The sequence below is a fragment of the Buteo buteo genome, chromosome 14, assembly GCF_964188355.1.
Source record: "Buteo buteo chromosome 14, bButBut1.hap1.1, whole genome shotgun sequence".
NCBI lineage: Eukaryota > Metazoa > Chordata > Aves > Accipitriformes > Accipitridae > Buteo > Buteo buteo.
The window spans coordinates 1,034,781-1,178,959 of NC_134184.1; the positions used below are offsets into that span (position 1 = coordinate 1,034,781).

At 41.7% G+C, this 144,179-nt stretch overlaps 2 protein-coding genes and 1 long non-coding RNA gene across 4 annotated transcripts; 2 read left to right on the top strand and 1 right to left on the bottom strand.

Annotated features, from left to right (window-relative positions):
- Positions 1 to 29,785: 29,785 nt before the first annotated feature.
- Positions 29,786 to 39,227, top strand: ARGLU1 (arginine and glutamate rich 1). 2 transcript variants are annotated; one of them, XR_012652896.1, is made up of 4 exons: positions 29,786 to 30,410; positions 34,410 to 34,635; positions 36,527 to 37,095; positions 38,358 to 38,525. XR_012652896.1 is itself a non-coding variant. In XM_075045864.1 (4 exons), the coding sequence occupies exons 1-4, from the start codon at positions 30,055 to 30,057 to the stop codon at positions 38,520 to 38,522; spliced, it is 831 nt and encodes a 276-aa protein (XP_074901965.1). In that variant the 5' UTR covers positions 29,788 to 30,054; the 3' UTR covers positions 38,523 to 39,227. The 2 variants fall into 2 exon arrangements, 1 of the variants encoding a protein (XP_074901965.1); XM_075045864.1 differs by having other exon boundaries at positions 29,788 to 30,410; positions 37,012 to 37,095; positions 38,358 to 39,227.
- A 3,375-nt stretch (positions 39,228 to 42,602) lies between these two features.
- LOC142039443 (uncharacterized) lies at positions 42,603 to 44,269 on the bottom strand. The gene is made up of 3 exons (XR_012652897.1): positions 44,213 to 44,269; positions 43,569 to 43,608; positions 42,603 to 43,286 (listed from the first exon to the last, which is right to left on the bottom strand). It is a non-coding gene; the product is annotated as an uncharacterized LOC142039443 (long non-coding RNA).
- Positions 44,270 to 46,911: 2,642 nt separating this feature from the next.
- On the top strand, positions 46,912 to 91,901 carry EFNB2 (ephrin B2). Its single transcript, XM_075045865.1, has 5 exons — positions 46,912 to 47,505; positions 68,747 to 69,030; positions 85,471 to 85,563; positions 86,322 to 86,435; positions 88,054 to 91,901. The coding sequence occupies exons 1-5, from the start codon at positions 47,378 to 47,380 to the stop codon at positions 88,434 to 88,436; spliced, it is 1,002 nt and encodes a 333-aa protein (XP_074901966.1). The 5' UTR covers positions 46,912 to 47,377; the 3' UTR covers positions 88,437 to 91,901.
- Positions 91,902 to 144,179: the final 52,278 nt, after the last annotated feature.

Here is a 144,179-nt window from a genome sequence, read left to right on the forward strand (position 1 = left end):
GAATCATTAACTTGTTATTTTTGGCTTGGAAATTGCTATATTTTGTGAGAATTAAGAAAATGTCTTTCTTCTATATCATTTAATATTCTTCCATTGGTTTTAAGTGTTAATATTCCCCTTTTGCAGAAGATTTTAAGTAAGGTTCTAGAAAAATATGTTTAATTTTATGATCAACTGTAAAGTTCCAGCTTCTCAGAGACTGTTCATTATAGATGATACATAAAAATAACATAACCCAGCCAGAAACAAAACAAAGCCACTCAACTTCTGTGAACCAGACTAATGACACGGGTCTAGGATGTTTTTGTCCCCGTTTCTAGGCGCTACATGGTGCCAATGAGAATACAGTTTATGCCAATCTTTATCTGGCCATAGCAAAGAAACAGCCAAAGATATATAGCCAGAACTGTTTACGAGATAAACAAAAAGTTTACTGCTTCCCACATACTAGGGAAACAGTTGGATTACACATCAGCATCTGGTTGCTCCAGACAATACTACCAGGAAGTTAATGAAATTGGAACAAGGAAATTACTATGACTCGGCACTCCATAAAAAAGTGTAATTTATCATCAGTAAAAAAACAATGGGAGCTTTGCTGATAAATTAACAAAAGAAAATATAAAGGCTGTATTGCTGTAAAACAATAAATCAGGTTTTTTTCTGGATCAGTTAGTTCTGTTCCAAAAGCTGATGTCACCTAAAATTAGAAAAAAGGTAACCTCACTCTGATGAGAAACGGTGATCTTTTGGGATTACAAGTAAGATGTGAGGCAAGATGTTTATCTGAAGTTTCAAGGTACTCATGTTCAAATTAAAACTCTATTAGTTTTTTTTTAAAGGGGTTTGATTCCACCAAGACTAGGAAACCAGAATACTACTTTCAGCATTGAGGAAAGTCTCCTCCTCTCATAAAAGGCTAAGTAAGTGTTTCTGTTAAAAGACTCATTTCTCAGGAATCAAACTTGAGCTGTCAGTTTGGTGACCAGCCAGGTGAAATATTCTGAAAGTCTGGAATTTGGTTGCCTGAAACTTCTCGACCGGGCAGCCTTCACTCAGTCCACATTGTCTGTGGAGTGTTACAAGATGTCTCGTATGAAAGTTTCTAAGAAACGCTTTCCTTCAAAGCCAGAAAATTTCTGTTTCGGGAATGTGCTCTTCATTCTCTTTGGCCATTTCCACGGTAGATTTATTCCTGAGAAGGGTCTCAGTTATGGCACCACAATGGAATAGACTATTTCCACTTCAGGCTCTTGGAGTGTCTTCAGACCACCACGGGCAGAGCGTACCTAGGTCGGTACACCCTGCGGGACTGCGTTTATCCACTGCTCCTCACCCAGCAAGATTTTCCTAGGCTGGTCCCATCCCCATGCCACCATCTGTGTGCCAGCAACCTGGCGTGCCCATGACCTACACAAAATTTCCCTGTCTGACTCATATCAGGAACTGCCAGCACTTCTTGACAAAAGAAGGAAACTTCAGCCATGGTCTGGGCTCCTTATTCATAAGGCATGTTTGTTCATGCGCCAACACAGGAGCGGGCAGCAAGACACCCTTATAGGCTCAGTCTTCTCCCACTTGCAAATTCAGCTCACCTGAAGACTGCTTGAAAAGGATAGTCCTACACGGTGTGTCTTCTCTAATAATTTCTCATGCACATGTCTAGAGACACAGATACCCCATACCTAGCAGGACCTTCCACTGGTTCAGTACGAATAGATCACAGCAGCACACAGAAACACAGCTCTTTACTCTGGAGGGAATAAGGCATAGGACTGTATGTATATCTGGTGGGGACAGAAAATTGAGTTAATGATGAAGAATCCTAGTTCTCTGGGAGTGTCTATTAGAAAACGAATATAAAATTAAATATGTTATTCCCTTCAAAATAATATTAATAAAAAAAAAAATCCTATTGCGTTTGGGTTTTTTTCTGGAGCAAATACATTGCTCTCCTTATTCTTGTCACCGCTGAAGAACAGGTGTTCACTGCCACCCCCCAAACTACATCCTCAATATCCTTAGTCACCTCGAAATCATTCAGTAGCAGTAGACAGGACGGTCTCCTCCTCCAAGCAACCTCTACTCTAAAATTAGGCCCACCTAGAGTCAGGCCTAAGTTGCTTTCCACTACATCAGATTCCAGGAAAGATAGGCAACATTGCAAAAAGCCTCTTCTGCAAAGACCCTCCAAAGATGCTCCCTAAACGAACGGTGTAGCACCTACAGTCCTTGGCTCCAGCAGCACAGAACTGCACTGAAGACACACACACCAGGAGTCCCTCGGGGCTGACCTTCCAACCAAGATGAATGAGACCTCTTTTTCTATTATCCAACTGCCCAAAGTAAGTGATTTCGCTCCACAGGGGAAATTCCCGTTGGAAAAATAGCACTCTCAAACGAAGGATCACACAGCCCAGTGTTTGGCCTCTACTTACATCCAGCATGTGTTCCCCAAAACTGAGCTCAGGGGCTCTGGGGGAGAAGTTGGACTGTGGGGAAGCTTGCTTCAGAGATGGTGTACGGTTTGTCTGCAGAGCTCTTTTCTCAGACAGTTGTCAATACAGAAAGTAAGCTGTCATCAGATCCCTTGGCAAGCCAATGCATTTTACTAATCTGGCAGCAAAATACAGCATAAGAAAACCTGACTAGCTTCCTGCCAGACTAGTAAGACGAATTGCCTTACTGCAAAAGCTGACACAAGGGAAGGGGTGGAACCATATGGCTAGAAATCGGTGCAGGGGTACAAAAGAATAAGGAAAAAGGATTGGAACTTCAGTTTTCTCGGCAACAATTACACTGGCCACTTACTCACCCCCTGGGTTCTCACCCGGTTCACAGCGCAAGACCGTAAGTACTTTGGAGAACGTGCCGTTGATAAATGGCAAAGGGCAGGGCTTTTCGGCAGCATTTCACTGAGCCACTAAAGATCAGGGGCTTGGTCCTGGCCCTCCTGAAGTCAGTGGCACAGCTACGGTCTTCTCCATCTGGTTAGGCTTACTATCCGCCTATCTCATCAGAATCTCACTGCAGTGTTTCAAAAACAATAGCCACTCAGAGGAGTACTCATATATTAGATTAAAAATATACAACTGCAGATAAAGGAAAAAAAAACACAGTAGGGTAGAAGTGCCTCCAGTATTTAAAGCTACAGTTCTCTGGAAATATATTGTCTCATTATCAAAAATGCTGCTTACTGGTAAACTTTTACCAACATTTTGTCGCTCCATAAAATTAGTACCCTGTGACTGTTCCCACTGAAACTGCAAGAATTTCCACTGTATAAAAGGCATGTATAAGTCATTACATGATTTAAGCCAGAGATACGAAGCTCTCCAGCCTCGAAAAGACAAACAGTAGCATTGTAACAACCCAGGAACTGTACTAAAAATTAAACAATGCCTTTGGACATTAAAGATAAGACATAGAATAGGCTAACAAACTACACAGCTGATGAAAACAGTAGTGAATTGAAGACTTGAACAAAAAGCATGAAAAGGAAGAACATCTGCAAAACTGAACTACTGAAGGAAACAGAGGACAAATATCCCTGTTTCTTTAGCTGCAGTCTATATCCCCACAACAGTTAAGTTAAAATTGAATGCATCTAGGAGGTAGTACAGCCCAGCAGGAAAGTGTACAGAAGCCAAGGATAATCATATGTAATTTTATCACCCCATAGACAAAACACTAATGCTATAGCTATATGGAAGAGAGCAGAACAGTCAGGGTCTTTTTATCCCAAGTAGACAAAAAAATCTGTGAAATATAGGAATCATAATGTTTCAGAGAGAAATATAAGGTATCCTTATTATTGAGAATGCTTTGCTGACAACTCAGTCATTACACATAAGCTCATACATGTTAAAGCTAGGAAGGACCACAGCATTTATTTAGACTGATCTCATGCATAAATTATTACAAAGTTTCTTAACAGCTATCTTTTCAGCAAATTCCTAACTTCTACTTCAACTGTAAGAGATCTTCCAGAAAGACATCCATCATACTGTAAACACTTCAAGGGATGGAGGTATAGTGCTAAATAAGGGAGAGCTAGGGAGGGAGCCCAGGCATTAGACCTGATCATCTACGTTGTTTACCTGTAATTTCAGTCCCTGGCTCTGTTTTGGGCTGCTCCAACTAATCATCTCCAGTACCATACCCCCAAACCATATGTAGTGCCACTCAGAGGATAGCTTACTCCAGTGACAACTCACAGAAGTGAAATAGAGGCAAAAAAGTTGAGAAAAGTATGTCAGAATTTAAGTAAATTCTTTTTGCCATCAAAAACAAAGAAAAATTAATACGGCAAACATTATTTCAAAATGGCAGGTTTAATACAGTAGCTTTTAGTCCTAGCCAAATTTGAAGAACCTGACTCAAAATGACATGAGGAGGTAAAACTTCTGATTTGAAGACAATTTGACAATGGGCAGTTACGTACTAAAGGTAGGTAGGAAGTTAGTCGGTACTGAAGAGTCTCAAAAGAGAGTGCTGCTGAATGTTGTGTACTACATAAAACCATCTTAAATCCCGATTAAAGCCACAGGATACATTCTCCCTATTAAAGTAAAAGAAAATGGACTAAAATTAAAACAACAACCAAGCCTCATAATGATACTATTAAGACCTTTTTGTGAGACACTTAAAAAGGACATGATATAGAGAAATGTAGGGTTGTGACCAAATAGTTCATTATTAATGGATAGGGAGAGACCAAAATAAAAGAGAGATTGAAATAAATATTAGGCCAATTACAATAAAGCAGACGTTCTCCTGTACTGCTAGGTAAGGAAGGCTCCACAGTCTATATTTACCCAGATGATGTTAAAGTAACATGAAACCTAATGAAGGACGCTGCAAGTCCAACACCTCAATCTTGCATATTGTACACTCTGAAGCCTAAGATATGGGTTGACTTCGATTCCCAAGTTAGTTCATCTGACTAACGCAGGATTAATAAAGGGCACTGTTTGCTGATCACCATAATGAAATTGCTCCACGCAGAATGCTCAGCCAAGGTAATTAATGAACTTAAGAGAATTTCTGGACCATGAATGCCAGCGAGACATTTGACTCATGAGCATTTTTTTTCTGCAAAGGTTTTAGAGGAATGCAGATTTAGATGGATCTGCATACTGTATAGAAGACCAGTGCACCCATGTGGATAATTAATCTGTAATTAGATCAATAAGGCTAAACAGACAGATAAACCAGGAATGTTGTTACGTGTCCTGCATTACTTAACCAAGCTATTGCATTTTTATCTTTACTAAATTAAGAGATTACCGCTGTAGAAGGCATACAGATATCAGAACAGGGAAAAAAGATCATCTTCCCTGCTGATGATGTGAGAGTCTTTGTTAAGGATTTATAAAAGGTCTGGCTATGTTTATGAAGGCTTAAGGAACAGTTTGGGATTGTGGTAGTACAACGTGAAGTATGCCAAATCTGAAGTAACGAAAAAGGATCTCAAGCAGCAGACTCATTTGTCCAGTATCATTTGAGTGGAATGAAATAAAAATCAAACCAAAAAACTACTTAGGGATTTGTCATTCTCATTCTATCATTCTATTAATGCTGAACCTCTGACGAACAAAATATATTGTGATTTGAGAAAGAGATACTCAGTCTCATATAATAATCCAATCTGGTATAGGTGAACACATGTATATGTGAGGGTGAAAAAAAAATTCTTACATGTATTCAGCAAATTCTACTCAGACTCTTGGTGTGCATATCTGTACATGCATAGGCTTTACAAGTGTTTCAGAAGATACATAGCTATAAAATACTTTATTTTAGGAAAAGGGTGCAAAAATTTGCATCATCACCTAATCCAATTCAAATGGAGAAAAGAGAAAAAAGCACAATGGGTTTAGAGTCCTAATCAGTATTTTACAGCTCGCTATCCTTACCGCTCTGTGTATAACCTGCAGATGTTCTTGTGAAACCTCCGGTAACACTCTCATATATCTATCTTGCAGACTAAAACTCTTTCCACAATCAACTACCATTGCTTAAACTCTGCAGTTAACTGGGAAGCATTTTCCCTCGATGGGAAAAGGCAATTAATTGAGAATTTTCCCTCCAAATTTAGGACCTCAGAGGCACAGTAGTTTCCACTGTTTCCTTGTACGGAATGGAAAATGACCTGGTAACACTGCTCCCCAAGAAAACAAGACTGTAGCTAAAATTTGGAAGAACAAAATGTCACAACCATATAATTCTTCTGTGTCATCATCGCACTAAAAGATTTTATTCCTAATGCTGCCTACAAGAACAGTGTGAGAAGTGGTATCTCTGAATTCCAGCATATATTCCATTGATGAGAACTGCATCTCCTGGGCATACATAACAACAACCTGCTTTTGTACAAAAGGCACAGAAGACTATAAGGACTCACAAATTATATATGATTGCATATCTAAATGTAAATGAATTACATAATTACTTCTACGTTTTTAGGAAGATAGACTTCATCTTCAGAACTTAATGTGTTTGTTAATGTAACAAACCTCAAAGTCCTCCGCAATAAATGCTTTTATGAACAGCAAGGAAGAAATATGAGATACTTCAAATGACAGCCTGAATGCTGCTTTAGTACCAGGGATAATTTAGTGGTATCCCTCAGCTTCAGTTGCTGTTTAGGTCAGCTAAAGTTGTGAATCCTTAAAAAGAGAACTGTGATCAAATGAAATATAATTCTCTAATAAAACCTAAGTTGTTGCAAAGCTATATTTTATATACTAATTCAATCCAGCAGTTAAAACTCAGCTCCCTGAACAATAAAACCACTTTTGCTGAGCACAGTCCTTCCAGCTTCTAAGCCGCTCCTTCCCCCACTGTCTTCTATGTATCTAGGCAAATACAAAAGAGACCAATCAAACAAGATTTTTGTTTACCTTTCACTAAGAGATAGAAAGTGGTGAGCCTGCATATGTTCCTTTGTCCACGGAGAACATACACTAGATTTTGTTTGATACACATTTTAAAAGTTCCTTTTAAGTTTTCACTTCTTAGAGAATGGTTGTGTTGCTATAGCTTTTGGCCCCTTGCTAACAGCAGCTTTTTCCCCCCCTCACCAGAATCTGAAGCTTTTGATCTCTTTTATCTTCTGCTTGCTCATGGCCTAAGAATTGCATCTGTGGCAAAGCTTGTCCTCTTAAGAGTCCATTGACTTATTGCTAGAAAACAAGGAAATAGCTTTCTTTTCACTCTGAGTCCCTGTTGAGATAATACATTCTGAAGGGACACAGCCTGTGTGGAGTAATCAGAGCTATTGTTCATCACTGTTTGAAACGCACAGTGAAAATATACTACTGGAGAAAAATAATCAAAAAGATCTTCTACCTAAGAGAAATATACAGACAGCAACCCAAAGTAGGCTTTTCTTAAATATTATGCATCAGGTAGCACCAGGCTATGCTACAACTTGGACAACAGCCCATACTGGACATAAAGAAACAAAGCATAAAGGCAAATAAATACATACATTTTATTTAATTTCTGCACCGCAAGAAAGGCAAGGCATTAGTAGCACTCATCTTTCTGATTCAGAATGGCGCAGCACAGCCCACCAGACTATCCCATGGTAAAACGAGACCTTGATTTCAGCCTGATTTTCTGAGCACTGATGACTCTCCCACAGCATCCTTACCAAAAAAAAAAAAAAAAAAAAGCAGCGCTGGCCTCCACTGTACTACTATCCCCAGAGCAGCTTCCACACCACCTTGGCCAGAGGATCGACATTTCCCAGCTCCAGCTGGAAAAGGCGTTCTTCACTTCCATCTCACACTGCTGCACACTGCCAACCCAGCAGCTAGACAGCAATTGCACTACTCTGAATGGTTGAGACCAAACACCCTCCCAGAAAAAGGCAGTTGTAAAGGGGCTCTAAATGTGACCCACTGGCTCCCGAGCAGGTCCTCACTGCACGAGAAGATCCGTGGCGGTGCAGAATGCTTTGGACACTGCCAGTCTGTTGTGCTGCAACAGTGCAGGGACTGCGGTCACGCAGCTCCCTATTCTGCAGCTTTCTCCTAAGGAACTGGCTTGTCCAGAACAATTTCATTATTTCCACTCAATAAGAGTGGAAAGGTGGGTTGAAACCATATTTATGTAGCTCCTCAGTTGCGATGCACACTCCTCACAACTGAAAACTTGTTTCTTTTTAAAATTCTTTGAGAATAATTACACTCTACAAAAGTAGGATATCTTTATTTTAAAAGCTCTTTTTTTTCTTCCTTTTCACTTGTTTACAACGCTGTAGAGACTCTGTACAAATGAAAAGAAATTACAAACACCTAACAGGAAGAAATTATTTACACTTAGTAGCCAAATTCTTAATTAACTCCATTACCATGTAAAGCAGGCCATGCACTCACGTCTTAAAGCTAACAAATAAGAGTGGAAATTGTGTGTGTTCATATTTAACATCCCCCTCTTTATTTGTTTTCTGCAAACAGACGAAGGAAAACAATGTCATTTTCATTCAAGGGAACAGCAAATTTCAACACTGGGAGTAGAGAAACCCTCTACAAAATTCTGCCAATGTAGATCTAAAGCAAATTAAATATGAAAGGGTAAAAAACATTAATTTTGTTTGTTTCTGAGTGCAATGGCAAAAAGAAGATACAAAAGCATATTAAGTCATGAATTTCACGTTCCACATACAGTGTTATAAGGGAATAAAGATTTAAAGGTTAGCAGAGCAAGAAAGACAACCACAGCAGTATTAAAGAAATGAGCAATCTTGCCTCCATCTCCAGAAATAAACAAAAATTAGTGTAGCACAATCAGTACCAAATGAGTCCTTCACACCTTCCACAAAGAACCGTAAAAAAGGGTAACAAAAGAGCCTTTGGTCTTCTATCCCCTCCCAATTACAAAATATTTCTTGACAAAAGCCACTTTTCCTTCTGAGTAAAGACAGGAAAACTACACAAAGAAAAGTAATTTGGCCCATTTTTAATATTTTTTTTTTTTTAACAGAACCATGACATTGTTTGATTTTCTTTTCCTTGCCAACTCTCTTTTCATAGTTCAAGTCATCAACCACTAGGGTTATTTGTGAAAAAAAAAAAAAAAAAAAAAAAAAAAAGGCAGAGATATACCACATTTGGACTTGGATTGCCCTTTCCCCTCATAAAAATCTACAGGACAAGATTTATTATAGGTCCCGTGTGAAAATTTTCTTACTAAGTCTTGCCTCTGGAGACACGTAATTTTCAGGAAAATCCCTCAGCGCAGCCCCACATCTGTTCTAATTTTGGTAGCTTCCTCAAGGTACAACTCGAGTGAACTCGCACAGCATGGCATTCCCGCTCTGGACAGTTGTGTCTCCAGTACACATCATCCACCACAGGAAGAAATCAATGACAAATTCAATATCACCTGAAGTTGCGCAGCTCCAGAACAAGGGCACCAGACATTTCCTCTACTGGTTCTGATCATAAATGAGAGTCAAAACTGACCCAGCCAGGTAGTTTGTGTCATAGCTTTCCACAAGAATAGAGGAAACAGTAAAAAGCTGCATTGGTGAGGACATCAAGATAAAACCCTATTCCCTGCAGATCATCTCCTATGAGTAGAAGTTAACCTAGGCTAGACCTTCAGCTCTGGTGACAACACTGGATGTGAACTTTTACTGCATTTCTTTGCGTTTGTTTTTAAAGAGTTAGCTTTTCCAAGATGTCCACTTAAAAATAATATGTCATAAAGTATAAATTAATTCTGTAATATATAGTTCAGCAACAGTGACATAATTTCTCAGCAGTAATGCTCAGAATCTCCTTACAATACTTTTAAAGTCCAAAAATACCTTCACAGATGTTTTAGTAATCTTTTCAGCTAGGCTTTCAAGCTGCATATCAGTTGGTTTAACTGTTTTGCATACAATATAGCAAAAGTATTTAATGTACTTATTTATTGTCTAAGTCCCTTTAGATTCTGTTATGAACGGACAAAAGGCAACATTTTTTATACAGCAAGCCTGACAAAAAATCTTAAATATGCTTAACTTGTAACATTAGAGCTCTACTGAGCTTTGAAAGGTTGCAAAACAGATACTTCCCAGGCTTGACACAAGGCTTGACCAAGGAAAAAAAAATTCCCCAATCAACTAAGAACCAAACAAAAAACTTATCACATAAAGGGCATTTTTTTTCACAAGATATCTTTTCTTGCAGAATCAGTCACAAAAGAAAGAAGTCCAACTGCCCTTGAACATAATAAGGTCTGCAATGATGCGTTACTACCAGCAAAGAGAACACCACTAGTATCAGTAAGAATGATAGCAATGAGGACAAAAATAACATGTCACAGTTATATGGTCAATCAAAAAGCTGTCCCTGCCTACCAGTACAGACAGTCTTCACGATTTCATCATGATTCATGGGATATTTAGTATCTTTTTCTTAAAAACTTAGCCCCCTGTTTTTCTGATGATACTACACCCCTCAGGTTTAATTTTGAAAAGTTTCTATCCCATGAAACTTCTAAGAAACACTTAAAAAATAAACTCTATGCATTCAGGAAAAAAACAAAACAAAACAACCCCAAACAACAAAAACCCAGAGCCAAATATTTATTTTTTAATTCTGCATGTTTTAAAGTGGTCCCCTGTTTTCTGTACATTTGAAGAGGGATTCAAACCTCAGCTTAAGATGTTGCTCAAGGCAGTTGTGTAGACACCAACCCACCCCTCTCCCAGGGAAAAGACGGACAGGCAGCTGCCAGGGATAATGGTTCCCACTTACACTGCCATACATTTCCTAGGACAGGACCTCAGGAGGTCTCCATCTCTTCTCATCAGCTATTTAGGGGACTTAACTGACCCCTAAAGTTAGAAAAGAATTCCTCCACTCGAAGTTCTAAACTAAGAATCAAGTAACAGTTAAATTTTCTAAGCTACACATCAATTAACTAATATTAAAACCAACAACAAAACCAAACAACAACAAAAAAACAAACAAAAAATTCTTTAGAAATATTTGAATTTTAAGGGACATTTTTAGTTCGTTTACAATGCATTACTCATATAGGATACATGCATTAGGATATATCCCAATAAAACAAAACCAATTAATTAATCTTTGATCCCAAAGCAGGGCTATGAAATCACTGTAATTTTGTATTATTATAGAACCAAAATTACTTCAGGAAAAATACTTCATCATCTTTTTACCACCAGCAGTCCAATAGTAGCTACAACAGCCAAGCCACAGAAAGGGTTCATTTCTTGTGCAGGTTATCATATTGCAATAAACATCTCTAAAATGCCATCCTCAGAAACAACAAACTCCCTTAACTGAGGTGACTGCCAAGAACCAAGTGCTATGTAACGAACTTGCCTATTCTGTGATGTTTCATATGCTCCTGTTCTTACATGACTTCACAAGAAATCGGTATGACTCTAATACAGATTTTTAAAAAGTTACATGCTTTACGTTACAATTGTTATTAAAGGAAATAACTACATAAAATACTGAATCTCTCTAGTCATGTTGTATTCTTCTAACATTTACAAATGAGGGAATGACTTCACTGCAATAATTCCATTTCCACCAGGGTTTGCCAGTTCTGAGCTACTACTGTAAGGTTACTCAAGAAAATCTGAAACCCCCGTGGTTTGACACAAGTAACATGCTGCCAGAAAGCTTCTCCCATCACAAAGCTCTATTATTATACATATTTGCAGCCCAGCAGGGTAGGATAAGAGTGAGTCACCCACAGTCACTGCCCCAGGGAGATGATCCCTTCTTGATGTCAATCACAGCAAAGATTCTCTCACTCTTTCATTTGCAGTAAGGCTGCAACGGCCAAGGGAGGGTTCAGGAATGCAGGTATCGGAGCCAGAAGAGGTCCTGCTTAAATGATGTTATAATGATGCTACCGAGACAATGTACTACAAACATAAACATTTCCCTTAAAGAAGAATATTTCTCAACTTTATAAAAGATCAAGGAGAAAGTTCTAGGGTTCTAGGATGAGTGGTGAACCCCTCTGCTGCTACGCAAAATATATTCTCTGGGTCTGAGCTAGTGAAAAAGCCTCTGCCTTTCCTAAACCCAAGATAGTTGGCTTCATTTTCTACTACGGTGGCCTAACCTAACTGCATATACAAGGAAAAAGAGGGTGGTTGGAGGAGCAGAAGAAGAAACATTGATGCCCACAGCCACAGAATGGTCAGACAGACACTCTCCTGCAACATCTTCCCTGGAGCTGTACAGGATCACCCAGTCCAAGGCCTGATTTTGAACTCTTCGTAATGATGATGACGGTAATAACAATAATGCATTTGGAACAGTCAAATCCAGCATCTTAAGTTGTAATGCTGGAGTCGTCACTAAATTTACCACAAGCGTTTCCCTGACATTAGACCAGAGCAGAATCACCTTGGATTGATGGTAAACTTTGGTCTCTGCAAGAACCTGCTCAGTAGGGGCATTCAGAACCCTCTTCTCGTTGGTCTTTGTACCTACAGAGCCTACCAACATCACCTACAAAGACAGACGCCCAGCCAGTCATCATACCTGTCTTTCTGAGACCCATCCTATAGTGAAGTTCCCCAATTTCACAAGGATTCAGGTGTATCTAAAAGACATGTTCTATAAAACAGTATCAGACTGCATTTGCTCACTGAATACACTTGCTTTCAAATGTTTTTGTGAAGTAAGACATTGTATTTCTATTAAGATCCATTATCATTTTCACTGTCATTGCTGCTACCATTATCACTCATTATTAAAATGAAGCACAGAAATCAGATGGGCAAAAAAACCACTCTGATCAGGAAAAAGTCTACAGACTTTAAATATGCTGTTGTATCTACAGACCTACCTGCCATTACAAATACACTTTGTTTCTATAAATAAAAATTACTTTAACCCAATGATTAAGTTATTTCTTCATCAAGGAAGTTAATATGCTTTTCAGAGAATCGTGGATTCAAATGTGTGGACAATAAAGGGAAAAGTGCTTATTTCTGTGAATTGTTAACTCCCCGGTGGTTCCGCTCTAACATCAATGCTGCAGAGGTATTGCTTAAGAGGGGTTTTATCATACAAAGAACTGTGGCTAGCAAGTAGGATGATACTCCATTTTACTTAGCAATTTCTAGGCTTTATATGGAATATAAGCTTTTAGATCTTTTTACCTCATTAATGTTTTAAAATATTTTGTATCCAACTACCTTCAAGTATAAAGCTGGCATACTCAAGTATATAAAATTATGGTATTTTTCATTTATGAGGATCTAATCTTGAACTAGTGTTCAGTGACAGAAAGCACCCTTAAAAACATACTTTATTTCTCCTGGAATAGAGTTTTAAAGAACTTAGAGATATTAAAGCAATTTCTATTACATTCTGTTACTGTCTATTACAAGAAAGAGTTTATCTAGATTAAGAAAATTATTCAAGACTAGTTGTGAGCTGATCCACACATGAGCTAACCTCACTTTTTTCCCCTCATGAAGGTGTGGGTTAATACTCTAACTTAGCTTAACTAGGCAAGTTTAATTCTGATGGGCATCGAGAATGGATGCCAGCTAGGTAAATCAAGAGGGGGGGAGGGGGAGATATCCTGGATTTTAGCTTGGAAAAAGGTCTAAGTTAGATAACAACTGCAATGCTTATCTAAGCTTAGCTTACCTTCAAAGGCATTTCCTAGCATCGGCCTACTTGAAGACTTACTCTCACACAATTAACACTTAATATAGTCCTTTATTTACAGATCACTGACAAGAGAGTGCCAAGCAGTCCATAATAAGCGAATCTGTTTCTGTGAAATAATATTATATGCCAAATAAGACAAGGTGCACAGTAGCTACTTTCTAATTTAAAAAAAACAAAACCAAACCCAAAAATCACAGGTTAACAGTATGTATTAAAAACTTTCTTTTTAATGAAGAACTTTTTAAAATGAATTCCTGCACTGTTACAGAAATGTAATAAAGCATCTGAAGCCATAAAAAATTTATGATCTCCCACATAACTTAAAAACGGACAAACTGATTTGTCTAAAAATTTATACAAAAATAATTGGACTGAGAATTTACATGCCAAGTTTCCACTTGGAAAGAAATTTTAGGGACTGTTACTATTACAAAACACTGGAAATTAAGGTTCATAATGGAAATGCTGACTGACTACTTCACCAGTGCTAGCTAGACACATAAATGCTCACAGACACTCTAAGAATCTGAAGGTTTCTTTGATAAACTCTGCTTCCGTAACCAAAAATGAATGACTACCTTTCCCAGCTTTTCAGCTCAGCACAGATACAAGCGCAGAAATCCCTATCTTGCAAATTTCCTGACTTCCCAGAATAGCTTTGAAGCAAGAATTATTGTAAGTCATGAGTGAAGATGTATTATAAGAAGTGCTAATGAGGCATGAATTACACTCTTTACTTTTTTTGTTAAGTGACCATTCTTTAAAGAAGTCACCATGGCCAAAATATCATTGCAAAGTTAACTTTCCCTTTCCAGGGCAAATTGAAGGCATTTGTTTCAGATTATCTATCCAATACAAGCTGGAGAAAGAGCAATCAAATCATGCATGGCTTTCATTACAGTTTAGCAAAAAGTACTACCTGACACTCCCAGAAATTAATCAGATATTTGGGTACAGTAATTTCTGTACAGCAGTAGGCCAAGGCCAAACATGAAATGAAACTCATGGTTAATGTAAAATACCTTTAAACTGTTCTTAAGACTTTTTCACTAGATCCCTTCCACACAGAATCAAACAGCATATTTCTGATTCATGGTTTTTTTCCTTTTCTGGGAGTGGTTCCCAGTATAGTAATCTTCACCACTGGGACGAAATCATGGTCTTTTTAGGACCACGTTCCAGATGTAGTGCCATGATTGAAGCCACCATCTGGTTTTAAAGGGGAAAACCCTTCTCTGTGGAAATATTAACCTGACATGTCTCCAGTCTAGACTAATAATTATGTTAAGGACAGAGTGAGTCCATTATCCACATGGAACGGGCGGAGGCTTTGATAAAGCGGTAATAATAGGCGTCAGACTAGTCACTGAGGATTGTTCTTACTTACTTGCTTGCTTATAAAAGGGAAATTTAGGCTCATTCAAGAATTCTGCTTCTACTGGGACCGACAAACGGTGCGTTTATTTCCATCAAAGGCAAGGGGCTGCGTTTAGCATAGTGCCCATAAAGCAGGAAATGGAATGTTGTTCAACAAAGGTTGACCTGCTCCTGTAGATTTTTGTCGACACTGCTTTTGTTCAGAATGGGAAGCAGGGTTCCTCTAATTGTACCATTCCAATTCTTCTCATTGCAGCCTTTTATATATTCAAATGGACGCATTCATTTAAAATCGTCTATGCTTTGAAAAAAATTGCACAAGCAGAACAAGCGTTGAGAACCGGAACAAAGCCGGTGAACTTGAGCAGAAAAATAAACCTGCAATTCGCATTCACAGGGTAACAGTTTTCAAACACAAGTTGCCCAAGCCCCGGTTTAGCAGTGGGCTTAAAACAGGCTTAACTTGCATTAAGAGCACCGTGCAAAGAACTTCAGGTAGGAGCCAGTGGCACCAACCACCCCGTGGTGACGGAGCCCCCACGGCCGGACCCGTCCGTGGGGAAGGTGCTCTCGAGTGCCATCTCCTGGCACCGAAAGCATCAACCGGCCGCTCCAGCATCTCCTCCTGCGGTCGCAGATCCCAGCACACGCCTAAATACATACCCACCTAGGCTATTCCTATTTCAGTCGTACTCGCTTATGAATTCTAGAGTAGGGCAATCCAAGGGTGCCTTGTAGACTGTTTTTAGAAGGGCATGCTAATGTAATATTTATACAATCATCCTGGCATTCTTCTTTTATGCACACAGCTAGACCACCACCCAAATCCACAAGCATGAGTGCAAATCCTTTTGCCAACCTCCGTGAGTCTATCCGGAGCTCTTAAAAAGGTCTTTTCAATTAAAAGTGTTAACCAAAGTACCTAGCTACACGGAAAACTCTTTATCCCATCTTGGAACAGGAAAGAAGAAAATAGATTTTCCAGCATACTCTATGGGCAAAGGAAAATAAACTGTGTAGAGTACTGTTAGAAAATATTTGAATTATCTGCTTGCATTTTCCTTCTACATATCTCAAAGAATTGCAAAGAGACTGAGAAGCACTATTAGCACCGTTTTCCACAGAGGGAAACCAAAACAGGAAACTAAAATGTGGCTGTTTTTTTCTTACAGGCAAGGCAGTCACCGAAAAGGGAAATAAAAAAAAAAATTGGGAATTCTCACTTCTACATGCTGTTTTTCAGATCACTGTTTCAAACAGCATATTTGAACTGATCGCTTTCATGCTAATTCAGGAGGTTGACATTTTTAAATAAGCTGCATACAAATGTCTAATGAAAGATAAATTTACAACCTCTTTGGAAAATACATACTGCTGATATCTAACTTTGCAGAGCTATGTCAGAAATAAGAACAGTTACTTTCATTCATGGTATAAATTCCTATCATAAATTAACACTACAAAATGAAACAGTCACTTGCATGCACAGCCATATGAAAGGGTCCCTGCACAATGACCACTATCAGTCTTCAGCTATCAGTGTAGTTTCAGATTAGGCTTTCTTTCAATAAGGAAAATGTAATTAATATTAAAATCCTAAAAAGCTACAGGCATAATAAAACCCCAGCATTATTAGTAACACCAATTTGCATGGTCTGTGTTTTTCGCTCCTGTGATGCAACTAAGTTCTAAAAGATGATTCTGCTTGTAACCAATATTCAGTTTTATAATCTGGTTTTGTGAGAAAAAAAGCTCGAGAATTCAAAGTGGTGTTCTTCTTTCTCTTCTGTTCTCCAAGGTACTAAGAGGAAGTAACAATCCTAAAAGACTGATCTCATTTAGGGGGTAGTGATGCCCAACAGAGACGCAAAGGAGATAGAAGAAAAACTCAAAGATGCAGTAAAAAAAAGCAAAGATAACCCTGAATCTCTTGAAGACCCACCCTAACGTTAATAGCTAACATAAGAAATGGACATCGCTGAAACAAAAAAAATAATCAGGAAATACAATCTAGCCAAATGGCTTTGTCTTCCTGCAGATGAAAAGCAGTGTGCCACAGCCCTTACAGAATGGCAGCAATTGGTGTGTTGGCAACACCCAACACCTTTCCATTCTCTAGCCAAAAGAGGACTGAGCTTGTGTTACACAATCTAACCCTTCCCACCAGCGTTAGCTCGGACTCTTATCAGAGCGCTGCCTCTCAATCACTTTCAGCATATGCTCAGGCTTGAGAAAGTGATACTACCTCTAGCACACTGTTTTCCGTGTAACCCCCAGTGAACTAGGAACAAACCATCCCACAACTGGGCTATACCCTGCTAGTAAAGATAAGGTCACTGGGAATGCAGAACAGCTGTTTGCACTGTGACAAAGCTAAACTAGATGGTGCCATTCAGTGAGGTTACCTCCGAGGAGGTGCAGTTCGGGCTGCGGCTGCATCATCAGGCAGACTGGAAACACAACCAGAGAGCACCGCACAGCTTCCTTCTGCCCAGCTCACCACACACATCTCCATAAAGAAATAATAATGCCTGTTGCAATTTGGCCTTAACAGGCTTTGCCACTTTGAACTTAAAATGAAACTGTACTGGTTTTAAATACAGTCTTGCTGCTGTACGAACGGAAATATTTCATTATTGATGTGTTTTTCAAGACTATGTGGATCTCTTCTTGAAATTGCTGAAGTCATGATTTGGGGATATCTTTTTGCAATAGCGAGCTTTGCTCATTTATTTCCTGGTAGGGAAACTGCACTGCCCAAGACAAAACATTATACATGCCCTCCCAGTACTACTATTCCATTACTGTTTCTGCCACCGCAGAAAGCGAGCGAAGAAAGTTACTGGCCTGTGATTTGGAAACTCCCTTGCCTACCATAAGCTGTGCGGCTCTAAGCACAGCTCTCCTGCAGGCTCTGTTCCTCATTTGTGAAACAGAGATAATAGCAACTCCTTGTTTGATTCACAATAGTGTTGAGACGTTAAACACAATAAACCCTCAGGAACACTGTGGTCATAAGAAGAGTAAAGCAGCAAAGGCAAAAAGTCAGGGCATATTTATTTTGCTGGCAAAGCACTGCTCTCAGAGCAGTAAGGCAAACACATCCGTGATGTAATGACAGGTAGGGTTGCAACTGAGACGCATTTGGCCTGTTGCTTTTAGCTAGTATTGTTTCTGTTGCTAGCTTTTCAGGACACTGCAATCAAATAATTATTGTTTCCTTGGTTGCCAACTATTTTTCTTTTATTAGCAATACCGACCTTTGTTTATTCTTCTTCCTCCCATGGGAAATTTCAACACGCCTCCAGAAGGGATGTTGTATGACACTCATTTATAATGGGATCACTCCCTTTCTTCCCAGGGGAGGCTTTCTCTTTCCATTTCCCCCCGCCCTCTGTATTTGTAGATGGGCACACCAAGTCAAATCTCTGCTGTGTTCACATTCATGTGAACTGAACAAGACGAACAGATCAGCAGTTCTCACACACTTGCCTAGGAGACGTACAGCTGAAGAGAATTCATCTCAGACACCATTCCATTTAAACTGTTTAACATTCATTCTGGCAACATTAGCAACAGACCATACAGAAAAGTAGTATCGAAAATACATTTTTGTAGTTTTTTCTTTCCTTAATGCAGTGAGTGTTGCCTGGGGTTTTGCATCCTTCATGTCTTTGCTTTTTTGCTCTTCACTTCCTACTTGTTTTCTCACCATGTTCATTCCTTTCTCACCAATGCATGCATTTTACTATCTGTCCCCAATCTTACTCACTGACAGCTTATTTCTTGGTGTGGTTTTGTCCTCTTCACTTACCCCTCCACCCTCCCCACCTGATAGTCCTCTTTCAGGTACATAGTTTATTTTGCCTTCTTATCATGAACTACTACCCTTTGTCCTAGAAAATCCTCTTCTTTCACTAGGTCATCATGTACTTCTGTCACTCTCATTTGTAGCCCCCAGCTCCACTACTGGCAACTCCTGCTGATGACAGATGTCTCACAATCAGCTACAAGCCTGCTCTTGGCTCCAAGCCTGAGGGAAGCTCCAGACTTTCTTCACATTTGCTCTTTGCAGCAGCATTTTCACACAGATGCAGCAAAGTCACCTTTTCCTGAAGTACAGCTTCTTAGAGAATTTCAGGTCCCTCTGCACCTCCAAGACTGAATATCTGTAGAAGCAGCTTGAGAAAAATTGCAGACAATGCTATCCAGCGGGGTGAGTAAGCATGGATGGCATTTTGCCCTGGGAGTCCTGTTTTGAGCAGTCAGAGCATGTCAGTGTATTATTTCATTGCCTAATATACACAGCAGGAGCACCAGACTTGAGTGGGCAGATGAACCTTCATCATACCAACCCTAAACTACATACATCCTCCCTAAGCATCTAGTGCAATACCATCATCTCTTCCCATGCCTCCTGTGCCATTCAAACTCAGTATTACCTTCCCCTACTCGTTTCTTCTAGTTACCTTTGGCAAGCCAGAAAGACTACATAATTGTCCAGTGAGGAGCTAAATGAAGAGAGTCTAGGGTATGCTAACTCATCAACCAACTAGCAGGAAAATCTACAAATTCAGATTGGCTAGATATTCCAATGCTATATACGTTCAAATTGGCCTAGTGCCTATCTATCAGATGCTGGCAGCCAAATACCACAGTCTTCTAGCCTGCAAAAAAAATGGCTTAAGGGGCTATTGTGTATAAATCCAATATACAAAGTAATTGTGTCAACTTTTGGCCTGCGCTTTCTGCAATATCTATGTGCTCCTGAGCAAAGAAGCCAACACCAAAGGACTTGCTAACTCAGCTCTACGTGATGTTAGTGGCTAAGTCCACATTAGCAAGTAGCAGTTTACAACAGAAGGTCTGTGAACTAAGACAGTGCCTGCTGAGAACTGGATGCCCACGCTACATGCTTTTGGGAAGTGCTTTACTTTCCAATAGCTCTAGACCAGTCCTGCAGACTGAAACCTCAACAGCAGTCCTAGAATACACCATCCAATTTCATAGAAACACAGAACGGTTCATACTGGAAAGGACATCTGGAGGTCACCTTGCCCAACCTGCCCTGCTCAAGCAAGGCCACCTAGAGCTGCTAGTTGCCCAGGACCATGTCCAGAGTATCTCCAAGGATGGAGACTCCACAACCACTTCGGACAACCTGTGCCAGTGCTGGGTCACCCTCACAGTAAAAAAAAGTGTTTCTTTACATTCAAACAGAACCTACCATGTTTCAGTTTTTATTTTAGACTTAGTCTTATCCAAAAAGAATCCAGTTTACCCAGTCTGAGACCACTCCAATGCAATCAAATTGATGTTCGAGAGATTTGCTTCAACAGCAAAACCACAACCATTTATCCAAGCTGAAATGCCTTTGTACATTCATTCACTGGTTCTTCTATAACAACCGTTTTCTACCACCCTTATTCACAATCAGCAGTGTCTGACTTTAAAAAGTGGTGTTTAATACAGTATTTCTTTAAATGTTTTAACACGGTATGGGCAGTTTTCTTCTTCTTCCTTAGCTGCTTCCCCATCTCCAAAAACAGGACACAAAGTAAAATACAGAGGACTGTTTAAATACAAATATACCACCACACTATGCGTTGCAATGGTTTAAGTCATAGAAGGATGTGCTTCATCCATTCAAAGCTTGGTAATAATGCAAATAAGAGATAAAGGAGAACGATTGGTGCATTCCTTCCCACATTTACTTTGTTTCCCACACTAATGAGATTATATCCCAAGAATTCATAAAGCTGCAATTAGCATCTGCTGTAGAAACCAGAAAACAACTTTATCAAACTTGTATGTGAACACAGAACACTATCAATGACCAGTAACCACATACACATTGATGATGCCAGCTGTATCTCTAGAGAAGTAGTACATATAGGCATTAGATATTCCATGCCTTTAGAAGCCTATCCTGCTCTAACACATTGCTGCCTTAGACACAAACCCAAACGAACCAGGCCCCAAGCCCATTTTGAAACCAACGCACGGCAGGGCTGACGGCAGATTAAATACACTATGCACAGACTCGACAGGGTGCACAGCTGTGTACAGCACGACACTACACGACGTAAGCAGTGGGTTAGATGGCTGTGTGCACTGAGGGCGCCTACTGTTCAGAGCTTTGTGATCCATCAAGACAGCCCTGTTCTAATATTGCAGAAGTCATGGCTATAGCTCTGTGGCAGATCAGCTGGGACAACAAAGCCAGCCAGATCACTCACGAAAATGCAATTCAGTTTGACCAGCACAATTGCTATCACTGCGGTTTAAAGTTATCAAACCATCTGCAGACAAGTACTACTGATATAATTTAGGAATAAAAGACATGAGGAACAATAATAGAGTCAAACAACACATGCCACGATGCTTTCAATGCCTTCCAAAAAGAGTGAAGAGACATTCTAATGAAAATCCCCAGAAGGATGGACTTCAAAATGTCCATTTTTCTCTAGTATTTTGTTTCTCTTCAGATCATTAGGGAAGACCTCTACAAGTATAGTCTCTCAGCTTTTGCCATTTTAATGAGATTTTCACAATAACTTGAAAAAAAAAGTTCAAAAGCTTCTGTTAAAATTAAACTATATCATAAAATTACATCATGCCCAAATGCTTTATTCCTTCAACCTTTAACCTAGCTAGTCAGGGAAATGAATTAATGAATCTACTTGCAAAATGAAGCGCTACTTTTGTGAATACAGGAGGCAGGATCTGGCACACAGAAGACTTCCTGCTAAACTGGCTTGCCCATATAGGCAGCATATTTGTCTTATACTTTTTAACAAAACATTTTAGGAAAGTAGTAACTCTTATTTTCTGCCCGTTAATATGTGCAAATTTTAATTTTAAAGTTCACCAATTTGCATGGTGGTAAGAAAAAAAGGTTTCATTCAACCTTTTTTGATAAAATTTTAACAGAATAGCTGTTAACATTCAAAAATGCTTCAGGGTCAATTCTCATTAATTGTGGTAGCATTGATTTAATTTTTAAGTGTAGGTAGGATGCTTTTCCCATACCTGCAACCCTATTTTTATCATAAACAAGTTACTTCTTGACTGCTTTCAAAAAAAAAAAAGTAACCGCTCCCAGTCATTTTCATATTCACATGGAAAAAAGTGGTACTGCTAGACATATTAGTGTGTTTAAAGAAATTGGGGGGGAAAAACCAGGAAAAATTCTGCTTACAAATAAACTATGCAAAACATTCTGGATATAAAATTTCCACAGCCAGTACTTCATCCAAATAGTTTTTCAAAATTAAACGAGGATTAGGAACTCATAAAATACACATGCTAACTAGGAGTCACCAAGCCAAGCGGAAATGCTGCACAGGGAGGCATGGCTGTTGCCCCATTAAAGTCAAGATGTCTGAGTCAGCACTGCAACAGTGGCATCTTCATCTATGTAGGAGCCAAAAACTGGAGTCCTCTCCTGAGGGCAGTGCCTACAGTAGCCTTTGAAGAACTGAGCACAGCTCACCCCTTCGGAAACGCAGCTGCCATGGGAGAGGGCATGTTATGCAAGACCCAGGCAGTTGCAGCACCTGCCAAGTTTTGTGCTGGAGCTCTCAAGATTAGCCCTGTTTCTTTTCTCATGATTATTTAACAAAATTCAAAACCAGTATTTTGAATAGACTTCAATCCAGGACGACTTGCTCCCCCCCTTCCAGAGTACCACAGTGTGGTGGGTTGACCCTGACTGGACACCAAGTGCCCACCAAAGCTGCTCTATCACTCCCCCCCTCAGCTAGACAGGGGAAAGAAAATACAACAAAAAGCTCATGGGTCAAGATAAGGACAGGGAGAGATCACTCAACCAATTACTGTCACAGGCGAAACAGACTCCACTTGGGGAAAATTAACTTAATTTATTGCCAATCAAACCAGAGTAGGGTAATGAGAAATAAAACCAAATCTTAAAACACCTTTCCTCTACCCCTCCCTTCTTCCTGGGCATGACTTCCCCCCCGGATTCTCTACCTACACCCCTAACAGCAGCACAGGGGGACAGGGAATGGGGATTACGATCAGTTCATCACACATTGTCTCTGCTGGTTCATCCTCCTCAGGGGCAGGACTCCTCATACTCTTCCCCTGCTCCAGCGTGGGGTCCCTCCCACAAACTTCTCCAAAGTGGGTCCTTCCCACGGGCTGCAGTTCTTCACGAACTGCTCCAGCGTGGGTCCCTTCCACAGGCTACAGTCCTTCATGCACAGACTGCTCCAGCGTGGGTCCCCCACGGGGTCACAAGTCCTGCCAGAAAACCTGCTCCAGCGTGGGCTCCTCTCTCCATGGGGCCACAGGTCCTGCCAGGAGCCTGCTCCAGCGCGGGCTTCCCACGGGGTCACAGCCTCCTTCGGGCACCCACCTGCTCCGGCGTGGGGTCCTCCCCAGGCTGCAGGTGGAGATCTTTTCCCCCGTGGACCTCCCTGGGCTGCAGGGGGACAGCCTGCCTCACCAGGGTCTTCCCCACGGGCTGCAGGGGAATCTGTGCTCCAGCACCTGGAGCATCTCCTCCCCTCCTTCTGCACTGACCTGGGGGTCTGCAGGGCTGTTTCTCTTACATGTTCTCACTCCTCTCTCTGGCTGCTGTTTCTGTGTCTGCCGCAACTTTTTTTCCTTCTTAAATCTGTTCTCCCAGAGGCGCTACCACTATTGCTGATGGGCTCGGCCTTGGCCGGCGGTGGGTCTGTCTCAGAGCCGGCTGGTATTGGCTCTGTCGGACACAGGGGAACCTTCTAGCAGCTTCTCACAGAAGCCACCCCTATAATCCCCCCACTACCAAAACCTTGCCACGCAAACCCTATACACACAGTCATTACATTAGAACCACGTTGCCTCCTGCATCTGAACATGTCAATTTTGTATTTTGTGAAATCCACTTGGTTTCAACTGAGGAAGCAGAGGGGGACTTCGCCCCTAACTCCCTTCTCACCTTCCTCTAGCCTAGACACTGGCCTGGTGATTAACATACTGTCATGGGAAGGAAGAGACATTGATATGAATGAGGACACACCTGAATCCAATTTTCTCGCTTGTCCAACTAGTCTAACCACTACGCTAACCACTGGATCATGAGCAACCTGGTTTTGAATAACAGTGTATGTTGCTACTCTGGTTTGTTTTGTTGTTGTTTTTTTTTAAAGGAATTATCCAAGTATTCACATTGCATCAGTCCCTCATGAGGCTTAGATGACACTTCAACTCATTTCTGATTGGCTTAAGTCCCTAGTTACACATACCAAACACTACAATTGCTATGAAGTCTTTCAGATAAATCAGAATATGCCTAACAGTTAAAAGTAGCTCCATGATTATACAGCTGCTGAAGAAGGTTGACTGGATTTTTATTAGTCAGTCTTCAATGAACTACTCTTAGGTCCAGATATAAATACCTATATGTGATATTAAATCTGCATACTCCATATAATGATTTTTAAAACGTATTCATTATGAGAAAAAGCCATATCACCATGGATACACAGCTTGCAGATCAGTGTTGCAAGTTGTGATCAAAACTTATATTCACCACTTCTAATAGTAGTTGAGAGCTTTTGTTTAGGACCTAAATGGACTAGGCAATGTGAACAAAGCAAGCGAGTGAATGTTCTTTTTCCCTTCTTCCATGTAGAAAGTAGTCCAAACATTAAAAAACTGGTAAGTAAAATAAAAATCGTAAAATGTCCTCTGACATTGATAATTAATGTTATTTTAAAATTCCCACTAAACTAAATCCACATAGGAATGAAAACAGATATTGTTTTAAATTAATTTGATTATCATATATCCACACACTAGTCCTGATTACTCAAGCTGGGCCTTTTTTCATATCCAAATTACAAAACACTTCCAACAGCATTCTGTACAGTATTGCTCATTTCCCAATGATATGATTATCATCTGAACATATGGAAAATAGGAGTACTTTGGCTAATAACTATACTTATGTATACAATCTACCCACCTTTCTGTGTAGGTACAATGTGAAAACCCTTTCCATTTATTTAATTTCTCATTGTACAGGGTTTCCCCTCCATTCTTTCAATTAAACTTCCCCCCCCCCCTTTTCAACAGAGTCCTTTGCAGCAGCAGTTTTAATGGCTTACTGTCTCAATTTCAATTTTTAGAAAAGATACTTCCCTTTCTGCCAACCATTCCGTGCTCCTCGCATGCCTTCCTCACAGCTGTTCTGCCGGTCTCCCAGGTGCTTCATCTCCCCCTACTTCTACAGCTTAGCAGCTCAGAACTCCATAGCACTGCTAAAAGAGAAACAAAGCAGCTGACAGAAAATGCATAAGCAAAACAAGCAACCTTGGCATTAGGTGTAAAAAAAAAAAAAAAGGCGATTAAGTAATACAACTTCTACACCTGCATAGCTTCTGTGATCACTGACTCATACTTTAAAAAAAAAAAAACAAAAACCAAAAACAAACCAAAAACCAAACCCAAACCTTGTACACATAGTTTCTGACCTTGTAATAAACTCAGGCTGAAGTAGCTACTTTGAAAGAACCAACAGGCACACATTTAAACCACCTTTTTTTTTTTCCTTCCAAGAACTTAGCTCTTCAGTGCTATTCCTGCCCTCTTACTGTTGTCAGCCAGACTATGCCAGATGACAGTAAATTATATATCAAACACCTTATCCTAATATGCTCTTGCTTTCCTTCTCTGCTTACCCTCCAGAGTTCTTTCATTTTAGACCCATTACAAAAATCTTGCATCCAGCTGTGCCACACTAACACAAACCAAAGTAAACAACCTTTAATGTCCCAAGATTCCTCTTGACCCAGCTAATGACAAAAGTGATGGTGTGAGAGCAGGTATGATCTGGAGTTTATCAGAACACAGTATCTCCACAAGGCTACCCCCAAATGCCTCCAGGTTGAGAGATTTCATGTGATGATAGCAGCCAAAGTAAAGAAGGGTGAGGTGCTTTAATTATGCCACCATTTGGCTGTCAAATAAGGTGTTTTCCAACTCTAAGGCAACCAGTTTAAGAAGCAAATTATGCTGAGATATATTAAAATGGAGAAAAATAATGCAAAAACACAAGAGTGCATAGAAATGAAGTATGGCTACCAAACCATGAATAATACATGGATTTAAATGTGATTAAAAACTCAAAAAATTTAATTTATTTAATCCAGAAGAAAAATTACACGAGTTTAATCAATTATTGAAAATTTTGAAATGGAACTGACATGGGAAATGACCATCTTTTCCAATTAACTGAAAAAACAAGAAATGAAATTATATAATGAAACAAGGTTCTTAAATTTAGAATTTATTAAAACTTCCTTTTGGCACTGTAATTCCGTATAAATTGTAATTACACTGGAGGGGGGAACCTAAATATTAATATTTTATTACTATTAACCTGGGAAAAATAAGGCGATACGATAAAAAAAACCCAACCAAACTTCAAAGCAAAAAAGAAACCACAGATACAATGTTCTTCTACCAATTTGTCAGCTCTCAGGAATGTATCTTTTAAGAGGAAAAGAAGCTTTTTCCAGAAGTAGCAGAGTTTAGTTCTCATGATAACGAAGTAAATGGACTAATGACCTTAACCTAGTATAGGTAATAAAAATCTTGTGCTCTTATTAATTCAGGAGTTTTAAAAAAACTGAGATGGAGCAATACAATAATGGATTAGGGAAAGTTATTTCATTATAACATATTATATAATTTCTTAATTCCACACAACCTATCATCACAAACTGTTCTCATAAAATATTGCATATGGCATTTTATAGCTCTGATGAATCAATATTACTAAATAGGGATAGAATTCTGCAGTCCAAATTTATATTTCTTCAGACAAGCAAGGTGCTAAATATAGGTTCTGTTAATAGTGGCTTACCAAGGAGAAAACTCAGCTTATAGTGAGTATTTTAAAACTCATTTATACTTATAACTGACTGCAAAACAATTATTGATGTCCCTCTTTTTTTTTTTTCCCCCTCCATTCCAGGTCAGGTTTGGTACATCCAATATGGAATGTAGTACTAATAAAATTATGATAGACCTTATAACCAGAACCTGTTGCATCATATGAATTTAAAAGCTCCGGTACTCAATTGTAGCCAAGTTGCTGTAGAAATCATGCCAGCTGGAAACTCACCTACCCAGTCTGGAGCCAAAATGTCTGATTGTCAACTTCCTTAGTTACCTCTTACCTGTTGCATGCACTTCCAGAAGCGCTAGAGACAAACAAGTGCGCCCAGGGTCTGTAACTCTCGAACTCCTGCCATGCAAGTTTCACAATGTCCATTACTCTACTGTTACTTGCAAAGTGGTCTGTCAGAAAGATGCTTCCATTTTATTTACTTTTGGTACTAATTAGAGTAAGTTCGAATTTCAAAATAAGGAAGTCCTCCCTTCAAGAAAAATGAGACAAGTCAGTCAGACAAAAGAATTAGATGACAAGACCTTAGGATGAGATTGGATTTCGTCCAGCGACCAAAGGAATGTTTTGCAAAGTTGTATTGGCTTTGTGTGGCAAGGTTTTGGTAGTAGGGGGCTGTATTTAAGATGGAAAAAAAAAATTACTGGGACAAACAAAAATGGCAGCCAGAGAGAGGAGTGAGAACATGTGAGAGCACCAGCCCTGCAGACCCCCAGGTCAGTGCAGAAGGAGGGGAGGAGATGCTCCAGGTGCTGGAGCACAGATTCCCCTGCAGCCCGTGGGGAAGACCCTGGTGAGGCAGGCTGTACCCCTGCAGCCCAGGGAGGTCCATGGGGGAGCAGATCTCCACCTGCAGCCTGGGGAGGACCCCACGCCGGAGCAGGTGGGTGCCCAAAGGAGGCTGTGACCCCGTGGGAAGCCCGCGCTGGAGCAGGCTCCTGGCAGGACCTGTGGCCCCATGGAGAGAGGAGCCCACAGAGCAGGTTTTCTGGCAGGACTTGTGACCCCGTGGGGGACCCACGCTGGAGCAGTTCGTGAAGAACTGCAGCCCGTGGAAGGGACCCATGCTGGAGAAGTTCGTGGAGGACTGTCTGCCATGGGAGGGACCCCACGCTGGAGCAGGGGACAAGTGAGATGAGTCCTACGCCTGAAGAGGATGAAGCAGTAGAAATAATGTGTGATGAACTGACCGTAAACCCCATTCCCCTGCGCTGCTGGGGTGGGGGTGGGGTGTAGGTAGAGAATCTGGGAGTGAAGTTGTGCCCAGGGAGGGGTGGAGGAAAGGTGTTTTAAGATTTGGTTTTATTTCTCATTACCCTACTCTGGTTGACTGGTAATAAATTGAGTTAATTTTCCCCAAGCTGAGTCCGTTTTGCCCGTGACAGTAATTGGTGAGTGATCTCTCCTGTCCTTATCTCAATCCATGAGCCCTTTGTTATATTTTCTCTCCCCTGTCCAGCTGGGGGGGGGGGGGGGGGGAGTGATAGAACAGCTTTGGTGGGCACCTGGTGTTCAGCCAGAGTCAACCCACCACAGAAGTGCACTTAAAACTTACTAAAAATGTAGACCTATTCAAAAAAAATTAAATTGTGAAAGATATCAAGGAGCTGATTTCCACTGAAAGTAGAGAGCAAGCTTAACTACCTATAGCTTGCACCAATCCACCTGAAATCAAGAATAACATCAGTTGCAAATTTTGTTATGGCAGAAAAGACTAACGATAACATGGCAGAGTAAGGACAAAAAAACCTCTTACAGAGATGGCTACTGAACCACTAGTTCATACTCTCTGCTTGACCTGAGGCTGCTTGCTTTGCCTACATACCTGTTGTTAACGATAGTAATGTGTACAGGCAAACTCACCCTAAATACAGTCCAAACAGCCATTCGCTGTGCCATGTTAGAGATTAGCTACAACAAAACAGACCCCAGTGCCTGTGTGGTTCGACAGAGGACTCAGAAAAATTAATTTCCACAATTTATTGGGGGCTTTGTTTTTCATAACTTCCCTTAAAATCTGCAGCAATAGATTCCCTCTCCCTCCGACGTCAAAACAAAAAACAAACACACAACAACAACAAAAAAACCCAAGCCAATCAAAGCTTGAAAAAACTTCCGTTAAAGAAAGATACAGTAATTCCTCCTCTGCGGGGCACCGGACACCGCTCAGGCAGGCTGCAGCTCCCCGGACAGCGCACCCCGGGGAAGCCGGCCGGGGTGGAGGGGTACCCGGCGGGCAGCCCCTGCCCTGCAAACGGGCTGGGGGGGCGGGAGGGGAGAGCCGGGAAACACCCGCAGGCCCTTACACGCTTCCCGCTCTCGGCTGGATGGAGCTCCAATACCCGGCGACCCGCCCTTACCTTTCCCTCCTCAGCGCCTCACACACACCCCCCCGCCCTGACGCCTGAGGGGCCTGCCCTCACCGCGGCCCAGCCGCCGCCCGCCCGGCCCCGCGGCACTAACGGCAAGGACAGCACGGCTGCTGGGGACACCGGCGAGCGAAGCAGCCCCCCAGGGCACCGGCTGGGCACCGGCTGACCCCCGACAGCCCGGCCCCGCCGCCCTTGACCACCCCGGCCCGGCCCGGCCCGGCCCCGCGTAACCTCCCCGGAACGCTTCCTCCGCCGGCGGCGGCGGCAACGCCGAGACTCGGCTGCGCGCATGCGCGGGAGCACACGGTCCGCCTGAACTTGGGGGGTGTTCCTCATGGAGCGAGGCTCGCCATTGGTCGCCGAAGATCGCCGAGTGCGTTCGTGCTCCTCCGGCGCGACGCCGAAGGCGGGGGAGCGAACGGCTCGGGCGCGGCGCGGCGCATTGTGGGGCGGAAGAGGAGAGTCACCGCTCTGCTAGGGCCGCCATCTTGCCTGCGTCCGGACTCGCTCCCGCTTTCGGGGCCTCCTCCTCCTCGCAGCGCGGAGCCGGCGGGAAGGGAGAGGACGAGGGGCCCGCCCGGGCGGCGCCGATGCGTGCGGAGCCTCCCCGCACCTCCCTCGGGCGCCGCTAGCGGAAGGGGACGGGGGCGGCCGGGCGGTCGCCGGCGCGGCCTCTCCTCTCCTCGCCTCCTCTGCCGGGATGGGCCGGTCTCGCAGCCGGAGCTCGTCCCGCTCCAAGCACACCAAGAGCTCCAAGCACAACAAGAAGAACCGGAGCCGATCGCGGTCCCGCTCCCGGGAGAAGGAGCGGGCGCGGAAACGCTCCAAGTCCCGGGAGAGCAAGCGGAACCGGCGCCGGGAGTCGCGCTCCCGCTCCCGCTCCAACACGGCCCCCTCCTCCCGCCGCGACCGGGAGCGAGAGCGCGACCGCGCCTCCTCCCCGCCCGACCGCATCGACATCTTCGGCCGCACGGTGAGCAAGCGCAGCAGCCTGGACGAGAAGCAGAAGCGGGAGGAGGAGGAGAAAAAAGCCGAGTTCGAGCGGCAGCGGAAAATGTGAGCCCGGGGGCGGCCGCGGATGGGGGGGTGAGGGGAAGGGGGGGTGAGGGGAAGGGGGAAGGGGGGGGGTGCCCCGGCGGCCGTGCTCTCCGCGCCGTCCTCCGCCAGCCCCGGGGCCGCCTGCGGCCGAGGCGACGGCCTTCAGGCCCTCGCCGAGGCCCGACTTCTGCCCGCCGTCCCGCCTCCGCTTCCTCAAGGCCCGGTTGCGGGAGAAGCCGCCGGCGCGGGGTGCCAGCCCGCTCCCGCCGTGCGGGGAAACCGCGCTCCGCGGCAGAGGCCTCCGCGCCCCGCGGGCTTTGTGCTCCGGCCCCGGCCCCGGCCCCTCCCCTTGGCTGCGTGGAGCCCGTTCTGCGTCGAGCGGAGGCGGCCGGAGCTCCTCGGCCTGGGGTTCGGGGGAGTGCTGGGCGACGGTCGTCTTAACAGCTAGGGTTGTCTTGTTTCTTTCTTCCGTTTTGTTTCCTTGCCGAACGGGACGGTGAGATCCGGTGACTTGTTTCATCTGAAACCTTTTTCCAGTTTTCCTTGGGGGGAATGTGGCTATTTATAAAGTCTACAAAGATAGATGAATTCTATTTTAATGAGCATTGGGTGCGCGTTAAGACGTTTAGCAATACTGTCGAGTTATGAAGGAGGCCTTTAGGCAGTAGAGATAACGATGGTTTTAACAGTTGTGATAAAGTGATTCTTGTTCTTTGACTGTTACCGTTGCTCGTTGGAGCACTGAATCCACAAATAGCACTACAGCCAAGTAGTTCTGTTAATTCTCAGGTGGAGCTTTGAGTTTTATTTCAGCGATCTTATTCTAATGAAACATTGATTCCAGTTCAGAAGGCTTGGTCGCCCCGAGTTGTTGCTTTCACTTTTGTTTGTCCATAATCTCCTTTGCTAACTTCGGAATGTGACAGCGATGCCATCAAAAACTTGGCTAGTAATACAAACTCACGTGAAAATGTTCAAGGCTTTTTGAGTTGCTGATCCTAATTTTGTGGTTTATAATTTTAATCAGTACCTAAATTAATAAAAAAATACTCCATGCATATGTGCAATGAAAAATTGGAATGTGCTTAACAAGTTCAGAATACAGTGAATAGTTTATCTTAGTCTTCTGGACTCGTGTGAGTTCATATGCAAGTACGTTTTCTATATGAGTTACCTTTGAAATTTTAAAATACTCCAGAAGTCTGTATAGGAGGAATATGAAATTTGAGCTATATTGGCAACAGAATAGTAAACTTTTGAGGGCGAAACAATATTGGAAAAGATTGGGTATAGAATTTTGATGCTTCTAGAATACGCTTTAAATTTCAAAAAGCTGAAGTAACAAAACTCAATAGAGTAGAAAACTATGGTATTTAAGTCGTCTGTAAATCATGTCACAGATGTTAGTATATACTCATGTTAAGGAAGGAAGTACTTTCTTGCTGATTGAATTAACTAGTGGACAGTTCATATATTGAAAATGACCTTCTTCTCATGTCTGTTCAAATCTTAATACATAGCCTAACTTCTGCTTTTTCCTATAATGCTAGTCTCCTGTAAAGGCCTTGCAAGTACAACGTTTTTTTTCCCTCAGAAATCTGCTGAAATGTAAGCAGTTTCTTTTCTGCAGATTATACAAAATTAGTCTTTTAAGAAGTAAGTGGAGCATATGAAAAAAACTTTGACTTATCTGTTGCTCTGAAGTCATGGCTCAGTAGGTCAGGATGATAAACTTACACCTGTTTATAAAATACTGTAAGTTCATGCAATGTTAAAAAATAATTAATGGTTGTATAAACTACACAATAAATCCTTGATATTTATATCTGTGTTTATAATTTGATGTTCTTGATAAACTCAAAGCCATTATATATACTATTATGTATTTGTAATAATGTCATAGCCTATAAATGTGAAAAGATACATTTGCTTGGTTTAATGAAATTTGAATGGAATTTGTTGGGGTGAGAAGAATGAAATGTGTGTGAGCACAGTGCTTAATTTGAGTACTCAGTTGCTGAGCATATTTGAAAACTTATTTCAGACCTGAGTGTCAGGGTTTTTTTGGTAACTATGTACTATCTTTATTCAATTAGCTAACTTTTATTCTAGATTTCCCTGATGTTAAATGTAAAGCTAAAATAGTTGAATAAAATGTAAAGCTAAAATAGTTGAATAAAACACGTGAATATGAGCTTTCTGAAAAATTATTTCTGTAGAACAGCCTCTTATGTATGCTAAGCTGTATCAGTACAGGACGGTGAGAGTACTTGCAGTTGAATAAATACTCATAAGAGGGAAGAAAAGCCTTTAAAAATAAAAGGGTATTTGGCATATAAAGGATGTTTAAAAATCTGTCCAAAAAGGATTGTAGGTAGTGGCTTGGCAGCGACAAGCTAACAGAATGGGGTTGATGCATTTTTCTGGATGGTGGTGGTGTGGTCTAGTTTTTTTTGTTTTTCTGAAAAGACCACCTCAGGATCTTTTGTGTCGCTTTAGGAAAAGTGAATGCTGGCCTAATGCACCACAGGATAAGTTTGCTATCTCTTGAGGAACGTAAGAATAAAGTTTGTCTTCTGGGGCTGAATGTTTAAGTTGAGGGTTCCAGAACTTCTTACTGAAGGAGATAGACTATCTGTTTGGTTCAGTACACTTTTGAAAAGAAGGTACATGAACAGGGGAAACTGGGAGCCTTTCACCTCAGTATTTCACTTGTTTGTCTAGGTCAGTAATCCTTACTTCATTATCTCCTATTGCATGTTTGCAAATAGTACCCTGGGAAATCTAAAAGTTAGTAAATCCTGTGACTTTTTTTTTTTTAAATGAGGCTTTTTTATGTCTCTCAATATAAATAAGATAAGAAAATGCAAACATTATGAAAATGACAGGATATTAGGGTATTATAACAGTAGTTGCTATTCTAAATCATGGATTTCTGTTGCTGACAGGCCAGAAGATATGTTTATAAAATTGTTCTGTTCTTCACAGAATACTTAAAATGAAAGTTCAGTTGCAAGGTTAAAAAGAACAACCTTCTCCCCAAAGCCCATAATGATTCTAAATAAACAGTGCTATATGAACCATAGCTATACAGTATTCACTTTTATTGGTCTTTAGATGTCTAATTGCCATATTGTACTAGTAATTAAGACCTGGAAGATTTTTTTTCCTTCATTTGGTAATAAACCTGCAAATTGACCTAATCTTCTTGTATCCTTTTTAATGAAAACTTAAAACAGTGATCAGGCTAAGTGGTAATGCTGCTGCTAAACAAAAATAAAGACAAGAAGACATTTGAAAATGCTCCCAAAATTCGGAACATGGAAAACTGTAAAGTTTGCAAGGATTTAGTTGGCACTTGGTATTGGTATATTTTTTTTTTTGGATGATTACGGTAGAAACAAGAGTGCTGCAATAAAGAAGTTAAGGAGAGCTGAGGTATATGAAATTTGATAAGGTAAATGATTGGATAACTATATTACAGATACAACACCTGGAATTCTTGTTAAAATATTCAAATCACAAATTTTATTGCTTCTGTCTTTTATTTTAGTTATTAGAGATAAGTTTGATGCATCTGAGGTGGTGGCTTTAAGACAAGGTTTTGCAAAACATTATTGGTACATGTGGCTTAAAATTTAGACTATGTAAATTCCTGAAGGGTGAAGGATGGCCAAAGTTGACTGGGGTCTTCCCCCCCCCCCCCCCCCCCCAAATGATCAAGAAGTATGATAAGCAGTATTCTTAATTGTCATCTCTTGAGATATGGAGAGATGCTAAATATGGTACAGTTTGAATGGGTTCCTTGTGGCAGGAACACTGATTGCCTGAATATTCACTTTCTTTAAATGTAGGGCAAAACATTGTTTAAGTATACGATCTGTGTGTATGAGGTATAAAATCACTGTTTAAAAGTGATTCAGTAGCGTGGCTGATGCTGTGTATTTGAAAGAGTTTGTTTCAGTGCAACCATTCCTTATTGATTAAAAAGGTAATCCTTGTGTTTGCATTTCATAGTCGTCAACAAGAAATTGAAGAGAAACTCATAGAGGAAGAAACTGCTCGAAGAGTGGAAGAGCTTGTGGCTAAACGTGTAGAAGAAGAGTTGGAGAAAAGGAAGGATGAGATTGAGCGAGAGGTTCTCCGCAGGGTGGAGGAGGCTAAGCGCATCATGGAAAAACAGTTGCTCGAAGAACTCGAGCGACAGCGACAAGCTGAACTTGCAGCACAAAAAGCCAGAGAGGTAACGCTCGGTCGTTTGGAAAGTAGAGACAGTCCATGGCAAAACTTTCAGTGTCGGTTTGTGCCTCCTGTTCGGTTCAGAAAGAGATGGAATACAGCAAATCTAATTCCCTTCTCGTATAAACTTGCATTGCTGCGAAACTTAATTTCTAGCCTATTCAGAGGAGCTCACTGATACTTAAACAGTTATTCTCCTAAAACCTGAACAAGGATACTTGATTTTTAATGGAACTGACCTACATATTTCAGAATTGTTTGAAACTTTTGCCATGGCTGCAGGATTTATCAGCGGTCCTTTCATTTTTGGGGAAGGGTATTGAAAATCTGTAATTATGTATCCTTCATTTGTTTCATTTTGTTTACATAGACTGTAAGAGGCTTTTGCCTTCAGTCAGGCAAAAAGCAGGGTCCAGCAGTGAGCTGCAGTACCTGTCTTTAACAAATAGGTTTCTTACTCTTCATTTAAAATGAACATTTTCCTTGAGCATACATTGGACTAATTCTGGGACTTCGAGCATAAGCCCATCCACGTCTTCACGAAGGATCTATGTCCAAATCATTATATCCATTTTTAATAACTACTAACAACTTTTTTTTTCCCTAGAAGTTATAAAAGAGCAGGTTGCCCTTGTCTGAAGTCAAGCTGAACATGTGACTTGGGTTTTTGTGGGTTTTTTTCCGTTTTGGTTTTTTTTTTTTTTTTTAATCAGCAGCTGGAGCAGAAGCTGAAAATGTCTTTCTGTGAGACAGTAATTTGCTACTAAAGGCTTTGACGCCTGCCTGCACCAATCATTCCAGGATCCAGAAAATTCAAGACAAACTTTAAACTGTAAAGGAAGTTTGTGCTAAACAGTCATAAGTCTCAAATGTCTTTTTCACTCTGTACTTCCTGCACAATTTATTTTAAATTAATGTTTTGATTGGCTTACAAAAGGAAAGACAGTAGCAATGAAGCTTTCCCCTTCATACTAGAAGTGACTTGTCTGTCACATAGTATCTTTAAATTAATAAAAAAAAAACCCAAACAAAAAAAACACGGGAACACTGAGTTACAACAAATATTAAGAATATACATTACACTTGTCTTGCAAATTCAGACTTTACTATGAAAGAATTTAAGTTGAATTTAGACGTCTGTAGTCAGCAAATGCTTCATGTATAGAGGTTTTCATTTGTTCAGATGGATGACTTTTTTTTTTTTTTTAAACTATTTTTGCTATTGTCAGTGTGATGTGGAGAAGTCCCATCAGTTCTTTATAACGCAGAATAAACTTCATGCCTGGAGTGAACTGTGCTAGCTAGTAGCTGGTTACTAGTCATAGTAAGAAGTTTTCTCTTCATATGCTTGCTTTGTTCGTATTAACTTTTTTTTCTTACACAGACACAAACCTCTGGCTAACTTTAAATCTTCCAAATACTAAAATAATTCGGATATATATATTACGTGAACTGAAACACCTCAAAAGCTTTCACGCAGTCTTCATATTTATGACTTGCATAACAGAGTTCCATAAAATTCACCAAGAAAACAACAATTACAAGGCTTTATTTCCTGATCTTGCCTTCCCTGGACTCCTGAATTCCAAGTTCAGACTGCAAATGACAGTTTCAGCTGTCTTAAAATTGTCAAAATATTGAATGTTAAGTCCATTCTCCCCATGAAAGAAGCCCATAGCTCCATGAAGTATGGATTACCATTTGTATTTTTCACTAACAGTAAATGTATTTTTCTTATTAATTGTTTGCCTTAGGAATGATTTACATATTTTTGTTCCTTCTTATCATAAACATCTGCATTCCTCAGCTCAGCCTTCCTTGTATGTTGTTTCTTTATAAATGGTTGAGCTGCTGATGCAGGTATTGCCAAGCTAACAGTACAAATCATTTTAAAGAGGAAGCTGGCGCGTATGGCAGCCGAGGAGCACACTCTGCAGGACACTGGACAAGACAGTAAATATTCAACTTTTAATGCTGATTAAAGGAGTATAGGTAAAGAATACGTAGGTATACTTAATTGGTGAGACAAACTATTCACTTTATTTATATTTTCTATTTTACTTTTTAATTTGGTAAATACTATCCAGTTTTTGTAGTTGTCCTTGTTGATTTGTGTGATATTAAAATTCTAGTAATAAATTGTCAGGATTCTATGATTAGGGAGGGTTTAGTTGGTTGCTGTTTGGACTGGGCGGGGTGATTTAAATTGAGTACTAGAAACCAGTTTTAGTGGCTGCACAATTTACCGTTGTGAGACAAAATAGGTGGCTGTAAAGCTGCCACTTTAAGTCAGTTCACAGAAGAATTCTGAGAAAGATTAGTGCACATGCAGAAATGAGTATTCTACTTTACTAACATCTTGCCCTGTCCTCCCCTTTAGGAAGAAGAGCGTGCAAAGCGTGAGGAACTAGAGCGAATACTAGAAGAGAATAACCGAAAAATTGCAGAAGCACAAGCTAAACTGGTATGTGAAGATGTAGTTAACCGTTCTGTAGGGGAATACAGGTCCCTCTGCCTGATTTGCAACACAATTAAACAAATTGACCCTTTCTAGATTTGAACTCGGGGCTGTTGCCGGTTACCTCAGTACTGTTGCTCTCCTTCCCTTCAGCATGAGAGACCAGATCCTTAGCAATAAGACTAGTCTGAAAAAATAGTTCAGGAGCAGTTAATTTAGAGGAAGGTAGTTGCATTCAGAATTTAGAAAGTACATTCTTAACTGTATGTCACAGGGAAGGTTGAAGAAAGTTTGCAAACTCGTTCAGCTTCTAGAGCAAAGTGACTAATTCTGTTTTGTTGAGCAGGACAAGTACAAACTGGATTTGAGACTAGTACAATGGTGATGTACAAGTGCTGAAAGGGGCTTTCAGCATAAGCTTAAGGTGTCTAACTTATGAAAGTCTAGCTTGCGTTGGTACTCCAATCCTATTTAAGCAGGTGCCTGTCTCATGAGAACATTCAATATGATTTAGCCGATTCTAATCAATTAATGATAAGCCAAACAAAGCTGCTTCTAAATCCTGATTGAACTCTTATCAGCTTCAGTTACCCAAGTAATTACACCGTTTTCAGGTAAAGATGATGCTTCTTAAAACTGTTTGCTTGAACGACATCTGCTTTAGATCTCTTTCTGTTTTACCCTTTTCTCAACTTCGTATGGTAGAAATGGAACAAATAGAAAATGTAAAGTATTAACTGATGTAGTGAACAAAATAAGCAGCTTTAGAAGACCACTGGAAGAGCTGTAAGAACCATAAGTCAGTGTAAGAATTGACTTGTTATAAATCAAGTAAAGATGGTTTTGAATTAGGAGGGGGTTTTAGGTGGGTTTTGGAGTGGGGAGACCTCTGTTTGAAGGTCTGTTACTTCATTATATTGTGCCTTCATCTGACACATGACAGGTGTCAGGGGAATTTCTCTCTCTACACTGACTTCCTTAATTAAAATGTAATGTGTTGTTTGCAAGGCAATGCTGAAAAACATTGCATGTGAGCACTCAAGATCTTGATACATTAGCTGTAGGAAGTTTTCAGTGTTTCTTCTAAACTCAATTCAAATAACCATTTTCTAAATAGCTTCCCTGAAACCAGCTATGGCATCTAGCTCAGGTAGGACTGCTTACATACCTGTGCAGGATTGGACGTGTTTGGAAGTTAATATGGACTTGTAAATTGCTTTTATGACTACAAAATATGCTGGCCTAAATTCTACCATTTTCATATATAGGCTGAAGAACAATTGAAAATTGTTGAAGAACAAAGAAAGATTCATGAGGAGAGGATGAAACTAGAACAAGAGAGACAACGTCAGCAAAAGGAAGAGCAAAAAATTATCCTGGGCAAAGGAAAGTCTAGGCCAAAACTGTCCTTCTCACTAAAAAGCCAGGATTAAATTGCAACTCTGAACTCTTAAAAGAAAAAAAAAGAAACAAAAAAAAACAACAAAAAAGGAAAACAAAAAGAAACTTTGTATGGTAGCTTCATGTTGAAGTGTTTTTTGGTTTTTTTTTTTTCTCTCAAAAATTTTTTTTTTTTTTGTCTTTTTTGAAAGTCTGGAAAGTTAGCTTGTTCTAATAGGGGCTGTGCTCTGCAATTCTTAATTTTTTTTAAACTTCCATTAAGTTAAACCCTTATCAGATCATTGTTGCCTTTTAGAGGGTAATCTGTTCTCATCAATTTTGTTTCCGTATTAGTGGTCTGAAGCAGATCAGGTCACTTTATGAATCGTGGATGATCTGATAAGGTTTTACTGACCTACGCATCAGAGTTTGACTCTGATAATTGACAGAAATTTATACTGGGTATTGCTGACTTTTAATTATTTTTTTTTAAAGTCAGTAAATACATGAGTAAATTGCCATAGTATTACTGGACCTCTGTGGTTTATTGTTAAATCAGTGTCCTATGATACTGTCCCATTGTTGCGCTTGATGTTCCTGATACAGGTAAGGAAATAGTTTGTCACTTCTGCTATGAATACATAGAGAGAGTTCAGTATTGTCTCTGTTAGATTTGTTTTTATTACATTGACAGCATTCAACCAGCGTTCCCCATTGTGTAAATAAACCAATTTGCTGAATAAAGTGAAAGTCTTAAATTCATATGTTTAAGTAAATTTTTTTTAGTACACTTCTATAAACGGCTATAAGAGTGACAGTTCACATTATTAAATTCAAAACTATAGTGGTATTTTTAAAATTTTGCTTTAAACTATTGTGGCTTCTCCTACTTATAATGCAAAATTACACATAGTAAAAATTCCCTGCAGTTGTGAATGTTTTTGATGGCTGCTGCTGTTTTCATGGATGTTGGTTTTTATTCTGACAGAGACTTACTTCAGCTGTAGTATCATGTTCAAGCAGCTGTTTGGCTTACTGCACCCAGACCAATATTTCCATATCTAATCCCCTTCAGTTCACCTCATAATATAGTATATTGTATAAATTAAGGTCGTTACCACATAATGAATCTGATGGATCCTAAAGGATTTAAAAATGGAACTTTTTTCCCAAAGGACTGGACCGGCTAGCATACTCGAAGTGAAAAACAGAAAGTGAAATTCTGTCTAAATGTATTGTTTTAGCCAGAAAGCAACTGTTATTCATATACAGATCTTGAATGTTATCCATTTATATATACAGGTTTTATTTTGAAAAATGAAACTACAGATTGAAAACTATATATAAAAGTCCCCTTTTGTATATAATTCTTCTAACAAAACCTGGATTACTATAGCTTGTCCAGTTCTAAAACTTTCTTTTTCCTGTCAGTGTGCAACATCTCTAGTAACCATAAAATGAAAGTTACCGGTAGTTGCCTGAGCATTTGAATGTCACTGGACAAAGGTGGAAATAATTCCGGGTATTCCCAAAGGATCTGTTTCTGTAGATTTGGCAAATTAAATGTGGGAGCAAGTTAAGCGTGCCACTGAAAGCAGTGTTCAACATGCTTTGTATGAAACCTGGGCTTGGGGGCCGACCGATATGTATTGCTTTGTCCAGTATGTCAAGAAAAATGTGAAGACAGTAAAATACCTACACTATTACTGTACTTAAATTTGTCTATATATTGTATTACAAAAGAAGGTTGAAGGTTGCTTAACGCATAAAAGCAAAAACTGAAGCCAAGTAAATCATGTACATGACCTGTTGGCAGGAGCAGGCTGTATTTAAAGCTCAACTGATACCTGTATTTCTAAAACAGAAAACATCCCCTGTTCCCTTATGAGAAACAAGCTATTAAAAGTCAATACTCAAAACAGACCTATGCATTTTTGTTTCCTCTCCTCTTCAAAAAGCAAGAAGCTAAGTTCTCATACACGCAGCTGTGGTACCTAGCATTTTGTTCTACCTCACTAATTTGCTGCTAAATGATAACATTTGTTCTTTATGCTTAACATTGTGTAGGCTTAGACTCCAAGAGGTTATTTTCAGTCGCACCTTTAGGACTACTGTGTGGACAAAATCACAATTAGATGGCCCTCTCTGCCGTTCCACACCTCCCTACCTGTGTGTCCTTCCCTGCTGCCCTCATCAAAGGAAAAGCAGCTAATATTTATTTTTCTGTTGGGCAGATGTTCAGTTGGTGGAAACCACTGCCTCTTTACTGTCCTAAAGCATGCTGCGTTTGTTCCATAGCTTTTTGTAGAGCCGGTGCGGGTCGATGTCACATTTGCATTATTCTGGGCTTTGCTTTCTTTTTAAAATTACTGTAGGACTTCAGGGATACTATTGGTTTCTAGGAAAACAGAGGTGCGTGTGGTTTGGGAGGGGTGTAAATTGACATTTGGTGGTAAGAACTTGAGATGTTCTTGTATTCCCTTAGAACTTGATACCCGTCTAACGCAAAGCAGGTTAAAACATAGGCTGATGTTTAGGTAGTGATTAAACTGAATATGAGCTTGGGGGGGGGGGGGGGCGGGTGTCCTACATGAGGATATTGACTTACCTAAAAAATTTGCTATTAGAAAATGTATTGGCTGTTTTAATTTTTCTTTCAGTACGTAGTTTGAAGTTTCAACTTCAAATTTTGGTTAGACAATTTTTGGATTGTTTTGGGGTTTTGTGTTGTGTGTTGGGGTTTTTTTTCTTCCCCCTTCCCTCCCCAAGGAGGCAGGTAGGCATTTTTTTGTTGCCACCTACCTCGAGCAGTATTCATTTCCCTTACGTCATGACAGAAGAGATCTTCGTTTTCCCAACTCCTGTTCATAAATGCCCTGGAGACTTACTTTAATACTGAACAATGCATCTCTCCGGCAGAGGCAGGAGCGAGTGGAAGGCCTTAACGGCAGTATCCTAGCAGTGTGCTGTTACTTTGGAGATTTGTTAAACTGCCCTTTGAACTTCCCATGTTCATTACCATCATTTTTCCAAGCACAAGTGGAAAGCTGACTGCTGTGAAATGTATTGGAGAGCTGATGTCCTTGAAGCTTAGCAAAGCAGAGGCAATTAGGTTGGCAAGATGTCTAAGGTGCCAAGCAACTGCATACCTACGTATAGACAGATATGTCAGTCTTATCTTACTAAAGTATCAATACTTTATTCGCTCCTATCTTGTCTTGAAAAAGAAGGATCTATCTTCGTTGTCTCTCCTTTTCTCTTAGGCTTTGTGTCACCTCGGACACCTCAGCCTGCCTATCGCCCTTGCTGATGCAAAGATCGTAAAGCCCTCTTTCTGATGCCATTAACGTGCCCTCTTACCGTCATTTCGAGTTTCTGTGCTGTTTTCCGCACTTTCACCAAATGTGAAGGCATTGGTTGTGATTCACTCTTAACTGCATGGAGGGTCTCGTTAAACATTTTCAGAGTATTTGGGGATATGTTGTCCCTTTGGCAAGAGGGAGGAAAATGATCAGCTCTATTGCTGCAGGGTCTCAACTCAGTGCAAGTTCAGGTGAAATTCAAGTTGATAAACACTCTTCAGTTCGCATTGCAGAGGTGATCTCTTTCTGAAGAGAACGGTGGAGCTGCCTGCGTGCCCGAGGCTCATTCCAAGGCAGGAGGATATGGTCCAAGTGCCTGGGCTGGTACAGTTTCGGACCAACAGGCCCGTCCAGCTGGAGCAGAGCCGCGGCTTTCACGCTCCTCTATTCTGATTTCATGCCAGTACCACCAAATGCGTCCACGTCAGGGTTATCCCCCTCTTCCCATCCCACTGTTTTGTTAGCCAACTGAAGAGTGCTGAGCCTCTGTTGACATTTCCGTCCTGAACAACCTAATTCTTCCGATCGTCTTTCCTGGACTGACATGTTGAAGCGAGGGTTACGCTGGCTCAGCAGTTAGCTCTGCGCGGGGGGGACACAAACCCTTCTGAAGGTCGGTCGTGTAGCAGAAGTTTGATCCCCGGTCTTGTTTCCCATCCCATGTATCTCATTGTAGACCACAAAATAATGCAAGAATTTTCATTTTCACAGAGTGAAACTGAGGATCAGTATAAAAATAAGTCAAACAGTTAAAATGCATGGTTAGGCAGTACCAACTTTTTTTTCTGATTTTTATTACAAGGCTGCTTGAATTTTGTGGCTGTATTTAGGAGGAGCCAAGCTCATTTTCTAAGAAGCTACAGTTAACCAAAATTGCGGTTATAAAACAGACATGGAAGAGACCAGTTAACATCTAAATAAATGCTCACTCTACCCGTAAGTGCAGAAAACGCATTGTTACAGCGTGAATAGTATTTTAGGAGCTGTTTCAAGTATCCAGCATACTTGGCCTTTTGTACAAACAACAAACAATCCCTTTAAATCAGTAAGTGTCAATCATGCAATCATTTGTCTGTATAAAATTTAGCAATAATTTTATCTATTATCTCTTTTCAACATTGGTAAATTTTGCAGTAATGGTGAACGATGGTGAGCTTTTCCACTTCATACAAAATCTCATGTGCCATGTATTCTCGCTGCAGCTGTTCAGGCTGATGTTTAAAAGAGAATTGGGGGTTGTGGGCCCAATCCTGATCCCGTTCGGATTAGCTGCCTTTTTGTTACAGATTCTGTAGGATCAGAGCCAATATCTACGTCCTTATTGCCCGCATCGTTGTCGGAAAGAAGCTGAAAGGGGTCATTCAGCGAGAGACCCGATTTTGGCGGTGAGGCCGGCTGGAGGACCAGAAATAAAAGTTTTCTGTGGTGCCGATGGCAGAGTCCCGTTTTTTCCCCCTGAAGGTAGAGGGAAAGATGGGTCTCACCTGCTCGCTGGCCCCGGTCACCCACCCACGCCCCCCCCCCCCACGCCCGGGCTCCCACGGCAGGATTTCCTCTCCCCTGGAGCGTGTCCCCGCGAGTTTGTCTGCCAGGAAACCGCGTTCTCCGCAAAACCCGAAATATCTGCCGGGTCCCTCCTCCCAAACACCCCCCCGAGAAGCCGCCGCTTCCTCCCTTCCTACTATTTGCGAGTTTTTCTTGGTTTTAACCCCCCCCCCCCCCGGCCCCGACGCGTACCCTCAGGTTTCCTCAGTGTCCGGGGCGATTCCCGCTGCTCCTGGGAAGAGAGACGGGAAAGTTGGAGGCCGATGGAGCGGGGGGACGGGGATGAGGATGAGGATGAGGATGAGGATGGGGACGGGGAGGGACCGCGACCGCACCGCGGCTGCCCAGGGTCTCCGCGCTCCCACTCCCGGTCCCGACCCCTTCTCGGACCCGCAAATAACTCCGCGGCGCAATAAAATAAAATTAAATTAAAATAAAATAAAATAAAAAGAAAGCGGCCCCCAGCCCAGCCGCAGGGATCGGCCCCTCCGGCAGAAAAGGGGGCGCGGAGCGGGGCGGTCAGCGAGCCCGAGTTTCTTCGGCTGCCTTCACCTTTGTGGCTTGGGTTATCTCGGAGATAAGTTCTCGGGTTTTTCTAGGTTCTTACTTAAAAAGTGACTTTATTAACGCGGGTTTCTGTACACCTACAGCGTGCATCAGTAGGATGCTGGAGAGTAAACAGCTGTATTTACGTAAAATGATTAGCCGCTGGACAATAGAAGTCGAGCGATATATTTAGCTACAGGAGGATATTTTCAGACAATACCAGGGCTCTTCATTTCCTCTGGTTTACTTAAAGCAAGGATACGGGGAGTTAGAGGTCACAGTTTACTCACAGCTTTTACAAAACACCGCTCGTAACCTTTTGCTTCAAAACAAACAGCAGAAGCAGCAAGCCCCAAATTGAGGTAAACCCATTTTACACGTCTCCGTCGCCAGAAGCGTTGATCAGGCTCGGTGTTGGCACTGCCTCGCCACTGGATACCCACCGTACATTTGCTTAAAGGTTTAATAATGAAGGGATTTCCTCCCCTCACGGGCGGAGCTCTCCTTTGATGCCCCTCGATGTGCACAGACACCCCACGCCGGCTCCCACCCGAGTGCTAAAGTTTCCGTCCTGGGAATCGGATCCTTTTGCACCAAATTGCGTCTCCGGATCTGCAATTCCTTCCTCGCTGCAAATTAAATTTAATTAAGCAGTTTACTTAAAACGTATTCGATGTTTTGTGTGGAAAAGCAAACTGATTTCCTCGTTTCCTTGAGCGGTAGATTTCATTAGAGAACTCCCAAACACAATTAACACAAAATCTATGGGGCATCGAGCGCGCCTCAAATCTCCTTTTCCTTTCTGTAGCGAGGGAGAGGAGCGGGGGGGGGGGGGGGGGGGCTCAGACACCGGGTTAGTTAAAAAAAAAAAAGACGGGGGTGGTGGGGGAACAATCATTTTCTTCCAAATTGATCAGGGAAATAAATTAAATAGATTACGGTGCCAGTCCTTTTCCTTATAAGGGTTTCTTTGCCTTTGTCCGAAAGCCGAAGGAGCACCACCACCACTGACCCGGTTTTTAAGTGATTTATTCCCGCACTTCTTCGGGAATAAAACTCTGCGAAACCGGCTCTTTTCCACGCTCTGTCGCAGCGTGCTCTGTGCGTGTCTCGGCTGAGGGGCAGGGAAACGGGAGAGCGCCGTCATTTCCCCGGGATTTGGCTTTTAATCCCTTCTGCAGGTACGAGCTTGGCAAGAAATCCCCGCTGGAAGAAATTCGGTAATTCCCCCCCCCCCTCCCCGCTTCGTTTTACAGCAGCCGCCCCGACATGGCACCCACCAGCCTTTAAGCCCGGACCGTGTGTGTCCCGTCACCCCCCCGGGGCCACCCCCCCGCGACCGGCCGGCATTTCTTTCGGCGTGGGGTGGTGGGGGGGAACCGGCTGGGCAGTGCGGGAGGCGCGGGGGGGGACACACAGCCACAGGGACAGACAGAGGGACCGAGGGGGGACCGCTCCCCACGCCCACGCCCCGCGGTTTAGCTGCCGCCGGCCGCTAGTGGGAGCTGTGGCCCCGTGGAAGTGCCGCGGGAGCTGCCGTGCGGAGACCCCCCCCTTGGGGTGGGGGGAGCATCTCCAGCGCTGCCCGTGGGTTGCTCCCCCCCCCCCCGGGCAGAAACGAAGTAAAAGAGCCAGGGGTCGGGTTGATACGCGGGGGGCGGAAAAGAACGGGGTGCTAAAACTGACCCCCCCCCCCAAAAAAAAAAAGAAAAAAAGGCAAGGGAGCCCGCAGCCGTCCCCGTGGGACGCCCGCGGAAAGTTGCGCGGGGAGCTCCGCGCCCGCGGAGGGGCGGCGGGCGGCTTCTCCAGGGGGGGGGGGACGGGGGGGCCGCGTCCCGGGCGAGCGGGGAGAGTGCGGGAGAGCCCCCCCGGCTCTTCCACCAGCGGCGTGCCTGAGAACCGCTCCGGTTTAGCGAAGACGGGCGTTGGGGCGGGTTTTATTTCCTTTTACTTGACCCCCCCTCCCGATTTTTCTCCCCCAGCCGCGCTCTCCCGCACAGCCCCACGGCGGGACTAAGAGCGGGCGGGCGGGCCGGCTCTCCCCCATCACCCCGCCGGCCGGCTCCGGCTCCGGCTCCGGGGTTCGGCTCCCGGGTCCCGGTCCCGGGTGCCGGTGCCGGTGCCGGTGCCGGTGCGGGGGGGTGTTACCTGCCGGCCCTGCTCGGCCGGCCCCGGCGCGGCCCCGCCCACCCGCCCGCCGCGGTTGAAGTGACACACGCGGCGCCCAACCAGCGCGGCGGCCCGGCGGCGGCCCTATGAGCGGCGGCGGCGGGGCGGCGGGGCCGCGCTTATATGGCTACGGCGGCGCGCTGCCGCCGGCCGCGCTCCTGCGCCGGGGACTGGCCGCGGCGGCGGCAACGGCGGCAACAGCGGCGGCGACGGAGGCGTCGCGGGTGGAAGGCGCCGCGGAGGGACCGGACCGGAGCGGAGCGGGCCGGGCCGGCTTGGTGTGCCGCTCCTCCTTCCGTCCTGCTCTCCGCGCCGGGCTGCGCGGCGGCGCAGGTCCCACGCCCGGCTCTCCTCCTCCTGCCGCGGCGCGCACTGCGGATCTCGCCAGGGGAGAGAGGGAGAGAGGGACGTTTTGGCGCTGCGACCCCCCCCTCCGCGTTTTGTTGGCTTTGTGTTTGGTTTGTTGTTTTTTTTTTTTCCTCTTAAATTTTTTTTAATTCTTATTTTTCGCCCCCTCTTTCTTGCCCTGTTCCGCTCCGGGGGCTTTGCCGGCGACAAGGACAGCAGTGCCCCCCCCGGGGAAGCCGGAGCCCTGCCGATGCGCCTCCCCGGGACCGGGGGAGCTGACTCTCGGAGTGGATTTATTGACTCGCGGTTGGTTCCCAGCTCCCCGAAACAGCCCGGGCTGGTGCCTGTGCGGATTGCAAACTGCGGGGAGCAGTGAGAGACACGCAGGAGGAGCCTCCCGCCGAGGCTGTGTCCCTTTCCCTACCCCCCCCCCCCCCCGACCCCTCTCATTTCTCTCCCCGCCGCTTCTGTCCTTTTACCTTTTTTCGCTCCTTTCCACGCGAGCCGTAGACACTGTGAACGCGTCTGGCGCACTGGATCCAAATGGGAGTTGGCAGTTTGAGTGGCATCTTCCGAGGCAGCCGGGAGACCCCCGGTCAGAGGAAGGACTGAGGCGGCGGCGATTTTTTTTGTCGTTCTTGCTGTTGTTACTTCGGAGGTAGCTTTGGATCTTACCTCGCAGGAGAGTTTCCTACGTGCGAGTGGCATACGTGACTCAGTAGATCTGCTTGCGGCTCTCACCGAGTGCATCGTCGTGATTTTTTTTTAAACTGTTTTTAATTTTTTTGATTCTTTTTCTTTTTCGATCTTTCTTCCCTACCGACCGTCCCGGCTGTTGGGATACCGCCCCCACCCGCCCCGCCGTTGCCGCTCAGGTGCCGGGGCAGCGGCGTTGGCGAGGCTCCGGGGGGGGGACGGACCCGGTGCCGCCCGCCACCATGGCAGCGCGGCGGCGCGACGCCTCCGCCTGGAAGTACTGCTGGGGAGTCGCGATGGTCTTGTGCAGAACCGCGCTGGCCAGGTCCATCGTTTTAGATCCAATCTACTGGAATTCCTCCAACCCCAAGTAAGTTCCCATCCCGGGGGCCGGCGGTGCGCGGAGCTGGGGGGGGGGGTGCGCCGGGAATCACGGGGGGGAAGGCTGCGAGCGGCGGCCGCCGGGCACTTTGGGCCTGGGGCTTCCCCGGGGCCGGCTGGTCGGTGTGACGGCGGAGCTGGCCCGGGAGGGGGGGCAGCGGCAGGCTGGAACCCGCGGGAGTTCGGCCGCGGAGCCGCTGCCCCCCCCCCCCCCCGGGGTCGGAGCAGGGGCGGTGGGCTGCGGGGGAAGGGGGATGATCCTCTAGAGTCGTCCGTCTGCGGGTGCAGACTCATCCCGCTGACTCCCGCGAAGTTCCATCTGGTTATAGCAGGGCTAAATTTGGTCGTGGAGTTGATGGTATGGAGGCACATGGCAGTGAGTAATGAAGTAAGCATTACCCGTCACACAACCATTTAGTGTCATTCTTCATTAACAAACCCAGGCGAAAAAGTACATGCGTTCCCAGGACTGCGCTCGCAAAGCACACTCTTAAAACAGAAGCGTATCCTTTAAAAAAACTTCTTAAACATACAGAATTCTTGCTGTGGGGAAGAAGAACTCTTTGGGAAGTGGCCCGGGTTTCTAAAGAGAAATCCCAGTCGGTGATGAAAAAGTGTTCCCACTTCTCTTTTTGTCCCCTTTCATTTTTGACATGCAAAATAAAAGTTGGCTTGGTTCAGTTGTGAAATCCTCTGAACTTCTGTGATTAGAACCACTGTTTTGGAGAACGCAGATCACGGGGGGAAGAAGTGGTCTGTAATGAGTTTAGGGCGTTTTACACCAGAACTAGGTTAAAATAACTTCTTTTAACTCGTGCTGTGTCTTCACTTCTGTGTATTTGAAAGCAAACCGTATGCACTGTGTTAGCTGAATTTCGAATTTCCGATTAAACCCACGTCTTGTTTTCCCGGGGGACTTCTTAGAGGCAGTGTTGGGTGGCGATGAGGCAAGGCGAGCAGAGTGAGTGTTTCCTGGCTCGGGGGTTAACGCTGGGTAGGTGGCAGGGTCTCCGGGAGTGGGGTGGAGATTTCAAAGTTCGGAGCAGCATCTCCAGTTTATCAATGACGGCTGGAAAGCAAGACTGCTTACCTACCCTTGCTCCCACTGAAGGAAAAACTCACAGCAGATGTCTGCCAGTGTTTTTTTAATAATGGACATATTTTCTGTAAAGAATGTTACAGAGATGCAGCAAAGTTTTCTGATCTCTCTTAAAAAAAAAAATTCATATGGAGACCGACAGGACTGCTGCGGACTGCTCAGTCCGGTGGTTTTATTCCTAGCACTGTGTGACAGATGATCGTTTTATCTCTGCGCCAGGCGGGAAGCCAGTTAAAATAAAGTTTAGCTCCAGCCTGTGGCTCGGCAGCTTTGCTGCTGCCGCCCAGCCCAAGCCTCCCTTCGCCGTGAGGAAGGTACGATGGAGCATCCGCGAACAAAGCGACCTGGCCGCTGCATTCTCGACAGTCGGGAGGCTGCGAGCCGGGGTCGCGTCGCCCGGGTCCGTGGGCCGGCGAGGAGGGAAGGAAGGAAAGAGAGAAGAAGGGTCCCGGCGGGGAAAAGGAGAAGGGTCCCGGCCCGGCCGGTGCCTCCAGAGGTCACTGTGCCAACGCGGGAGAGCCCGGGCCGCGCCGGGCGCTCCCCCCGGCCGCTCCCCCGGCCGCTGGCCGCCGTGTCCCTCCTGATCGCCGGCGGGGACGGGAGGGCGTCCGAGCCGTCGCCTTCAGCCCTCCGTGCGGGCCTGGGGGTACGGTTCCCGTGTCAGCTGCGAGCGGCGTCTCCGTTCGGCTAATTCTGAACTCCCTGATTACAAAAAAAAAGGTTTGGATGTTGTTAATGGTAGATCTAATGATAGTGCCTAATTACTTTTTCAACTTAAACGCGCGCTTAAAAATAGGCTGTGCTGTTGATGTAATTGAGTTTTCTTGAGTGATTCATCGAGGCTTAATCACCACGGTGAAGGAGTACACTATTAAAATTAGTCTTTTCAATTGCTGGGGCTAGTGATTTATAGGGCACTCGCAGGCCCGGAGTTCGAGGAAGCTTACAAACGCATTACTGATATTGCTGCCGGTGAGACGGCTCCGCTTCTGGGAGCAGGATTTCTTACTAATTCTCGTCACAACTGTTCGCCTGAAGGATACTGAATAATTTCTCCTTAGACGAGGTTGTCCTCACTCTGGATTCAGGCTGGATGTTAGCTCCAGAAGTAAGCTGCTGAATGGGTCTTGGCGAAGTATAATAATAAAGCTCCTTCCTCGGTTTGAAATAATAACTATCTTCGGTGCCGGTTAATTTATTCAGGGAAGCTGTGCATTTAACTCTATTGAAAGCCTCAACGCATAAATCTGCCGAACAGGTAGGCAATTAAATGCTGGGAGAAGTTGTTAGTCAGGTTAATATAAAGTATGAAATAATAAATTTTAGGTGAAGGTGAACGTATAAACTGAATTGGTTTTGCACAGAAGTTTAGAGGTTATAATTTCTAGCAGGTGGCTGGGACGGAGAGCACGCGGTAGCCATTTGAACACAGAGCTCCCTCCCACTTTCCACCCGCACCCCCCCTTCCCTTCATAGAGATCTGCTTTTATTGCCTCAACCAAATCGTAAGATTTAAGTGACATACATAAAATAATTATACCTGCGACTTTATTGCTGGGGAGGTTAAACATCAGTGTTGCAGGATGCTTTTGGTAGACTTCACAGACTTGGCCTCTGAAGGACCTTAGATCTCATGATCCTGAAAACACAAGAGAAAAATTGCTCTGAGGACTTAACTCCTGTTGACACTTTTTAACGGGGGACTTTCTGCCTGTGTTGTTTCTGCCAAGACAAACGATGTATATAAGATAGCATGGCTTACCTCAGTTTCACCTCACAAGGCCTCAGCACCGCCTTTGGCACACAGGACCGCGCATAGTGGTATATGGGGTGCCTTTTAGTCAGCCGGTGGAGAAATCTCATTGAAAAAACCATTGCTTATGTCCAAGTGTTGCTACTCACTGCGTGCTATAGGCCAGTGAGCAAAGCGGTTCCCCTTGGTGACATGTGGAAGGTTATCCTCACAATTGGTGCCTTTGACACTGATTAAGTTAGATTATATAGCTGTTTTTCTCTCCCTCTGATAACCAGTTATATATGGGACATTTCACAGCCCGCCTCTGAATGAATGCTAACATGTCAGAAACTGATAAAATAAACTACAATTGATGACCCTGTTAAATGTTCTATTCAGTAGCATATAGACTAGTCTGCTTCTCATTGTATCTGAAATTCTTATTTTTGTAGGTAAACAAATGCGCATTCACTGCGGATTGAATAGCCCCTTGAACTATGCTCTGCAGTTTGCATTTGGGTTAATCTTGTCGGTTTTAATATAGAGAGGGGAAAAAAAGGAGAAAGCACCAGGGGTGGAATTGTTAGTGCTTTCACATCCACATTCCTCACATTTTGTCAGGATGATAAACTGTAGGTAATGGACAGCCGTTGTTTCACAGGACAGGCGAGCCAGCCGGAGCACAAAGAGCTTGCTGAAACGATATCTCACAACATGTTTGGGAGCCTCTCAGCTAGACAAGAATTTATTTGGGAGCCCTGTGTCGTGGGACCGCACTTTCTAACCTCGGCAATTACAGCTTCAAGCTGGAGAAACAGGAGTGGAAGGTTGAAATGATTTAAACACATGCTCCTAAATTGTACCCAAAACATAGCTGTTGACACTTGGCATGCTAATACAAGGAGTGAGTGGTGGCTTCCAGGCCATTTGATATCTCTGGCATTTGTAGCCAGGTCTCCGAAGCACAAGTGAATTAGCAAAATGAATTCAGAACAAACTGAAGGCCGAATTCTTCAGCTGGTTATTTTCCTCTGCCTTTTATACGTGGAGTATAATTGCTATATTATTTATAGTAATTATCTTAAGGCATGTTATCTGTAAGCTGCGCTATGTTATTTCACTTTGTTTAATGAACTAATTGCCTTTAGAAAGGCAGTGACTAAAAGTGAAGCTAAAATCACTCAAGTTCTCCCTCTTCCCACACGCAAGAATGCCTCCCTCTCCCCCCCGCCCCTTCCCTTTTCCCCCCCTTTTCCTGTTTCATTTTGAGGAAGTCCCATCGCTTTAGGTATGAGGGATGGTCTTGAATTCAGCCCAGGCTCCTGTAATGGGAAGTCAGGGAAGGACCCGAGGTGGCTGCCCTGACATGCTGGCACAGAGACCTGCGCAGCAGCCAGGGCCAGGGTTGCTTTTGGGGCTTTTTTTTTTTTTTTTTTTTTTGAGAATCTGATCTTCGTGTGTTGTGCAACCTGCAGTACTTGAAATTGCTTGTTGCAAATGAGAAGAAAGTGTTCTTCTGAAAAAAAAATAGTGATTAAAATGTTATTCATGTGTGCCTAATGTCTGCCTGCCTTGGCTGCTGACATAAAGAAACCTGTTTTTCTGGTCATTTATCATACATCTACATGGATTTGCTTATGAGCTCATTCTTTGCGAGGCGTTGTGGAAACTTAAATAGGAATGTTAAACTGCTCGAAATATTTTGATTAAAATACGCAGTGCCACAGAATACAGACTTTTAAGCGGAACACTGTTGTCTTGAGCGAGGGGAGGGTTTTTTGAGGGGGTGGGGAGGGAGTGGCAAGGGAGAAGAGTTTTGGGGGGGAGTTGCATGAAAAGCAGAGGAAGGGAGGGATGGCAAATGGACAGTGTCAGAAGAGCTTGGAAAAACTCCTGTGGCTTCATTGTCTCTTTAAAGCCAGAGAACACAAAGACAAACGCAGTTCAGCCTTTCTCCCATGATGGAAAATGTAAACCGTTGACACAGCTCCCATGTTTAACTTGTTTAATTCTCATTTTAAATTCAGTACTATACCAGCCGTGTGAACTCTGAAGATTTCTTTAGTAATCCATTTTGTAGTTCCGAATCAAAAACAAAGTGAAAAGGTCTGACACAATTTGCTTTTATTTTTAGGCAAATCAACCCTGGTCATAGTTAATAAGGGGATTACAACCCAGACTAGGTCTTTACAGATGTAATGTAAATCAAGGGCAGAGTATAAAGAAACTGATCCCTTTTGATTGAAGTATGGTAAAAAGGCATAGAGAAACTAGCAGCAGTAATCTGATTGTATGGCAATAAAACCACCATTTTCTGTCTTTCAGATAAAAATAATGTGGTAAATCCATGCAGTTCATAAGATGTAAAGGCAGATAAAGGGTGATGCCATGGCAACATATAGATTAGCTTGATGTTAGAAATGACACGTCTCTGAAAGGGGTGTTGGAGACGAAGGGCCTTGCTCCGGGCTGTAAGGTATTATGTGAGAACCACACAAAACTTGGGGGCCGGGATTAGAAAGTATGAAAGGCCTACTTGTGGCTTGGGATGGTTAAAGCAGTAAAGAAAAGCTGCTCAGTTCTTGCTCATTGGTGGTGTATAATATGGTAAAGATAGATTTCATTTACTGCTTTCTGCCGAGATGGGGACCGATTAAAACTTGAGATGGCTGCAATTGTTAGGTGTGGAAGATTTTCCTTTTTAACTCCTGCCCTAGCAGCAGCCTTTCTGAAGAATTAGCTGCACTTGGGGTTTGTTGCCTTAATCTGTTTGGGCTTTGGGCAGGGGCATGCTGGCAAGGAACAGAGAGCAGAGGGGATAGGTAGGACCGGGGTTATCTGGAAAGAAAACAGACCTTTTGATTTCAGCTGTGTTTCAGGCTGGGGTCTCCATCTCACACTCCATGGGAGCAGCAAAGATAAACATGCTGCATTGTCTGTGCCTTGGCCAGGTGATACTTCAGCATCTCTTGTGTTTCCCATCCTGCAAAAATACAAAAGAAAAAAACCCAACCAAAACCCAAACCACAAGCAAACCAGCATCCATTCCTATTTACCAATAAAGCTGCAGATAAGCAAATTGATCTGGCTTAGTCTCTAGGTGGTATTTATTTCCGAAAGGCAGGCTGAAATCTAGAAATGAATGAGATAAGCATCTGCCTACCCCTTCTCCCCAACTTAAAATCATTGGGATGAGTTTGCCGTCAGCCCCTGGAGTTCAGCCGGCAGACAATTTAGCCATTGTTTTGTCATTTACTTCAAGCGATTTGCGGCTGTAAAGGTAGTAAAATACCTCTCCTAGTGCAGCTGCTTGGATTTTTTTTCCCTTGCCTTTTCTCTTCAAGAGCCTTCTAAATAGTTAAGACTTGCTTTTCCACCCACCTGACAACCGTGAACAGCCACAACTTAAAGTCAGCATTACATTGCAAATCAGGGGCGCGATTCAAACGAGAAATATTTACTTTATTGCCTGCTCATTTCTCTGCTAAGAGGGGAAAGAAAACACTCTGCATTTGTTAGGCAGAGTCTAGACATAAGGGGAGAAAACACCGAAGCCTACAATAACAGTTGTGTCTTTCTTTAGTGGGAATGAGCCTGGGATGAGCTCGGCAAAATGGAATTCATGCTGTTTCTTTGGCAGTGGCTCGGACACTTTTTAAGTTTGGGGTTTTTTTTCCTTCATTTTCTGGATTTTTTTTATAAAGATGTTGATTACATGCTTGAATTTGTCATTCTTAGCCTACCCTGTAGTAAGCTGGAAAGCTTCACAATTCTGACTGAAAAGGGAACCAGAACCAAAACTGTCGAGCTGCTGGTGCTGAACAAATGCAAAATAAACAAGTGCTTATAGGGAGCCGAACGGATTGGCGGAATATACGGGGCCTGAAGAGCTGAGATACGTCTCCTCTCTTGCAGCTTAACCTTCACAAACGTATATCAAAAGACCCGATTCATTTGCTGAAATTCTCCAAAGCGCAGGGGCACTCTCATCTAATTTACAGGCCGGTCACATCCAAGCACCTTGCATTCTGCATTTGACAATGATTGCTAATGGGCCATTCAACTAAAGTATTTGCTTGTTAACAGGGAACAGAGCATGATAAATGTCCAGCAAGCTTGCGGCCTCCTTCAGCTTTTCAAATGCAGACTGGTGCATATTTATGGCAGGCAAATGACAAAGGGAGAAGCTGAATTACTCTGGCCTTATGCTTTCTGTTCGAACAAGGGTTAAAGTAATTAAAGAAATAATGCAAAAACCGATGTCCTTTGTTCGCCCACCATTATCCAACATTTAGCTTTCGAACCTGCCTGTCACGTCACATTTCGGAGATGTACCGGATCGGGCTCGGCGGGTTTGGGAGAGCCACAGCGGGGGGCGGAGGGTAATTCTTCTTCACGGGGCCCATCCCGGGCAGAGCAGGCCCGGGCGCCCTGGGCCCCTGCCGAAGCCTCCGCAGGCTCCCCTCGCCTGACGCGCACGTTTTTCACTGACATACATCGACTCCAAGATGTACTTCAAACACAGAGGTTTTGCCATTTGCACTCCAGTTCCCTAACTGGGGGGAAAAGACCCCAGCGCCAGCCCCGGGACAGCGGAGGGGCTTTGGGGAGACAGGCCCGCGGCCCTGAGGGCCAGGCCTGACGCCAAAATGGCGGCACAGAGCCGGGGGCTGGGGCTTCAAAACCGAGGCTGGAGAGCGGGCGCACAGAAATTCCCTGAACCTGAAGTGTCCTCAGGGTCACTTTGAAGTATTTGTTACTTTTTGTCATTTTTTTTGGTGCTTGTCAATGCACGCCTTTAATCTTAGCCTGATTTTCGACAGTCTTCGAGCAGACTGAGATGCAGCATTAGGAGAGATAATTTTAAATTCCGTATTCAGACGTGTCATTTAGTACTTTGTGTTTCTAGTTGCAAGTAGATAAATATGTTCAAGGCTTCTGTCTAGCTCCTGTCCAACTCCATCAAAATACCTCCAGTGATTTCAGTGAGTATTACATGAGCCTACAAGGGCTTTACATTATAATTGTTTTTTCGTTATAGGCCAAATTTTAATTTTCTTGTAATGAACAAAATCTATCATTTTACTCAAGGAAAGAGAACATCCAGATTTTATTCCCCCCCCCCCCCCCGTTAACTGTGCTGCAGAGAACTTTCCTTTGATGTGATTATATACTTTGTCAAAGACAGCAAATAAGGGCAGGACCTCTATCTTTTTTGGCAATCCTGGCCAGCCAACACCCAGTGTTTATTGCGGTATCAGCATGATAATTATAATGCAGCTGATTTAAACTTTGATGTAATAGTCTATGCTTTCTTCTGGTCTTAAACGTAGGTTCCGAGCCAAAAAAGATAAAGGCTGGTAGAGGATTATGTTGCTAGGTGAATCATTCCTGATGTATGGCATATACATAGCTATAAGATGGGGTTTCTACCTATAGTGTTCTTTTGAAGTGTCTCGTGGTTAATGGCTAAAATAGGATTTACAAGACTTTATTTAGTAGGCTTCAGAGCTGTGTACACTTTAAAGCATAATCAAGTTTTACACATCGTCAACAGAAAATGAGAAATTATATGGCTTGTCTTACGCGGGAGGATAGGTTAGGTGGTGGAATGATACGTTAGGCTGAAAAATCCGTGATGCTGCAAATTACTTCTCACCGTTTTGTTAGCTTTTGTTTGAATAGTGCATTTACTCCGGTACCCAAATCAAAGAACAGTGGTGGGGAAGGTGAACAATGCACTGTAAAGGGAAGTGCATGTTAAAGCTAATAAGAGGGATTTAAAATTTATTATTATTATTAGTTAAAGCCCATTCGCAATTGAATGCTATTTTATTTTGGATTGGGAGTTCTGCCAGACTCCAGCCTGTCAGAGCTCAGAAGACTCAAATCAAGTCCAGGCCTATTTCTGCAGCAAACGGGAATCCTGGCTCCTTGCCTGTGGATTCATTCAGGAAGACCCATCTGGCTTTTGATGTTCTGCAAGTTTGAAGCAGTTTGTTTAAGGAACCTATGCAGCGAGCACTGATGAAAGCACACATAACTGCGCTTCTGACTCTTCGAGTGGTGCATCGTTTCACATTTTCATTTTTGCTGGTGCTTGCCATCTGCTTACCTACTGCCTGAGCAGCAGTTGGTTTCTATACCTGACTGGATAAAAGTGTAAATTTGGAGTTGGGAACATCTTGACTCCTTTTGAGGATTTGCAATCCCATAGCATTCACTGTCCACACTTCGGTTGGTTTCTTGATGTTTAATTAATTTCAATTTAGTTCATAAGCAGGCTAGCTTAATCGCTGCACAACACCTGACCTTTAGGTTTTTGGAGGTTTTCTTTTTCCAAGGTTTTTCCAAGCTATATAGATGAGCTGAACAGGGAGGGTCATGTTGGCAGGCGAGACTACTAGTCTGCGTGATAAATATTTTGAAAGGGACGATTTTTAGTGGTAATCGTTCCTTCTATCAGACAGTTTTCAGGCACTTTTTGAAGAAAAACAAAAGCCGAATCTTCATAAATTTGTTGCTTATTACAGTCTTTTCCATTCTGTGATTGGTCTGTGACAGCAAGGCGAGCAAGATGGCACTGACGCCTGACTCGGGAAACCGTCCTTATTGAGAAAATCTCATGTTAAGCATGCGCTGAATGCTGAATATTTTTGCTGAAGCGGGACGAATTTAAGCATGAGCTGTCTTGAACCAAGGCCAGAGTGAAAAGTTTTTTTGGGGTTGGACAAATACAGATCTCTCTGAAGCTTCATTACAGTTGTTTTTTTTTTATATCAGAAAATGATGTCAGAAGCTACAGCCCTGTCTGCATTTGGACAGTCTTAATTTTCATGTGGCTTGCCAGTAGTCAGCATAGCTGTACCAATGGTGATACCTTGTGCCAGCTGGGAAGCTTGAGTGGGTCCACCAGCTTTGCTCCTGGAGGTCTGGCTGCAGCAGTAGCTCTGCTGGAACCCAGTTTTCTGTGCTTTTGCTTGCATTTCGGTGTAATGCCAGCAGCACATTTCCACTGATGACTGATTGCTGAGAGCGACCTAGCTGTTCCCAGGAGCCTGGGTGACTCCCTGGGAGAGAACCCAGTTTGCACGGAGTGCACAGGCTGAGCATTTTGTTAAAATGCCAGTGTCTGGCAATTTCAAATTTCAATCAGTGGTTTCAAATGGAGTGGCTGGAGCTCCCGCTGTTCCCAGCCGTCTGCTGAACCCCTCTGATGGACTCTTCCACCCGGGGTGGTGATGACCGATCTAGTCTTGAATACACTTCTGGACCTTTGCAGGAGTTTTTAAACTATTCCAGCATCAGTTTAGCTTAGTTTGAGAGGCTCGGACCTGCAGTGGGCCAAAAACTGGTTCTTGGGAGGTCATATATTACTACTGTCTTGGAGGTGGCAGCGGCCACCCAGTTTTATGCTGCTTCTGCAAGTCAGTCAAACTTTGGAAAAGCTAGTATTTAATGTAAGAACGTGGGATCTCCACACTTGCAAGTGGCTGAATCTTGGGTTTAATGTGAGATGCAAGTGCAGGCTGATTGTATCTCCCATTTGGATTTTTGCTCAAGGTCATTTTCTCTCACCTGAAAACTGTCTTTTTAATATAAAGAGGAAAAGGTTGCGGTATAGGACTGATAGAGAGTTGTAACTGGATTCTGAAAATCTTTGCATAACAATGATTTGCCAAAATAGCTTTGGTTTGTCATACAATGCTGTTATTGATTTGGCATAACTTTTCCTGAAAGTTGTGAGCTAACGACTTCTGCTGCTTCCAGTGTTTACTTATGCAGGCAAATGGTATGCAATAATATATTTTCTAACAACTGCAAAGCAGCTGAAATTTTTTCTTTGAATTTAAGATCTAATCACCGATTATTAATGTCTCATCAAGTAACAAGACAGTCCCCGCCCTCTTCTATAGACTTTGCTCGGAGCATGTCTTGGAACAAGACTGTACAGGTGTGAACAAATTGTAGTCAAGAGAAGGAAGACTGCAAACTTTGGTTGGCATCCTTGTATTGTGGCCGACACAAGACATTTGTTTTTGTAATAGGAGCGGTGGAGAAGAGCACAGAATAGCACAGCAATAGAACAATCTGGTTTTATTGTTTCTCTTTGGTGATTTACAGTGCCCTTTTTGAAAAGTAGTTCTTTGGCAAATGCCGGCTGCTCTCTGTCAGCTTTGTAAAAGCAAAGACTTTAGTGACTTGTGTAAGAAGCACACACTTTCCATTCCATGCTAACTACTGCTCTGCAGCTTTTCAGTAAAGCACCATCTTTCTTGGGTTTGGCACACCCTGCCTCTGTGAGCACAGGTCAAGTAGAGCAGTGGGTTTGTGTTAACGTTGAATTCATGGCACAGATTCCCCCCCCCCCAAAAAAAAATCCAAGCCATATAAATACCTGATTATCTTTGCTGCAAGAGGAAAGAACTACTTTAATATTCCCAGTAGCATATTTTGAACAACAATTCTTTAATTAAAACAACATTGGTTTCTTCCTGTACTTCATGGCTAGCAAATGAGAGAAAACACCAGTGTTAATATCAAAGGGAGTCAGTTTTCATTACAGTAATGGTTCAATTGTGCAATGCTGTAGGCAGTGAAATTTAATATTATTGTGACTTGTATTGTAATTGTAAGATGACAGAGGAAAATGGATTAAGTTTAAATATAAGTCTACACAGTGGCACATGGACTTTGTCAAATGGAAGCTGAGGGTTGGGGCAGGACAGGTCCCCCTCTGGCTCTGTCATAATGAATTAGTGTTTTGTAAATAACTGGCCACTAGACTGTAGATTTATTACCTTTTGTAGATATAGGTGGACACACGCAGACATACGTGGATTCCGTACTGACTGTAATTGCAGTGCGGAGTTGCAGAACGGGTTTATGCCTGTAGGCTTGCAGGGTATTTGAATGTCTAGGCTTCTTGTCTTCACCTTTCATGAAAGTATTCTTGCCTGCCAGTTTGTGAAGTTTTCTTCTGAAGGGTACACCCATCCTTTCAGCTAAGGGATCGCTAACACATGAACGGCCTCCGACTGGAAAGCCCTTTGTCATTCTTTTCTTCCTGATGAAGAAAACCAAATTCGAGTTGCAGATGAGCTTTGCTTTAGAAAACTCTCCTAGAGAGACAACTAGTGTTAATGAGCAATATCCCCTTCTTTCCGGGTTGCCCATATACATGCAGATGAAAATGGAAGACGGTGATTTAGACCATCCATTCCTGATCTCTTCCATGGAAGATGAGGGACTGTGAAGGCTCGATATTTTATTTATTCACAGCGCAGGCGAGCAGAAGGTGTCCCTGAGCAGGGCCCACCGGTGCGGTGGTGGGTAGGGGGGTTCCCGGTGGCTGTACCCCGAGCCCGTGCCCCGAGACCCGCTGTGCTGCTCGGAGTGTTGTGCTGAAACCTGTCCTAATGGGGAAGTGCCAAAGGGGGCAGTCACGGGCTGTCCAAAAAATAGTTATTTTTTAAGGGTCCTTTTTGTGGCAAAAGTTGTATTTCTCAATAGGCTTCTGTTTAAAATAATGATCATATGAATATCTTTGGTTCGAAAGGCTTAGAGATGTGGCCAGAGCATATCGTTAAGCATTGGTGGAACGGTGTTCGCTGTGTGTATTTCCACGTTCTGTCCCTTAACCCGGTCCTGAAACATGCTATGTATTTGGAAGGAATCGAAGGAAGGAAGCTTTCGTCGGATATATTTAGGACATAGTTATACTAAGCACTTCTGAAAGAATTCCAACTTTGCTACTCATGTCTGGTTCTCAAGCTGTGCATTACCAGCACCGCATTTCTGGAAAAACAAAAGAATGCTGAGGCTAGGGGTTTCAGCTTGAAGTACTAAAGTGTGTAGTGGTGGCATGGGTCAAGAGTTGGGCTCTCATCCAGATCCGCATGCATCATTTGTCAAGAGGTAACTAGAAAGAGCGACTAATTACAATGCACCTACTGAGTGTTTTCTCTTTCAGAAATTCCTCAGAATAAGCCATTTATACAGATTGGCTGCTGCTCTCCACTGCAGCCACTTGCAGTTTTTAAACTCTATGTAGAAAGCATGTTTCTGCTGAAATGCAATAAAAAGGAGAATGTGCCTGTGTGTGTTTCCATGCTTGTGTAGGAGAGAGAGCGAGCAGTGATTTGAGGAGTGATTCCCTGTTTGCTGAAGCTGAGAAAGTCCAGCACTGTTGCGAGGGTTCATATTTCTGTAAATGCTGATGAAATGTTAATATAATACACTTTAAAATAGAACATTGGTCATATCCATCCTTCCTCCCCCCCCCCCCCCCTTAGTTAGAAGACTGTCCTGAAGCACATTAGCGGTTCTTTTGTGGTAACCGGAATTGATTTAGTAAATGGATCAGAATTCTCTAGTGCTTTAAGTACTTTTAGCAGAGCAGTAATTGCTTTCTGCACAATAATACAAAAAGTTAATTGCTATTAATAGTGCTTTATGTGGAGGTCATGTATGAAAACTGAATATAAAATCTAGATCTTTTTGAAAAAACACCTGTGTCAACTTTGGTAAAAAAACAAAACGTACATCTTCTCAGCATTTCAAGCTTTACCCGTGTGGTAAATGTTCTAAGCCAGGCTACATGTCCGTGTGCAAAAAGCCCGGATCTCGGTTCTCATTGTAGAGGAAAAACCAAACAGATAGATCTTTGCTCTAAGAGGGTTTTTTTTAAGGCAGAGGAAAATGTGCTTCCCTTTTACAGGAGGAAAAACTGTGCATCCATCTTTGCACCCTGGATTTACATTGGGGACAGAGGGGTAAAAAGCACAAGTTGGTCTAAAGGTTTTAGTTATGCGAGTGGTTTTTTTTGCTTTGTTCTGCGAGTGAGAGCCAAGCGGTGAGGGAAAGGGCAGCTTTCCAGCAAAACTAAACCATCTCTTGCAGGCGGCGGCGGTGTCCAGTTGAACCAGACAAGGCCATCTTACAGCAAAACCCTCCCGGCAGCTGCGCGCCGGTGGGCTGAAGCCAGGGAGGGCACTGCCTCTGCTTGGCTGGGTGGGCTGGGGAGAGGGGGCTCCTGGCACCCCCGAGTCCGTGGCCACCCTGAGATGCCCTGCTCCCCTGGGCAGGAACGGCAGAGTCAGCTGCCTCTGCCGGAGCCCAGGGTCGGGGTAGCCCTGAAGGAGAGTCTGTGGCACCTCCTTTGGCTCGTTTCCTTTTTCCACGGGATGAGATCGCATCTGTAACTTCGTACATCACAGCTTTTAAGGAACCAGGTTTTCTCTTAGAGTGTCTCCAAGAGGATGTCTTCGGTGCCGGCTTGCAGGTGACCTTCCGTATCTGCGAAGGGTGACAGGGGCATGGTTCTTGCCAAGTGTCACGTCTTGGCTGCAGGTTTTGGGCTCTCTCAAGTGCAAGGTGCCTTTAGACTTGTGACCGTCCTAAGCTGGATGGAGCAAAGAAGTGAGTGTCTGTATCTCTGCAACAGCAATAGTCACACCAGTTATTTGGTGAAGGAAGCTCATGACACATCTTTCTAGGAGACCGGTCAGGGCATTTTCTGACATGGTTGAAGAGGGATGGCATCTGTGGGTGCCTCTCTGTACACTGGAAGCTCTGTGCCTTTAAGACTATGATGAGATGGTACAATTTGACTGTCAAATCCTGCGGGTCCATGCAAAAAAATGTTTTCTTTGGGGAGAAGTGTATGCACTTTCAGCCCGTCCTTGTTTTATGCCTATTAGAAATCCTTTGTTGTATTTTAAATGTGTTCCTCTAGTATTCTTCAAAAGGTAGTGCAATGACTTGTTAAATGAAACAGCTAAAATTTCATACATGCTACTCATTCCCCGTCCACTTAAAATTTTGAGAAAACGTAATAATGCTGCAGAATCATTCTGTATAGGTTATTAAGATTTCAGTTGTAAACATATTTCATTGTTTTGCCCTACTGGAGTCAATAGAAGTTTTGCAACTGATTTCAGTAAGAATGGGTCCAGGAAAAGGCACCAAGAACAGCATCTGTTGGCATGGCTACTTGAGACGCACGAGATGGTGGCACCATTATCCTTTTGTGTCCAGGGTGGTGATTAAAAGAAAATAAACCCTTGACCGTTCCCTTTCTCAGTGCCCTGCAAGCATTTCCCCCAGGTAGTCCCAAAGCAGATGGGCTTCATCAGAGGTGAGGAAGGAGGAGGACAAGGAGGTACCACAAACCCCGGGATGGAGATGAGCTACAGTTTCAGGGGACTCTTTCAAAGCATTTATGGGCTTGCTGCAGGATTTTATTGCAGGAGAGCCCAAGCCCTGAGAAGAGGTTCTTCCCTTCCAATGGAAGTGAGGAATACAAGTGCTGCAGCTTTAGAAACTTGTGTTATGGTATTTTATAATCTGGTTTTGTATAATGTGGTACTCACCATTAAAGATCTTAAGGGATGAGCGTGAATGTATTTGTTTATTTATTTGTTTGAATTCCATTTAGTTTCTAGCCTGCAAGTCCTATTAATGCAAGTAACCATTGCTTACATTAATAGTTTCATTAACTGTGTGAAAAAATGTTACATATAAATAAAGGTCAGCAGATTAAACTTCTTAAATTTATTTAAATTCAAAACTGTCCCTATTTAGCATGTTCTGTAAAACTTTGTTATAGTATTAAAATAATCTAATAATACTGCACTGGCAAAGAAAAGTAGCTTCCAAAACTCACTTAAAAAATTTAATAATATGAAATGCTGTACTTACTTTGTTTTCAAAGTTTCATTTGTTAGTCTGTGTATAAAACCAGTCTGTCGTCTTGCTGTGTCACACTATGGGAATTTTTCTTGCAGAGACTTCACCTAAGAGTGGTGCCTTTCTTTTTAACAAAATTCCATACCCATTTTGAGGCAGTGACTCCACATTAATCTTTTTTGATGAAGCTTTTTTTCCTGTCTGTTCCACAGCAGTTACTGATCCTCTTCTCATTGAATTCACGTTTACTTAATCCAGTTAAACTGGAGTGAGATCAGTCCTATAAAATCACCGCTTCTGCAAAAAAGCATTTTGGGTTTACAGCTGGGTGTATACCTTATATCCACACGGCATATCTTTGTATATGATGTTGAATATGACAGAAACTAATGTGAAGGCTCTGTATGGATCAAAGGACTCTGACAGAGAGCTCTGGTCTATGTTTTTGGATTTTAGGCAGTTCAGAGTCTTTGGGAATTGGTAAACTGGTTTTCATCTGGTTCAGCAGGCTGTGATTAGCACACTGCTACTTCACTGAAATCACTAGGACCTTTTCTTGGAACTTTTATTTGCTTTGCATCAAGCTGGTAGGACTTCTGCCTTGCTCAAATATTTCTCCTGTGGACAAAATGATATTTCAAATATGAAAGTTGTTATTTTCTCAAAAGCCAGATGATGAATACATACACAGTTTAATAACCATTCTTTTTAAACAGTAAGGACTTGTATGTGGAATGCTATTCTGTATTCTGTTTCGGTTTGCACTTGTATAAGTAACGGGCTAACATACTGTGTTATTAGCATTCATGACATTTCCTTAATAAAACTTTTCAATGAATAACTTTATAGTCAGGCTGGTAGTTAAACTTCATAAAGCTAAGTGGGTAGGATTCCCCAGCAGAAGGTTTCAGGCTGCATTTTAAGAAGTGTCTTGATTGTTCGCATTTTTAGGGTTATTTTTTTTTACATTAATTTAAAGCTAACTACCTACACCAATTAGTTCAGGTAAGGTATTAAAGCACAGAAATTTGGCATTGTTTCCCCAGTTAAATAGACAAGACTAGCAACGAGTACTAACATGCTTTCTAAAATTGCATTTATTTTATAATTACTAGGATATAGTTAAAGCTAAGAGTGCACATATATATTTATAGTATGTGTATATATATATAGTTTTACAAGTTGGGAAAAGGATGACAACACATTTGTTACATCAGTCAATACTGATTAACAAAATCTCTTTAAGAATTTATTTCTCTAAGAATTTTAACTGTCAATAATCTTACAGTTTCAGAAATGTCTGTGTACTAAGGAATAGTAGATATTTTCAGTGAAAAAGTGCTGACAGGTAAAGTTCTAATTTTTTTTGAGAATTTACTACAATGAAATTAGGCAGGTTTGAGTGGTTATCATTAAGGAAAACCCCTTTATAATTTAATATGGTTGAATGTGCTAACTTTCTCTAAACAAGAAGTAGATTCTTAAGAAATTAGTTGGAAACTGTGCATAATATAAATTTTATTTTTGGTAAAATTTCAAAATAAAATTTAACTTCTCCAGGACTTTGAACGGTAAGGGTACATTAGTGCCAGGAACTGCTGGGCTTTAAAATAAGCGTGGTACAGAAAATTACTGTAACGTTGGTGGCAGTGGGGAACAGACTGCTCTGTTCCTATTTTCTGTTCGTGTCTCGTGACTTTTTGGTCTAATATAGTACTTATTTTTAAAAAGGTTTGGGAACTCTGCATGTTGCTGTTATTTGATAAGCGGCCTGACTAGTTGGACGTGGGGGAGGGATTCACATCCATGGGCTTTGTACAGATGTCAAATGTTGCCCACAATACACCAGTTTTGGGCTGACAGTAAAAAATGCCCTCTGTATCCAAAAGTGTGAGACAGAAAGCGCACTAATTTCATCGTACAGCTTTTACTGTACTTAATATACTTTTCTGTGCTTTCTCATGGTAAGCACTAGGTTATTAATTGTAAGCAAGATTCTTCAAATGCTTTAGTATGACTATATCTGACTGCCGACAGAAATGAGTCGGGAAACTCGCTGAGCTTTTCTCCTAAGTTTCTGAAGTTGGGGTACAGGGGCCTGTATTGGGATGTAGGTTTCTCAGTAAAGAACATTGAGAGCTGAAAAGCAGAAAGTTAGAACGTTAGCTTTTTATAGAAAGCAATGGTTCCAGTGCTGTCTCTGTCCCAACTGCTCAAAGAGCGGGTCACTGTCCCAAGCAACTGCTGGAGTAAAGCAGCTTCCTCGGGATCAGTCACAGGATTCTGAAAACCTCTTGCTCCGTCTTTATTATATTTCTGTTGGGGAGGGGAGGGGGAAATAATTAATTAATTGAAGGCACATTCTGATCAGACTTTAAAAGCCAGTTCATTAACTTTATTTTTACAGATGCCATCCTGCAAACATTTCGTAAGTGTTGTTGCTACCTCAGAATGCTTAAGGCTACCTTAGCACTTGCAGAAATAAAGATTCAGAAGTAATCCTGAAGTTTTTGTTAACCTCTACCAAGGCTGAATGTACATTTTTTTCCCCCAGGTATAAGGTTTTCAAAAATAGGATCATAAAACAGTAGTCGTAATCCTCCTGACATTTAATAAATAGCTTCAGAAAATGCTTAGTACCCAGCAAATGACTTATTTAAAGTCTTGATGAAAATACAATAGCAAAAGTACTATACTAATGCAGGGATAATCATCATGCCTACTACTAATAGGCCACTGTAAGTTTTGTGGTCGAACTGAAATGCATGAGGTGAAACTTTTATTCTCTCCATCCATATTTGTGCTTTATTGTTGTAAGAAAATCAGGAAAGTAAATTGGAAAAATATCTTTCTTGCAAAGGTCACGATCAAAACTGCAAACTGTGGAAAAAATTTCAATACAATCAAGTTCTCAGATTAATCCTTTCATTTTCAGCCTTTTTTCTTTCCTAATCCCACCAGCCTTAGATCCTACAAGTTCAGACCCTCAAGTGGAAGGAGATTTACCGAGTTCAGTTCTCAAACCGTGCAGACTTCAGAGCCATAGCGAGAATATTCCCCTGCCATAAAGTCTAACAACGAGTGCGTCAGTTTAAAGCTCCTGTAAAATGTGTTTTAGCTGTCTATTGGGGGTGGTTCTGTCCTCTACCTTTTATGGGGCAATACCTGGCTGCTTCCCCAGGGCACACAGGGGTGCTGTCTGTCCGGTAGCCGTTTCTGAGGGTGGCCTGGCACGCCGTCTCTGCACCCGTCCTGTTGGCACTCGGAGTTTGCATGGAGAGCGTGTACCGCTGCTGCTTCGTTACGCACACCTATATGTACACAAAATCTAAAATTAGAATCGGTGGGGGTTTGTTTTTCAGGGCAGCATTTAGGTCATATTATTGATAATGACAGACAGACAGGTCCACGTTTCTGACCATATGAATTTCATATTTATTATGCATGGGAATCTAAATTGAATAATCTAGAAGCGAAGATCCGGTCCTCTGGAATGTCACGTGTTTCATATTACACATTCCCATTACGTGAAGAAGAATTACTAGCAAGAAGAAATATTTGCAGCGGTGGGATCACAGGGTGACCGGCCTTTGTCCTGGCATGCGGATGGGGGAATCCGAGTAATTTTCTTCCTTCTGGTACAACACCGCCACACAGCAGCGAAGCAAAATGGGGCTGTGGTCAGATAAGGTGGTAGAGTCAGCCACAGGTGATGGAGATCAGCTCAGAAACTCTGTCCTTTTGCCTTTGCCCGCTCGGCGTCGATCCCTGAGGAGAGCCCAAGTCTGGATCCGTGCTGCTCCCTTGGGAATGTTTGCAGAGCTGGGCTCCCCACCATCGTCCCTCACCAGGGCGCTGGCTCCGTGGAGGATGCGTTTCCACCTTTCCGTTTGTTTCACCCTTTTGGCTTTCGGGAGGTGGTGGTCACTGCATTCCTTCGGCGTCTCCCAAAACTGGAGGAGGAGGCACGGCTTGGCCCCGTCTCCAGCGCGTCTCGGTCTGAACAGCCATGGCCAGGGCTCGTTTCTGTAGTCTGGAAATTACACCACACAACACAAAAGAGTGCAGTGATTTATACATCAACAGTCGCTTTTCTTGCCATAACATTTCATTGTTCTTTTTCCCTAAATGTGTAATTACGTGTATTTGTCCTGCTACATGTTGCTTCACAACAAATGTAATTCTTACACAGGTTTTGTGAGTGAAAATAATCCCGCTCAATTAGCACAGATGATGAACTTGCCTTGTGTGGGAGCAAGCAGTTGTAAATGATGGATTTGAAATTTGGGGCGTCACATCATCCTTTTCTCTAATTTAGTAAGTTCTCCCCCAGCACTACTACATGCTGGTGGGCTCCTTTAGCCAAGCCAGAGGCTGGAGGTCACCGATGCCTACAGCTTTGTTCTTCTTGGGCCTTAATACTCTAATTTAGAGTTTCCAGGAAGACTGCCTGTGAATAAGCTAGATTTACTATGTGTGCTGTTTAAATGCTAGCACTTGGAAGGGTGTTCATTAGGCGGCAATTGTTTCAGTTCGTTTTTCAGGCCGATTCTCCATTAAGGAAGATCTTTGGAAAAGGCTGGCAGGCAGGAGAAAGAGGAAAGAAAGTCAGTCTTTTAGGTCTGTGCATTCGAGGATGTTGTGTCATTGGCTGTAGTTCTAAAACACGCACTTCTTGGCCTTAATTGGAACAAATACATCTTACGGAGAAAGAAACAAACAAACCTGCTGTGGCTTTCGTCCTTGTGAGAACAAGGCTCCTCATTTTGTGGATGAATCAATACTATAAGTAATTATTTATATTTTTCTTTCCTGGAGAAGTGGTGAAGTTTGCCTATTAATTAACACGAGTAGGAAAGATACAATATTGAGTCTAACCCCAAACATTAAAGCTCACTGCCAGTTTGTGCAAGAAGTCTTCATCTATACTAAAGGGGCAGAAGCACACCCATGTTTCACTTGTAGCACAAGAAATTTAAAAAGCTAAAATAATTATGGTAATGGTGGAGTTTATGAAGGGAAGAAATCATTGTAGTGTAGCAGTCACACTGTCTCAGAGGCATGTTTTATCAGAAACATGTGTGGTCCTTGGGTCAGGTAGATCTCTGTCCGCCCCAGGTCTGTAAGCACGATCCTGGTGAGTGACTGATGTTCCTTTGTGTTGTACTAGTAATATCAATCAGCATCTTAATATGTTGTGAACTCTTAAAGTCTAGGTTGTTTCCTTTCCCACATGGCTGCTCAGGGGGTTTGAAAGATTATTCTTGTCATTCTCCCATGTCCAAAATTAGCAAAATACGTGCAAGAATAGTAGAAATGTTACCAAAGCAGAAAAACAGGATTGTAGCCCACCAGAGGTTGTACTAGCTGCTGTAAATGGCCAAATGTGGAAGAAGCGGCAGTGCCTGCCAGAGATGTAAAACCTACCTGAGTTCCCCAAACCAGGATAAGGACCATAAGACTCAATCCATCTGTAATTTCGAAGATCTAAATAAACATCTTGTTGATACTAAATTGAGTCAGGCCCAAACTATTAAGATCTGGTTTGCTCAGTGTGTCATTTTGGTTTTGGAAACTGTGTGTTTGTTCCTTTCTGTCCACTGCAATTGCTACTTTTCTGGATGGGATTTTATCAAGTGTCTCACATTTTCCTTTTTTTTTTTTCTCCTCTCCCTCTCTCTTTTTTCTCCTGTTTTCCTGGTTTAGATTCCTTCCTGGACAAGGATTGGTACTATATCCACAGATAGGAGACAAACTGGATATTATATGCCCAAAAGTGGACTCTAAAACTGTTGGCCAGTATGAATATTATAAGGTCTACATGGTTGATAAAGACCAAGCAGATAGCTGTGCGATTAAAAAGGACAATACACCTCTACTCAACTGTGCCAAGCCAGATCAAGATGTTAAGTTTACCATCAAGTTTCAAGAGTTCAGTCCTAACCTCTGGGGCCTGGAATTTCAGAAGAACAAAGATTATTACGTCATATGTAAGTTCAAAATTTCAATTGTTCATTCTTTTAAATGTAATTGTTCGTTCATATGTTGCCTTGTATATTATAAGCAAACAAAGAATATGAATGGGTTTGTATTTTTTTTCTCTGAAAATATTTTCTTGCCAGCGTATTTTTGACATTGTTGCTGACTTCCGTGGGGCCTCTGTCTCCTTGGTCCTTGGTTTGTGTCAACCAAATTAGATCGTATTTCTATGCCTGTAAAGGGCTTCTCCTTTTGCGCACAATATCGTCTCCTGTATTCACACCGAAAGTTGGATGCAGCTAAGCCACGATGTCTCCTGCTCGCAGCCCTGGCAGTGTGCCGTGCGGCTGGCCTTGCCCTCGGATGGTCTTACACCAGGAGGAGCGGTGGGGTGGCCCGCCGTTCTGGGCTGAGGCGTTCTGCCGGAGGTGGCGGGCCGTTGCTCCAAGTCGTCCAGGGATTCTCGCAGGAAACACCTTTTCGGTGCCAACTATGACAGTACAATTTCCCCACGAGGATTACTGGTGGGCTCTAGTTGAGCATGCCTAGCCGCAATACATACCTACTGTGTCCAGACAGTAGCTAGGAGCGTTCTTGGGCAAAACCTAGACTGGGATGATCTTGAATTTCCTCCTTTTTCATGGTCCTGGACTTGTAAAAAGAATGTGGGTGATACAGGCCCATGTCCAACAATATAAACGTTGTGCGGGTTTTAGTCTGATCGGGGGTTTGTGGCTGAAAGTGAGTCTGGAGGTAGCCGCTGTGTTTAGTGATTCAAATTAGTTATGATGTGTAAAGTTAATGATGTGAATCAGGAGTTAGCATAAGCTGAGACCTCAGCAGTGCAACAGCAATTTACATTCGTTTAGGTTTTGTCATTGTAATACTATGGTCTGTGGATCTCGTTTGGCCCCATGGGGACTTTTGAAGTCTTGAGCAAGGATCACCAGTTAGTAGGAGACAGACAAATTCCGTGCATTGGCTTTTCTGCAGTTATGAGGAAGTTAGGTACTGGTGTGTCTTATTTCTTAGAATAATAGAATGGTTTGGGTTGGAAGGGACCTTTAAAGATCATTTAGTCCAACCCACCCTGCCATGGGCAGGGACGTCTCCAACTCGATCAGGTTGCTCAGAGCCCCGTCCAACCTGACCTGGAATGCTCTGGGGATGGGGCATCGACCACCTCTCTGGGCAACCTGTGCCAGTGTTTCACCACCCTGATCTTAAAAAATGTCTTCCTAATGCCTAGTCTAAATCTACCCTCTTTTAGTTTAAACCCATTACCTCTTGCCGTATTGCAACAGGCCCTGCTAAAAAGTTTGTCCCCAAACACATTTCTGCCACCTGCTTGAAAACCGGAGGGCTGATAACTATTTCATGTAAAGTCTGCCACTATAAATATTTCTTAATTTCTTAATTAAAATTATTGGTAATTTTACAAGTGCTCTGAGAAAGTACTTTTAAAATGGAAATGGCATTTAATACAAATTAATGCTCCATTCCCAGTCACATCCATAATGGTACACACTGTATAAAACAGGTTGTATGTCACAGAAACTAAGAATTCACTGTATTAAATATTAAATGTAGAAATTACTAAATAACAGTTGTGGGAGATATAAAATACCGTTCTTTGGATTTGCAGGTTTGACAAAAAGATCAGTTAATATAGGCTCTTTCTCTGTTCAGTTGGGGGTATATAAAAACCTGATCCCACTTACACAGGATTTAACTTTGACAAACTTCCCACTGAATTCCAGTGAGATTTACTTGGGTAAAAGCTGCAAGTTTAGATGCTGAGAGACAGTTGTCTATAACTCCAGTGAAAATGTGTAGCGTAAAATGACCACACTCAAATAGTTGGCTTTAATGATGAAATATGTTCAGTCTTTAATGCTGCTTTTAAAAACATCCACAGCAGACCAGCTGTAGTGGAACAAATGGCACTGTTACAATTATTACCTGAAAATTATGGGCACAAATGGAGCTTTCTGATACCCAGGCAGTTCTGTCATATCTATGTCATGGATTTACCCAGAGAATTATTAAATATGTCTCATTTTCATTAGTTTTGTATAATTGTTTCATTATAGCAATAAGACATAATAGATGTTGCATTTCCTGGAAGATTACAGTATAGTTTGGTTGAAAGAACTTGCTCAGCCTTCAGCCTAATGCCTCAAAAATCGCACTGGCCTTGCAGTAATAGTGGAGTGCCTTAGGATATTACTTTCCCTGCTCATTCTGGCATAAACAAATGGCTAATTTATCACTATATTGCTAGCATACTAACTGAGCTGCAGCAGGGGTACCCGTACATTTTAATAGGTTGGACAAAAAAAACCCCAACCCTGAAAACCCAGCCATCCTGAAGCTAAAATTCTCGCTTTTCTATCATTCAGGGAGAAAACAATGAACTCAGTGATGTCGGTCTCAGAAACACTAAGAGGGGTAGAAAACTAGGCCAGGGCTCAGCTAGGACACCATTTTACAGCAATACCGAAGCTAGATAGGATTTTAACAGTTTGTGTTCAAAAGCTCATGACCCGACACAGCCTTGTCAGATGCAAGTTCTGGTAGTCAGGGCATTTACTGTCATTTTTGTAAGTAATATAATACATCTTAATCATGTACGCAAATCAGGCCGCGAATCGTTTGCATACATCCCTATTCCCAGACCTGTAATTTAACAGGTGTGCTCAGGCCTCAAAGGGGAATGCACTGGGTCTCCCACCGACTCCAATACTGCTCTTTCTTTCTTTCTTTTTCTTTCTTTCTTCCTTTCTTTCTTTCTTTCTTTTCTGTTTGTTCAGGAGTTTTGAGTTTTGTCTTAATTTGTTAAGGGCCTTTTTTGCGGGGTGGGAGCGCTGTGAAGTGAAAGCAATGACGCATTTTGTGTGCCAGCTTTTGATTTTGAAGTATTTTAGGATCTTGTATTCCCTTGACTCAGGGGCATCAAACAAACCTGACACAAGAGTTTACTGAGCCCAGCATCTTTGCAGCGCTTGCTATGTCTGCGTCTGCAGCCTAATCTCACGCTGTTTATGCTGGCAAGCTGTTGTCAGCCCTTTTAAGTGTTTAGTGCATTGTCATGTACCTTTATCAACTTGCCATTATTTGAAAACACAGTTTGTTTTCCTGAGGTAATAGTGTGTGGTTTGTGGAGCTGTATTAAACAGTAAAATCTCTATTCAGATTAGGGGGTTAGTCATTTGGGGATGAGGAGTTCTAACAAAGGGTGAAGCAGCTTCCTGAACCCTGTGTACTTCTAGGGAAACGTGATTGTACAGGAATTCTTCAAGCCATAATTTTTATATCATCCAGATGTATTCGTGATAGGTGTAGCAGAAAGAGATCTTTTCTGCTCAATACTCCCTTGGTCTAAGCATATAAAAGATGCACCTTTTCTCATTCCACAATTCACATTTTTTTAAAAAAGTAAAAATGTAGATGGGTTTCTGATGCATTTAATGGTTCTTTAATCCAAAAATAATCTAATCCACTTCTTGGCAAGATATTCCTCAATATGAGTGTCAGGGTCCAAAGAGTTAATTCTGTGAACAGCAGTACTTGGTAAGATGATACTGATGGTATTGTGAAAGTGAATAAATGATGTAACAGAGTGTCCTTACTTTTCTCTTCTTTGCCATCATCAATTTTTTGTTACTGGGAAATTAATAGATTCATTTTCCTACAGTTACCTGATTTCTTTTCAGCAGAACTGGAGAAGGTCAAATGTACTCGAGATCTCAGAAGTATTAATGTTAGATTATCCTAAAATATGCGACCATTTAGCTAACATATCGTGAGTCTCTAAGGAAATCCTTAATCAGATGCATGAAGAAAGATACATCATGCCCAACAACATAAATATCTTCGCGAAGGGCAAAGTTAAGCAGAGGAAGGGTGTGCAGATTTGCAACTCTGATGTTTGCATTAAAAAGTCTTTGTGTGTCTTTGCATGGTGAGGTAATGAAGTATAATTTTCTGCTGTTGTGGGTGGCTCAGAAGGAGCAATGAGTGTCTTCTCGGTACTAGGGGACTGATCTGCACGTACTTGGGTGGTGGTGTAAGTGTGTGCTTCAGCACCTGTCTCGGACGCAGCGTTTCTCGTACGGCAGGGAGACGTGTGAGCATAACGCAAGCATATACGGTACGCCAGAGATGTTTACTTTGGGCGAACAGGAGTTGCCCTGAGCCCTTCCCGACAGATTTGGCCCTCGGTCAGAGGGCACGGAGAGAGCGCGGCGGTCCCCTGGGCGCACGAAGCCTGCGGGGAGCTGCGCCGGAGGGAAGGCAGCAGTGCCGCTCGCTCCCAGCCGCCCTCGCGCTCCGGAGATCGCGTGGCCCAGCGAGCACATCCCCTGCTCTCTTCGGCTCTTCTTCTGCGTAAGTAAAGCGAAGATTACGGGCTGGCATCATCAGCGTTAAAAGATAAGTCGCCTGCAATGAAGTCTTCGCCAGTTCAAAATCTGTGAAGGAATGGCTTGAGACTCGAGGAGAGGCTACAGGGTGGTCCGAGGAAAGGTTCCTCGCAAATGCTTGCTCTGCCTGCGACCTCGTTAGCCAAGCTTGCCAAGCTAACGATGCTCGTTGGCTTTGACATTGGCAAAATGGAGTACGCAGCTTCCCTTACATGTTTTTTGTCAACTTTTTTCAAGTGACCCACTTACATAATTGGCCTCTGGCTTAAATTAAAAAACATATATATATATACACACACACACATATATATATATTTGATCCCTGACTGATTTAAAGGTTTATAATGGCTAGTAGCGCTACGTTTTGGATAACTGCTTTAATGGTACTGTGGCTTTTAAAATTGAAACAGTCATTCTGAAACTTTAGCATTAGCTGGGTTTGAAAAAAATCACAAGGCTTTTTATGTTTTCACTTTGTCATTCTGTTACAATTAAAGGGCAATAACTGTCTGAGGAAGAACACATTAAAGGACAGTATAGATTGTGCCCTGAAATACGGCCCAGCTGGGAAGAATAAATCTCTTTGCGTGGCCAAATAGATTTACATTAAAATGTTATTTTAGTATTCTGACCAAACAGTTTAAGCGCTGGTTGATCTGCCTGGCTGGGCATTCTGATACCTCTCTGAGGCAGGTTTCAGTCCGCAGCGCCCTGCAACCTCCCGAACACCTAGTAAGAGCTACCTGAAGGCAAACAGTAGGTTTTCCTTTGTTTGGAGGTTAATTCCAAACTAGCCAAAAAGGGGACAAAAACTGTATCAGAATTTCAATTCCATTTCTTTTGCAACAAAGACATTTTTCATGCTTTTTGTTAAAGACTCTGTGGTCCAGGAATCTATTGTTCTTTATTTTTTGGTGGTGGTGGCGGTGTTGATGAAAGCCTATGTGATAATAGCCGCCCCAGTTCCAGTTGTAGAAAGATCACATTTTTTTTCTTTCCTTTCTCCTCCTCCTGCCTCAGAAAATTAGATGAATGATTTCTTCTTAGTGCAAAATGATATCCAGAGGTCAGTCTTTGACTTTGCTGAGAGTCTTTTAAGCGATATATCAGCAATACCACTTAGCTCTTGTTGAATTAAATATAAATACAGCTCATACAAATAATATTATTGGAGAAAAAAATCAGTCTGTGCAGCTTCAGATTTCTAACAGAGTCTAAGACCTACAGCATTAATGGAGTCATGGTCCTTTGGGGTTTTGTCCCAGACCACACAGGTCTTGTAAGGGAATAGGGCTATTTTAGATTGATGGACTTTGTTCATATTTGGTGCCATTACCTAGGCAATACCGACCGTTTATCTCCTTTAAAGTAGACAGAGATAGTTCAGCAGGAAATCTTTTATTATTTCTCTATTCCTAAGGGAAGGAAATGACAGATAGGAAGGCTCAGTTTGTTAATTGATGGCATCTTGTGAAAAAATACATTTATCCTCCCCCACACCCCCCCAGGTATTCCAGATAGATATGGAATCAGATGAAAATGAAGAATAATTATTCAGACTGGAAGAAAGAATTATTCAGGAAATACTTAGGAATTAAACAGGTTTTAAAAATTCATAGGAAGCTGTTTAATATTTTTAGTCACTATTTATTTTTCTCTTTTTTTTTTAGTTCCTCATAAACAATTTATAAATACTGAAAATACGGTACATTCACAAAGAAAGATACAGTCACTTAGAAGTCTTTATATATATAGTATACATATCAACAATAAGGGTCACTTGAAGTGCTTTGCAAAAACCAGCTTAAACCCTGATCTTCTACACGTTGTATATGTTCTTAGATTTACATATACATCCTTAATAGGACTACATCCAGAAGAAGGTTGTGTTGAGTGTGTATTTTATGCTTTATATGCAGGGCATGAGTAATTGTTTAAATCAAGAGGGTGTGTATTGGGGAGACATGCCATGCTGTGAGGAAAGTACCTGTCTAAACTGAAGCTTAGAAGTGCACTAGCATAGTGAAACACATTTAACTTTTGTTTTGTACCCAAGTTTGGTGACAAGCATTTATGTCCTCAAGTGGGATGATCAGTCTTTATTTTATACAGGTGCTTTTATTGTATCTGTTACATATCATGTCCTAAAATAAAAGACCAGGAACTGCCTAAGTGTTTATAAAGGCTTTAATGAAATTTAAATACTTTGTTTGCCTCATTAAAGTCTTCACATAGCTGGATTGGAGGGAAATACGTACTTTTGCCGGAGACCTGCATTAGCTAAAACACAGGGTTGAAATGGTTGAAAAACAGGGTTAAATGTCAGTTCAGACTCTCTCTCCTGACTTTAGTCAATCCTGGAAACTTAGGAGGACGATTATTTCAGGATTTATTTCTGATAAGTCACACTGTAAAACTAAGCCCTGGTAGGCAGTCTTCCAGTTGCTTTTTTTCAGTCTCAAGGAAATGATGCAAATATTTCTGTGAGTAAAAGCAGGATTAGGCTTAAGGTAGTCTTAGCAGTTCTTGGAGAAGAGTCCGTATTAAGCTGATAAGGCCGGTTTTAAAAAGCACGTTCGGATCTTTGTTAGCACGATTCATCTGTTTTCCGTTCACTAGATAAAGACAGCAAAAATGACTAAACCGCAGCGGCAGACTCATCTTTTGTGTGCTCGCCGAGCTGCTGTGAGAGAAGCAGAGGTCTGCCTCCAAATCCTGCCGGGGAAGCCGAGGGGGATCTGTTTCTTCAAGGATTCCACGTTAGCACGTAAACGCGCTCGACCGCAGCGGCGCGGTTGAGGGCGGAATCTCGGAATGGCTGCCTTGGGACGGCGTCCCTGGGGATCGTCCCGTCCCGGCTCAAGCCCTTGCTGGAGCAGGCTGGGCTGCGGCCAGGCGCCCGGGACCGTGTCCGGCCGCCTAAGTCCCGTAAGTCCGGCTCCGTCGTGTACTGGGGAGCCCATGGATCCCTTCCCTCCCTTGGCCGTGCTCTGCCGAACGTGGACCGGGGGCCGGTGGCCGCCTTCGCCGCGAGGGCCCGTCGCTGGCTTGTGGTCAGTGTCCACCGGGACCCCCGCCGCCGTTTCTGCCCAGCTGCTTTGGGGGGGGTTTGGCCCCAAGGCCGTGCTGGAACTCGAGTCCAGCTGCCGTCCAGGGGCCGCCGCAGCAGATCTGGTAGCAGAATCAAGGTGTTAATTAAATAATCTGTGTTGCAAAAGGAAAAAAAAAAAAGGCTTACTAATGTTACACTATTGAGACTCTAGTGAAATATTAAATTCTGTATGAACCTAACTATTAAAAGTATCGGTTCTCCTCTCTGGCTATGACTTTTCAAAATTTCGAACACTGGAGGATTAACATATCCCTCCCATCAGAGTTTCTTAAAAAGTACCGAGATGTGCCTGTGTAATAATTTCTGAAGAAGCTAAACCCCTTAATTTCTTATGGCGAGTGTTTGAACTGGAGGTCCTGTAGCACTTTGGAAATTCAGATTGCTTTATTTCAGCAATGTTCCCTCATTAAGTTTTACTCGGGGGGTATTCTAAAGTTCTAAAGACAAACATAAGCATACTGCAATCAAAACAGTGCTTAGCTTCTGATCTTTGCCAAATGCACAGTCATCCAATGGTATCATAATTGATCTTGGTACTGAGGTGCCAAACTCTGTGTTACTGAAGGATAGTGAGATGATGTAAATAGCTTTTTGTGTTTTGCAATAAAGCACACTTTTATTGTGCTTGATGTAAAAGCAGGAGATGAAGGTATTCTTTTATTGAAGCAAACATGTGGAAAATTGCTCTAGATTGTTATAGTACAGAGCATCTCCCCTGAAAGGAATGAGGTTCATCTATAGGGCAAACTCTGACTGTGGCACTTTATTGGGGTTACTCCTGGACTCTCTGTGGTCAAAGCAAATAACATCATGTCCATCTAAACTGTTATAACCATGAGACTGGCACATTTTCTCATCTATAGTGTTATATTCTAAACTGTCACTAGGCATTAACTCAGCCACTGGTGAAGTCCTACCACCTAGAGATGAACTCTGTCTCAAAATGATGTTTTCCACTTCAGTGCTACTCGTATAGCAATTACTGGGTCATTAATATCATTGCATGCAATTAGTGACAGTAGAATGAGCAAGAGGTTTGTTATTTATTTAATATGAACTTTCACTATAACCCTTTCTTATCCAAGTGCTACAGACAGAAACCAGAGAGATTTTCACGGCAGATGAACATCCTTGAAGAGCAGTGTTGCGTTCATATGATACAGAAAAGAGGTCCTCATTTAATGTTAAAGCTTCTGCTTTTGTTTCCAGCAAGCCTGCTTGTCATTAGCAACAATCAGTGTAACCTGAATGCTAACTAATTCTATTAGTTATGTTCAGCTGAACTGTTAAGCAGAGCCTGCTGTGGCAGTGGGGAGATGTTTCTCCCCATCTGCGAGAGGCTTTTGCTGGTAGTGTGCAGGGAGAAAGGACAGATTTACGTAAAATACCTGTTTGTGGTTGGTAAAGTTAACTAGGTAGTGATCTGTTTTAGATGCATACTTTCTGATATATGCTGAATACATCATAATTAGTGGGCTTACATCTGCCACAGTTACTTCAGTGCTCACCAATGTATAATTTGTTTATGTAAACTGGAAGCAACCATGTGTGCAGTAGATCATTATCTGACAACATTTCTCAGAGTATGTGAAATATAGAACTGAAATACTTTCAGAAATGCTTAACTGTCATGAAAGACTTAAATTGTCATTCATGGTGGTACAGTATTGAGATGCTTTTATTTCTTCTTTTTTTATATATAATCTCTAAACCATCCCAAGAGAATTTTGCAAAGGGACACTTGATAGCAGTGAAGCAAGCAGGATTTTGTTGTGGGTGGGTAGATGCTGTGACCTTCTGTAATGGATAATAATTCAGCAAATAGTTTACTGTTTAGTACACTTCAGCTGTGGTGTTCCTTAACCCAGAGATAAAGTGGTGCTGTTTTTAAAATGATAGGCAGCAGAAACCAGTTGGAGCTCACAGCTTTTTTGATACTTTCCAACTCCGTCTTGCTCGCTGTCTCTTTTTCCCTTTATGGAAAGACTTTGTTGACATAAAGGGCCTTTTTTTTTTACCACCTGTATTCTTGTTGTATGATGCCGTGTCTCCCTGGAATTAATAGAATCATTCTGAATGTAGGAAACTTCACAAGAACTCTCTTCCTATTTTGTGCTTAATGCTTGGGTGGTCCTTCTCAGTTGGATGACATGAGATGCGGGAAAGGGAGTCTATGGATTTCCAGAGGTATGCCTGGAATTAACCAGTTGGTATATACCAAGGTATATTACACTACAGAACGGATTGGCTCTGTCTTGTTTGTGTCCTCCATGTTGCATCCCCCCCAAAAAAATTGAAACAGTAATAAAATCTGTCCCTCTCTTAATATACGAATACAAGCGGGGATTTTTGTGGGGAATTATATAAAGACCCCTATATCATGAGTCCCATCGAACTACCACAAGTCACGCCATTCGCATTTGGACAAGATACATTTTAGAGCAGTGGTTAGAAAAGTGAATCACTCGAGTTTCACTGCAGAGCCTTTGTCTTCTTCCAGGCAAGAAGAGGCCTGTTTTTTATTTTACTTCATTTTGTTCTGGTTTTAGCTTGACTGGGGAGAGCATTGCTGCTTACTTGCTGTGCAGAATATAACTTGTGGATCCTGTTTAGATATAAATCCTGAGACACACGACATAGGACTTAATTTAAAAAACAACAAGGATGAGAAGCGGAAAAGAAGAAGGGAGAATTCTTGTCCTTTCCTTCGCATAGAAGCTTTGCCTTGTGGGTGCATAGAGGGGAAAAAAGACTGGCCTCAAGAGTATTTATAAACACTCTGTAAGCTTTAGTTTAAGAAAAAAAAATCTTAATTTGAAGAAATGTGTGTAATAAGATTGAGAGAATGAGTTGCTGAATGGCCTTTGGGTTGAGAAACTCCTCAAAATTCTGCTTCCACCTTGGCTTTGCAAGTAGGACAAATAAAAAAGCAGATGTTAGGAAAATGCAAAATTATTGGTAAACCATTTTTATACATTTTTCATTACAGTCTCGCTGTCCTAAATCGTATTAATTGAGCAAATTCAGCGGTTTTTATCTTTTTTTTTATTAAGGATCCTTTTTTGTCTCTGTAAGATCAGTAGAAAAGTTAGGATATGGGTTTTTTTGTCTGTAGATAGAAACACAGACAACATGTTGACACTAGTCAGTGCAACTATTCTTAATGCATTTCAGTTTTAGCACTTGTGGTCCAGGTTTGGGACTGCTGTTAGTTAAATTTTGGAAGACAATTTCATTTTTTTATAAAGTGAAGATTTCAGTGTCAGTCTCATTTTTTGTCACTACAAGCAAGGGTAAACCGTTAGTTGCTAGTAGTTGAAATTAGTATATTTATCTTCTCTTCAAACTTTCTGCAGCTCACCCAATGTAGTGTTTGCCAAGCTACCTGTTCTTTGGTGAGTGGCCTGAACAATTTCTTCTGGTTGTTTCAGATCTCCATGCAGATCTGGCATTGCTACTAAGTGGGAGGAAAAAAAAAAAAAAAAGAATTTAATTTCATTTAATTAAAACACTCTTTCTATTACCTCAGCTGCCTTGTTCTTCATCCCTGGCTGGTCTAGAAACAACCTCCGTGTTGTGATCTGTGATTTGTGGTTTCGCAGTGTGTGATTTCTGGTGTTCTTAAACCTGTCCCATAAATTTAGATAATTTATGGGAAAGAAGAATTATTTATTCGGTGCTTTACTAAGAGAGTCATTAAAAGGACCAAAAGCAGATGAAAGCAGCCAGAGCACAAACACACGATGCCTGGCCAAAATAGTGTTCTATTACTTAATAAAATAAAAAACCCTCAAAAGCTTTACATGCGCTTAGTAATCCCATGAGTGCATATGAGATCAAGTGCAGCTTTGCTTTAAGAATAACTTCTTACTACTGTTGGATCTAAAGCTTTCGTGGATTTTTGCTGCTGTTCAGGCTTTTCCATTCCATTTCTAAGCACAGCTGGGGAAAAGTGGAGATGGGTAGGGTTATTTGATTTTATTTAGCTCTTGATTTTGAGAAGCCTGTTTTCTGATGCTGAGTTCAAGCAGTATTTAAGAAAAAAATGGTGAAAATCACTACTATTGGACAGTAGCGATCTACCCCAAAGAAACCTGTAATTCTCATTTTTCTATTAACAGATCCACACCAGCAGCAATTAATTCTTGATGACCTTGTCTTTGATACACTGCCAAATGGCTTGTATCATCCAGCACATGGAGGGGGGACAAAACCAATTTTGCCCTCACCCATCAGTTGACATCACTACTCATTCATTCTTATAGTCTGTGGCTTAAGGTCCATTTAGTTTTCACAGGAAAATTAAGTACGACAATCAGAATTTCTCTCTGCAGCTATATAGTCCATTTCATATTCAAGCTCTAGAAAGAAATGTGTTACAAAGTTGTGTTGGTTCAAAGGATGTGACATTTAATTTGCAAGTAGGTAGTGTTTTTCATAATCCTAAAACATAAAAGTACGGGTAGTAATTGTGGCAGAATTAAGAGGCTGAGATTTTTGTCTGCTGGTGTTTTCTTTAAAGTAATAGTCATGGCATTTTTTCATTTTGTAATGTGTGTTTTCAGGAGCGAAGGAAGCTGAATTTTTGTGACTGTGCCTTCATTTCTAATCTCTTTGTGAATGAAAAGCTATATACAGGCACAAATCCAGCAGCTTAATTCTCCATCTGATTAGAGCAATGTTACCAACCTGATAGATTGAAAACAGCCAAGATCCATGCAGTGGCTTAGCCTGCTGGGAGGTAGAGTAATAACAATCAAATGAAGATATATTAAAATGTAATATTACTTCCTCTCCACGGGGACTGTATAAGAATCATAGCCAGGAACTATTCTTGTCAGCTGACTCTGTTTCGCTTACTGATTCCCTGCCTCTGCATTTATGACTAATGCATTTTGTACAATAAATACTTGTGAAGTTTTAAAAACAAATAAATGTAGAACATCATACATTGATTTATGTGAGTTCCAGGGGTTTTGTTTGTTTGTTTGTTTGTTTTTTAATAATTTATATATTTCAAAGAAGGGAGGGGAGAGCTGGAATGAAATTCTTTGGTCTGAATAATTTCATTTCCTCTTGTGTAAGGGAGAGGATATGTTAAGGCAGTGGTTTACGAAACTGAAAATGTATACTGGCTTCTCCAAAGTGAGTATGTATCAGCAGACTCTTAACTATAATTTTGTAAGAAGTCAGTTTTTTCTGAAAGTTGAGAACCCAAACTGATACTCCTTATAAAATGGCAGCTGCTGTTACATTCAAGGAATGCAGACACACAGTGTTTATATGGAGCTCGAACATCATTTTTGACTGACTCCTGTAAACATTGCCTATAAATTATTATGATTTTGTCAGAAAGTCTTAAAATTAATAGAGATTTTAGGGCAATTATATGTGTTTATTTATAGATGTGGATAAACTGCTGACTGAATAATTTAGTGCGCTTTTGACTGTAATTATTAGTTTTGCAATTGACACCAGCGGAACAGGACAGGTCTTAGAAAATCAGAGGTACCTATCCATCAAAAAGATGTAAAAAGGTTTTGCTGCCTGTTTAGCAACATTGTACTTACTTTTAGTTTCCTATGTCTTGCTGTATTAAGTGAAGTGTGGCATCCTGAGAACATTTAATACTCATGAGAAACTTCATATTAATCATTAATTATGTTTATTAATGTTAATATTTAAGTAGAATCTAGTCTTCTTAGCACAGGGCTGTGTATGGTAGTTTGTGTGTGAGTAATGGCCTCTAAAATATTCCCATATTTAGACCTAAATATAAAAAAACCCAAACCTGTTCTTTTTTATATATATGTATATAAAAATAAACTGGATGGAAGGCCTAGAATTTGATCATATAAACACACCAGAGGGTAGTAGCATTTCCATTTTATGTGCAAGGAATTTGTGTTACGTTTCTGTGTTTATACCCACAACTCTGTCACAGACAGGTTTTTTTTTTGGCAATACCCTTTCAGTGCGAGCAGAGCTCCAGATACGGGGTCCCATTCCTGCTGAAGCATCAGTACGGTGGGGGAGCTTACATGATAGCGGGTATAATTTTCATTTGGAGATCAGTATAGAAAGGCAGCGGCAAGTGTTTGAGGAATATTTTGTACCCGATCCCTTGTTTGACTTCTGCACACTAAACTGTCAAGGGATGTTAGCAGTATGAAACTGTTTTCTCCAATGTCCCAGGTTACTTCTTCTTCTCCGTGCAGCAATTCAAAGCTTGAAACTATGTGTTTAAAACTACCCACTTTCTTCCTGGTACGCTAGGGATATATGAGGTTATATTTCGATAGCCTTAATGAATTTTGAAAAATAATTTCCTCCAGTGGCCTTGGGTAATTGTCAGTTTAATTACAGGGAGAAGCTGAGATGGAAACTTTGCTTTGTCACTGAAATGCTCCTCTTTGAAAATTCCCCGGTTCTCGGGACGTAGCAGTCTCTACTCTGAGCTATAACATAGGCTTTTCGAAAACCCCTTGAAGAACTGTGGAAAAATTGAATACTTCTGCAAATTCATTCATCTGACATCAAAGCTATAAAGCATTCTTTCAGCAAGCAGGCGAGGCAGATTGCGCTCACATAGGCACACAACCAGACTCATTGTACATCTGGGCCTTCCCGTTTGGAGACTGTATTTGAAGTAATTTTGCATTCTTTTTGCCGTCTTACTTTCTTATTCTGTACTGTGGTCAGACTGCATCCTCTGCATCTTATTGAGGTCTCCTGCTCTGTGGGTTAAATGGATAGGCCTTTAAAGAATAAAAAGGCATTGATGTTCAGAAGCAGCAGCACTCTATTCAATTAAAATCAAGTAGAAGGTGTTTAAGGAGATGTGAGCCCCCATAGCCTCGATTGAAAAACAAATGAAGAATACAAAAAAATGCAAGACGAAGTCAGTATTTATTAGTTGTACTTTCAGTTGATGCTCAGCTTTGGTATTTCTATTTACTGCTTTTTTTCCCTTGTCCTTGTGCTGGTACATTGGCAAATAGGTCATAAAAACCACTTTCAGCAAAGACACATTTGATTTATGTCCAGAACTGGTTCTTAGTATTGATTTTTTTTCCCTCTGGAAAAAAACAAAAGAAAACAAAACTATATGTCTCCATTATTTTCCGAGCCTGGCAATGCAGTGGCACATTTCAGATCAGCTTTTATCTTAAATTACTCATTGTGCTCTTTTATATTTTAAAAAGTCTTTTTTGGAAAAAAAAGAAGTAGTTGCATGTACGGCCTTTGTCACGTTTTTACAGGGGGAGGGAACAAGAGGAGGAACTGGGAGGGACCAAGTATGAGGAGAAGGGAATTTTGGGAAAAGAAAGCACAATTTAGGAAGTTTTTATGGTGGCTGTAATTTGAGTTAGTCACAAAAGAGGCAGAAGTGGAACAAAACCAAGAAGTAGATCAAAGGCAAGGAAGCAGGGTTCAGCGGTATGGGGTTTATATCTTTACGGCTAGAGAGAAGATTAGAGCAAGAAAAATACTGCCATGGGGCTAGGAGGACATTGTGAAGGAAAAAGGAAATACACATAGGCTGCATTTGAAAGAAAATCCCCAAGGAAGGCGAAAGAGAAGGAGTGAGAATTAAAAACAAAGATCTGAACAGTGTGAAGCCCTGGCTGAATTAGATCCCGAGCTGAAAGGAGAGGGGCAGAGGCAGGAAAGTGCTGCTTAAGCAGTTCACCGCAGCCGCGACAAGCAGCGAGCTCCGTTATATCCCGTTATATATAACGAGCTCCGCTATATCCCATTTTCTGTTTGTTTTCTCCGCCTGGCGGTCTGGCGCTGGTGCATGTGTGCGCGCACCTGCCCGCCTGCGCGTCCTGCGCCTTGGATGAACCAGCTCCAAGAAACGACGGTGAAATTCCCACCCCCAGGACAACCGGGGTGGGAAAAGCCCCGCTGCCTTCCCCACGTAGTGAAGCCGGAGCCCGCCGTCGGTGGCCACGTCTGCTTCGCCACCCGTGGCCGGGGCACCAGCCTGCACGCCGACACGGCCGGTGCTCGGCACGGTGCGGGACGGCTGCGATGCCCGGGGCTGAGGAGCTCTGGAATAGTTTTCCAGCAGCTTTTGGGGGTTTGCAAGCACCAGCCGGCTGGGGCGGCAGCGGAGGTGAACCCCTAGACCGTGACTCCACGTTTTGGGTCCTCCGAGGCGGTTGCGCTTGGTGCATAAATCGCGTGGCAGCGTCGGCTCGCGGTGGGGATGCGCGGTTCCAGCCGGTGCCCAGATAAGCGAGAACAATATAAACGCGGGGGAAAGCACCCGTTTGTTTTTAACGAGCTAAAAGGTTTCCGTGAGAGTAGAGCGTACTCCCCTCCGCCCCCGCGGAGGCTCCTCAATGCTGAGAAAAGTGAGATTGTACTTTAAAATATTAAATGCTTTTCCAATCGGCGCAGAATCTCAGCTTTCACCTGGGTCTTTTGTATGCGTTCACTTCTTCCAGCAGGAGATTTGTAATAGAGGAAGCAGGTGTAATGTGGTGATTATAAAGATATTGTTGGGAAAAAAAAAAAAAAGGGTGAATTTTCAGTGCTTTGCTCCTCTGAGGCTGCCAGGGCTTCCTTTTCAGCTGAGTCCCTCACCTTTTAGCAAGGTGCAGTGTTTTCGGCCAAGTCAGTCAGTCAGTCAGTCAATTGTGCATAGAGAAAAAGGTTGCTGGGTAAATTTGAAACCTTGACAACACATTCCTCCATTTGTATATATTGTACGACTTACCAGTGTATTCATTCCTTTGGCTTTCAACATTTCACAACTTTCCATAGGTCAGCCCGAGCAACAAGAACAGGTCCTGGTAGATTGAAAGACTTCCGCTTTCAGACACTCATGTTCACATCACTTTGCCTGTTGATTTTCCGATTTTTATTTATTTTTATTTTTTTATTTTTCTTTTATTTTTAATCAGCAACATCAAATGGGTCTTTGGAGGGCCTGGATAACCAGGAGGGAGGGGTGTGCCAGACAAAAACCATGAAGATCCTCATGAAAGTTGGACAAGGTAAAGACCATCTGCTGTTTCATGAACTCACTTTGATCAGTCTCAATGTCCTTTTAGTTTTCAGGCTTCTTTTAGTGGTGTAGAGCAGAGAGCCAGCCGACTCCAGTGTGGTCATTCCTCCTCGATAGTCTGAAAGCAAAGCCTATTTTCTCTTCCTCGGCTACTGACAGATTTCTACAGAAGGAGGGTTAGCGTAATAAGATCTCTTCATTGGAGAGATCCCTAGAAGGAAAGGTCACCTGGGAGTAGTGTGTTTTAGTCAGTTTTATTTTTATTTTAAAAACAAAAGCCACAACTCTGCTGCTCAGAATTATTTAAAATACATGAAAGGAGGGAAGCTAATATTTCTATAGTTTGCTTGTTATGAATTCTGATTACAGAGAGGTTTTTGTTCATTGTCTCTTTTCACATATAGATAACCTATTGTGCAGGAAGAAAGAATTATTCTTCTAAGTAGAAGTTGGTTTAATAGTCAATCAGCATCCTCAGTTAAACCGAAATGTCATCTGCAAAGCTTTTCTTGCCAATTACAGGAGTCCCTATAGTTTCTGCAGATGGCCTCACAATTTAAACCTCTGAAATAACTAATATAACCATTTCGCTTTAGAAGGGAAATTACATTCTTATATCTCCCAGTCCTTTGCATAGAGATTCCTCTGTTCAAAACCATTCGTGTCTCACGAGGTACCTAGAGCCGGCTTATAAGGCTCCGTACCATCAAGCGCTGAAGCTGCATGAGTTCCCTTTCTCTCCCCCAGATCCCAACTCGGCGGGGCTGCCCCGGCACACGGATCCCACCAAGCGCCCCGAACAAGAAGCTGGCACCAACGGGAAGAGTTCCACCACCAGCCCCTTTGTGAAGGACCACTCAGGTAGGTGTGCTGGGGCTTGTGCCTGCCGTCGGGCTCTGGAGGAGTCTCCTCCTTTTTCCCCAAATGCCTTTTATTTTACCGTTAAAGTGCCAGAAAAATGAATGTTTTCGTACTGAGAGAAAGCGAAAGCCAGTTCTGATGCTCCGGTGGATAGCGTCTGGGAGCTGCAAGTTTTGGCAACAGCCGCTCTGTCCCCTCTTCCGCTCTGCAGTAGAAGTTAATTACATCTTGGGAGAATATCACTCATTTACAGGAAACTTTTTGGATAGGACATGCGCTAGGCAGCTTTACGATGGTAAATGCTGCCTTACATTTAGTAGTCTGGCAGACGAACGAGTCTTTCTGTCTATCTCTTCCCGTATAATACATTATCAAGTGGTTCTCGACAGCCATTTATAAAGTTTATTTCAAGGCATCTATAATTAATGTCCCGATCTTTTAACTGACCCTATAGCGTCTACACATGAATGGCTGGTCTTTCACTAAATTTAAAGATTTATTTATTTTTTATTTATTATCTAAACAAGATAAACAAGATGGTTCCAAACCAATATCTTCAGGATGCATTTGAGACATTAGGTGAACAAGAAAAAAACTCTTATGACCCAAGGTCTCCGGTCAAAAAATTTGGTGAATTGGGAATGCTACAAAGCAGAACTTGCTGACACTTGATTCTGGGGTTCCCGAAAATGGCTGCAAGTTTTCCTCGCTAGCTCTGTCATTAGTTACTGGTCTAATGAATCTTTGATATGGCGGTCACTGGGAGGCTTCAGCCATTTCCTGCGGAGGTTCCAGTGGGAAAAGTTCACAGTTACGTGGACGCAGCATCTGCAGCGTTCTTCCACCTGTGAGTGAGCATCAAGAGAGGGAAGTCAGTTCAGATTTTCAAGTGAGAAAGTGTCAAGTGAGTGTTCATTTAATTTTTGTGACAAATAATACGCCAGTGTGATGGCACCAAATATTCAACAGGCTGTTTGGCACCTGAGCTTTTCCCGACTACCAAAGGCGTGGTGTTGTTTTCTTATAAGTAAATATAAGTTAATACAAACAGATACATGCCATAGGCATTTTGCCTATCTATCTCCCGCACTGCCTCAAGCTCCTTTGTTTCATGTGCAAGCAAGAGGATTCCACTGAAAGAGGCACTAAGGACGGTTTAACTTACATCGATATGTGAAAGATAAAATAGCAGAAGAATGGTGTGATGCTGAACAGTACCAGTTGTCCTGAGAATTGTCATTTCCCTGGGTTATTTTCCCCTCGCAGTCCTATCCCACCCCTCTCCGCTGCCCGGGGCTGGCCGGCATCTGTTAAAAGATGCAGTGTGCATCAAAGGCTGCCTTGTCAGTGCCAGTCCTCGCCGCTGATGGATGATGATGTATGAAACAGGGTGGTTTGGGAGCAGCACAAAAGTGAGACCAACAGACACAAAGTCTTGTTTAATATTGATTGCTGACTTCGGCTGTTTGCATTTAGCTATCTGACAGGGTAATTGGTTTGTCAAAGTTTAGCTGTCAGTTAATTCTTCCAGTCGTGCTTACTCTACACATTTTTAAGCAGCGTAAACGGGTCACAGGATGGCAATAACTTCTGTCTGTTGTATTTCCATTCTTTCCAGGATCTAGCACAGATGGCAGTAAGGCTGGGCATTCCAGTATACTGGGTTCAGAGGTGGCCTTATTTGCAGGGATTGCATCAGGGTGCATCATTTTCATCGTCATCATCATCACTTTGGTGGTTCTTTTGTTGAAGTACCGGAGAAGACACAGGAAGCATTCCCCGCAACACACGACAACTCTCTCACTTAGTACGTTAGCCACCCCAAAACGCAGTGGCAACAACAATGGTTCTGAGCCCAGTGACATTATCATTCCTCTAAGGACTGCAGACAGTGTCTTTTGCCCCCACTATGAAAAGGTCAGCGGCGACTATGGACATCCAGTGTACATAGTTCAAGAGATGCCTCCTCAGAGTCCAGCAAACATTTATTACAAGGTCTGAGAAACACACAATCAACTCTGTGGTACAGTTGAGTCGTAGAGGAAACTCACTGGTCAAATGCTTTCTGTTGGGGTTTGTGATGACGCCTTGTGCACTAGCATTGACTCAAGCACAGGGGGGAGAAGGCGACAGCTCTTTCGCTGGGAGCCGACGCGAGCTGGACAGCTTACCTAGTCTGTAGAATTCCTATCTCAGTGAATAAGTATTCACTAAAAGCTGGAAGACTTTTATGTAGAAGATGCCCATTCTGATTGCTGTACTCTTGTTACATTCATCATCCTCAAAGCCATGTGCTGCGGGCGTTCAGGCATGTACAAAAGCCAAGGGAAGACGGAGTGATCCGTGGATGTTAATAGCTCTAGGCATCCTGGGAAGGTGCTCTAGGATATATCAAGCTTGAAATGCAATCTTCTGACTTTTGTGTGTCTCTCTCAGTGCGTACTGGATTTGTCACACAGACCTTAGTGTCTAAGTAAGACTTGTTAAAGTTCTCTTGCTTTTAGTCGGTCACTGTTCCATTTGTTTCTGTTATCCGGGGCTCTGCCATCCTTCACATAAGATTTCCTTTCACTCCACCTCCTGAATCACTAATGGAACATTAATGTTTGGAGATCCGCACTCCATCCATCTGCTACAGCAGCCTCACTTGAATGGGTAATGCATTTATAGAAATTGTGTTTGATAGTAAGGAGCCTTCCAGCCAAAAAGTTAGGCTGTCAACAAAGTCAAGAGCAGGACTGGGTGGTGGAGGGAAGGGCTGACTGCAGTTGCAGTTCAAACACTGCTGCCTCAAAAATAGAAGCTGGGAATTAAAAAAAGACAAAAAAAACCCATTTAGGTAGCACAGCACTTTGGTACGCTAAGTTTTAAGAGTCAAGTAGGAGACACAGTAACACGCGCAGTGGATTAGGGCTGCATTTGAAGGAATTCATGGTTATCAAATACCAGTGTGCAGAAGAAAATAGTACCTTCAATACAGTAGAACAAAGGGGTATTGTTAGTAAGCGAACAAGCTTGGAGAGGACAAGACAATAGCAGGCCGCTGAGGATACATTAGGGCAGGGCTGTTGTGGTACTGGCAATAAAATACACAGCTTTGAAGCTGTAGCGAAAACGTAGTCTGCTGTGGATGGCTTTTAAGCAGACTCAGCTGCTATACTATCACATTGTAGTAAACACAGGGAAAGCATTTAAGAAAATAGCAGAGAGCCAAATCTGACCAAGATGTTTATAAGCCAACAGGTCAAATGAGTTGTAATTCTGTCACTGGTAAAGTTGTGGAAGAAAATAAAATAAAATAAAAAAAAACCACAAAAAACCCTTTCTCATCTCTAAAAGACAGAATTTCTTTCTGACTGAGCCTTTTGACACTTTGGTTTATCGTAGTGCTGTCCCTGCACAGTGAGGGTAGGTACTGTGACTGACACAGCCGTTCGTTGGTGCTCTGTTGCAAAGTTAAAGCACATATGGCAAACCTCTTGCAGTCCGTAAGAATCAAATAAATTATGACACTGAGATGGAGAAGGAAGATATGTCTTATTTATAATAGGTGTATAGAACACAAGGGATATAAAGTGAGAGTTTTTCTTTCGTTTGTTCTTTCTTACTTTTTTGGTTTGGTTTGCTTTTTCTACTAATATATATTTTGAGATTGCACAGTATCTACACCAGAAGATGTGAAATTCATTTGCGGCAATTAGATAGTCTTAACTTGTCATCATTTTACATATATATGTGTGTGTTTATATATGTGTATACAAACATATGTATGTTTATATATGCATATATATATATGTATACACACATGAAAAAAAAAAAGAAACTGCTTCTGGGAAAACCATCAGCCATCCAAAAATAACAATGGGAGCATATTGAAAAAGAAATAAATCCAAAGCATCTCATAAGAGAAAACTAGGAAATATAAGGCCCAAAATACCAGGAAGTCAATGTTACTGCATCACGGATTTAACAATGACAAGGTGTGCCGGCATTTATTTTCTGTGTTGTGTTTTCCCTTGCCTTACGGGCTGATGTGTTCTGTAGATTTCGTTGAGGTTCATGGGGGTGGGGGGGTTCAGGTTAAAGTTTTGGTTTTAGCGTGGCTATTCCCCTAAAGCTCCCACCCTGGGGAGGAAATAAAAAACCTCTACTTTTATATGTGCTATGCAAATAGACATTTCTAACATAGTCATGTTACTATGGTAACACTTTGCTTTCTGATTTGGAAAGAAAATGTAGCAACAGCATTCTGGGGTTCTCAGACCTCCGGTGAGCACCTGCAAGAAAAAAAAAAGAAAAAAAAAAATCTGTCATAGAAATGATCACTCTCTCTGTTTCCTGAACCTGAAAATGATGTTGGGATGTTGGTCCAAAAGACAGAAACAAAACAAAAAAAAAAAATCCCAACCCATGGTTCTGTGGAAGGTTACCATGGTGACTAACTACAGTACATATGTAATTCTTTTCAACAACCCTTCCTTTCTGTGAATCCATCCATACAAGGTTCTCTTGTAAGTCATTAAGGTTTTATTTTGGGGGAGGGGGAGGAAGGGAAAAGATGGGTTTACTGATACTGATTTTTATTAAATCAAATTATGCTTCATCAGTTGGCTACATTCTAGTTATGTACTAAACTGTGAAAAAAAAAAAAATCAGACGAATTGCTCAAGAGCAACCTGCAACCAATTGAAAAAAAAAAATGTATTGTGCGTCTGTTTTGTGTCTGGTGCAAAATTATGACAATCTACCAACTGTTCCTTTATTTGACGTTGGTCCAGCTTTGAAAAGTTACTGTGAATGCCTTGCTTGTATGATCATCCCTAGTCACCCGACTTGGAATTTGCACCATCATGTCTAAGTGAAGATGCTGTAAATAGGTTCAGATTTACTGTATATGGATTTGGGGTGTTACAGTAGCCTTATTCACCTTTTTAAATAATAAAAAAAAACCCACATGAAAACAAGACAAAAATGGCTTTTCTTAACCAGATTGTGTATATAGAGCAATGTTGGTTTTTTATAAAGTCCGAGCAAGATGTTTTGTATAAAATTTGAATTTTGCAATGTATTTAGCTACAGCTTGTTTAAAGGCAGTGTCATTCCCCTTTGCACTGTATTGAGGAAAAAAATGGTAAAAAAGGTTGCCAAATTGCCGCATATTTGTGCTGAAATTGTGTACCATGAATATTTATTTAAGAATTTCTTTGTCCAGTTTGTAAGTAACACAGTATTATGCTTGAGTTATAAATAATTTCTTCTTTTTTTTTATTTTGTTTTGTTTTGGTTTGTTTGTTTGTTTGTTTTGTTCTGTTTTAAAACTAGCCGGTCATAAGTTTGAAATCTGCTTTAGTTCCACATTACAATTAGTTCCCAGAAAATGAAAATTATGAAAATCACATTCCACGTCTGTTTCAAACTGAATTTGTTCTTAAAAAAATAAAATATTTTTTTCCTATGGAAACCTTGCCTTCTAAGTATTTTCTTCTTTTGTTTTGGGATTTTTTTCTGTTTTAAAAGATGAAAATAAAGCAAGCCACCAAGCCTGTCTCCCTCCCTCCCTCCTTCTCGCTCTTTCTCCTCTCCCCCATCTCTCCACCCTGATTGCTAGTGGTTTATAGGAAAGAAAGCACCTTATAATACACTGGCTTCTGTTAACCTACTTCTTCCCCAGGCTTTCTCTTACATCTATCAGCAGATTTTAAAAACCACATGGAGGTCTTAAGCCCTTGGAAGTCCGTGAGCTTCAGCCAGGTGCAGTAGCCAGGTTGCCCGGATGATCTGGGAGGTGAGATTATAACCACACAAATAATTCCCAGACATTATGGAGTTGAATTATACTGTGGGCAGAGTCAGGGAAAAAAAAATATATATACCTGAAGGCGGGTGCTGTTGCTGTCCGTGCTGCTCCTGAGGAGGAGGAGCGGCAAGCCTGGGGTGGTGGGGTGAGCAAGAAGGAACAGGAGACGGATGCCCCTGGGAGAATGGCAAAGGGTTAGAAATGCTGCAAAATCACAACATCTCTGCGTGGTTCTCTCGGTGGGCCCATGCACCGTCCCGTCCCCGCTTTACTGTGCCTCGAGTTACGGGAGATGGGGCCGGTGTGTGTGCAGGTGACACAAGCCTTAATGCAAGAGCTGTGGCGGTGTTGCTCTAATTTTTCATTAGGATAACCGATTCTCTCATTTAGTAAATAACACCTTCATTTTTTGACGAAGCCCGGTCACCTGGAAAGCGAAGCACCGTTCAATTTGTTAGCAGCGCATAAATGGTGTGATCATCCAGGGAGTAACAGGTGGGGAGGTCTACAGAGGGGAAGGATGCATTTCTCACTTTGACAACAGATGCCAATTTGTCACAGAATTTTCACTGAAGAAAGGCGGCTGGTTATTCATAGCATTGGTCACGCAATTCCCGTTTGTCAAATTATTTTTTCTTTTCTGAATAACCGGGGGAAAAAACGACTCTGTGGCAGAGGCGCTGTATGTATGTGTTGCAATGGCACGAGTATTCCGAAACTGGACATACAGAAAGCCCTGGAGGCTGCGGAGCGGTTGGGCGAGCGTGGCTTCTTGCTGACGGAGCTCATTTTGCAGGTCCAGTTTACCGAATCTGGGCTGGAAGTTGACCTTAGAGGGAACGTCATGGAGTGGCACTTGGGTTCACCTCCTGGCTCTGCTACGGATGTCCGCGGGCGAGTTCCTTGCTCCAGCAGAAGACAGTAAGTGTCCGCGGGGCAGCCTGTGAGCACCCACCGGCTGCTCGGGAGCTGACGTGGGTCCGATCCTGCGCCGAGGGCTGGGAGTCGCTGCTGAGGAGGTGGTCTCGCGTACTGGGAGGCAGACGCCTACTCGACTGGGCTGGGACTTCGCTCCCCGCTCCGGGCTAGCGCTCGGGGGGGTTCGCCTGCTGGTCCCAGAGGGTCGTGGTGGGGGTCCCCACGCGGGAGCGGCTGTGGGTGCTCAGGTCTGCTCCGTGCTGAGGGCTGGTCGGGGAGAGCCGGCTGTTAGAGCTGTGACCCCAGCTTAGTTAAGGGCAAGGCTGTTGGGTTTGGGTTAGGCCTTGGTAAATGCTGGGAGACGGCGCTAAGAAAAAGAATTTGATAGCGTCGAGTTTACATGGCATTTTCATTTCTGAGCCTCTTTTTTTCCATCTATGATAAACACGTATAATGATGTACGTATTTATAACTACCGTGTATGCTGACACCCACACGCCCCTATTTTTGTCGCTGTTTTAGCAATAAGGGAAAAGCAGCGTTGCTCTAAACGGTGTCTCCACGGGGAGGTGGTTAACGGCTGGCAGTGGAACTATCGGTATAGGTACGCCTGGGGACAAGGCTGCCGGCTTAATGGGAGCGCCTGGCACACCGACCTTTACCAACATAACGGAACCTCCACCGAGCCTGCTGAACTCACTTTCGGAAATGAGACGTGCCTTAGACAGTCAGGATAAAGTCATTGACTTATAACCCATCTTTTATAACTTGCAGAGGGGGGAAAAAAATCATGCTTGCATTTTGCACTGCTGCTGACACTGTACTATTAATTATCAAACAAGCACAAAATCAGAATTTACTGCCTTTATTACGAAAACAGTTCCCCAGCAAGAACTAGTCCAAGTCAATAGGCTCCGCTAAGTGGAAAATAAAATTATAATTCACAGTTGTTATCCATCTAGAGTGGAATAAGGATCCGTTACATAAAATAGCACCTCACAAAGTAGGCATAGCAGTGTTACTGCCTAGGTTTAAAACGTTATGCCTCTTTCTTTAGCCTTTCTCTTTAGCTTTGCCGTGATGCATTGATCAAATGCTCCGTCAGCAGCATGCTCGTTTTGAATCTATATCGGCACCGCAGATTTTCTTTTTGCAGAAAAGCTTAGAATTGTGTAGTGGTGAGCAAAATAAAGGCAAATGAAAACTCGGTCTTTCGAAGAGACGCTCTCCGCCTTTGTAGCCACCATAGAAATTTTGGTGGGGAAAAAGCCCAGGGTTTAAAACCACCAAACATACTCCTTACACAGTTGGCGTGTCGTTACATGAAGCATCAGATCAGAAATCAATTAACATTTGTTTTGGAAGAAGATGAGTGTTGGAGGGTATACCACAGTGTATTCATGATTGTGCCATTCCTAATCCGAATGGTGCTGGATTCAGCTGGCTGAGCTGTCGTCTCTGAAATAAAACAGTATCTGCCTCACATGACTGACGGAAGCACTTTGACGCTTAATTAAGGCATAACGCAACCCGCAGGAGTGACCCCACAGACGAAATCACGGGGCTGGCGGTGGACCTGGAGTTCCCGTTGGAGGTGGGGTGCAGATCTGCCCAACGACGACGAGGAGGGGCCCAGCGGTGGGGTGGTTGGAGAGGCAGGGTCTTCACAGCGCTGGTAGAGGCTTCGGTGGGAAACAGGTAACAGCAAGCAGAAGAAAAATGTTGACAGATGAAAGGCGTGGTGACTTGGTCGGTGTTGGCTGTTGTTTCGAGCCGGTGAGGGGATCAGGCCAGGTTGTTCTGCCAGGCACTGAGAGGAGAACGAGCCTGCGTGGGATGGAGAGCCACCATCAGAACTCTGTGCGTTCTGCAAGCTGGGTGCCTGTGAAAAAGAGATCAAAGATCTGCAAGAACTGAATAGCTGTAGGACTATTAAAAGTCTAAAGAGCAGAGAACCTTGTGCATGGCTGTCGTAACCTCTGGAACAGGACTTGCGTTTTCCTAAGTGCACGCGTTCACAGAGCCGCATGTGTTTAGGCTGCTGAAGAAGTGCAATTCATTTAATACGGGCAATCCGTTGAGTGTGGGAGAATGGTTGCTTCTAGATCAGACCTGCAGTGGATATAAATTAGTGTAGTTCAGTTTGATATCTGATCCTGCTTATCACAGTTCAGAATTGCATATGCATAAGCAATACTCATACAGATTTTATTATACCTCTTAGCTCTGAGAAGGTGCTTTATAAGAGTGTTGTCCTGAATATTACGAAGACTGTACTCAAAAACATACCAACAATGACATGCTTTTATAAAAGACTGCTATTAAATGCCATAAAAATTGTAATTTGCATTTTATTGAACATCTTCAGCAATTTGTTGTATCTGTTCATTAAAAGAAGGTTGGATTACTAGCAAATGTATAATAAAAATTGTTCGCATTTTAATGTGTCTTTTTGTCCACTCTTCTAATATTTAAGCTCATTCCTTCCTATTCCTGCATTCAATTCATTCCATACGCATGACCAGCAGGTCAGCTGTCCGCTGTTATTACATTATCTGTTAATCCCCACATGCCGTGTTCCCAGTGTTTCCAAATCCTGAAATTGGATCAAAATACCGAATTTTGGCTCTGTTTAAACTCAGCTGTTGGAAGTATATGATCACGTGAACAATTTATTAATTGTTCAGAAGCAATAGCATTTCAGCCTTCATCACCGTGAGGATTACTGGGGGACATGAGGCCAGAAGGCAGAAGAATATGCAAAAGAATTCTTTGTGCATCATTCTGAAAATTCTCAAGATTTGGGGAAACCCAAGTGATGATGTAAGAGTTAAAAATAGTTGCATGTGCTGCTTTTGCTTCACAGTCTTTCCTTCATTCCGTGCTATGTTTTCTTTTTGTACATAACCAACAAAACACATGTGAATTTTCCAGGCCTCAAAACAGTGTTCAAGCTGTAGAGATTCGTACTGGTGGGTCTGGAGGTCTTCTTTCCAATTTCCAGTATTGAGAACGTGGTGGCTGCTTTCCTTCAGCCTGGTGATCCCGTACTCCGATGCCATGCCCTGGTCACCTGCCTGCTGGGTACCCCAGCCCTGTGAGTCCCAAAGCCCTCTCTGGGGCTTCCTATCTTCCCAGATAAGGTTTCACTTCTGGACAAAGCTTTTGTTGCTCACCCTGAAAGTTTCTTTTCAAACATTGCCCTAGGCTTTCCTCCTTTTATATGACTGGCTCTGGATTTCAGCTGGTGCCAACCTTTTCCTGGAAAAAAAAAAAAAAAGTTCTGATGGAACACAGGAACAGTCCTTGTACCAAGAGTGTGTTTTCTTCTAAGCCCCTTATTTTCCAATCAGCTTTAGTTTGAATTTTTATGTGGCTTTATCTCTTCCTTCTGTGTTTATTCAATTGCATCTGAAGGAAAGCAGCGTGCAGTAAAATTCCTAAATACAATTTAAGTATAGATCATTTCAGTCCAGTTGGTTTTATGTCTCCATTCATCAATACCTTAAGCTAAAAATATCTCAGATTATTTTGTCTTGTTTCTTGTAAATTAAAAAAAAAATAAATCTATTAAAATCTCTTTTCAGAAAAGTGTAAGCAGTTCACTTTGGAAGGCATCATTTGAGCAGAATTAAGAAACAGTGATTGGTGTGATTGAGTGAGCATATTTGAAAGACAGAATGACTTTTGGCAATAGCCAGTATTTGGTTTTGTTTTGTTTCCTTAAGCCAGCGCAATCCTGAGAAGAAGAAAGTGCTGTTGGTTTTCTTGTCTGTGCACCAGCCTGGTGGCAGCCAGCTTGGGGCTTATTTACGTAGCTTTGTCCTTTCAGTCTCTTACGACGAGCAGTGATAAAACTAAAGTCTGGATGCTTTGGCCACCGGTAGGTGTAACCTATGTGATTACACACAATACAAGGGATTTATACTGAGACATTGTTCCTGCAGGAGAAACGTAAATCCCTTCTGCCAGCTCCCCTCCGCCCCCTTCTAGTGCTGCGTTTTGAAACAGCAGACATTTTTCCTTGGGATTTTTCACCCAGTCTAAATATTTCAAAGATAGCATCAGAACTATATTTATCAAGTTATACAACGCTCTTGGTTTTTCTGTGTAGCTGGCTGCTTGCAACGTTTCCACAGCGTCCCGTCACTCAAGCCACCGTTAACAGACCGGTGCCTACGAACATGCAGATGAGACTCAGGAGACTTATTTTTGCATCGTTTTTTTGAGAGATATCTCGCCGTCGTGTTTTACTTGTGTCACGTGGGGAACGACCCAGGGCTTTTGGCGTACCTCCGCGCATCTGCCGCGCCGCTGCCGAGCGCTCCGCCAGCCGTGCTTTGCAAGAAACGAACGGCGAGGAGGATCCGGCTTAATTAAACCCTTGGAAGCCGCACGGGTGGCGAGAATCACGGAGGCAGGGAGAAACAAGTGCAACTATCACAGCAGCATCTTCTGCAGACCCGGCGGTGGGCTTCTCGGGAGAGGCTGTTTCTGGGTCGCAGAAGGAGGTCGGGGAAGGCTCCTACTCTCTATTTATTATTTGACGGCTCCACTTAACATTACTGCCGGCTCCTAGAACAGCGTTTGACCTAAACGTGCTTTCTTAAACCTGAAGTGGAGTTTTTTCATTGATGCAGTTGACTGACTTCAGCACCCTGAAGAAATTGGTCCCAGATTACTAACCAACTGACACCCGTGAATCGGGTGGCAATTAAATCACTGTAAAATATAAGACCCATTTAGTAACATTTCCAAGTCTTAGAAATAATGGCTCTTGCAAAAATCCTACCCGTTGCCAGCTATTTTAAGATAAACATAATTGTTGAGTGTACCAGGCTCTTCTTCTTTAAAAACAATGAAAATCATAACTCTGAGCACTCTTAATCAGTGTTCAAATTCTGATTTTTTTAATCTTCCTAAATTCTAGGCCTGAGTGGCTTTCTGTGGAGGTGAGTTTTATAGTTGAGTCACACATCATATAAAAGAGTGTTTTCTTTGATCAATTTTTAGCTTCCCACCTTTGAAACTCTCTCTGTTCATTTCTTCTGAGACAGAGAAATCAACTCCTAAGTTCTATCACTTCTTAGCATATATCTACCTTTAAAAAAAACTGTTCATCTCATTCTCATTCTTATGGTACCCATGCTCCTCAGTCTATTTCCATTTGGTGAATTTTCCATGCCCCAAACAATTTCCATGCCCACAAACAATACAAAACTGTATTTTGAACTCTCCCTTAGTCCTGCTTTATCCTTTAAAAAAAAAAGAGAGGGAATATATAGTTTGCTAGCTGAGACTGCGTGGCTTTTTCCTATAGTGTAATCTTAGAAGAGCTGAAGAGGCACTGCGTGTGGAAGAGTTTGGATGTCATCATGGCCAATTATTGTGTTCACAGCATTGTGGGAAACTGCTCCTGTAAAACATCTTGGATGGTGATAAGCACTTTAAGCTTGCATTAATAGTAGTAGGATTTGAAACTGCTCAGCACCTCTTAGGCATCCTATCCAGAAAGAGAGGATTATATTTTTGGCTGCAGTCACAAAGCTTAAGAGGTTTCTACCTATGTTTCTCTAGAGCAAAACCAGGATGTTTCCTTCATAATACATTAACGGGAAATGTTTCTCTGAATACTCTGTCGTCGTATCTTCCAACCTGGTGCATAAAACTCCTTTTTCAAATAGGCCTCTTAATCCATTTTTTTTCCTTACAAACCGCGTGAATCTCCCCCGTACTAACAATTTGCCTTATTTCTCAATCCACCTTTTGTAGACAGACCACACTTTGAGCAAAGGCTGGGTCCTTTCCCATGTACTGAGGGTCCCTGCTAGCAGCCAGGCTGTCACCGCCTCCATCGCCTCCCAAACCTCCATTTATCTCCCAGTTCAGGGCAATCGCCAGGGCTGTAGGAGCCCCGGGTTTATATACACGGCCAGCGTGACTCGGGACAGAGAGATGGATGTATGATCGCAGGTTAGTGCCCTGCCGGGTGTTTTGGGTGTCATTCTTTTCTGGAGGCGTTCTACCATCACTTTTGGCAGCTGAACCGCTCGGAAGAGCCTCCGTCGTACTAAAATTCACAAACCAGTGGTCCGGGGAGTCAGGCTCTACCCCTGCTCGGCCAGCCGTGCCAGCGACGTGCAGTGGCATTACCCTGCGGCCGATCAGTAAGAGAGGCGGATCAAGGATATCCCCAAACCTGACATTTAGGGAATTCCCCCTTTAACAAGGAGGGCTGGCTCATGTCGCAGAAGAGGCTGCAAGCCCATCTGCACGGCCTAAATCTTGTCTGGGGGCTCCGACCCTGACGTTGTCCCGATTCGGCACGTGTCCCAAGCGGGAGATTGGGTCTTACTGGCGGTGTGCCTGGTCGTAAGCTCTCCCCTGAGCTTTCGGCTTGGGCTGAGACCCCACACGCTTCATTAATGGTGGAGGGTGAACTCCGTCAGGAGGGGTTTTTCAGAAATCAAGGCGCCTGCTGGGTCCAATGTTGGGAATGGGGGGGATGTCAGCAGTGCCCGTCTGAAGGCTTTAGATGAGGAAAGGCACAGCAAAGAGCCCGACCGCTTCTGAAGATCCGAAAAAGATGAATCTGTCAATTTTTGCTCTAAATGGGAAGCTGAACTTTAAGTCATGGCTTAACCAAAGGGCAGCATATGGCAGCACTGCAGCTGTTGGAAATCCGCTCGCACTTCACCCTGGCACTTTGACAAACGCTATTGTGTTACCAATACTGGATGACACAGTAAATCCGGGGCCGTACTCAGCTCTGGCGTACGCGGGCATAATTCCTGCTGACTTTGTACATGTCTACACCCAAAAAATGTAGGGAAGTGCGTAGGACCGAAACAAATATATGGTGCTGGTAGGCAATCCTTCTGGCAGGCTGCGAAACAATTTCGTAGCAGGAAGCATGAATGCTGTAATGTGGAAATGGAGGAAAAATTGGGGAATCCATGAGGTCTAGGAGACACCTAGTGATTTTAAAGACCAAACTTGAATTTCTGCATTGGAGCAACAGGCAGGCTGGCTGGTCATTATATGGGGAAAGGGGCTCCCCCCGCCGGGATCCATTTACCATCCTTCATACTTTGTTTCTCATCTCTCTGCCAGTTTCTATAAGGAAAGAAAGAACTCAGAGGGTTTGTTTTCTGGAGTAAGGGCCTGCAGGAGGCCTAAAAAGAGCATTAAACAAATATAGGGGAGAAGAGATCATGTTGCAGGGGAGCGGTGGCTGCCAGTGATGAGATCTTCAGTTTTTTAGTCACTTTAGGTCAGGAACCAGGTGTTTCGTTGTTGATCCCACGGCTGTTTGCCATCCCCTGCCTCCTCCGGTGACGAACAGCCTCAGCCGTACAGCTTTCGCGGCTCCAGATGTTTAAAAATACACTTTTCGAGTACTTGAACAATAAAGTGCTCTTTTCAAAGCACTGCTTTCTATGTTCAGTGGCTGAGCCGGTGCTGATGCGTATACGCTGATTTTTTAGAAGGCATTTTAAAAGCTTCTACAAGTCTGGACACACATTTTCTTTGCTTAAAAACCTGCTTAACCCCTTCAGCACTGCGGTTTTAGATCCCCTGAGGTTCATATAACTGCAAAGGGCTTAAAATCAGAACAGTGGAAAATAAATAATAGGAAATCAATAGCTTTCTTTTTCTCAACAAGAGTAAAGGCAGAAGGGAAGACTGGTGTAAACATATCTTATGAATTCAACTTACTTGTGCATTTTCTACCACTAAGAGCCAGACCAAGCTGGCTTATACTGAATGGTCAGGCAGCAGGGACAATTTTGCAAAGTGTACAATAACTGAAGAAAATACCATCCCACTGGAACATTTGGGGGACTTTATTTTATAACAGTCACAACCCCGAATTTATTAAAAGAAATGGCATTACGAACACTTGGAAAAACAAAGCAAGAGAAAAACATTGTTTAGGGTTCAATAAATAAAACCTATCCTCATGTCAAAGACACGTACTTTATCCTAAAAGAGGCAGAGCTGGTACTGGCATCAAAGACAAGGATGTCAGCGGGAAGTGCCGAGGAAACAGCTGAGGCCTTGCGCTTCAAAAAGCTTGGCTCTGGGTGAGAGATGTTCCCACCAACAGTCGAGATTCACAGATGACATTTTCAGATGTCTGCAGTACTTTGCATCCAGGCAATCGCATGATGTATCCCATGCCGCACGTCTCTTCCACGGGCTTCAGTTGCTTAGGTGTCTACAACTGCTTTCAGTTCTCCACTACGAGGTGGAAAAGAAGTGTATGAAAGCCTCCCTGGTTTGTCTTGTTATTTTAGAATTAGTTCCACGAGATTTGGACAGATTCCTATCTCTCTTCCATTAGCAGAGATGACAATTTTTCACTGCTTAATGCGGTGTTAACCATTTTCTCCGACAAGGACATGGCCGACCCATCAGATTCCTGACAAATGACTGATTTAACCTAGAAATGTCGATATACAAGCTAATGCAAAAAAATATTAAGGATGAGTGAACTAATTAATGAGCAGTGTATTCCCCATGGCAACACGAATAAAATTACTGCTAGGTCAACAGAGAATTTAACATTGCTCCATATGCTTCTTTTAGTGGTGTTCCAATAGTACAGGTATAAACTTTGGGTCACCTTATTGTTTCATATTTAAGTGGGTCATTAAAGGAAGCTGTCCCCTATTGAACTGGGGTTTTTTTAATTCCTTCCTGCTGCCATGAAGAGGAATAATAAACTTCTTATCTTGCTAATACATCTAGCGTTCTTATCAAACTCCTGCTTTTAGAAAAACTCTGTATCCCTGGAAATGAGGCTGAATTTTCCCCTAAAATCAGAGGCACCATCTTAAACATCTGTAGTCTGAAAGAGGGAAAGGGAGACTCTGTGTCTTTAATGCCCTTCATCCATTTATTTGCTAAGGTGGGGCAGAAAACCTCAGTCTGAAGGGCTGTGGGAGGGAAAAGCAGCCTTAGGCGCAGCTGATGTAGGTCTCCGTGCCCAGATACTGGAAGAGTTGTAGGCATGGCAATGCTCAAACCTGTGCTCAAACCTAAACTTCAGGTGTCTGACTTCTGCCAGAGACCCAAATGTGGTGCGTGAATTCCGCATCTAGTGCCTGGGGGGAAGAACTAGGTGAATCATAATCTGCCCAACTAAACTCAGCTATTAGGTACAGGCTCTGAAGTCAGTGGGGTTAAATTAAAAATTAAATGGAGACCACTTGGCCTGTGGTTTACTTGAAAGAGAAGAAAAAAAGAGTAAAAGTGTGTATTTCTTTAAATTTTCTGCTGACAGACCAGAGATAATTAGCCTACAGCTGCAAACTGGGGAGAACTGCTCTTTTTTCTGCCTTGAAGCAGCAGGTGAAAGCCTAGAGAGAGAAGCTGGGTGCCATTGACTTAATTTAGTTGCTTGAATTGAAGGCAGCGTATAACACCACCGAGAAACAGGGAAGCGGCAAATCTTCAAGACCAGGATTTCTAAAGAGTGGCAGTTAATAAACAGAGATGACAATATGGCTAGGGAGAGGAAAGGATTAAAAATATGTACCTGTGACACCCCTGTAGTATCTTAGATACCTTGGAGACGGATCAGCTAGACACAAGCCTGGTCTCAGAAGTATTGCAGTCTGATGAGAAACGTGATATAGCGATGGAGAATTGTAAACAACAGGAGACAGAGGAGAGTTACCAAAACCATCATGCACTTATATACTGCTACAGACATATCTTATGTAAAAAACCCTTTCTCCAGTTTTCGGGTGTGCTCCCACACGTCTCTCTGCACCCTACCAAGGGCTGCTGTTCTGCAGGCAGTCCTCGTGACAGCCAGCTACTCGCTCCCGTTGTGAGCCAAAACACGCAGCCGTGCCTTGTTTGCAACGCTTCTTGTATTGTGAGAACCTCTATTTTAGAAATCTGTTAACGTGCAGATTATTTGACACGTGTTAAGGGGGAAATTATTTGTCTGTCTTAATAGGCAATAGTTTAGGAGTGGGAAAAGGCAGTAATAATTGTAATAAATTAACGTAATTATCTGCCCACATAATTTCGTATGATACCTGTTCTATTGGGCATTTGTTTGAAGAAGTTTTTTATCTGTATGAGATGATAACATTTATAGACACAAAATTGCTCCATCTTTTTTCAGGAAGGATCTTCAAAGCAGCCTGATCGCTGTACGCTGACGTTTTAATAACATCAATGGGAGGACTTGTGGAGTAAGTTTAAGTAAGTGTGGCAAAGTAAGGCACAAGGTTAAAATGTATTAAAATGAATGGCTAGAAGTTGTCTTTGCAGCGCTTTCATTTGAAGATGAGAGAGAGCAGTGTCAAAAGACTACTGTGCTGCTTTGTGAATCAGGAGATAAGGTTTCTGTTACCAGCACTGGCCATCACCGGTCTCTCCTTCTTCCCATGGGCCGCGCACGCACGAGGTCGGGTCTGGAGAGGTGAGAGGAGGAAACCTCGGTCTGAGACCTCGGTAGGTACATTTGGACGCGAGTACAGCCGCGATGTAAAGCCAGGTATGGCTCCACCAAAGCAACGCAGATCTGGCCACGCTTATTAGATCATCCTGCGGCATGAATTCTTGGAGCCATTGTCCAGAAACAATAAAGCTGCATTTGACCAGCCTTTACCCAAGATGCATATTCTAGCATTCTAATATCTCTAGGTAGAAGAGGGCTCACTAAGTAGGGCACAGATCCAGGTGAAAAAGAAGCCGCAGCACCTCGTGGACCGAGCTGGCTCTTGTTATGTCAGGATATGGAGAATTTATTTCTGAGATGCAATAATGAAGCACGCACATCCTCTAGTGCAGTATATGCTCGAGGTATTACAGAATGTTGTGGGTTTTCTTTAAAGCCTGCTCTAGCAGCTGTTGTGTTTGATACACCGTCACATCAGCAAACCTATATGCCCTTGATTAAACTTCTTGTTTTAGAATGACACCTCATATTAACACATACGAGCAGAGCCAAGTAGAAGAGCAAACGGAAGGAGGAGGAACGCTGGGGGGAAAAACCTGCGGGTCTTGGATAGCTGCTTAGAGATTTTGTGCTAAAACCTGTGAAGATTTCTTCTGCCACTGAGCAAAAAAAGATTGTTTTAGAGGTTTATAAGAAGGGTTAACAACTGCATATTAGACATTATTTTCCCCTTGTTAAGCATGATAAATCATTAATGTACCAAGGCTTTTCAAAGACTGTACTAAGTGGCAAGTGCCAGCTTTTTGTTTATTTATTTACTTTTATAAATTAGTGGTATATTGGATGCAAAATCATTTGAAGGATTGCATATTTATCCAGTGAGCATCAATTGTAAGGCCTGCGTTAGATTTCTGGTAGCGCAGCGAGACTCAGCCATGCCCACACACCTGCATGAAGTGGGTGGTTTTGCTCCTTGGATCATGTGGATTATCTCCATTGTAAACTATGCATTAATAAAAAGCAGACCAGGCACTTACCATATTCCCTTTTGGAATTAAGAAATAAAAGGGAACTTGCATACTTGGCTGCCTTTGAGGAAACTTTTAGAAAAAAAAGTTCAGAAGGAAAACGCCAGGAGTATAATGACTAATAAAATAAGGAAAAACACCATGCCATTTTAAGTGTAAATTTATCTTGGAGATACCAATGCAAAATGCTACTGAGTAGCTAAGGAAGATGTCCGTGTTCTAAGTGCCCTTTTGCTGGCCATTTAAAAAAAAAAACAAAAAAACAAACAACGAAATCACCAAGCCTAAAAATCCTCTTCTGCAGTGAAATCATATATAAACTACAACTGCTGTTGAGTCTTACACCTGAAAATTTGTATTTATAGACAATAAGAAATGTCATGACAATCCCTTTGATTTTTCCACCGATGCTGGCCCCAGGAAAGGAAACAGAAGCCAGAAAAACAGTCACGCCAGACAACTATTTCATCATCAGTTATCATAGTGCAGTGCTGGGGCAAGGAACAGTTCCATCGGGAGATCAGGAGTGTGCAGAGCTGGGAGTGCAGCGGGGAGGTATTCCCGGAGAAGGATGGGCAGGGAGACTGGGATGCAGGACGGGCTGGATTCGGTAAGCGAGGGCAACACTGTACAGATCCAGCGGAACAAATGCTGGTAGGCAGGGAGCAATGCTTTCTAGAAACCTGCTTCCTGTCCTCTTAGTTCCTTATTCGCTGTACTGGCAGCTTGAGGTCAGCGTGGCATTCACAGGGTGTGGCACATAGATATTAAAATCTGGTCTTGGCTAATCGGAAATATCGTGAAGCTTTTGACCACTAAGATCCGGGGCGCTGGGAAAGTGGAAAGTAGTCCTATTCTATTGGCTGTGTTTGATTCCTTGCTCATTTTGTAGTAGCATATACACCTGGTATAGAACAGATCCATTTTTTCTTTTTTGTTGTTGTTATTCTATTACATTTTCTGTTATTTTATTTTCTAAAAATTTTTTTTTTTTTTGGTACCAAAAATGTCACAGTAGTGTATATTAGTGCCACCTTGTTTCAAGGAAATGCGTATACATTACCACAAGACTAATCGTGTGATTCACACGCCCTTCAGTGCTTCGTGGCTGTAGGCTTACATTACCTTCCTCTTACGTGAGGATCGTGGCTACTGTTTCTTGTTGATTTGTTTTGTGCAATATCTCTTATTTTTCTTAAGGCAATATGCAACTATTGTGGATAGGCACAGAACCGCTCTCTTCCCTTTGTCTCTTCATTTGTAAGGTGTGCTCACGCTGTAAAACTGTGTAATTTCACAAGGATATAAATGAAAGAACAGATTGAAAAGTAAGTAACTTCATGCATGTCTCATACTTTAAACTTGTATCTTTCATGCACAGCCAAAAATTAGATGATGGTATATAATTTTTTCCTCTTTAGTTTTGTACTTGAACATTTATTTCAAAAAATCAAGTCCAAACTAATCGGGTCCGCACCTTTGTGCATATACCCATTCCCTGAGGCAGAACTATTAGGCAGATTGTTGTACTACTGTTTTATTAAAAAAAAAAAAAACTGCCATATTTTTCAGGGTTTTTTTGCAGATTGGTCAGGATAAATTCCATCTCTTCTCACGTGTTTGGCTATTCAGTCTCATCTGATGTAGCTCAATGAGTGTTCGCGCCCATTAACGCGTGGGCCAACTTTGCAAAGCGAAGTGCTAATTGAAAGAAGCCGCCGTTGCCCAGGGCTGTCAGTTTTGTGGCTGGGACGGCTGATTTTACTGACAACATTATCAGCTGATGTTTCCAACCCCGATGATGAAAATGGGACGATATGAACTGGGTCATCATTTTGATATGATTAAAATGAAAATGTTTGTGGAGTCGCCAGGGTTTGGTAACCTGCCAGCGGCCACTGCAGCTTTTAGAAGGGAGCGTACCTGTGTCTGACTGAGCTCGGATAATCGCAGGTCAGCTCGAACGCTACAGCTGGGATCTTGATCTCTTTTTGTAACAGAGCTCATTTAGGCACATGGGTTCCTTGGCACGGGGCTCTTGTGCAAGAGTTTAGGAAGGCAGAAAAGGTTCCTGGATTACTTCATAATTGTGAAGGCCTTGTTCAGCTTTTGAAAGGACAGTTTACAAAAGCCCCTCAAAGCGGGAGCCTGGAGGCGCCCACGCCGCACGCCGCGAAGGTGCCCGTCAGTCCCTGGCGTGGGTCACAGAGGTGGCGGCAGATAAAGGAGTTCTGCAGACCCTGCGCAGGCGCCGCGACTCGGCGCTCCGCGAGGGCAACGCGCTCCCTCCGCTCGCCAGCTTCGTGTCCTGCAGGAATGAAAGGGCAAGTCTGCTCCACGCAGCGGGCCGCTCAAAAAACAACGACGACGACAGTGGGATTTCCTTAGGAGAGCTCGGGAGAGTTTTACTTGGAAGATTTAAAATCCTTAATTTTTTGTGATGCAAAGTCATAATTAAATCCAATAAGCTCCTGTGGCATATGGCGAAATCAAGTCAGGCGCTAACATTCAGAAATACCGATTCAGCCATTTTTATCCATGGCACACGGCTGAAATAGTTAACTCCTGTTATCCCTGTGGAGCACGATGGTTTGCTGGAGAGGAAAAGACAGCTTGGTCCAGGAACTTACGTTTCATTTACTTATTGGTTTAGCTTCAAATTAAATGGAAATTAGAACCCTCAAATTAGACCTTATCACTCACTTGCAGGTGTACTGAGCCTCTCTTAAAAATAATGTGTACACATGCATGTGCCACAGTATGTGCTTTCATGTCCGTGCTCCTGTAATCTTCATATGCTTGTATTTAATTAAAACTTATTAAATTAATACTTGGGGAAAAAAGGAGGACAATATGTCACAACTGCTGCTTTTCAGAACAATAACCATTTATAAAAAGCATGCAGAATATTTAAAAACAAGTAAAAACTGGTAGCCTATTATAATTTTTTTCTTGTTATGCATTCACACTCTGCAGAAGGGCTGTACACTTAGTCTGTGATAGGTTGCAACAATTTTTTTCTAGCTAGAGCTCATTTTTACAAGCTTTGCTCAGGTACAGCAGGATGAAGGATGACTCCGTTTCTATCCAATGAACACTACTCCAATTACGCCCTCAAAATATTGCTTTAAATTTAAGCAATAAGATGGAACCTCTAAAAGTGTGAATAAAGGCATTTTATTATCACTGCTGATAGCATATGAGCTTTAGATAATTAATTAGCTCAGTTTTTTCTTGCATCACACATTGAGTTTTGCTTTGGTTAACCACAAATTTAGGGTAAGCTTGTCACTAGCACAGCAAATACATGAATAACAGCCATTTAATATTCAGCAGTAACTGGGCTTTATTATATTCAGTAATATCCAGCACACAATGACTTGGAATGAAGCCATTTCTAGAGTGCAGCTTTGAAACTAGTTTCAGAAATCATGCATAATAGGGGAATGAAATACGGTTGCCATACAGGAGTAGTGTTTGGACAGTTATCTTGTAATTGTATGCTGCATTTCCTGAAGTGAAAGCCGTATTTGAGTACCTGCAAATGTGAACCTAAGTTCCAAAATCTGCAGACTTTCTACCAAGAGTTCCCGTCTGCTTTCTATTCTACTTGGCTCTAGTGTTATGTCAGAATATCTCATGTCACTGTAAAACAAAAGGAAGGTCATTCAAAAGCATATATATTACCTTGTTAAGCTAAATTGCGTTTCCCACTGAAAGATGAAGTTTTTAAAGAAACCCCTCAACATTCCCAAGTTTCAGAAAGGATTTTACAAACCATGTTACCTCTATCCTGACTTAAGGATAAAGCATCTTTATCACCTGACTTAGCAAATGAATTGGTTGATTACTTGATTATTTCTCTCTCTCTAAAACCCTTAACATTGTGCTTTGAAATACGCATTTCTAAGTGCAGTGCTAGCCTGTGGAAGGCCTGGTAACAGCTCAAGGGCCCAGATAAATATGGTAATTCATTTAACCTTTACGTCAAAACCACTTATTTGTTACAGGCACCAGTCACGTGTAAAAGCTTGAAGATGAATGTACAACCTTGTCGTGCTTTAACCCCAGCCAGCAGCTAAGGACCACGCGGCCGCTCGCTGCTTTCCCCGGTGGGATGGGGGAGAGAATTGGGAAGGGTGAAAAAGAGAAAACTCATGGGCTGAGGTAAAGACAGTTTAACGGGTAAAGCAAAAGCTGTGCAAGCAAGCAAAGCAAAACCAGGAATTCATTCCCCACTTCCCATCAGGTGTTCCGCCATCTCCATGACAGCAGGGCTCCATCACGCCTAACGGTGACTTGGGAAGACAAACGCCATCACTCCGAATGTCCCCTTCCTCCTTCTTCTCCCCCCAGCGTTATATTACTGATCATGACGTCCTATGGTGTGGGATGTCCCTGGGGTCAGTCGGGGTCAGCTGTCCCGGCTGTGTCCCCCCCAGCTCCTTGTGCCCCCCCAGCCTGCTCGCTGCTGGGGTGGGGGGAGAAGCAGAAAAGGTCCTGGCTCTGTGTGAGCCCTGCTCAGCAACAGCTAAAACATCCCTGGGTTATCAGCACTGTTTTCAGCACAAATCCAAAACACAGCCTCATACCAGCTACTGCGAAGAAAATTAACTCTGTCCCAGCCAAAACCAGCACAAACCTGCATTTGGATGTGTAGTTTGTGTGGCCAGGTGCATAAACACATAAAGTACTCATGTCGTGTAAGCAGATAAATCCCTGCAGAAGTTGGCAGCACAGACAAGGTGTGAAATAGCAGCCTTGCAGCTTGAATACTAGATCAATGAAGCCTTTTAAAGTTTGTTTTAGATATCTGCTACTAGATTGTTAATGCCTGCATTAAATATTCACTGGTTTTATAGTTATTAATCTATTCGGTTGGCTCATACAACTCAACATTTTTAGTTTTCTTCAGCTATAGCTCTTTTTATTTTGTGCTCTATATCACAGAGATACCATGTCAAACTATGTTTTTCTAATCCTGTTAGAGCTGTATCTGTTATGATATTAATTGGTGGAAAATAATATTTAATAGTTATCCTATTATACAGTCTTTTCCTTTATCACTGCTTTGTTTTGTATCTCTAGAGCTCAGATTTTCCTCTGGCTTTGGTTCAGTACGTTTGAAAATTCAGAGCCTCAATAAAGGCATGAATGGAAGAACGATATCCTCACTCCTTCTTCTTGGCTAACACAAAGAAAGTGTAGTATGTCTCTTCTTTGTTTCTAGGTAAGGATTTAGAATGGCTTTTAAAATATCTCAGATTACTTTTCTCACATTGTTTATCCAATATGACCAATCATAGCAGGCTCTCTGCCAATCCTCTTGTTTAACTTATCAGCTTGCTTAGTTCTGTGGAATCTTTCTCATACATTTTTTTCCCTTCACACAACACTCACCACAGGTGAAATTCATTCCTGGGTCTAGAGCCAGATCAAGGCTCATGTGATAAGTTATTGTTTAAATTTATAGCAATATTATGAGGGCTTAAATTCATTTTAAGGACCTGGCATGGTCCTCTGGACAGGTGTGAGTTTTAGCTATTAAGATAAAGTTCTCTTCAGCTGGAAAACTTGCAGCTTTGGCTGTACTTTCAAACAATTTAAAATTTCAGTCTCTTTTACTATAAATGCAACTGGCAGGGAGTGAAGCCCATGGTAATGTGACGCTTAAGCTTCGTTTGTATGGAAGACAAACAATGGCTGATTTCAGCATGGTGTGGGGGACCAAATTATCCAGTAGTTTCAGTATGAGCGATTCAATGAAAACATCTAGAAATTTCAGAAAAGTCAATTGACACCTGCATGCTTGGTATTATCTACAGCTGAATTAACTTTGAGAAGCAGCTACCAAGAAAGTGATTACAATAACTATATGAAAAAGGATGAGCTAATTTCACTGCTTGCCTTCTTATTTTTGTAGATTAATAACTCCATACTATATCTAGTTTAAATTAGATCAAGAAAATACTTTTCTTTAAAATTTTTTTTTCTTTTTTTTAAAGAGGAAGGAAAAAGAGTAAGACAAAAAAACTTACATAAGTCTAACATTTTTTTTACTTTCAACCAAGAATCAACTTGTCTGTTGGAAAACCAAACATTCTCATGTCGACATTTTCTGTTCTATATCTTAGTCAAAAATTCAATAAGATTGATTCATGGATGATATGATATTTTTGATTTAATTCTATGTATACAGGGTCATGTTTTCTGATGCATTTAATTACAGCTCTTTGCATAATGATAAAGTCAGAATCTGTGCTGGAGACAAGGTCTTGTACTAGACCTTAAGCTGGAAGTAGAACTTTTCTTGTGGGGCACCCTCCTTCCCCTGCAATGCAAGGCCCATCACATCCATAAAGATCAGACTGCTTTTTATTCTCGAAAGTTCATTAAGAGGGACAATAGGAAAAAAAAGTCTTGGTGCACCTTTCCCATCTCACGTGTTGAGCAAACTGTTCAATCACGGTCTGCAGTTCGTAGCTGGTGCAGTGGTACCCACAGCAGTTGTGCTGTCGTCCTGGGGGCACTGGGGGATACTGATGGGGGGTGCAAATACAGAAGGAGTGTGTCTTCTCATCAGGCTCCCTGGGAAGTACGTCTCCTTTCATTTTTAGTGACAGAACTCTGCCATGAAGGTGTCTTTTGGTGGGAATAGTGTCTTGGTGGGAACGGTGTGTCACACAGCGGAGTGTTTACCTGGTCGGACTTGTCCTTTGCTGAGATCGTGCAGTCCTACCCCCCCACGGGAGGCTGATACCGAGGGGTAAATTTGGTACTGAGGGTGCCTGCTGACAAAGGTAGTCTTTACGAAATGCTTCCCAGCAGCGATGTGCCTGTGAAACAAAAGCAGCTATTAACTGAACAGCTTTGTAATAATAATAGTAAAAAAGCCAATACAGTAAAGAAAATAAAATTCAGTAAGAAGCAGCAACTATTGCTGACCGAGACAAAAGAATAAAGATGAACTTTAATTAAAGGAAAAAATTCACAACGTTTTTGCTTCTGTATTTTTTCTTCTTTGAGATGCCTCTCTCTTTCTCAGTGTTCCCTTCTATGCTTTCATTTTGCCTCTAGTGAAAAATATTCTAGCCTGGATTACATTGTTTTCTCACTTCTTTTCTTATTTATTTTCAAGTGTTGTATTAAAACTTCTGATTCACCATCTATGATATCCAGCACTTGATATATTAGACAGTGTTACTGCATTGACCGTTTTTGCCATGCTTCCTTCCTGTCTTAATATCTGTCTTCACAATTAATCAATCATTATCTTTTATATTATCCTGTTTCTCTTGTGCCTTATCTCTGTTTCACTCATCTTTTCCATCCCTGCAGCTGGCCTCCCTCTCCTGTCACCTCTTTGGAGTCTAAAACTAGGCATGTGTCATCAAAGAAATATCTCATATGCATTGATTTTTTTTCTAAGTGCATCTGCTTGTCCCTTTAGTTCTGCTACTTGATCTTTCAGTACCATGAATGATAACATTTGTAAATGTTCAGTTTTGCTTCACCATTTCATCCCTTCACGGGCAAAAAAAAAGTTTTATTGCATACCTGAAAACCTGTCACCACTTGAAAAATCCCCAGTATATTACACAAATGCAAATGATGATTTACTGTGCTCACATTAAAAGCTAACTTTAAGAAGAGGTTGTACACCATGTCTAGAGAAACTGGCAATTTCTTATTCTAAGACTACCTCCACCAAAGTTAGAGCAATTTGCTCTGTTGAGGAGGAGAAATTAGCTCGGACTGCTGCCACTGGAGTGGTAATGATGTCTGAGCTAACTAGGTTAAGTTAGTCCAGATAGCTCTGTGCTTCAGGGAACTCACTTCTCAGCAGCCATATCCTAGGAACAGTGAGATAATTGGGGAGCAGTCTCAGATAACCGATGGCAGAACTTCACTTTTTTAAGGTATTGCTGTATATGCTAGAAAATTGAGATTTTTTTTTGAATGAGTGGTTTCAAATGCCTCAGCTCCATCCTTTAAAAATCAAGCCTTTTAAACTCAGGATGGTTACACGAAGTCAGGGCAATCAAAGTCATACATCAATGTTAAACACAGTGGTAGTATAAGGATTCTAAAGGGCATGTTTGGAATTACATTACCTCCTGATTAACAGTGACTTTTCTGGCTTCCTTTGCTGCGAGGATGACAAAAACTTTTCTATCTTCTTGGATGTTTTGCAAATCCCTTTGGGTAGCCAAACCTCAACGGTAACTTCATTGTTGACTTCTGGTGGTGAGATCCTTTTCTGGTTATTGTGTTAGGGAGGGTGGGAAAAATTTATTTTTCCTTTCTTTGCATCTCAGAAAGCCTAATGGGGTGTCCAAGGAATCCCTAGAGACATAAATCTGGATCTTCAGCACCTCTTCATTTTGTCTCTTCCAGGCCTCTATTGAATATCTGAAATGATGATCAGTGAACGCTTAAAATAAATGGAGATTGTTGTATCAGTCTGTACCATATTAATCAATGATGTTTCTTTAAGCTCTGTTTCACAGCTATCAAACAATGACTTTCTGGTGAGTGAGACAGGATTTTCATAAACAGCATATGGAGCTGACCGCGTCCCAGATTTACTTTTTTAAAAAATAATTAACCTGACTCTGCCAATGTTAGGTGAAGTTGGTCATCTCCATGAGGTCCTTCTGGAACAAACAATAGCATACTCTTCTGGCTCATTTTTTTTTCTCCATTTTCTTCACAGCAGGATTTTTTTCTCCTTAAACATCACACTTATGGTCGTATTTTTACATTCATTAAAAATAAACAAAAAGAAAAAAAATGTGGGGAAGACCTACCCAGCCTATTTTGAAAGCACGTCATTTGAGGGGTTTCATCTTGACCATCATCCATTAAAGGAACGGCAGAGATGAAAAGATGGGGAGCGCAATCATTGACCCTCTGGAGCCTGAGGAGGCAGAGGGAAATTCGGAGCCCTCTGCAGTGTGGTGGAGAGGTTTTTTTTGGCGAAGGTAAGACTTCAGTAGGGAATATCAGAAACTCTCTTCCCTCAGTGACCGTGTCTTCTGCCGCGCACTGTTCTAAAACGCGGCAGCCTCTTGGAGAGGGACGGCGTTCTTACGGGTATAAAGGGGCAAACAACAGCAAACAATGGCGTAACAGTTTACAGCTCCCTCCACGTCTTTTAATTGTTCTTTTCCCCTCCTTTTCCTTTTAGTGGGAGGTACTATACAGTCTACCAGATTTTAATGTGAAACATTCGTGCACATATTAAATCTTATGATTGCTGCTTGCCCGGCACTATTGGGTAATGATTTGGATGATGGCTATCTGCATATTCTGTACTCTAAAATTGTAATAAAACCCCTGAATATTACGTTTTGCTGTCATTCTCCCCACTCTCTGAGTAAATATATATTGAAATGAGGTAGAGTTCAAAAACATTACATTGGACTGTGATGGAATCAAGATGTAAGGACATCTGTCAGAAACAACCTCATGGCTAATATTTTCACAGTAAAGTTTCTCTTTATTTATATATAGAGTGAGAAAATGATTCTCATATATGATTTCCCCTTGTCTCAACTACAGGCTTTTCCTGAGGAAAGGCAGTTGGCTCAGATTTTAACCCTTTGTCCCCTTTCTTTGTTTTCTTTGGCTACTTGTATAGCAAAAATTATTATTTTTTAAATTAGAGCCAATTATGTTACTGGCTGCACATGTCTGACAGACCATCAAGATTTAATTGCCACAAAAATTGCTTGTGAAAAATCAAAGTTACCTACATAGCCTGCAAGATAAAGACTCACTCTGATTCTGCAAGCCTATTTAATAACAACAGGGTACAAAATAGGGAAAATGCAAGGAAACTGGAGATGGTAATGATTTTTTATTGGTGCACCAGCACCAGCGTTCTTGTAAATCCTCCTTCACAGATTAAAACAAGAATGTCAGCTCTAAAGATCTTACAGTTTAATAGGAATCTGATTTATTTATGATTTGTTCTTCCCAGAACCAACGCTTACATACAAAACTAAGCTATACATAAACCTATGAAAATATAGAACACGTAAAAAAAGATTAAGATCTATCTGTGCGAGAGAACTATGCAGTATGAAGTATATTTATTATGCCAGTTTATTGGCAAGTGGTTTATATATTTGTCAATGCCTTTGAATGAATAGAATTAGTAGACAACTTAATGTAAATGTTTCCAGCTCCTTCTATCAACATTATCAGAATTAGAATGGTATCATTGGGACTGGCTAAAAAAAAAATAAAATTAATGATAAACATGAAGTTATTTAGTCATAAGAATATTTTCCAGCTTTTCAGCTGATAAAATAATGGAGCCTGGAAAGTAGATAAAACAATCAAATAATATAAATATTCCCTCCCAACCTCACATATGTGAAGAATTAAAAGTCCACGATTAAAAATACATTCAAAAATACCTACAGAAGTCTCTTGTTTTAACACAAAACTGGCAAGAGCCAGCTCGTCATTTTGCAGATAAATTGCTTTTGTTGTTATTTCACTCTTGCAAAACAAAGATTAGGGGTTGATTGCAGTGGAATTCTGACACCTGTGAAGCCCATTTTGTTTATTAACTAAAGTAGGTCATAGCTTCAGCCTTAAGCTTCGCTGGTGGGGCTTGTGTTCTTTTTCGCTATAACCTGCCTTGACTCAATGGGTCTTTGAAGTGTTCGGTGGACATTAATAGACAGAACGAGGTATGCCATTGAAAACAAGAGGAAACGATGTCGCTGCGGTACATGAGCCTGTTTAGGGCTGGATCAAACATCCTCGGAGCTTAACGGCAAAGTTCCTCCCGATGCCAGCGGAGCAGGAAACATAAGGGGAACAGACATAACAATTAGTTTTGCTTGCTTTTCACACAGAATACTACTCGTAACAGCGAAGGGGACCTCTGTGAAAACAGAGAAACTGGCATAGACAAAGAATCATCCATAAAATAAGCTGTATCCACTGAAAAGAGTTTAACCCTCATGGGACATTTTGTGACTAATTTTATTTTGGGTAAAGAAAATAAAGCTTATGAGTTGCCAGTTGCAGACTATATGAATCGGTAGCAAGAAGCAGGAGATCTTCAGAATCTGACCTGCATTTGGAAGGAGTGGAGTGGGATGTGTTTCTTAATTTAGGTGTTCCTGCTGCCTCTGAATCCCCAGTACGGGAGTCTGTGCTTGACCTCCCGCGTGAGTGCAAGCGTGTGTGTACCTGTGTGTGTACCCAGGGATATGAGAAAGCTAAATGGATGAGTAATTCCCAGCAGACTGGCAGGAAAATCTGAAGTACAGGGAGATAATTGAAATAAATGGCAGACAGATGAGCTTGGAAAACTGAAATCCCGATCTTATGTGCTATACAGGGAAATGAAGGCTGAAATGAAGGAAGCAAAAAAGCTAAACGCTTTCTTGAACTGGAAGTCCACCCGAGAAAGGATCTAGGCAAGTGTTTAAATCTCCCTGGTTGTACCTCTGGTTTAGTTAGAGGTGTCCTTCCCTTTGAGGAAACCCCAGGCACGTGAGCAGGGAAGGTGCCGACACCCCCCCGACAGGTCCCCCCCGGTTTGGGTGGTGAGGGGACCCTCTCCATGGGGTGGACGGTGGAGAGCGACAGCCCCGTAGTCGGGGTGGGATTCGGGATCACACACCTGCCCCGCAGGCCAGAACGGCCATTACCGACGGCTGGGCCCTTCCACCCTTCCTTCGCGGCATCCCTCGCAAACGAGACGCAGGACTCGCTCCCTGTCCTTTCTGTGGTGGAAGGGGATGCTCAAAAATGAAGCACTACTAACCACCCCCATCTAACCCTAAAAGGAACTTCCTGCTTTCCCAACAATGTCATGATTTCAGTTTAATACAATTTTCCACCTGGACCCTATAGAAATGTACAGTCAAAGTGAAGGAAAGAGGTTGTTGAGGGAGTTTCTATTTTAACTCTGAAAATGACCCCATGGAAGAGGTATTGTTGTAATTACAGGTAATGGACATAGAAAATTATTTTCTTTCTGTAAACAGATCTCCCAGAAGATATTCCTATATTACTGGCTAGTGGACATAATTGTATAATTCAGCAGGGAGACCAAGGCTGTGAATATCTTACCTTTTTTTTTTCCCAGAAAAAAGAAGATATATATATATATATATATATATATATATTCAATTCTGTGCCCCTGAGTTTGCAGCCAGATTTCACATGCAGTTTAAAACTGGTGTCAGCATTAGAATTTCAGCCTTAAAATCAAATTCTTTTGCTGACTTGTTTCAATTAGTTTACAAAGATAATTTGTGTTTCCAGTGAAACTTCTGTGGCAGATAACTATAGGAATGTTAGATCTGGTTGAGTAATAATGATTTTTTAAAATAAAGTACCGGAGGTTTTTTAGCTTTTAGTTGAAAAAGAAAATACTATATTGTTTTGTTTTCAGGAGCCATAAATATGAAGGGGAGTTGATTAAAAGCAGAAGTGCTTCTAGAAGTGCATGATCAGTTTTCATACGTTTAGTCAAAAAGTGAGTGATTAGATAAAATACATATTTTGTCACATAATAGCCTCAAAATATCCAAAAAAGAAATTGAAAAACAACATTCTTGGTTTGCAGTGATCATCTGTATGGCCATTCAAAGAGCATATACCAACTCATTCCTTTCTGTCTAAGAAACAGATCACTGTCGTTTGAATTTGTGATTAGTATGAGCGTCTCTTTGAACTTTCTGTATCAAAAAGTCATCTTTAGAGAGGCAGATGTTAGTAAGGTTAATATTTTGGACCAACATACTTTTAAAATCTCCTATGGAGGCAGAATGTCTCCAGCATAATATGTGCAGTAGAGCATAGCACCACAAGCTATTCATATACAGGCAAAACTTTCAGAGAAAGACACTCAGCATTGACTAGCTGTACTAACAAAAGAATCAAATTACAGGAGCCATCAAACCTTGTGCTTGCGTAAGTCGGTAGATCAGCATCTGTACTTTGGCAGAAATGTTGCTTTATGGTATAGCAATCTATGGTTGCATACAATGTAAGGGTTTTACAGCTCCTTCTGAAATATCCAGCTTTGACTATTGTTAAACAGAGGAAGAAAAACTGTATGAAATTGATTAGTGTAAGTCCTTCTGATCCTTCCAAAAAATTTCCCGCATTGTGCTGTGTAGCTACTGAGCCTATTACGGTACGTATAGTGCAATCCATCCATTCAGTAAGACATACTTAAGCTTACTGCAAAGTTATAATAATAAACAAATGTTGTGAGGGTTGAGCAACAAGAACTTTTTTCTAATGAATAGAACTTTTGTCCTCAGATTGTTTTGTTGTGCTCTTGATAAAACATAGCCTTTTAAAAATTGCCGGTAGTTCAGCCTCTGTGTTGGTGTATTTTACGCGTAGTTTTTTATGTTTATGGTTAAAAGCTATAACATGCCATTTATGCTTTTTTTTCCTGAAGCATATCGTGGTCAAAAATAATTTTTCTTTGTCAGATAGTATAATTTAATGTTACCAGCTTATCTGTTGTATTTGTGAACATCCATGTGAATTACATGCTTGTTGGATGGATGTACACTAACCCAAGGAAAGATGAGCTTGTAGATCTGGCAAAACGAAACTTTGTATACAATATCCTGAACAATTCCCTCTCATTCACACAGCACTGATTACAGTTGTATCTTCTTCTCCATTTAATTTAGGAATAACCTTATGGGATTAGATCGAGTGTACCTGATTGCCTACTACATCTAGATGAGAGAAGAAAGCTCGAGAGAACGAAAACATTGAGGAAAGATGCACACGATTTGAGGATAATTGCCTTAAGCACCCAACATTTGACCAGAACACTAATACGTCCAGTAAGGTTGGCTTGCCTTCCAGTTATTTAGATGGTGTCACAGCACGACGATCCCTGTTCATTTCAGACTGATCCCACGTAATTTGTATACAATATATATATCAATCATTTAATAAATCTGCGCTAGGAAGCTATTTGCAATTTTGCATCTCATGGAAGTATGACATCAGATTTCATGGTCTTATCCTATTTTACTACGTGTTCCCCAGTTGCTGTAGCAACGCTGTTGCTATGGCTTACGCAGTGGGAGTCAGTAGGGTCAGCAAAGATCAGAGCCCCGCCATTCTTCATTCAAAGGCAATTGTCCCTGAAAAATGTGACTTACTTCAATATTTAAGGCCTGGGTACTGATATTAAACCAGAATGATACTTCTGTTAAAAACCCATAATTAACCTTGTCTTCAACTCTAGGTCACACACTAATAGCAATTTCATAAAGTGGACATTCCTCTGTCTTTCATTCTCGAAAGCCTAGACAGGTTTTAAATAATATGTCTCTTGGAAAAATACATGGGTAATTGTTGCAATTTATTTTATGTCATTATCTAAGCCCTTGAGACCTCACATTCCCAGCTCCTCTCCCTGAGGTAATTGCATACATCTTGGGAATGTGTGAAATGGTGTTAATATTCAGTACACCATGCCTTTTCGGAGGATCTGCAGCCTACAATGGTGCACTGTCTAGAGGTTTCTCTGCGGAAACTATTTTTGGGCAAGTGTAATATGAAGCAGTTCTTTACAGAACCAGGGTCCCAGGATGTTTAATGATTCCCTGGATCCCAACAAAGTTTTTAAGGATTTCAGTTGTAAAGATATACCCTGCAATTTGGTGGTGCAACTAACATCAACTGATACATTCCACCAATATTTTTTTGCTTTCCTCAAACAAGAATCAGCAACACCATTTCTATCTGTAAGTCATTCTTCTGTCTAATGCCTGTTTATTAATATTTATGTCCTCTCTGAATTTTCTGAGAGAGAAATTTGCTTATAGAGAGGATGTTTCAGATTGAAAGCTTTAGGATGCAATGACTGAACTATTTACACTCTCGTATCTTGCATTGTCATTACCTTGTACAAACTGCATTCAAAAAATACCCTCACTCAAGGGCAAGGCAATGAACAATCAAGTTCCAGGTGCTTAAATGCATTAGAATTGAATTTATTTTCTGTAGAATTCAACTTGAAAAATAGTATGAGTGACCTAATTTCTTGCTTACTTCACAGTATCAGTTGTAGCTACGTAAGATACAACAACTTCTTGAAAAAGGTAAAGCAAACATTGTCTTCACAGTATTTTTCTTTGTTGCTCCCTGATTAGAGTTTCTGATAAAGAATACATTCTCATCTCTTAAAGACACAGCAGTCAATAACATTTCTCTCCAAAGTATTTAATTACTTTACAAACTTACTGTGTAAGTGAGCCTTGAACAGCCCTGCGAAGCCTTCAGGTACACCCATTCAACAGAGAAGACAGCTGATGCATGCCACGGGTACAATTTTTTTTAAAGAGTAATCTACTTTTCGAGCAATCAAACACATATTCCGCACAAGAAAGCGAGTACTTTCACACCTTTGTTTGATCAAGTTGAAGCTTTGACTGTTTTCCAAAAAATCCACCTAATAGACTCTTTAAAAACAAACCTATTCTCCTATCCTTCATAGATCCTGAGCAGGTACCTGAACATTGGTGACTTGCTGCAAACGCCCCCAAAAGAGCACAGAGCACTCGGGATTCATCTCATCACCCATCAGCTGTGTGGAAGTGAGGAGTCTAGCTCAAGTTTACTGTCTAAAATCTCTCTGTAGCAATGGAGAGAGATATGGCATTCATTCTGTCCCGATGAGGTGTTTAGGATGGATGGGTTTTGGAGGGGAACTCCCACTCCTATTGCCTACCTGTAGTCCAAAGTGCTACGTAATTTGTTGAGGAAGAAAATGTTATTGATTGTTCGTGGAATTATCCAGTCTCCATAGGGTGAAATCTTGCTGTAGGTTTCAGTGGAGATCTCCTTCTTTTGAGCAACCCTATGTATACTCCTTTCTCCTTTGCGTTTACCTTACCTGATTATTTTAGGTATCTTAAATGTTAAGCTGTGAGTGTTCTTATTACAGCAATGCTTTGTGTTATGTCTGGAAAGAGAAGGCTCCCTTTCCTCTGGAAAGGTGACGGTGGTACAGGATGGTCAGCTCTGTAAATCCTAATCAGAGGTGTGGCTTCTGTGAGCTCTGTAGTGCTATTCAGGCAGTATTTGCCCATGACAAGTTAAAGAAAGCATACTATTTGTTCCTCTAATGACATTAGCTATGCAGATGGAATACGAAAAATAGTGACTTTCTCCAGCTACAATTTTTATTCTAATTCAATTTAAAAGGGTTATCAGTGATGTGACGTGCTCAATTCAGAAATCATATGAAGCATATGAGTGACGTTGGCAAATGTGATGATTCCACGCTTGTTTGGTTATTAGAAACATTGATTTCTAAACAGCCAATTACTTTCTTGGGTAATTCATACTCAGAAACTCAAATGTAATTTTGAAAAATGTAAGTTATTTCAACATCTCACAGTGAAATGAAAGTTGATATAACTGAGGGACTTGTTAATGTCATAACATCACACAAACTAATGCACATGGGAAAACAAATTGTTACACATTTTCTTTGACTCTGAACTTGGATCCAAACTTCAGTCATATGTCAACTCATCTTTTCCAATTAACAACACTGTTTGGAATGACTTTCCGTTTTTTCATGTAATCATTTTTAATGAACCTTCTGATCAAATACACCTCATTATCTTTCATGAAGAGCTGAGACAGTCAAGCTGATTACTTAAAACAGTTAAAACTGCTTTACATTCATTGAGCTTTGATGGGGTAAAAAAAAAAAAAGAAGGAAAATAGAAATATTTACTTTGTTAAATTCTTAAAGACCTTTAAATGTAAGTTCAAGTCAGACTATCTTTTGCACCATAGGTAGCAGAATATAAATAATAATTTTTATCTTCAATTTGCAACTTACAAAAGGTCTTTTTTAAAGGTGATGCACTTAAATATAATAATTTTTTTTTCAATCTATTTTCCTGTCATATTCAAACAGGAAGCTATTTAGAAATGTATAGAGAAAATCAGGAGCCAAAGTCAAAGTGTATCGCTATTTGATACAATAGTGTTATCATGTCTAAATTCTTCTACTATATTTCCTTGTCAGCCCAGACTCTTTTTGTTTGGTTTGGTTTTCTTGGCTTTGCAGCAGCCAGCTAGGGTAATTACTGATCTTTCTATTTGGCGAATGCCACCTATAACTCCAAATTAATATATACCATTGTAATTGGATTTGAAATACATTTCTTCTAAAAGGGTGAAATGACCAGTTCTTACTAGATAAATCATCACAGTGCTGTTAACAGTCAGTTTAACCTCTCCTGCACCTTTGTGGTTTTTGAGAGGAATATTTTGCAAGCAGACCAATTCACTGAAATCAATGGGGCTACCCTAGGTGGAAGAGTAATTCAGAATAAGTAGGCATAGCAGAATTTAGCCCTGTGAAATGTGTGTTATAAATAGGATCTAATTTCTTCTCTCTCTCTTTTTTTTTTTCCCGTTCCCATTTTCCCCATCTCTTTTGTAATTATCTCTGTTTAATTAGAAATAATATAAAACTGAGTCACAGCTTTCCTCTCACCCCACAGGTCACTTAATACCGTCCTCCATCTTTCTGTGTCAAGGGAAGCTGAATGGTGTTTCCTGAATGACATTTCAATAGAAACCTACAAATACAGTTTAACAAAGAGATCAAGGGATACTGTAAGGACAAGGCAGATGCCTTTTTCTTTTCTGAAGGTGTGAATAGCCCCACTAATTACACACCTACGCACTGGCCGCCTCCGCCTCGCTCTTCCCTCCGCCTGCCCTCTGCGCTGAGGGCGTTCGACGCCCGTCGAGGCACCGAGCAGGTACGATGTTTATTCCTCCTCCAAACAAAACGAGGGTCCCCGTCCTCTGCCAGCTCACTGTTGAGTGAGATAAGCGGACCTCCTATTGCTGAATTATGATCTTTCTTTCAGGCTTATGCCCCCAGGATCTATAGCAATCCCTCTAACAGCTTGAAAAATGGAAGCGTTTTCAAAGACAAGCTTGCTGGTGCCGTGACTGACAGACTATGAAACCTTGTTGTTATTCACACTCTGAGAAAGGACCGTTCGTTTGATTTCGGCTCGTCTTTTCATCGAATTGTTTCCCAAGCAGTTATTTAAGTGATGATAACAATTTTTTAATTGCAGGTTTAATTACAGGGAAAAGTCAATTATCTCATAGGTACAGCATTTTACATAACGAAGGAGCCAATTTAAAAACAACAACAACAACGACGACAGCAACTAAATTATGGCTCTCTCAAATATTTAAGTTCTTGAAATTTCATAGTGTGATTTTTTTCAAGTGATATTTGTTTGGTACAGCTATTAGAAATGATTTATCGTATTTATATAATATCAGGAGTTTCTGATAAAAGTAGCAGCTGCTTCTCAGAAAAATATTTTGGATGCATTTAAATGATTTCTTAATAAATTTACTGATTTCTAATGCCGGATCAAAGCTTCCACTGGTGTAAATCAAGCCAGCTGTGGTGAGGGCTGTGAAGGCCCCTTTATATCACAGCAACTTTTGGCTATTTTTGTCAGGCATATGTCTCGGGTTGGGTAAAATTTGCGAACAATAGGTGAGAATCCTGAAATGTCTGTCCAAACAAAAGTCACATTGACCCTTCATATTAAAAATACAGTGCTTCACTGGAAGTTTTGCCTAAATAAAGGTCGACCCCATATTTTGTGCAATATTGGACCATAAGTATATTCAGTTACAGCTTTTGATGTCGGTCTCACAGGGAAAATCCCAGTCATTTTTCAAAATTTTTTCCAGATCACTACTACAATAGCTGTCTGTTTTTCAATACAGTAAATATTTATAAGGAAAACTGCCTGTCCGAAATAATATACCAGCTGTCTGCTCCAACATCCCCCTAGTGATTCCGTCTATTACTGTACTGCTGTTCTAGTCAATCACTCCATTTTCTTGATTCAGCAAAGTCTTCAAAGTCTCTCATTCCTGCAGCCGGCTATGGAGAAACCTGTTGAGTTCACAGCAGATCCAATCCGAAGAGAAAAGGAAGAAAGAATGATCTCAAAAGGCGTTTAATGCTAACAGAATAGAAAAATGCCTTAAAAGCAATATGAGCACAAGAGCTGTGTTAGGCAACGAGGCACCGTTGGTGGAAACACAGGGACAGATTGAGCAAACGTGTGTAATCTGCATCTACCCAAACAGGAGTAGGAGGGAGCCTTCTCCTCTCGTGTAAGCCACCATGCGCGCACAGTCTGGCTGTGGTTTTGATGGCACTAATCCCTGATATGATGTCATGTGATGGGTGTGAGGTTCAGCTGTGGCTTTCCTGTTGCAGGACCAGTCATACCGTAGGCAGTCTGCTACCACCGCCCAAGGGTGACGGAGCGGCCACGCTTCTGTTTCCTACCACCCTTTGTCATAAACCACACAAAATGCCTGCAAAATCTACGCCGATGATGCTGGCCATAAAAAAATGCCTCTGCGGTGACCTCACCACCGGCCTCAGCTACTGCCCCTTTTGTGCGTTCAAGACTGCGGAGCAGCCGAAGGCACTGCAGAGCAGACGGGAGGCTGGGCACGCGCGGGCATCGCTGGGCACGATCCTGCAGCCCCTTCCAGGCTGAGCGTAGAGCGGACCAGCAGTGGGTTGTAGAGTATTCTGCGAGACCACGCCAAGGCAGTGTTGTGCCTTTGCATCCCCTCGGGGGGAAACTCTCAGTGCCCTTTCTTCACGCTGGCCCACGAAGAAGGGGTGTACGCTGGTGCTTTCTGAGAATGGGCAAGGTGGAACGTTAGGTTTTCTTAAATCAGAGTTCAGAGGTTCACATTTAATATCAGTCTTTGAGTGTAATAATGTTCTCCTTCTCTCACAAAGAGGTATATGTGCTGAGTTTAACCTGAGGTGCTAGAGAAAGGGGCCCAGACATGGAGTATCTTCAGTGCTCCTGATTTCTGACCATAGCTGTTTAGAAGAAGGCTGGGTGCATTTCAAGGCTTATCACCTGGAATGCAGTACTTCACTGCCTACTTATGCATCTGTTTAACACCAGGATCTCTTAATACCCATTAGACTTCTTGTTATATGGGCTCCCTAAGCAGCCCTGAAAAAGGAAAGAAGGTGGAGTCTGAAAGGTCTGAGCATGCTACCTTACAAAGACTGAAAACAAATATTCTTCAGTTTTTACATGGTTGTCCTTACAGGGCAAATATGCACCTTCCAGCCATGCATTAAGCAATGTGCATAACGACTGTTACTTGCGGTTGTTCTCTCTCTCACACAAGATGGAACCTGTGTAGGCAATGCTATGGGCCAGGAATGGTACATCCCCTGTGGCAGGGTTTTTTTCAGTGAAAGCCACAAGGTTGGTCACTCTTGGCTTTTGATAAAAGAAATTAAACCACTCATTTTTTACCACTGCTTGCTTTCTGTTGCCATTGGCCATGAAGATCGTGTAGAGCTCTTCTCTTAAGCTGTGTCATGTTCAGAGGAGTAGGTATGGTGTAAGTATGTGACTGATATACTGTATGAATCTTGGGTTGATTTTGAGATCTGAATAGAGATTGCAGTAGTCACAGAGATTACAGTAGCCACAGAAATGAGATTTTTGGAAGGCCACCTCTCCCATTGTTCTTTGGTTAGCATGTTTGATGGGGTTGCCATAGTTTGAATCCTTAAGCAAGAAGGATGATCTTTTGCCCACTAGAGATTTCAGGGCATAATGGATATCCTCTTTGTTTTTTGGAGTGAGTTTAGGGCTTCGAATAGTCTCTCCAGGTTATTTCCGTGAAGAAATGAACCTCAAGAACGGCTAAAGGAGTAGTTGTCCTATTTATACTGTATATTTTTGGACAAAATGCAAAAAAAGTCTTAAAGTATAAAATTCTTTCCTTCAGAGCATGTCTGAAACTCTCTGCAGCAACTTTGGACTGCCTTGATAATTCTGCCAGAGCTGATGGTAAAACATGGGAAATATAGTCAAATGGAAAGAACATAATTTCAACTGTGACAGCTAAACGTACTAGAAGTAGTATCTGAAAACAATTAATATCTATATAATTGTATGTGTGTGTGGTGTTCCACTGTGAGTGTTTTTGGAAATTCACACCAAAAATTGTCTCAAATTAATATTCTAATAAATTCTTGACTAAGAAGTACATATTATACACAGTATTGTCTTTGCTTGGACTTAAGAAGTCAAGTGTAAAGAATTTTACAAGTCTTTCAAAAGCTTCCCCTGATCCATTGAACTTAAATAGATTAGTCTCAAGGGAAAGTCAACTTTCCAGACACTGCAATTACAGTGAATGATAGCAAGCCAGAGACATCCATTTAATGAAAACCTACAGACCAATACAGCTAACTACATAATTCTCTTTTTCTTCCTCCCTACACCAGGGATTCTGTCATGTGCTGCTGATCTGATCTACTCAATACCAACATCTCTGCCCAGTCCAAGAGTCAAAAAAATGAGTAGTAAGAGATATTTGGCATGCAGTGGGAAAATGTAAAATTACAGGTGATTGAAATTAGTCATTCACTCACTAGAGAGACAGACAACAGAACACTAGGAAGAGGTATTTTACTCTGTTTCTGGAGGTACTCATCCAGATATTAATAAAACTGCTATGCAGAACATTGAGGACTCAACATTATAACTTTCACAGGGCAACTTGCTGAAGAGAATAATTATATGCAAAGCATGTATTCCTCTATACAGCCTGTTAAGCAGTGGGATTAAAAGTGCTAAGCACAAGAAAGCTCCAAATATAAGCAATTCCAGGGGATAAACATAATGTTAAGAACTCCAAACCCCACCTATGCAATGACTACAGCTCTGCAGCCACGTTATTTTGTGCTATACTCCTTTCAGCTGTCAGAAAAAGCATGGTTTTGGGCTTATTTCTAAAGGAGCATGACTGCTACTTGGAAGAGATGTTAAAATAGGCCAGAAACTACTTATAGCGTAGGAAGCGACAGTGCTGGTTCAGTGAGCCATAGCCTGTCCTTTCAGTCAATGTTGGTATATGGGAACTCATTAGCATTACGTTTTTGTTGAGCTGCAGCATAGCACTAATGAGAGATGACAAAAGGGGGAGTGAAGGTGGTGTTATCTGGGGGAATTCCCCAAACAGAAGCGAGATTCTGAAAGGCAAACCCTGCTGTCTCACTGCAAACACCAGCTGCTGGCGAAGTTTCTTAGGCTATTGTGGGTAGATGGAATGTGGAGAGGTGCTGGGAGTGGTAAAATTATCCAGGAGTCAAAACTCGATTTTTGTTTGTTAGAGGACCACAGAATGGACACAGAGGAATCTTTGTCACCTATTTCCCATTTCTCGTGTCTGGCATAGCTTGGCCAAAGTTAGCACATCTAATTCAGATTGCCAAAGCATGTTGAGAAAGACATCACAACTGTATTTGGCTTAACACAGGGTTTTAAAATGGGCATAGAAAATGTTTCCCTGAACAGTTTCAAGCGTGGCTCATTTTGGGGCCTTCTGTGTAGTTTTATACTTGTCTTACATCATGGTATTTTTCACTTCTGTCCTAGCATTGGCTGGGATAGAGTCAATTTTCTTTCTAGTAGTTGGTACAGTGTTATGTTTTGGGTTCAATATGAGAAGAATGTTGGTAACACTGATGTTTTCAGTTGTTGCTAAGTAGTGTTTAAACTAAGTCGAGGATTTTTCAGCTTCTCATGCCCAGCCAGCAAGAAGGCTGGAGGGGCACAAGAAATTGAGAGGGGACACAGCCAGGGCAGCTGACCCAAACTGGCCAAAGAAATATTTCATACCATGTGACATCATGTCCAGTATATAAACTGGGGGGAGTTGCTCGGAAGGGTGGATAACTGGTCGGGGACCAGCTGAGCATCGGTCAGCAGGTGGTGAGCAATTGCATTGTGCATCACTTATCTTTCTTGGGTTATATTTCACTCTCTTCTTTTTATCTTCCTTTTCATTACTATTATTAGTATTATATTTAAATTTTTATTTCAATTATTAAACTGTTCTTATCTAAACCCACCAGTTGTTTTCAATTCTCCTCCCCATCCCACCAGGCAGTGGGGAGGAGTGAGTAAACAGCTGGGTTGTGCTTAGTTGCTGGCTGGGGTTAAACCGCCACATCCCTTCATCTTCTCATAGGGAGGGTGCAGAATTTAGCACCATCTGAAGAGTCTACAGTAGCAACTTGACCATCTCTTGCTGACGGATAACTCTCAAAACCCCTACTGTTTTGGTCCCCTTCATTTGTCAGAGGAGTGTATCCTGAAAAGATCTGAAGCAACTGGAAACTTGTAAAATGAATAATAGAAGAAAGATGATTCTGGGTGATTTTTTGCAGCTATATATCACAAGAAAAATTGTATAAGCAAGCAATTGTCCATTGGAAAACTCTTGAACAAGCTTATGATGTGAAGCTACGGTTTCTGGAATATAAATGCTCACCTGTAGCAGCTGCTAGTACATAAATTTTGTTATGTCAGTGGCTGCTCATAAACCCTCGTCATGGTTTAGCCTACTCCTCTCTCCCTTATGCAGTAGCCCTTTCTTGCTGAATCCTTAAAATAACTTTTTAAAAACATAAAGATAAGCAATTTGCTGAGAAGTATTAGGGAGCCTCCATATTAATACACAGTCCAGTTAACTTACATCCACAAAAAATTAGGAAATGAAAACTTATTTACTAGCATATCAGTCTCTTGTTGCCTTCTCCAGAGGCCCATGCCATTTCATGGCCATTTCATGCATACCAGAAACTACGATCATCAACCATACCCTGGCTTTCTGGACTACCTCTTCTCAAAACAGGGCACTAATCTGAACACAAGCAGCAAAGAAAGGGAATCAGAAATAATGTTCCTGTGCTTGGCTGTTGATTTTCAGGACTTGTGATATTACTAAGTTACTGAGTTTTATATGACTGAATGGCTTAGTGTATTGCCTTGCTTTTTACAATTTTGAGTGAGATATTTGTAGTCAGGAAGAAATGTAATTACAATGATTACAATGAATCCTGTGCAGTCCTGAAAATCAAGTTGGGGTGATCTGGCTGCCCAGCGTGAACACTGGGTTTGTGGTGCTAACAGGGGCATGTGTTACTGGCCCTGTGATACCTCCTTAATGATTTTAGATATTTTAGAAGCTGAGCTATTTTACCAGCATTTAAATTTAGATATTTAATTTGGAGGTAAAAGAGGCTGATGTTTGAACTGCAACTGAACGATATATTTTTTCTTTCTTATAATAACCTTTATATAGAAACTTTAAATTATCCATCATCACTTTGTGTTCCTTGAAGCATGCATTTAATGACAAACTTGTAATGCTACATAACAGTCTGTTGTATAGCTTTTATCTAATGCATTTTCTCTTTCCTCAGAGCCACTAAATATCTTTTCTAAATCTTCCCAACCTATTTTCTTCCCCAACCTATATCTTATCAATCTTTGATCCTAACAGTTTCTCACACCTCTGTCGCTTAATCAGAATCTGTCTGGATGAGGCAGTAGCATTGCTTCAAAGCTCTTTAATCATTGTATTGAATTAATGCAATTACATGCCTGATGCATTAGAAATCTCACCTCTGGTCTCCATATTTGCAGCTCCTTTTGAGTCCTTTGTAGCCTTTTTTTTTACCATCCTGGAGGCAGGATTTCCAGCCTCCACACGCTTATCTGTTAATGTTACTAAACAGAGTCGTACATAGAGAGATGTTTGCAGTAGAAAGGAAGAATAAATAGTGCACTAGAAAATAAAATAAGTGTTGCTTTACTTTCTTAACTAAACGGAGTCACTATAGGTATAATTGAAAAGGGTTATGTATTCAAGAAGGAACTTTTTCTGTTCTAATACCGTACTCTCGAGGTTTGAAATCCAAGTGCTTAGTTATACATGTAAATTGCATAAAGTTATTGTTCCTTGCAATAATGAAACACTGGGCCCCTTGCATTTCAAAGGGAAAAGGCTCCAAGGGAGTTGAAGGTAACTCAAAGAGAAATATTCACAGGAAGAAAATTTAATATAAAGTTACAAAGAAATAACATTCTTTTGTAAGCAAAGTGGATTCTGATAAGGGGCAGGTGTAGGTTTTTCAGTATTCCTTCTGCCTGCGAGATGTGGTACCACTTTTCAGCATATTCTCAGCAGGGTTGGATCAATACAACCTTAATGACATCAGTGGAACAGCAATAACAATTTATGTTATCTGAGGATCTGCCCCTTCATATTTAATGCTTAACCTATTCAGTTTTGTCCTCAATTTGTAATGGTTACTATCCCCAAAGAGTATTTCACTATTCTGCTATGATCCATGCTTGCTTTAACCTGTTTTAAACCAAAATACATGAAACACTGGCAGGTATCTCTATAGAAAAAAATATTTCAACCCTGCCACTTGTAGACCAGTACTGACAAACGGATCGGCAAGGTCTAATTAGAAATGCAACACTGATGCAAACCAGATGCAGAATGATATGGGCACTCTATCAATGGGGGTTTAGCTTGTTGTAAAGCTGATTGCCTGCTGATTTCCAAATTTCATCAGAACTACATACTTTTTTCAAAAATTCTTTATTCTAAATTTAATTCTGAATAGCTAGGTAAAACTCAGATTAAAATTATTATTGCTATGATATTTGGTTATGGTTTAGTTTTAATGAAAAATGCCTTTTCGGTTCATGACATCAGTAATAAACATAACTTTGCTTTGGCTTTGTTCTGTGGACTTTGGTAAGGAAGACCTTTCAGTATTTTCAAGGGGATTTAATTAGGGACATTTCTGAGAGATTCAATGAGTAGTTGTTAAACATATGATATTTACAATTGGAGGTTTTCAATTAGAAACTGTTCCTTTTCTGGTTCCAGCTGTTTGGCCTAAAATGTGAGAGGGAGGATTCTGGAAATCACGGAAATGTGTGAGGAGACTGAGAAGATGTTTGGCTGGGGGACAACAAAGAATAGCGGGGTCAGGATATTGAGAGGATGTAAAGTGAGCATGAGGGAACCGAGGTCAGTGGGGGATGCAGTAGGAGAAGAGGTTGCAGGCGAAGGGGAGACTTCAACAAGGTCAGAGAGAAGAAGGTGGTGGGTGCATGCAATGGTTAGGGAGATAGGGAACCGAGGTAACAGGAAGCAAAAAGAAATAGAAAAATGATAATTATTTCCCCCATGTATTCTAACCATATCCTGTATAGACTTAAGTCCCACACTCAAAAAAGTCCTTTTGCTTGGCTACCATCTGCAGCACATGAGCTCTGGTTGGGTCAGGCTTGTACCAAATATGCTGGGGTTTAACCTTTCTCCAGCAGACATTATGATTAGCCCAGTTTAAACTGGTGTTCTTTAAAACAAATCATAAGCAGAAACTGCTGCCAATAGGGAGTTAATGTTGAAAGTATGCTTCAGTGGAGTCCAGCCAACAAAATACCCTTTTCCACACAAGAATTCATCACCTTTTGAAAACCCAAATGTTAGGGAAACTGGTAATGAATGGTTCAAGAGATGCAGCCAGTTCACAACCGAAATTTAATCCTTCCCTACTCTTTGCTACTCTACTCAGCATAGGCCCACCCATCCCAGCTTAAACGGTCCCAGAGAAAAGCTTGCAACAAATGTATGCAAAGGTCAGAATAGCAAATTGGTATAAAAGGTCCACTGTGGGAATCAAGTATGACAGGTGATCAGCGTTAAGGAAACAAAGAATGTACTGTAAAGGCATTGCCCTCTCTCCCTGCCCCAAATGGCCTTGAAATGCTCTAGCTCAATAAGAAAATCTAATAATGTTCTGCCTTATTAATAAACACACCATTTTTATATTTCACTAGATTTCATTAGGACACTAGATTTGGCTTTCTCAATGTTAGTGCAGGCTGCATATCAAATTGCTCCATATTTTTTGCCCATCCTGCAATGAAAAAGCAATGTTCAGCCTATTATAATGAGGACATAAGGAAGGCAGAGGATGATGAAATTATCTTCTTTCATGTTACACATGTAGGTAAAAGGACCTTTTCCAAATCCGTTCTCTTCTTAGGGAGGCTCTTCCAGATCTCCTAAGACTGAACATGTTTTATGCTGTTCTTCTCTGGACAGAAATCAGACAAATCAGAGCAGACTATTTTTTTTTTTTTTTAAGTGAAAAGCAAATGCCTCTGGCCAGCAGTAATTGCATTTGCAGCTCTGAAGTTGCCTCTGGCTCTGTCATGCATCTAACTAAATATCCTTTTTCTCAGTGAATCACAGGGTTTCTTTGTTTTCAGCTAGTTACAAATGTCTTGTGCAATGCCTGTCCTGAAAAGCTATGAAAAATACTTCATACATTGTGAATAAGGATGGCAAATTTAACGCTCATGCAGCCAGGTGCAGGCTGCCCACTTTATGCACCTCATTTAGGAAATGCAATCCATTTTTCTATTAATTGTTGCCAGGTGACTCTCTGTTTAGTCTGTACAGTCAATGGAGAGAAGGAGACACCTCATTTACACATCTTGACTTGCTCTTAATAGTGGACTCTACCCAAAGCAGCTGGTTTTGGAGGTCATATATAGATTTTGGATTCATTTCTTGGAGTCATGAATCACAAAATTACAGAAAGCCCTTCCTATTTGGGTCCCAGTTCTAACTTTAATAGTCAAGGAGACAGGATCCTGTGGTGATTCTGGCTGAAGCCTCCTGAGAGTTTGTCCTATCCTGCTGTGGAAGAGGTTGCTCTTCCCTGGATGTAGAGGGGCCCACAAAATAGCCATTTGGCCTGAAGGAAAAAAATCAAGTGATCTCCATGTGCTTGAAAAGTTGTTGGGGCACTACCAAAATGAGTGATAGCTGCCCCAGATTTTGATTTCATGGGCCTCTAAGTCTCAAGAAGGAGAGGCAGAAATGGTTCCACACCTCAGGGGGAAGAATGTTTCCTGGAATGAATTGATCATCTGCGGTGTCCCTTCTGAACAAAGCAAAGGACAAAACAACCTCTTAGCACCAACCACAAGCAGAAAACTGCTTTAAAAAAAAAAAAAAGAAAGAAAGAAAGAATTAATTCTTTAACTGTGAATATCTGGAAAACCCTGATGGTCTGGAACTTACTTCTCAAAACTTTCAGTCTTTTAGGTAGACAAATCCATTCACTGAGCAGTATCCACGTAGTGTCACCCAGTAGCACATCATTGTCTTTTATGTGAAGAGTGATTTACAGTAATTACATACAGTTGTCAGGAGAAAGAAAATTTAAGACTGTTGATATAAATTTAACCCATTTTCTCATTTGATAAAGAAGTCACCTCTGTTGAATAGGATTCAGTCTTCAACACAAAGAGTTTTCATTTTGTATAAAAAAGATATTTAACGATCCAGCATGCCAGTTCTTAGAATTCATGATAGAGCATTTGTCAACTGCTTGATATAAATGACAGATGTTTATATGTAACAGAGCAGTGGAACAAATTTTACTAAGAAGGGTATGAACCAGATGTTCACAATATTGGCTTTTTGAGAGGAAAATGTCTTTTTACATTGTCTATGACTCATGAGCCAAAAGAAAATGTATTTATCACAGGAACTCACACTTGAGACCTTATCCTTTCAGCAGCAACATAAAAATGATAAAGTATCGGGTATAAGAAAGTATCTAAACAGCACTTACATTTTATGAATACTTGTGGGACCATGGTATGAAATCTTTCACACTTCCTTTATCTGCATTATTTCAGATTTAAATCTAAGCACAAAGGGTTTAAGAACATTACTGCCTGTAACATCTGCTCAATTATTTTTAATCAATCATAATGAAATCTGAAGGATTTTGAGGAGTAAAAAATGACACAGTACTTTGTTTTTTCTTCAACTTTATTATTGTGTGCAGTGCAACTGAAGCATTTTAAATTGCCTGTGTTCCTCCAAGTGATACCTGCTTACTATGCTGAGAAAGAGTTAAAAGACTTCATTTTCCTTAGTCCTTGTGGTACTTCTGGCAAAGTTTTCCTCCTCTGTTAATCGAAATGTGAATGGTAATCCAGAAGCTGCAGATTTTACCCCAATTAACACTCAGGGTAGCTTGAAAAACAAAAACCAAAACCACTTTAATTTCGACTTGCAGAATGTTGGATTTAATCCCCTGCTTTATAGATTGAATTGGGGCCATAGACTAGGGAGAGGGTCCCTTGTTAAAATAGATTAATTCTTTGAAAGTATGCAAGAGTTGGATGGAATGGAAGAGAGTCCCCTTTGATAAACATTCAGCATTCAGTTCCTCATTAGTCTGTTAGGGTTATGCATTTTGAGAGTCAAATGAATGTTGTTGGGCTAGGGAGACTTATTAACAGACGTCCATGACAACCTCAAGACTGAGCATATTAGTCCAAGGCCAGCAGTGTATCTAAAAATGTTCAGAAAATTGGCTGTATTTTGTGATCTTTTCACAATATTCTTTATGTCTTCTCTACCCCCATTATACACTGTGTTGCTTATGGTCACATTCCACACCAAAAATAGGATGCTAAAACCTCTGAGAACACTTATTTTGGCAAAATCATTGATATGAAAGCTGAATTTGTCTTCCAACACACTTGACATAAATGGAAAACATTTGTGTGTGCACTTAAGACAGCTTTCACAGGTGCTTAAAGGAATCTTAACCCCGAAATAGTGGCAAGACAAATTCATACTTTTTGATTCTTGTGTCCAAGGTTTAATATGAAAGATTAAAAAAGAAAAAAGAGGAATGTCTTGTTAATTGCAACAATACCTTTTTTATATAGCTAAATACATCCTTCCTAGCATATATGATTATTTTAGTAAATTGATGCTACTCTGTAATGCTTAAGAAAAACCAGTGATGTAAATGCCAAGACAGAGTGCAGGCCCTTTATAATGTCCTTTCCAATCTGCAGGAAACAAAAATGAATTATCAGTGATGGTGATAGTCCATGTGATGAAAAACAATAAAAGAACAAGTTATAGCTCAACACTGTTCATTCAAATATTTAAGGTCCTTATGAAAGTATAAGAAATGGGAAGAACATATGATTTTCTTAGATCACTTTCACTGCATGAGGCATTGGCACTGCACTTCACTGGAGTGCAAAAATGCCAGCAAAGCTATAAGTCAGGTATTTGTAGTTTATTTTATTAGTACTAGGCTGAACCACAAAATAGATAAAACAGTTTTATGGCTTACATCTGGTTGAATAATAAAACATATGGCTCTGGAGTAAAGCATGTGCAGCTGTAATTTACTGTAAATATCCAACTCAAGATAGCTATGGAGATAAAAAACTTACGGCATGCACTCAGGGTTTATCCCACTATCCATCACTACTTGAATATTTATGATACTCCGACATTTGTGGTTTATATGTTAATTAACCACTTTTTAGGAGTTTTCTTTAGGGCATTCTCTTCTATGTACAGCAGATATGAGTTCACAAGGAACGGACACTACTGGACTCATTTTTTTCTCCTAATATATCTGTTTAGCAAGTCCTTAATTACAGAGTGATTAGAATAAAGGAGCTACTATTGATATTGTAGGACATTTTCCAATATAGACTAAAACGTGACATTTTAATCATGCTTTTTAAATGCTTTCCTTAATCAGATTTTCTATGAACATGGGCAAAGAGTTTCTTCTCTTGTTTTTATTCTTTTGGGTAGTTCTGATAATGGGACCACAGAACTCCCTGCTGCACTTTTCTCAGTTCACTATCCCCTCCCAAGGGCCTCTCTCAGACCTTTGCTGTGCACTTAAGTGTCCTTTCAAATCATTGAAGGATCCCCTTGAAGGATTTCTGCTAGCGGAGAGTATCTCTTGCAGGTACGTGTCATACCTGAGAATAAAGGAATGCCATAGACACGTAGATGGACCTCTTCTGCTCTTTCCTCTAGTGGAAATTGTTTTCTTCATTTTCCATACCCTTGGGCGAGAGATGCCATGGCATTGAGTGGGGAACCGAGTTTGACAGTTTCCATCTTTCCAGACGCAGTAGTGAGTGGTGAGATCTTCTGAAGGTTTCCTCTGTGTACAAGATTTTTGGTTGGGAATACAGTTCTGTCTATGGAAACTGAATTTGCTGATCCATTAGTGAAATGCGAGCATCAGAAGGAATGTCGGTGAGTGAAGTAGTGAAACTAATTGCAAGAGAAGGCTCAAACAACTGAAAGATGAAACCCTGTATTTATCCAAAGAAGATTCCTGTAGTCACAATGAATCAAGGATGCAAATGCCACCTCTTTGTCTGAAAAAAGGTTCAAGGGTATGTGATTGCTCCTGCAGAGAAAAAAAACCAAGGAGAAATCAGAAGCATTTATGAGACCTGGAGATACTGGGTCTGCCATTGTAACTGATTTTTCCTTTTCCTGCTCTGCTAAGTGTTTGGCCCAAGACCTTACTCCAATCAAAAGCAGTGTGGCTTTGATCCATACCTGCGGGATAGTTCATTACATAGTGCTGTCTTTTGGCGCTGCCTCTGAAAAGCAGTTGCAGTTTTCAGGCAATGCAAAATGCAGCGCTGATCCTTTAAGTCAGGCAAAGGGTAATAACAAATACATACTTCTAGAGGAATCCCAGCTGCATAACCAAGAACTAGTTGCCTGCCTGTTTTGAAGGACATTTAACGATATTGTCTATGAAGTCTAATCAATTTGTGTCCTGGCTATTTCATGTGTCAGTTCTTCGCTTCTGTTACTCTAAGGGGTTTGCAACATCCTACATTTTAGATGGACTGTGATCTAGCCAAGGATATACTTATGCTTGGCTCCAGTGAGTTGCAAGAATCTGTGTTAGAAATGCTTGGTTTAGCTTTAGATTCTCCTATGCACTGATGTATTCTTTTGAGTTAGCAATGGGGCTGAAGTTGTTACTATGCAAGAATTTTTTTGCTGCTGAGTGTCTAAGTCCTGGTGCAAATATTCTTCTGCTTCAAAAGTGATTGTTTTTAATTCAGTGGGGTGTCTGGCCAGAGAAGCGATGGGCACATTTCAGGGTTTATGACATTGCTATTGCTATTTTTCTTCAGCAGCTGGGGGGAGCAAGAGAGCCGGATTCTCCACCTGGCCCCATATTAGAATTCTCACCCCAATCATTTGCTATAAAAGAAAATAAGGAAATCAAGAGGATGAAAATTAATCAAACAAAGAAGAAAGACTTAGAAAAAATCACTGAGAGAGGCTTATCTTAAAGCAATTTCACAAGAAAATAAGATCAAAACCAAAGCAAATTGCATGCAACCTATGAACCCAGAAAAGCAACAATTACACAACAAGAGACTACACAAAAGACTATGCCCTATCATTAACTCTTACTCAGCTACGTACTCGGTCACTAATTATGATGGAGTCGCGGACAGAAAACAGATTGATCAATGCAGAATCTCTTGGAAGACAAAGGAAAAAAACCCACAAACCCAAACCAAACAATAAAAATACCCCTTATCAATAAAATTTCTGCCAAGCTACAGAAACAAATGAAATGCAAATTTAACAAATTAACCATGTGATTAACACACAGTAGGATCACTTCAGGCGTTTTGCTTTGCTTCTTGCCAGGATGTAATCCTACTGAGAGTTATTGCTGCCTCAACATTTCCACAGTGGTATCATAAAAAGAATTCAGTGACATTATAGAATCTGCAGCCCCCTACTTTCAAAGCCGTAGTTTGAAACAAATCTGTGTTTTAAACATTAAGGCACTTTTACTACTACTTGTTACATACCTTAAAGGGGAGAAGAAAAAAATAGGCAGTCTTCTGGAGCTGATTGTGGGCTTGAATTTGACATCACTTTTATTCTGTTCCTTTTGAAAGCTGTCTTTGAGTCAGTGTTTGGCTCAACCTCCTCAGAATGATAAAAGCCTTCCATCAGTATTGATGGGTCTGTAGGTTGGGACGCTAAAGCTTAAATGATGTAAAATGAAGGCTATATAACCAAAGTGTATACAGAATCCAGAATTAAACAAAAAATTCCCTCCTTGATGCATGCAGTTGTGCCCAGTATTAAATAATTCAGCTTTTGATTCCTTTAATTTGTGGGAGGAAGAGAACTCTTCAGTGTGCATCTCAGATTTTAGGAAACAGAAATTAATTTCCCTCCTTTGTGACCCCAGACATTTAAAAAGGGTTTGTCATGGTTTAACCCCAGGAAGCAACTAAGGACCATGCAGCCACTCGCTCACTCCTCCCTGGTGGGATGGAGGAGAGAATTGGAAGGGTGAAAATGAGAAAACTCATGGGCTGAGGTAAAGACGGTTTAACAGGTAAAGCAAAAGCCGTGCATGCAACCAAAGCAAAACCAGGAATTCACTCCCCACTCCCCATGGGCAGGCGGGTGTTCCGCCATCTCCAGGACAGCAGGGCTCCATCATCCCTAACGGGGACTTGGGAAGACAAACGCCATCGCTCCGAACGTCCCCCCTTCCTTCTTCTTCCCCCAGTGTTATATTACTGATCATGACGTCCTATGGTGTGGGATGTCCCTGGGGTCAGTCGGGGTCAGCTGTCCCGGCTGTGTCCCCCCCAGCTCCTTGTGCCCCCCCAGCCTGCTCGCTGCTGGGGTGGGGGGAGAAGCAGAAAAGGTCCTGACTCTGTGTGAGCCCTGCTCAGCAATAATGAAAATATCTCTGTACTATCAACACTGTTTTCAGCACAAATCCAAAACACAGTCTCATGCTAGCTATTATGAAGAAAATTAACTCTACCCCAGCCAAAACCAGCAGAGGGTTGAACAGCGATCTATATTTAAATCAATGTCACCAATGCCATTTAATCACATATGGGCTTATTTTGTTCAAATAAATGAACAATGAGTTTTATTAGTAATAGACACTTACACTACCTTTTTTTTTCTTACTTCAGTCAGATGTAGGTTTGTGTCCTAGAAGTTTTTGCATGTAGATGTAAGGAAAACGTAGTGTTTACTCAAGCCAGTGGGGGATGATGGCTTAGACATTTTTGTGGCTGGTGTCAGGATTGCGAAACATCTTTAGTGCCACTTCACAGGAGGCTTCACATCTTTTTTCAGCCTTTCCCTACATAACGTCCAGTTATTAGGTTTTATGTGAGTGAAGCGATTTTCACTCTGAATGCATATTAAAGAGAACACATGTTTTCATTTTATGGACCTGTAACACTGAATCTTTACTAAAAGAGAATAAAATACTTATGAAATGTTGTTACAGAGAGTGCACCGAAAAAGCAGGCTGGGTCTTATTGCCAATTCCTTTGAGCAGTTATATTCCTACTCCCATGAAAGTATCAATACGCACGAATTTTCCCTCATCAGAGTTGCACTAAAAATTGCTGCTACACTGATAAATCAGTATATAACCTTAATATAGATGGAAAGAGGAGAAGAGACCACACTCGCAGCCATGGTGAAGTACTGCAGCATTTGGCAGATAGAGAGGGGGTTCTTGTACCCGAAGCTGAGACAGGCTGCTGCCAGCATAGGTGTAATTCAGCACAAAGGCATGGCTTCCAGGCACTGTGCTAGCTGGTGCTCACCATTTTGGCTTCTTCTGCAGCAGTAGTAAATTAAACATGTCTGGGACTGTTCTCTGGCCAGCTGACAGGGAACAGCTAATGCCAATGCCATTAAACTCTCTCTCCTGCTAGGAATGGTCCCTGGCCAGTGCTAACTCCTGAGCCATGCCCAAGAGTTGCTTGGGAGGGTACTGATTGGCATAAGCCAAAAACATGTCACAGGCTGCTGTGAGTCTGGTACTCACTTTACAGTCTTTACCGTTGATTTTCAGTGCCTAGGTATGTCCCTTGGTAAGTGTCCTGGGACAATTGATTTTATTAGTGGGAACATAGCCTAAACACTGAGCACAAGAAAAGAATGGGCTGGCGTCTTGACGTTCAACCTTGAGTTTATTAGGTGAAAATCTCTTATGTTTATTTCTTATCTATGAAATGAACAAAAGCATTTCTGTACGCCACAGGGTATCAGGCGAATAAACATAGTAAAGGCTAGGCATGAGATGATAGTGAGGCCTGTGATTTCTTTAATTAGAGAGAATAACCACATCCCTTCCTGTTCCAGAAGTTGCAGGGAATGAAGCAGAGTAAAGTGGGATAACAGGCTGCCAGCTCCGAGTATTCCTTTGCCATCTGGGGAAATGTGACAATTTTTCAGCTATGCTTTCTCCACCAGATTGTGGTTACTGTTTTGGATCAATATGTGTAATATAGAAAAACATGCCCTGCCTTTCCCCCATACTGAAAAGCCAACATTTTATTAGTCCTACAATTCTTTTAATACAATTTGTAAAGGAAAATTCTACTCTTTTTAATAATCAGCCAGCCTAAATTCCAGCCTGGAATGCAGTCTCATAGCCAAGGCACAAGTATAAAACCACTGAAAAGGAGGGAAGAGATTTACAATGGAAATTCTGACAATCACTTTGCAATAATAGGGCTTGGAGACACCTGCTTTAATCAAGATGGTGTGAATATTTAAAGTGGTCTACTTCTTGATTTTCAGTTCAGCTGATAAAATCATAATTTCCAGTGAAATAATTTTTTTCTTAGGGATGCATGAGAAAGAGAGAAAGATCCTAATTTTCTATTCACTTGGTAGAAATAAATTATAGCTTCTTTAACCCTCTTGATTCCAGGGCTGGCAGATGGAGCTGAAGGCATTACTTTTGGTTAGGAGTGGGTTTTTTAAGTGATAGTGCAGTGTAGAAATATGGCTGGTTTGGGATGACAGTAACTTGGGTAGTATGATCATGGCATAGTTTCTCGGTGACATGGGAATGATTTACTAAACTTTCTTTGGATTTGGTAGCCCCTGGTGTGCTGTAAATAACACAGAGTAATTTGGGCTTCTGAAGAAAGACGGTTGTTGGCTGGGGAGGCTGAGTCACACTACTTCGGACTTTATTTCCATCCGTAGTGGAGTGGTCTTACTGATTTTCAGGTGCTGTATGCTGATTCTTGCCATGCTGAATGAAGGTATGTTACTAAGGGTAACATATCCATAAGAATCCATAAGGACAGGGTACCTTTTCAAACACTGAGTTACATCTTCATGCAGGATAGATCAGGAAGCTCCACTTGCACCCACAGTGCTGTGTCACTTAGTTCAGCCAAGGATCGTGTTCAGCACCGCAAAATAGTTGACTTATTTAGTGAGCTGTTATAGAGGATATATGACTGACAAAAATGAGAAGACTGAATGCATTGTGAAGTACATCTCATGTCCTGTGAAGAAAACAGGGAAAAATGTATAGCTGGGATAAAGGGTGATGAAGCAAAAATAAGACTCCACAGAGAGTTAAAGTTATCTAATGTACCAACACCATCAATAGGATAGGGTATATACCATAATCATATTATAATATCAAAAGATTAAAATGCAAAGAGTATAGAGCAAAGGGAATGCTACTTTAGCTGTCTTGGTAGCTTAAAAATTAAATTTTTTTCAGTACTACTCTGTTTTAGTGCTGTGGTGCATTCTTTATTTCTCTAGTCTCTTGGTGAATTAGCATAAATATGGAAAGACCCACCGGTGTCCAACTTTCAAGTTTATCTGAGCTTTAATATAAATTATAATGTTATAATATTTAGCCTAGTGGCTTTTTAGCTGCTTTTTCCCAATTCATTCCCAGTTGCTTCGCTGGCTAGTATCTATTATTTAGATAATAATGTACAGTTCCAAGAAATAACATGCAATCTCTACTGGATGGAAAAGTAATTACTTTTTGACTATGGCCTAATTGTACTGTTCAGTTCTGCCCTGCTTTATTTGATCTGATCTGACCTTCTTATTCTGTGACCATAGAAACAACTTGAAACACATGAGGCACAGTTAAGGATGTCTTTCTTTAATTCCCTCTGTTGCTTTCTTGCTATTATTTCACTAGATTTTCCTCCTGTTCAGGTCTTCAAGTTTCTTGCCAGGGTTTGAAGTTACCTTTCTTGCAGTGGCTTTTATCTTTCCTCATGCTTTTCCTTACTCGGTGGCTCTTGACTCTTTAATTGGTGCAAACATAACTCTTCCAAACAACTATGGTCAATGACCATTAACTCTTCTTCGATGCCTCAAACTGTCATACTAAACATTCTTTTCTGCTTTGATATTTGCAAGTAATACTTGTTATCTAAGTAAACAATAATGACTTGTCTGTCCTAGACTTGGCTCAGCTTCATGGTTTAGTTAAGAACTTGGATTTAAGAGGAAATTTGATAGTGACATAAGCTGACAAATGTGCAAACTCTTTGGACAACAGAAGTAGAGTTCAAGATGGTCATGATAAACTGTGAAAAGAAATTTGCGAAGTAAAACCAATATAGATAAGCATAAAGTGCTATGCTGAGGAAGAGGAAAAAAAACAGGAAAAAAAAAGAACAAATATGAAAGAGGGATTAAATAGGTGGTGATTAATATACAAAAAAGAAGGCAGGAGACTACCTTGGATCATATCTATTGTACCTAATAAGACTTAGTAACATTTATGTCTATACTACTGCAGTCAGGAGAAATTCCATGGGTTCTGGTCTAAATGCCAGCCACCTGCAAAGCCACACTAGGATGGGACCCACATGCACACAAATATCTACCTCCCAAGAGCTCTGGCTCCATCCATAGAAAGTGTGTTTGTGCCACACTGCTCTTTGAAGAATGATGACGGCAGGACCCTGTGGTGTCTTACAGCAAGCACTCATCAAATACAAAATCTTGAAGCATCTGTTGTGCGGCTACTGCAAAAGAAGAAAGGAAATCCTGTTCAGGAATATACTGATTGGAGTACTGCACGCATGAAAGGGGAGGTAATTTTTTACTTTCCATTAGTATTTAAGTTTCATCAGCCCAAGATTCACCTTCACATGCAGCTATCACACTTCAAGAAAAAGTGGTGAGAGTCCCCAAGAGGTTAGATAGATGCCCTGTGATGACGGGGATTGTTTTTTCTTAGTCTAAAATAGGAAAGACTAAGTAGGGACATGATTACATTATCTTCTAATGTGTAAAAAATGCTGTGATTAATTGCTTACAATCACCCACTGATGGAAAGATGTGAAACATATTCCTTCACCATTTCTGAGGGAAAAGAATAACTACAAGAACCAAAAGAGGCTGGAATAAGCTTCCTAGAGAGACCATGGACTCTAGTGTATAGGGTTTATGACAACACACACCGTCATATAGATCTTGCCCCACTGCAGTTGGATGTACTAACAAAGTCTCTTCCAGCTCAATAAATGAAGAAAGTGACAGTATGAGACAATACCAAGATATTGTATTACTTGGCACCAGGACTGCATTATTTGTCTTCCAGGCAGGAAGACAATACAGTGGCTGGAGCAGTGGTTTTATGGATGTTTCTGACCAAAGCATTACGGAAAAGCAGTGATGGGAAGGACCTCAAAGTACCCTTTGCTCCAGCCCTTTAAACTAGAGGAGATTCAAATACCTCTGCTGCTTCAGGACTGGTGCGCTGCACTGTAATTCTAGATTGATTCATTCTTAGTGTTGAATTGGAACATTACTGTAACTTCCTTTTGCTGCTATTTTGTTCTTCAATTAAAAAAACCTCCTTTATTTAACTTTAAGAATAATTTACACCTCTGAGGAAGCTACATTACTAGAGTAATAATTAACCTTGGGCCTGCACTTCTGATTTTTTTCATAACTTCAGTAAAAATATTTCAAAGAAAGTAATTTTGACACAATTTTTGACACCCCCCAATAAAAGGTATATTATTTTAGTGAAAAATTTTTTTTAAGCTTTATGAAATATTTTGGCCAGATATTTTGCTAGTAGAAAAAATTTGAAATCAGAAATTTCTACTAGAAAGACAGTAAAGTCACAGAAGCTTTTTATTAAAATTATGTTCTCTTTTTCACACTCTGCACTTTTCTCTGTTTCTGCAATAACTTATGTTGTTGTAAATATGTTGTAAACAAGTCCATCAAGTTTAGTGCCTAGATTGTACCACCATAATGACTGAAGATCATGAAAATAAAATCTTTGAAACTTATCAAAAAGCAAAGGTAATGTGCCCTCCAGGATCTGCTGGTAGTTGAACACTATGTTAAAGGTTTTGATTTTATGAGTATTTCTGTGAGATAAGTGAGGATATGGCTTTATACCAAGTTACTCTGACGAAACTGCCTTTGCATGCACCCTTCCCCTAAGCAAAAGGAAAAGTGGTTTGCTGTAATCATCATCAGCAGGAACTTTCCTTATATTTACCGTGGCCTGTGAATGTTTAGAAGGGCTGTTTTCAGACAATTCCTGCCCCCAAACCCATATTATAAATGCACACTCTGGCTCGGTTTGCAATAAACTCTTTATGTAACTATGCTTTAAGAAAAGCAGTTTATCTATAGGGAGCATCTCTGGATTAAACCGGTGGAGCAATCGCACCGTTTTTGATGCCGTTGAGAGCCCTTGGTGCTTTTTGCCATTATAGAGTGGTGTTCTCTGGAGAAGTGGCGTGTGTTTGTGTGTCTGTTTGTGCCTCTGTGAGAGAGAGAGAGAGAAACACAGGAAAAGAGAGAAAGGGCAAGAAAGAGTGAGGGGGAGGAAGGAAGAAAAAGCAAAAGAGAGAAAGAAGGAGAGAAAGAGGAAGGAGGAAAGAAAGAGAGAAAGAGGAAGAAGGAAATGAAAGAAA

Bases quoted from the DNA above. Each gene is read 5' to 3' on its own strand.
- EFNB2 (XM_075045865.1), top strand. From the start codon at position 47,378: ATGGCAGCGCGGCGGCGCGACGCCTCCGCCTGGAAGTACTGCTGGGGA. The intron at 69,031-85,470 runs GTAAGTTCAAAA...ATTTTTAATCAG, and splicing joins CAAAGATTATTACGTCATAT to CAACATCAAATGGGTCTTTG. The intron at 85,564-86,321 runs GTAAAGACCATC...TCTCTCCCCCAG, and splicing joins CCTCATGAAAGTTGGACAAG to ATCCCAACTCGGCGGGGCTG.
- ARGLU1 (XM_075045864.1), top strand. From the start codon at position 30,055: ATGGGCCGGTCTCGCAGCCGGAGCTCGTCCCGCTCCAAGCACACCAAG. The intron at 30,411-34,409 runs GTGAGCCCGGGG...TGCATTTCATAG, and splicing joins TTCGAGCGGCAGCGGAAAAT to TCGTCAACAAGAAATTGAAG. The intron at 37,096-38,357 runs GTATGTGAAGAT...TTTCATATATAG, and splicing joins CAGAAGCACAAGCTAAACTG to GCTGAAGAACAATTGAAAAT.